Consider the following 122,866-nt stretch of genomic DNA (forward strand, 5'->3'; position numbering starts at 1 on the left):
AAGTCAGACGCTTAACCAACTGAGCCACCCAGGTGCTCCGGTGCCCCCAGATTTTTCTTGAAGAAAGAATTCTACGACTAAAAATCCACATCCAAGATGTCCTCTCTCAAGGTCTCCCAGCTCTGATGTTTTGGGATTCTATATTCAGAGAGCTGTGGAGCAGTGAGAGCCAGAAGTCTTGAGCTTGGTCCTTGACTGTGTGGCCTTGGGCAGGCGACACACTTTTTAGAGCCTCGGTGTCCTCATCTGTAGAGGCAGTGATACTTTGCCAACAGGGGTGCGGTGAGGATCCAAAAGGAACTGGAAACTGTAGGTGGGGGGATTGGGCTTCAGGGAATGCACTTTGCATCATTATACACATTCCATCCCCCACCCCCACTCCAGGCAAGGACAGGGAGAGACTTTTAGGCTTTATTTCTAAGTGGGGTACCTTGGAGTCCTGAAATTTCATTCATCTATTCACTGAACAAGTCACTGCTCTAGTTGCAAAGGGTACAGCAGTGACACGCCAAAGTCCTTGCATCTGGGTGTATATCCTGGTGCTGTGCTGAGTCCTGGCCCACAAGTCTCGTCTCTGCAGCCGACTGCCTCTGCTCCATGAACAGGGATGGCTCACGCCCATTGAAAGCTTACTATGTTCCAGCCCCTTTATGATTCCATTAAGCCTCCATGAGATAGATACGTTCTTCATCCTCATTTTACAGAGTAGGAAACCAGAGTCACAGTGAGACTGAGTCACTGCCCAAGGTTACACAGGTAGAACTTGGCAAGGCTGGGATGGGAACCCAGGGCTCACACACAAGACCACTGAGCACTTCTGCAGAGCGTGTCACCTCGGCAGAGCGTGTCAGCATGGGTGTGCGGGTGGCCACAAGGGATGCAGGAGGGGAGACTGGGCTGGGGTGGGCTTCCAAGACCTAGCAGAATAGTAAAATCTCTTTATTGCTTTGTCTCCTTCTGTGTCTCTGACTCTCTCCAGTTTTCTCCTTAACCTCATTTGATACAACTCTTCCTGACTTCATAGTTCTCTGAGCCTCACCGATTCTTTCAGTGCCTTCTCCCCACCCTCAGGATATGGACCAGGTCCCAGGCTCGGCATTCAAGGCCCCCAGGAGGTCTCCTTTGCAGGCTTGCTTCCTGCCCCTGTGCTGCCCTGTGCCCTGTGCTCCGCTTAGATTGACCTGTGTGAACTGCCTTTTCCGAGTCCAGCTGGCTCTTTTCCACCACTGCTCTCTACATGTTGTTTTCTCTGCTGAGACCATTCTTCCCCACTTGTCCCACCCAGCTCCCCACAGTTCCCTGGGTCCCTGGGTTGGGCTATGTTTGCACCCTTGCTGGGCCACACCCCAGGCTATGTCACTACCATGGTGTGCTGGACTGTCACAGTCTCCCTGTCCACCTGAACCTTGACAGCTCCTCAAGGGCAGGGCCAGGTTGGGTCCCCACCATTGCTCAGCATAGAGCCTGGCACAGAGGGGGTGTCATTGATCCTGGGTGGCCCTGTACTGTGAGTGAAATTTTAGGGACCTCTAGAGGACCATCCCATACTGAGTGACAGGTGGAGAAGAGGGCAGAGTGGGACCTGGGGTAAGATGCGGGGTGAGGACCAAGGCGTAGGGAGGTCAGAGTGGCCAGAGGGGTTCATCCGAGGTCCCAAGGACAGATACCCAGACTGGTTCAGAAGAATGCCCAGGCCAAACCACAGATACCCTATTACATTGCAGCCAGATCATGGCCCTGGCATTAAAATTACATATATTATGTAGTAGTAGGTACATACAAAATGGATGTATGACACATGTTTATAAGAAATAAATAGGCTAATTATGTAATTTATTATCCAAGTCAGAACCTTTCTAAGAAAGAGGTTGTGATGAATAATTATGTTGGGACAACAGGTGTAAATCTGGGAATACCGGATGTCTGACCACCCTGGATATGAAGCATAATCATGAAAACCTTTGAACCCAATAAAACCATGAGAGTGTGACTAATACGTGGGCTTCATCCTTTCCCCATTCCCTTGCCTTCCCTACAGAAGAAACTGCTCTCTAGAATTTTGTATGAATCGTTTCCGCAATAAAAAAAACCCCAAAACCAAAACACTAGTATTACATACCACATATGTATGAAAACCTAAACAACATAGTTTATTTTTGCTTGTGTTTGAACCTTAAAAGTGTTGGATCGTGTTGCATGGAGTCTTCTGTGACAAGCTTTTCTCACTCAGTGTTATGTTTCTAAGATTCCTTCACATAGTTGGCTGCGGTTAGATCTGATTCATTTCCACTGCTGTGTGGGATTTCATTATATGGAGATAGCACAATTTATTAATTCATTTTCCTGCTTAAAGACACCAGCTTGGTTTTGAAGTTTTTGCTACTGTATGTTTATTTTTGAGATAGAGAGAGAGCACTGAGAGAGGGAGGGGCAGAGAGAGAGAGGGAGACACAGAATCTGAAGCAGGATCCAGGCTCTGAGCTGTCAGCACAGAGCCTGACGCGGGGCTCAAACCCACAAACCATGAGATCATGACCTGAGCTGAAGTCAAACGCTTAACACACTGAGCCACCCAGGTGCCCCTATTTTTTTTTCTTTTTTTCTTTTTCTTTTTTTTTTTTTAATTGAGTTGCTGTCTTCTCTTATTAACTTGTAAGAATTCGTTATGGATTCTGAGTAGTAATGCTTTTTTTGTTATGTGTGCTTCAATACATCCTCCCAATGTATAACCTGCCTTTTCAACAGTCAGAAAAAAATTAAGTTGGAGGAAGCAGAGACTATGCATAGTGATAAACACTTTAACAAAAACAACAACAACAAACATTGTTAACATCCTCAAACAAAAAAAAAAAAGGAAAAATACTGCATCCATAAAAAAAAAAAAAGACAAGATACTATGCAAAAGCAGTGGTCAGAGAACAAATAAGGAGCTCTTGGAAATGTGCTGAGAAAAAGGAAAAAAAAAAGCAACTCTGTAGGGATTGAAGAAATTTTCCAGAATGGAGAACAAAAAGAGGTGAGAAAAAAAAAATATATATATATATATAAAGAATGTAGAAAAGTGCCTGGCTGGCTCAGTCGGTAAAGCCTACAACTCTTGGTCTCAGGGTTGTGAGTTCAAGCCCCACGTTGGGTGTGGAGATTACTTAAAAAATATAAATAAATAAAAATAAAAATAAAAGAATGTAGAAGACCAGTCCAGAGGGCCAATATTGAAATAATTAAAGAGAGTCAGAAAGAGAAGAAAAAACAACAACAAAAGAGAAAATGGAGGTGAGGAAATCATTATAGAGGTAGTTCCAGAAAATTTTTTCCAGATTGAAGATGAATTTCCAGAACGAGATGACCTGCTGCGTGCCTGGCACAATGAATGGAAATAGATTTTACCCTAAGACACACTGAGGACACAGGAGACTAAAAGCTTCCAGAGAGAAAGAGTAGGGCTCCGATAAAAGATGATGAAACAGAATGACATTGAACTTTTTGACAGAAACTAGAAGACACTGGAGCAAGCCTTCACAACTCAGAAGGAAAATGATTTCCAACTTAGAATTCAATACCTAGTTATGCTATTGAGTAAATGTGAGGCACTTTTAGAAATGCAAGGCCTCCAAAAATATACCTGAAATACCTCCTTCTAGAAAGCTGTGGGTAGGTGTTCCCCCCAATCCAGATGTGAGTATAAAAAGAGGAAGATGTGGGGGGCGCCTGGGTGGCTCAGTCGGTTGAGCGTCCGACTTCAGCTCAGGTCATGATCTCACGGTCTGTGGGTTGGAGCCCCGTGTCAAGCTCTATGCTGACAGCTCAGAGCCTGGAGCCTGCTTCCAATCCTGTGTCTCCCTCTCTCTTTGCCACTTCCCCACTTTCACTTTGTCTCACTCTGTCTCTCAAAAATAAATAAATGTAAAAAAGTTAAAAAAAAAAAAAAAGGAAGATGTGGGATGTGGGAAGCAAGGGATTTGACATAAGAGAAAAGTGCAGAGAAACCTCCAGGTGACCGTGAAGGGAGAGTCCAGGACGAGAGCTGAGCAGCTGGCCCTGCCGTCCACCCGTCCAGATAGAGTCGTCAGAGATCTGCAAGGACTTCCTCCACACGAGTCAGTGAGTCCTTAATATGGGTGATTGTGTTATTTTTTTTTTTTTTTTTTTTTTTTTTTTTTTTTAATTTTTTTTTTTTTTCAATGTTTTTATTTTTGGGACAGAGAGAGACAGAGCATGAACGGGGGAGGGGCAGAGAGAGAGGGAGAGACAGAATCGGAAACAGGCTCCAGGCTCTGAGCCATCAGCCCAGAGCCCGACGCGGGGCTCAAACTCACGGACCGCGAGATCGTGACCTGGCTGAAGTCGGATGCCTAACCGACTGCGCCACCCAGGCGCCCCTGGGTGATTGTGTTAAGAGGAGATTTACACAAATTGAGGGAGAGTTTGGGGATGAATAAGGGATGAATACATAGAAAATTAAGCAACGAATAAGACAATAAAAATAAAAAGAATCAATTATTAATTCCAGGAAAGACACAAAGTTGTGCAGGAAAAGAATTCATCATGGCACACTGGGAATAGCATTTATTTTGTTGTGATCACATAAAAATCCTCCCAAGATATGCCACCCAAAGCATAGGCAACAAAGGAAAAATAGACAAACTGGGCTATATTAAAAATAAGAGTTGTGCATCAAAGGACACAATCAACAGAGTGAATAAGCTACTCATGGGATGGGAGGAAACCTTTGCAAATCATGTATACAATAAGGGGCTAATATCCAGAATATATAAAGAATTCTTACAATTCAACAACAACAAGACCAAACAACTTGGTATAAAAAATGGGCCAAGAACTCGAATGGACATTTTTCCTAAGAAAATGTATAAATAGCTAAGAAGCACATGAGATGATCCTCAACATCACTAATCATCAAGGAAATGCAAATCAAAACCACAGTGAGATACTACCTCATACCCTTACAATGACTACTGTCAAAAAAGTAAGAGCAAAAGCAGAAAATAGCAAGTGTTGGTGAGGATGTTGAGAAATTGGAGCCCTTGTGCTATGTTGGTGAAAATATAAAATGGTGCAGTCGCTGTGGAAAACAGTATGGAAGTGCTTCAGAAAATTAAAAATAGAATCATTATATGATCTAGCGACTCCACTCCTGGGTATATACCCAAAATAACTGAAAGCAGGATCTTGAAGAGATATTTGTACACCCATATTCATAGCAGAATTATTCACAATAGCCAAGAGATGGAAGCAACCCAAGTGGCAATGGGCTTATTTATTTATCAATGGATAAATACATAAACAAAATGTGAAATACACACACAATGGAAAATTGCTCAGCTTTATAAAGGAAGGAAGTTCTATAGTACACTACAACATGGATGAACACTGAAGACACTGTGCCAAGTGAAACAAGCCAATCATAAAAGAGCAAATATGGGGGGGGGGCACCTGGCTGGCTCAGTTGGAAGAGCATGTGACTCTTCATCTTGAGGTTCTGAGTTCAAGCCCCACACTGGGTGTAGAGATTACTAAAAAAACTCCAGCTCTTCTGAGAGTACATAGCCAGGAGGCAAGAAACCAAGGCGGGGTTGGTCCTGCTCTGCCTGTGGTCTGCTATGAAACCGTGAAACGCCTTCATCCTCTCAGTTGCTGGGTGTCTCCATCTGTGTCATGAAGGGGTCCTTGCAGCTAATAGCAATGATGTTCATGGTAACTGTAGATAATCGTTATGGAGGCTTACTCTGTACTCTTAACTCACAGAAACAACAACAATACCAACACTTATACAGGGTGTGCTATGTATCGAAAACTCTTCTGAGCACTTTATGTATACTAACTTCGTTCATCCTCATGAATTCTATGAGATGGCAATTCTATGAGTGTGGCAACCAGTCTCCAAGAGGCTCATGGTGATTTATGTCTTCTGGCTGGTATCTCCTGTATGGTCCCTTCCCACATGGATGAGAGCTGACCTGGGTAACCAGTAGGATATTGCAGAAATGATGCAGTACGACTTCCACAGTTAGATCATAAAAAGACATTATGACTTTCTCCTTGCTTTCTCTGTCTCTCTTGAATGGGTAACTGTGGGAGAAGATGGCCGCCATGTTGTAAGAGCACTCAAGCAGTCCTGTGGAGAAATCCATGTGGTGAAAAACGGAGTCATACTGTCAAAGCCAACAAGAACATGCCAGCCATGTGAATGAGACAACCCAGACCCTCCAGCCCCAGTTAAACCTTCAGAAGGCCACAGCACCACTAACATTGTGACCCAACTAAGCTGCTTCCAAATTCCTGGCCCATAGACACTGTGAGAAATAATAAATATTGATTGTTGCTTTAAGTTTCTAAGTTTTGGTGTATTTTGTTATGCAGTCATAGATAACTAATATTATTAGGTAACATTGTCATCCCCATTTTATAGATAAGGACACTGAGGCACAGAGAGCTCAAATAACTTGCCCTGGGTCACACAGTTAGTAAGTGATTTAAACCCTAGCAGTTTGGACCTATATAAGTACACGTAATGAATGAGAATACCTTTTTTACAGGAATGAAGATATTCTGTCTAGCCAGAGAGAGTAAGAGGAAAAAATACAGAGAAAAGTGGCAAAGAGAAATTAGCAATTGGCTCACAGTACAGCGGGAAAGACTTGGGCTAGACTTCTGTAAACTGAAGGCCATGGACAGTGGGAGAGCTCTGCTGCCCTTACAGCTCAGCTGTGATTATCTCAGGTAATTGGTTTGTTACCCTGGCTGGGTGGGTGACATAGCCTTGGGTACCTGGGCATGGGAATCTGACCCCCCTGAGCAGCCCCACCAGGGGTTATTACCCTGCACTGTCACTGTCTGCCCCCAGACCAGAGATCCTCAAAGGCAGGGACTTAGTCTTGCTCATCTGTGCCTCACCTAGCACAAGTCCAGTCAAGGAAGTCTGGGGAGATATATGCAGAAAGCCTTTAGGCTCTGGTTGTGACCTTTCTGGATGAGGCTGGAAGGCTTCCCAGAGGAGGAAGCATTTGAGCTCAGGCTCAAAGGATGGAATAGAAGTCAGACAGTGCAAGAGTGTTCTAGGCAGAGGGCTGTCAAAAGCCTGAAGCTCCAGTTCTTGGGGGGCCAAGGTGAGGGAGTGGAGCTGCATCGGGTGAGCTGCTGGGCCCCAGCAGTTCTGGAGGCAGAACATGGAGGCTTGGGCAGGGCAGAGTGACGTGCTGACAGCAGGTGGAATGACATTTGTTTCTTTCTCGTGGCAAACTCACTGCGCTTGGGGTTGGGTTTGAGGGTTTTCTTCGGACACCCAAAAGCAGACACAGCCTGTACGCTTGCTTGAGTCATCCCAGGATGGAGAGAGAGGACAGGTGGGGACAAATCACCCAGGCAGCAAAAACTGTACCCCAGTGTCCATTTGGTGTCTGGTGTCTGTCAGGGGCTGGGCTTTCTCCAACTGCCCCCCCCCCCGGAATTAGCCAACTTACGTGCCCTGAAAACTTCCCAGTTCTGCCACCTGGGTTCAAATGTTGGCTCTATCATCTACTAGCTGTGTGACCTCTCCATTCCTTAATGTGCTCATCTGCAAAGTGGGATAAACACACAACCTGCCTCAGGGGGGATATTATAAGGACTAAATGAGTTAAAGCATTTATCTCTCTTTTTCTCAGCTTCCTCTTTTTCCATAACTTTATCTTCTAGTTCACCTATTCTCTCCTCTGCCTCTTCCATCCGAGCCGTGGTGGTTTGCATTTTGTTTTCCATTTCCTTTAAAGCGTTTTTCAGCTCCTCGTGACTGTTCCTTAGTCCCCTGATGTCTGTAGCAAGAGATTCTCTGCTGTCCTGTATGCTGTTTTCCAGCCCAGCGATTAATTTTATGACTATTATTCTAAATTCACTTTCTGTTATATTATTTAAATCCTTTTTGATCAGCTCATTAGCTGTTGTTATTTCCTGGAGATTCTTCTGAGGGGAATTCTTCCGCTTGGTCATTTTGGATAGTCCCTGGTGTGGTGAGGGCCTGCAGGGCACTTCCCCTGTGCTGTGGTGTATAACTGGAGTTGGTGGGCGGGGCCGCAGTCCGACCTGATGTCTGCCCCCAGCCCACCGCTGGGGCCACAGTCAGACTGGTGTGTGCCTTCTCTTCCCCTCTCCTAGGGGCGGGATTCACTGTGGGGTGGCGTGGCCCGTCTGGGCTACTTAAAAATATGGAACGCTTCACGAATTTGCGTGTCATCCTTGCGCAGGGGCCATGCTAATCTTCTCTGTATCGTTCCAATTTTAGTATATGTGCTGCCGAAGCGAGCACAAGGACTAAATGAGTTAAAGCATTTAAAGCACTTCGATGGTGCTTGCCCCCAGCAAGTGTACCGTAAGAATTAGCTGTTATCATTACTTGATATGGTTTACCTGTTAACCTTCTCGAGTATTTAAGCATCATTTATCAAACGCTAGTTGTGCGGCAGGCCTTGTACTTATCCTCTGAAAATAAGGATGAGTATGCATAGTCCTCCTGGGGGTACAGAAAACTTCAGCAAGGCAGAAACAAATATTGGTCAAATGTGCCCCATGCCAGAGACCCAGAAGTTCAGGAGAGTTGCTTCCTGTCCTCAGGGAGGTCACAGGCTGACTAGGGAGAGAGGGAAGTGGCCCAAGTTGGCTGTGGACTGAGGGGAGCCTAGAAAACCTCTGATGTGGGCTGTTGAGAAACAAGGAGCTGCCCATCTTGGCCACTGGATCTGGGTGAGACCGTATGAACAAAGATCTCCCTTGGGAGGGGAAGTCAGTGAATGCCTGGGCTCAATCTTTATTCTTTGAGTGTTGGGAAGTCACTGGGGGGTTTTGAAAAGGGAGTTGTGTTTGAATTATAGTAACATAAATAATGGTTAATATGCACCAACTGTATACTTCATCCTGTGAATACATAATCTCATCTAATATAATCCTCACAACCCTGTGAGATGAGTTCTGTCATCATTCCCATTTTAGAGGAAGACACTGAGCTACAGAGGTTAAGTGAGTTGCCCACGGTCACATAGCTAGGAAGGGAATGAACAGATTTAAACCCAGGCAGTCTAGGGGCGCCTGGGTGGCGCAGTCGGTTAAGCGTCCGACTTCAGCCAGGTCACGATCTCGCGGTCCGTGAGTTCGAGCCCCGCGTCGGGCTCTGGGCGGATGGCTCGGAGCCTGGAGCCTGTTTCCGATTCTGTGTCTCCCTCAGTCTCTGCCCCTCCCCCGTTCATGCTCTGTCTCTCTCTGTCCCAAAAATAAATAAAAACGTTGAAAAAAAAAATATTTTAAACCCAGGCAGTCTAACCCAGAGCCCATGCTCTTAACCTCTCTAACCTTGCTGCCTCTGAACTGCAATCCACACAATAATCTTAAAACTAGAATCTACCTTGGAAATTCCCCATCTCCCCCATTTCTCAGATGAGAAACTGAGGCTTAACGATGGGGACTGACTTTCTTTTTTTGTTTTGTTTTTTTTTTTTTTAACGTTTATTTATTCCTGAGACAGAGAGAGACAGAGCATGAACGGGGGAGGAGCAGAGAGAGAGGGAGACAGAATCAGAAGTAGGCTCCAGGCTCTGAGCCATCAGCCCAGAGCCCGACGCGGGGCTCAAACCCACGGACCGCGAGATCGTGACCTGAGCCCAAGTCGGACGCTTAACCAACTGAGCCACCCAGGCGCCCCCGGGACTGACTTTCTTAAGATCACAGAGTGGAGGAGGAGCCCCTGACTTGGAGAGGTCATTCTGGGCTACATGAGGGACTCCATCCTGGGCTCCATAGTCCCAGGCATCCTGTTGTCACAGCAGGCATCACCGTGCTTGGAATAAAACCCAAACTCCTTGCTGTGACCTACAAAGCCCTCATGTGATCAGAGCCTTCCTGACTCCCTCTGACCTCACCTGATGCACCCACCTTCTCCTCACCAGCAGGTTCCAGCCCTGTCATGCTGTTCCTTTTGCCAGGAATGCCCTTCCACCTGGTCTTCATGTTGTTGGGCATTTAGTCCATTTGGGCTGCCATAACAAAATACCATAGACTGGGTGGCTTATAAACAATAGAAATTCAAGTCTCACAGGTCTGGAGGCTGAATGTCCAAGATCAAGGCACAGAAAGATCAAGACACCGGCGGATTTGGTATCTGATGAGAGCCCACTCCCTAGTTCACAGATGACTGTCTTCTCACAGTGTCCTCACATGGCAGAAGGGCCCAGAGATCCCTCTGAGGCTTCTTTTATAAGGGCACTAATTCTATTCACGTTCTAATTGTCTCCCAAAAGACCCACCTCCAAATACCCTTGCACTGGACACTAAGTTTCAACATATGAATTTTGGAAGGACACACACATTCAATCTAGAGCATCCTTCTTGCCATTCAGGGAAATGTCACCTCCTCAGAGATGCCTTCTCTGTTTACCTGTTATTTCCCATCACTCTCACATCACCGTGTTTTATTTTTTTTCATAGTAGTTATGATGATCTGAAATGATCTTTTTTGTTTTCTTGCCTTTGTGTTTTCCTCTCCCAAGGAAGATGTAAGCTGCAGGAGAACAAAGAGAGACCTCCTCTATTTCTACACTGTATCCCTGGGCCTCAGATAATGCCGGGCACAGAGTAGGTGCTCCATACGTTTTTGTGGAAAGTGTGCATGTGTTTCATTGTGTGTTGATGGCCTGTCTCCCCACCAGTCAGGGACTTCACCAGGACTGGTACCATGTCTGATTCACCTTGTCGCCCCTAGGCCCAGGAAAGCGTTGGCACAGAGCAGGGCTGGGATACAGTTGTTAAATGACTGAATGAACAAAGGATAAAAGGGGTAATGGCAAGAGCACTTGCTGGGTTCTCTGGAGTCTGTGCCCCTCTCCTGTGAGGTGGCCACAGCCATTGCCAAGGGGCTGCCCCCTGTGGGAAGGAATATGGCTCAGTAATAGGGCTGCTGATGAGACAGTGGCTTCCAGGCCTGGGACTAACAGCTCCTGAAGCTCCCTCTTCTGCCCCTCTGTCATGGAGGAGAAGGGGCAGGGGGAGATGGAAGGGGGGGATTTCTACTGGGCCTAGACATCTGCCAGTCTGTCTCTTTTAGTGGCCAATGCCCTCAAACCTTATTTTCCAAAGAAGGTTGTGTGGGCTCGACCTCACTTACCAGCAGGCAGCTAAAATCTAGTTCCCAGTCTGTTCTCTGCACCCTGGCATGGGTGAGATGGGACTAGGACCCTCCAGAGACGGGGACTTCTCCTTCATACAGAGGGTGGACAGAGGCCCTGGGTGTGTGTCCCCTATAGGCAGGGATAACACATTCCTTTTGTGGAGCGCCACAGTCCCCTCCCTTGCCCATCATAGCAAAGAATTTGGTGTTGTCCCTGCAGGTCCCCCCGATTGCCCCTTTGCCTGGCACCATGGAGAATGCTGAAAAGGATGAATGCATAAAGTCCGTGTGCCAGACTGAAGCCACCTGCCTCACATCCTCAGCCACGGTCACATGAGCATGTAATATGCACAGAGGCACATGGGCACATTAACCGGTTCCACACATGCATCATATCTGGGTGGGAGCGGATGAGGCGTGCTTAGGTCCAGTCCAGCTCCCCCAGCTTCTCCTGATCTCACACGTCTTGGTATGGAGACCCTGACCCACCACCACCACCTCTGTCCCATGTGCACACTGCACAGGCCTGCGCACCAGGGAACATCATCTCCCATCCAGCCCAGGTTCACTCTTTCTTACTCACCCCTCAGCCTCCTATCTATCAGCCTGTCACCTCCTCCAGGCAGCCAGTGCTGCTTTCCCTGGCCTGTCTGCTACCTCTGGGGCAGGGGCCTCGCCCGGCTCATTCCAGCGTCTGCGGCTCCCACTCGCCAGCGGGCCCTCAGCAGGGTCACCGCGAGCCAGCCTAGGGAGGAGTGGACCAAGGACAGGAGGGAGGAGGGAGAGGCAGCGGCAGCGGGAGGAGCGTGGGGCGGAGGCGGCCGCGGGAGGGGGCGCGCGCGCCGGCGGCGGCCGCCCAGGGCCGGGGCCGCGCGCCCAGCCTGAGCCCGCCCCGCCGCCGAGCGTCACGGAACCTGCTTGAAATGCAGCCGAGGAGCCGGGGCGGGCGGCAGCGGCGGCGGCGGCGGCGGGGGCAGCGGCAGCCCCGGCGCCGCGGCAAGGACTCGGCGGGCTGAGGCGCGGCGGCGGCAGCCGCACGGGGTGCGCGGGGCGCGGCGGCCGGAGCCCGGGGCCCGCCATGGGCCGCCCCGAGCGGGGCGCGCTCCGGCCGCTGGCGCTGCTGCTGTTGCTGCTGCTGCAGCTCCAGCATCTCGCGGCGGCGGCAGATCTACAGCGCGGCGGCGAAGGTGCGTGAGGCTGGTCCCTGGCCGGGCTCTGAGCCGCCGGAGCCGCCAACAAAGCGCGGCCCGGGGACCGGGATGCGGGTTGCGCTGGGGCCCCGAGCCCGGGCCTGGGTGGGTTAGGCTTTTCGGGACCCAGTTATCCTTCAATTTGCCCTCGACCCCCTCCCCCGCGGCTCCCGGTGTTGTTGGCTCTGCCCTCTGGCACCTGCTCCTGGGGGATGGGCCCCGTGGGGGCCAGACGGGCCGGGAACTTTGCGGGTTAGGGGTGGTCATTGATGATTTTGGGTGGGCTGCGTGAATCTCGCCAGTGGGGTTTATTTGACACGCACGCCTCGCGGCGGCGGTGAGAGCTGAGCCGGGAGACTTCCCCGCTTGACAATGCGTTTCCGGCGACCCCTGCGCGCCGCGGAGAAAGAGGGGCTGCGTGCGAGGGGGATGTGCCCGCAGCGCCCAGTGCTTGCGTCGCGGCGTGTTCGGGGGCTCCCTGTGGGCCATGTCTGCGTAGATCTCTGGCTATGGGCCGTGAGTGCGAGTGAGTGTTCTAAATGGGGGGTATAGTCAAATCGTGTGACACGGACAGTGTGCTTGGCCTCGTCGTGCCACGGAGTAGCCCGCCATCCCGTTACCATTCCCCTCCTTCCGGATCGAGGGGGCCCGAGGCCTCCCGAGGTCGTTGGCTCCATCATCGCCCCCTCTCCTGCACCCCAGTAGACCCCTCCCCCCAGCCAGGACTGCGCTATCCGCCACCCTGCTCACGCCCCCATCTCCCCCGCGCAGGGCCGGTCAAAGAGTGCGAAGAAGACCAATTCCGGTGCCGGAATGAGCGCTGCATCCCCTCCGTGTGGAGGTGCGACGAGGACGACGACTGCTCGGACAACAGCGACGAGGACGACTGCCGTGAGTGGCCGGCGGGGGAGGAAGGCACCGGGGCGGGGGCGGGGGGCTCCTTGCTCAACGCACACGTGGCTGCAGCCGCCGCTGGGCCACCTGCGTGGATCTCACTACCAGGAAGCTGCCCAGGCGCCGCCTTCCTTAGGATTGGGTGGCCCTTGGCGACCCAGCGTGAGCTGGGCGTCCAGCGTGTCCTAATGGGGTCGGGGGCGGAGCCCCAGTCGGTGTGGCCCAGGAGGATGGCGCGCCACGCCCGGGTTGCTGGGCCGGAACGGGACCGTCCCTGTATGCGTCTAGCTTCCTGCGATCGGGTCCTCCTGGACTCCTGCGTCGGCCCCACGGAACGCACCGGTGTTTCAAAGTTCCAGGCAATTCCGGGCTTCGCCAGGCTCCTTTCCTTGCTGGTTTTTTGTGAATGAATGGGCTCCCCGGGGCCCCTGATTGGCTAGGCGAGGACCACCCCATAGGCCCCCGTGGCCGGAGCGGCCAATCGTGGAGCCGGAGGGTGTGCAGTTTTCTGGAGCCCAGGGTGCAGGGGCCCTGCCCCGGCCCCGCCCCGGCCACACCTCCGCGTGCATCTCTTGGGTTGCTAGAGCTGGCAAGGCCCGGGCGCTGGCTCCCGCTTCTTTTCTGCCTAGTCACGGTGGAGAGTTTTTTGTGCCACCCTGGGCTCTACTGCCAGCCCGGCTCGGGCATGAGTCATGGGGCAGACTAGGAAGGAGGGGGCCGGGAGGAACGGTTTGCTTCCTGGAGAGGGCCCGAGGATTGCGAGGCTGCGCGTGAACCCTCCGTGGTGGCCGTGTGCACATGGCGGGCCTTCTTTGCTGAGTGTGGTGTTTGTACACTTGGGCGCTACAGCTTTGCAAGTTCTTTCCTGGGGTGTTTGTGGGACAGAAGTGAGTTCACCGGCAGTTACCGTGAAGGAGTGTATTTCCAGGAACAGAAAAACAGGGCTCTTTAGAAACAGACGCAGGTGGTCATTATTCATCGTTACTGAATGCCTGCTCTGTGCCAGCACTGGGGCACTTTGGACAACAGGCCCACTCCTGCAGGCCAGGGAGGCCCATAGGCTCTGCAGGAGGGCAACAGGTGGACAGATCCACAGCACCACACAGTGGCAGGATGGGTAGAGGGACACCTGGACGGACACTGTGTTGAGTCCTTGAGGCTTTTGTGTTTGTTTGTTTGTTTGTTTGTTTGTTTGTTTTACTGTGGGTTTGCCAGTCAGCCTCTGGATTCATTCTCAGACCCAGCCCAGAGTTGGTTCTGTTTTGGCCCTTCCTGTCCTGTCTCCATCTCTTCACCTGACCACTCGGACTAATCGTTCTTGCCCTGTATTTGAACACCAGTTCTCTTCGTGTAATTGGAAGTAAGGAGACTAACATGTGCTGACCATTCATTAGCTGTGTGCCCGCACCGTGGTAAGTGCTTATCTTGCATACGCTCCTTTAATCTTCTGAACAGCCCTGTTTTACAGACTAAAGAAACTGAGGCACTGAGAGATTAAGTTGAGCTATTGAGCTGCTAAGTAAGAGCTTGAATTTAATTTTTAGCCCAGTCATAACCCTCACCATTTATTTCCCAGGGCTATTGAAACAATGAAAATGGTAGTGCTGGAGTAAAATATTGCAGTGAGTGTCCTCCCTGGGAGTTGTTCTGTGGTTCCCCTTAGAGCAGGAGTGCCGGGGATGAGGCAAGCAAAGGGAAACTGCGAGTCTGGGTTGGTTTTACCTTATCTCCCTGGCTCTGTACAACAACAGTCTTGTGCGGGTTTTTCTTGTCATCCCTGTTTGTAGAGATAGGGATGCTGTCTCAGAGAAGTTGAGTGATTTGCCCAAGGTCACACAGCTGAGAGTGACAGAACTTGGTCAGGATGTCCACGTGCCTCCTAGCTTAGGAGTACTGCCTGCTGCAGTGGGGAGTGTGGTGCAGAAGGACCCAAAAAGGTGACCCAGGAGCTGGAAAGCCATGCTCTGAATGTTGGGCCTGTTGTGAAACTCGGGGGAAGATGGAGGAGTGAAGTAATGGGTGGCCGGGTGACCCTAGATGGGACCAGGAGAGCTCTCACAGCCAATCTGGGCTTCTGCTTTTCTTCTGAGGTGGATGGAGTGGAGTCACAGGTGAAGAGTTAGTAAACATAAAAGCAAATGAGGTTGAGGGCTTGGAGTAGGAAGGGTGGGGGCTCTGTTGTTAGTATCAAGTATCAGTCCTTCCTGGCTTAGTTTTTCTGAGCGTGTTTCCTCATATGCCAAGTGGTGCATCATAGGTTATACGCGTGGAAAGTCTTCAGACGGGGTTGGTTGGCGGAAGGGAATGGATGAGTCTACACCTCCTTAGAAAGGGACTCCAGGAGCCATAAAGAGAAATCTTGAAGAGTGGAGACGGGGGCTTTGGGTGACTGTGTCGGGCTACGTGTTCAAAAATGGTCTTTCGTCATTCCTTGCTTCCTCATGTGGGGAGTTTCCCCCACTGTGGGCCGCCTGCCCAACCTGCATTTCCTTGAAGTACCCTCCCCTCAAGTCTGTTGGCTCCTCCCTGAGCAGTCTCTTTGCCTTATACCTGACCCCCTCTTTGTCACTCCAACCCTTCTATCCCGTGAGAGAGCCTGAGCCACCCTACCTCTGGACCTCTCTGGGCCTGCAAAATGGGTCTTGCCCTCTGTCAGTGAAGTCTGTGTGAGGCAGAATGAGTGCAAGCTCCCAACGGGGCCAGGATGCAGCCCGCGACTACCAATACCCTATGGAGGCTGGAGGGAGGAAGCTTTTACATTGAGGAGGCCAAGGAAGACTTCCTGGAGGAGGAGACAGCTAAGCCAGGCCTTGAAAGATGGTAACTAATATCATTCGCTCAAGGCTTACCATTTAAAAATAGGTGGTGCGGTCCCCATGTTGTGGAGGAGGAAACAAGAGTTCAGAGAGGTGAAACGACTGCCCCGCCCCGGAAAGTCACACAGCTCCTCAGGGTTAGAGCAAGAACTCAGACCAAGGCCTTCTAAGTCCTGATCTTCATCCACAGTGGGTGGGACTTGGCACTTACCGGAGACACTGGTAGAGCTGGGAGGATGGGGAAGTGAAGCGCTCATGGGGCTTCAGCTCCTAGCTCAGAAGAGCTTCAAAGCGGAGGAAAAGGCTGGAAGCCTGAGGACTATGCTCAAGGAAGCCCAGAGGCGGCCCAGGCAGGCAAAGTGAGGTGGGATCCCCGACTGTGGACCTGGGTCACGTAGGCCAGTTGGCTCCTTGGCCTCAGTTTCCTGTTGCTCTTTAGTGTCTGGGGACAGACAGGGGTTCTGGTCTCTGGCCAGCCCTTTGCTCCCGGAGTAACAGTAGCAATTGGCCCAGGCGTTGTGCCGAGATTCCACACGCGTCACCTCATTATCCTCGGTTCTGTAAAATGGGGCAAGTCTCTGAAGTACCTGCATTAGCCCCACTTTACAAAGGAACAGAGCAGTTAAGTAACTGGCCCATGGGTATTTGATGTTTAAGTGAAATTGCTGAGGTGTGAATGCAGGCCGCCAACTATGGCACCTGTGCTGCCCCAAGCACCAGCTGATGACCTCAGGCAGGACCTCCCAGATCTCCATTTCCTCCCTTGAGGTGACATCAAGCCTCCCCCCACCCCCTCCCTCATGCCCACAGCTCTGTGCTCCTCCTTGGGGCCGGGCTGCGTGTACAGGTAGACTGGTTTCGTGCTCAAATTCTTCCACCTTGTTCATGCTTCTTCAGCTTGCCCTTGTACTCCCAGCCCCCATCAGCCCTCCATCCTAGGTTTAATAAAAAATGGCCGCAGTGAGGTCTCCCATGGCTGAGAGTTCATTAGCTGGGCAAGGCCAGGCTGCAGGAGCACTGAGGCTTGCTGGGAAGCAGCCTTGTAAATAATTAAAGCTCGGCCACAGCTCCCAGCTGGGGCTTGCAGCCAGCATCTGGCCTTCAGAGGGCTGCCTGGCCTTGGCCCCGGTCTCACACCCCAGACCCTAGGCCCCACTTCATCCCCTTTTTGGATGGACTCATCAGAGAGACAGTATTACTCCCCTCTGAACTGCGACCTCCATGTGACCAGGCAACGCCACCATTCACAGCCTTCCTGAGGCTCCCACATACCCACAGGATAAAGTCAGCTCAGACCTCTCTGCATATGGCTCTCTGTGACTGGCTCCTGTTGCCACTCCCCTCCAGCCTCTTCCTTTGAGCCCGCAACATTGAGTTGTAGCTTCTCTCTCACTCTGGCCTTCCTGCTGCTTCTCACCTCCAGGCCTTTGTGCTTGTCATTTCCTCTGCCTGGGTCGCTCTTTCTGCTCCCTCACCTGGCTACCTTCTTATTGCCATCTTAGAAGATTCAGTGCGGGTGTCCCCTCCTCCAGGAAGCCCTCCCTGCTACCCTCTATTCCCAAGGCCAAGATACAGGAGTGAAGAGAGTGAGAAGGGACTTAGGGAGCCGTGTTGAAATCGTAACTCAGTGGGGCCCTAAATCAGACGCACAAAGTTTTCTATCCCAGCTGGGACCTTTGTTTGATAGGCCTTGGGGGTGACGATAGTCTCTCCTTCCCAAAGATATTCTGAGGATTGTGTGCCAATGAGGCAATGTGCCTGATGAGCAGCAGGTGTTCAATGAATGGTATTAGGTGTGATGGTTCTCGGAGGGAGGAGCTTCGCTGAGTCTCTAGGAACCTGACTGCTGGGGTCTCTGCAGGTCACCCAAGAGCCCCCTGCTTCCCCTGCCTCCATTTGCTTAGCCAGATGTCGGAAGGTTCCTGCACTGGGGATTGCCTCAGCCAGTGGGCTTCCCGGTAATGGTGGATGTGGTGCCAAGGCCATTTAAATGGACCTGGATGTGGCAGAAAGGTACCCAAGGAGGGGTGAGGGAAGAAATGAGCCAAACAGGCCTGATTGGTCTCAGTGGGTGAGTGGCCTGGGGCCCTGGGAGAGGCAGAGGATGGCTGCCCTCAGGCCCTGTGTTGGTCCTGAAGCTGGTTTCCGTCCTGTCTGGCCTGTATTCCTTTCCTCCTGGCTGTGCCTGCTAAAGGAAGGAAACCCTACAGCCCCCATAGCTCCGCCCAGCAGGCCCCAAGCTTCCCTGTCTTCTAGATCCAGGCTTGTGCCCCCAGGGCCAGCCCCTGTGAGCCTTGGGAGTGTTTGCTGAAGACTCTCCCTCAGGGTTTTTCCACAGGCCCTCCCTGGACAGAGTTGTGCTCTGTGAGCCCCTCCGCTTTCTCAAGACTGCAGCCCCCTCCCGCCCTCCACCCCCCAGGGGCAGTAGGCCTCAGGGTTGGTTGGCTCCACCCTCCCTAGTTGTCATTGGGCAGCTGGCTTGACAGTTTTTCCCACCCTGGGGAAATACCAGCAGCAGGTGAAGCCAGAGAGATGCCCCCTGGGGAGAGGATAGGGAGCAGGAGAGTATAGGACCGGATTGTACCCCCTCAAGCCATATAACCAAATGGAATCCAGCTCTCCTGGCTCCAGGGTTAGTAGTCAGAGCCCAGGGCCAGCTCTGCCCCCAGGAAGCCAGACCTGGGGCCCCACTTCTAAGCAGAGCTGGTAACACCTGCCCCCCCTTCCGAGATCTTGCATATCCAGATCACTGAGTCTTTGAAGGCCTGGTGGAGAGGCCACCCCTGGCCAGGTTGCCTTCCCTGACCCCTTGTCCTCCAGCTCTCCTGTTCCTGAGCTCCTACAACATGTCCTTGTTCTTCCCTCAGTCTCAGATCCTCCTCTACATTGTCTGTTCTGCCACCCTCATGCTGGGCACTAGGGATTCTGAAAGAAGGAGTTCCTTAGAGGGAATTACACACAACAGACTTTGGCCACTTAACCCACGCCTGGCACTGCGTTGGGCAATTTGCATTCGTTAGCTTTGCTACTCACAAGCCTGTGAGGGCTATTTTCTTATTATTCCCATTTTAAAGATGGTGAAACTGAGGCCCAAAGAGAAGTGACTTGGCAACGTCATGAGGCTGAAGTGGTGGAGCCAGGATTTGATTCGAGTCCGTCTGCTCTGGAGCCTGGACGCTTCCTCAGACTCTTCCTCTCCCCAGGACTCTTCTGCTCTTGTGGGGGTGAGAGAGCCTGGGGCTCAGAGGATGTAGAGGAAGTGGGTTAGTAGCAGCGATGTCCCAGGCTGCAGGTTTCTAGCCTGGCAGGGACTCTTCTCTGGAGACCGCCCATGGAGCATGAACCATACGGTGCTCCTTGTGCAGCCTTCCACAGGTGTGACCCTCCACAGTTTCCAAGGCCTCTCTTGGCCATTGCCTGTGAGGTGGAGATTACTGTTCCACCTGTACGGATAGGGAAACTGAGGACCTGGCAAATTGCCACTGATACAGGTGCATTGCTCTATGAGTGGTAAGATGTTTCCTCCAGGAAAGTTCAAGAGCCCAAGTCATCAGGACCATCCATTGAGACATCAGAGTGTGGTCTTCATTTCTCTGAACCTCCCACGCAAGTCCCTGATCCTAGGTCTTTGCACGTACTTCCCTGATGACCACCCATCCCTCAACACCTAGCTCATGGCCACCTCCGTGAAGCCTTCCCCAGCTTTTTAACCTCTTCTGTGTCTGGATGCTCATGGCTTTGTGCACCCTTGTCATAGCCCCTCATAGGAAGTCCAGGTTACTAGGGAGTGTCTGAGCAATTTGAGGTGACACACAGGGTCTGGCACAGGGGAAGTGTTTGGAGGATGGCATGTGAATGAATGAACATGATCGAGGAAACGTCACCTACTTTTGAGGGTGAAAAGCTGATACTGGTCAGATGGGGGGCCCTTGAGGACCAGGAAGGGAGCTGGGTCACTTGAAGCCCAGAGAGTGCCGGTGGCTTATTGGCAGTCACACGGGGCCTGGCCTGCCTCCTTGCGTGTGCGTGTGGGCTTCTTAGTGCCCACCCTGCAGATTTGAGTGCTTTTCCAGTCCTAGGCTTCGGAAACTGAAACCAAAGCCCTGGTGTCCAGAAATCGGCCCTAGATGTCATCAGGGACCCATTCTCAGAACCAGGGTGACCTCACTCCCTGGGCTGGACTTGAATCGAGACAGCCATGCTCCCCCCTCCCCCTGCCACCCCTGCCCTCTCTCTTCCCTGCTGGATCAGGGAACAAGGTGTTCTCAGGATGAGGGCTGGGCACAGGCTTCTGCACAAGAAGCGGCTAGGGGCTCCCACCCTGGGCCTTACCTGCCCCTGAATTGCTCATCTAAAATCATGTTAATTATAATAGGAGTTAATGAGTGTGCTTGCTGCTGAGGACTTTCTCATGCAAGACCTCCCACAGCCAGTACTGTAAAGGATCATCACTGCACTTCACAAAGGAAAGAGCTGAGGCTGCAGGAGATGAGGTCACTTGCTCCGGGCAGCCCGGCTGGTCAGTGGCAGGACTGGGCCACGCCTGTCCGGCTGCAGTCTATCACAAGTGAAAGGAAGCCATATGCGCTCACACATCCCAGTCACAACAGCAAGGGTGGCCCGGGGGGCCTTGCTTCCTTCCCACGCACCCCAGGCATCCCGCTTGCCAGCCCCTACCAGTGGGTATACTGGCTCCCTCCTGAGCGGCTCTGGCCCCCAGGTGCCCTCAAGCATGAGCTGGGCCCCTGAGCGGCAATTTTAATCCCTAGCCATGATTGTCTGGCACCTCTCATAAGCTGCTGAATGTCACAGACCCCAGGAATAGCCCCTCAGCCCGAGTGGTTCAGGAAGGGGCCCTGACTGTGAGTTCTTCACCTGCTGCACCCGGTGTGACCTCTGTGTCCCTGGCAGGGCCCAGCCCAGATGCCCACAAGCTAGTCGCTTTGGGAGTATAGAGCCCAGCACACATCAGGCACCTCAGGATGCCCTGTGGTGACTGGGAGAGTCCCCCAGGAGAGGCAGGGATGTGAGGCTCCCAGTTCCTGTGACCACTCATGCCCTCTACATGTAACCTGCCCCTTGGAACATGGCAGAACAGACACCCCAAAGCCTCTCTGGGAACTACCAGTCTGGGTCTGTGGGAATGGTCATGTGGCCAACATCCTCCCCTGGTCACTGACCTTGAGGTGCCACAAGGAACTTTATCCCAGACACTCTGGAGACTATTTCTTTCTTTTTTAAAAAACTTTGTTTTTTTAACGTTTCTTCATTTTTGATTGACAGAGAGAGACCGAGCACAAACAGGAGGGGCAGAGAGAGAGGGAGAGACAGAATCTGAGGCAGGCTCCAGGCTCTGAGCTGTCAGCACACAGCCCAACGTGGGGCTCAAACTCAAGAACCGTGAGATCACTATCCGAGCCAAAGTCAGACACTCAACCGACTGAGCCACCCAAGCGTCCCCCAACTCAGTTGATTTTATTTATTTTTCCAATGGAAATTACTTTGATTATATAAAAGTAATTTTCTACTTGTAATTTCAAGAAAAACACAAGCAATACAGAGAAGCAAAAAGAAGAAGGTGACGGTCAGCCTCGGTTATACCGTCACGTGAGCAGCATCTCCTCCTAGAGGATTTTCTCTGCTTGTGAGCGGGTGTGCATGAACACTCGTATTTTTTTCTTTTAACAAAAATGAGGCTATGTTAATGCTAATTGTTTTCTCCCCACGTCAAGCATGACTTTCTTTGTCAATAACAGTAGAGTCATATCATTGTTTCCCAGGGCTAGTCAGTCATCCAATGCAGGAATCTTCCATAACTTAACTATACAGTCTCCTATTGATAGACGTGTGTTTAGTTGCTTCTGTTTTTTGTCCTGTTGTCCACAGCCCTGGGATACGCATCCTTGTACTGTATACCTTTGTGCCTTCGTCCTTAAGATGAATTCTTAGGAAAGACATTGCCGAGCACATCCATTTCCGTCCTTACCATGGTGCTTTCTCGAGGTGACGCTTTCCCACCTCACTGCCACACCCCTAAATCCCCACAGCCCTTCCAGGCCAGGCAGGCGGCCCGCAGGACCTCCTTGAGCACAGGGCCCCCTGATCTCCGCCCCGTGGGTCAGACAAAGTAGCCAGATCTGGGCCACGCAAAGCAAAGCAAGGAGAAAGGACAACCATGTTCTGGCCTCAAGGACTCCCCACCCCCACCAAAGAAAACAAAAGGGAACAAAACCAGTCTTCATTCTTCTCCAGATATTTGTAGAATCCATTCCCACATCATTGTAATCGTTGTTCTGTATCGGCCTGTAACTTGCTGAGTAACCCTGGGCCAGTGTCTCTCCCTCTCTGAACTTATTTCCCCTCACCCATTGTTCCTTGCTCCACCTGCCCTGCAACCAGCAGTCTGAGCAGACTCCTCCTCCCTGGAGCTGGCTCAGGGCCCATCCTGGCCTGGGGGTGGGGGACCTCTGGCGTTCGAGCTCCTTACTGCCTGGGAAGGGTTAGTAGGAGCATTGCTGGCTTGGTGGGTGGATTCTGGGCAGGCAGACAGAGGGTAGTGGACTTCGTAGGATCTCCTTCCAGAACTCAGCCCCGAGGCCCAGGTTCCTCGGGCCACTTTCCCTTCTGCCTTTTTTTCCTGTGCCCATGATTGTGCTGGGTATAGTGGCGGAATGGACAAAAACAGACCCACGAGCCCCGTGACTAGCTGGGGTCCCTGGTGCGGGTCTTCTATTCTGAGCTTTAGATCCTCGGTCTGTGAAACAGGATAATAAGCCCACGTCTCAGAGGTGTGCGGGCTGATGTCCTGCTCAGAACCTGGCCCTGAAATTGAGCATCCCTGTTCCCCTTCCCTAGCCTGTGATCCCTGCCGAGGGAATGGCCAAGCAGAGGGACTGTCAGCAGTTTCCCTCCTCGTCCAGCAAGGACACAAGAGGGGCAGCTCCTGGAATGGTAGCGGGAGAGATGTAGGTCAACTGGCCAGTTGGGAGAACTCGGCTGCCTGGAAGTGTTGCAGCTTCTTGGATTGGGAGGGTCTGGAGGAACCCAGCCACTCTGCTCCCATCTGCTTTGGGGGCCCCAGGGCGACTGCTTCTGGCATGGTCTGAGGGAGCTGGCCAAGCAGAGGGGCCCAGGAGAACTGGTTAACTAGCGAGCCTGGCATGGTTAGTTATCCAGAGAGGGCCTGAGTTCACCGACAAGGCCAGGTTAACATCAGAGAGTTGGCAGCTGATGAGAGGCAGGAAGGCCCCGTCAGGGCCAGGTTAAGCTGCTCGAGTGAATAGCTGGAGGCCAAGGGTGGGCTTTCCTGGTGGCCCGAATCCAGGGACATTCAGGCCAGCGCTTGTCCCTCCCTCCTTTACTTCCTGGACCCCGAACTGCCACCTGCTGCCCCTATCAGCCATAGAGCCCTCTCTCAGCCATGTGCACCAACACACGTGTGTATAGGTGTGTGTGCTCCAGGAGGGGGTGTGCACTGGGCGGGAGGTGACCCTTCTGGATATACGAAGCCTGCGGGGTCAGGGTGACGTTCTTCCTCCCACGCCCGCCAAGACAGCGGAGCCAAGCCAAGGCCAAAGTCCCCCACTGGGTGTTTGTGGCAGAGAATTATTTGTAGCTGGATAGGCGCCAGCAGTCTCTGTTCCCAGCCTGCCCCCTGCCACGCCACAGCAGCCTCTCCCCGCTAAGCCCCAGCCTGCAGCCCTCCGTCTGGCCCCCACCTACCCCCACCCCGAAGGCTGAGGTTGATATAAACTCTGACCCAGATGCCAGGCCCACCTCTGCCCCACCCCAGCTCCTACCTTGCCGAGTGACATTGGCAGGTCCCTGCCTCTCTTGGGGTCTCTGCTCATTAGGAGTAGGGCATCCCTCTCAGACCCAATTCTCTGGGTATCTTTTGCTTTCCCCTAAGAGCCAGGTTGTTCACAGGAGCTGGAGTCTGTCATGGCCAAGCCCACGGTGTGGGGGTCGCAAGGAGCTGCCCCTTCCTGAGGCCCCGGAGTTCCAGAGCAGGGGCTGTGACATCCAACCCCTCCCACAGGGAACGTGGCCTGAACCATAGAAAACATACTACAGCCACTTAGGAGTTTCTGTCTGTTTTCCTGCTGAGTGTGGCTGGACTGATTCTTTAATACCTGTGAGCTAGACAGAACAGACTTCATATCAGCTACATGGGTGATGGTCTCCTCTCCCCTTCCCCTTCCCTGCCTGCCACAGCCGCCTGCTTCTCAAGGATGTGGGAACAAGCATGCCTCCTGACCCAGTGTCAGCCAGACCTGGGTTTCCCCTGTAGTTCTTCCACATCCTGGTTGGGGGCCCTGGTGCAGGCCCCTTGAACCTGAACCTCAGACTTCTGTACAGTGAGCAGTAAGTAGTCCCTGGCCTTTGCACAGCACCTGAAACCTCACTGGGTCCCACAGAGCCAGGAACTGGGCCGCACCACAGCACAGGGGTCTGCCAGCCTGTGTGGTTACAGTTCCTGTTCTCTTTGCCACCTCCTCTCTCAGACCCTCAGACTCCCCCTCCCTGGCCTTTGGCCTTGCCCACGCTTGCAGATTCTGTCCTGGGAGCGGAGGACTCCGTCAGTCAACTGAACCCTGTTGAGAGCCAGTCCCCCCAGGCTCTCAGTGCCACCACACCAGGAACCAGGGAGCCTCTCCTTGTCACTGACTTGCTGAGTGATCTGGGCAAGTCTCTGCCCTTCCCTGGGCCTCAGTCTCCCCATCTGTACTGGGAGAGTGTTAGGGTTGGATCTGGAGTTTGAGTTCCTGTGGGCAGCTTGTGAAATTCAGATTCCCTGGCGTGGCCCAGGCCTAACCAAGACCTCTGCATGCTGTGCAACTAGGTGGGAGCCACGGATGTGAAGACTCCTCAGGCCCTCCTACCTCTGATGGCTCCTGCGTGCGTGCGTTGTGTCATCCGTGAGAGGCTCCACTGTGACACAGATAAGAGCAGGGCCTTGAGCCAGGCGGCCTGGGGGCGAGTCCGTACTTCACTTCTTCCTAGCTGGGGGACCCCGGGCAAGTTACTTCACCTCTGTGAGCCCTCGTGTCATCTGTAAAATGGAGCCATCCATCCCTACCCCACAGGGTGGTTGGAGGACTGTGTGAGTTAATTTAGGGAGAACACGAAGAGTGGTCAGTGCTCTCAGTTCAAGACTTGCTAGGTTTATGTTGACCTCCTGCTCTGAGCTCCCGTCCTGTGCCGGGCTGCTGCGCTGTCGTATGGAATGGGAGGAGCCAGGGAGCCCCCCAAAAAGGCTCCTTTGTCCCCGCTTCTTCCCGGTGGCCCCAGGCCAGAACTTACTGTCCTAATTTAATTAGGAAGAGTCCTTCCAGGGACTTCATTAGGAAATGAGTCCAGAGCCTCAGAGACCTCTGGGAGGGGTGGGGCGCAGGAGGAGGCTGCGTTGTGTCTGACCCTGCCCAGCCCTTGGCCCTGTGCTCCAGATGTGCCCAGGAAGATAAGCGTGCTTGGTCTGTTAGCAGGGAGGGTGCAGACCCAAGACATGGAGCATGGGCAGCCAGGGCCTCCATTCTCTGTCCCCTGCCCAGCTCCAGCTGCACCACCTCCGCTCCAGGTAGGGGTAGAGGAGGTTGAGAGGTTTCTCTGGTTCTGTTCTGCCCACTGCTGGTACCCGCTGTCTCCAGCCTGGCACAGAGCAGGCCTTGGTGAATGTATGTTCGGTGAATGAATGAGTGAGCTGTGGCTCCTGGGGCTAGACCTGCAGCCTCATTTGGCCCAAGGAGCCTTCCCACCCCATGTCGATGCAGGGATTCCCTCAGCAGCCCTGGAGGTTGGAGTGGGGGATGTCCAACTTCTGCCTGAATACCTCCGGGGACAGGGAGCACACTAATTTGACCAGATAGCTTCTTCTGTTCCTGGATAGCTCTTCCTGTTAGAAAATCTATCTTCCTTTTCAATAAGACAAGCCCTGCCGCCTGTGATCAGCTCTATTTCTGAGGCCTCTGCTCCAAGAGACTGCCTCACCCCTTCACCCCCCAAGCCTCTCAGCATCCCTTCCCAGCTGTGACAGCTGACATGTTATGAGACCTGAGGTAAGGCCCATTCCCCTCTTGGGACACTGCTTCTTGGTGCCTGGCAGGCTGCACGCTCTTGGGCTCTGTAAGTGCTGGCCACCTCCTGTGACTGTGACCTGCTTCCCAGGGAAGTGGAGAGTGAAGACAGGTGTGCCATGCCTAGATGTAAAGTGCCATCTCTACAGACATCTTGGTCTCCTAGTTAGCAGGGCAGCAGTTCCCAGACCCCACAGTGACCTGCAACCCAGCCCATAAGCACTCCGGGCTATGGTGGGCCTCTTCTGCCCCTGGAACTAGTTCACAGCGTGGACACCACTCCAGCCTCGGTTAGGAACCTAGGGGTCAGCACCACCCCTGTCCCCTCACTGCTAAGGGTCGCTAAGTCCTTAGATTCCTCCCCTGCCCTGCCAGTCCAGGGCCTTTCCCCATCCCACTGCGCTATCCCTAGACCAGTACAGCAGTGACAACCTAAATCTGTTCTTCCCCTCCAAACTGTTCTCTGCTCAGCAGCCAAATGCTGTCAGGCATGCAGGGCTTTGTCCCGTCCTTGCTCAGCATCCTACAGTGACGTCTACCACCCAGAGGATCAAGTCTGCTTGACTGACATTCAGGGCCCTTTAAGACATGCACCTGGCTTCTCTGCAGCCCCAGACCTCACCATCTACTTGCCCCCCAAATGCCATGACTCTGTGCTCCAGCAGTACTCAGAATGAGGAGCAATATCACAGAGCATCGTACTCTTATATATAGTTCCCTCTGCCTGGAAGGTTCTCTGCTTGTCCAACTGCTCTTTACCTCAAGAGTCACTGATTCCAGGGACATTTTCCCTCCAGCCCCAGGTGGGTCTGGGCCTCCTCTGGGCTGTCCATCCCTGTGTTTCTGTCTGTCCTTGCCACTCTGCACCGGGATGGTCTGATTAAGAGTCTGGTTGACACCAGACCACAGGCCTCAGGGGGATGGGGCAGGGGGACCTGGCCAGAGCCGGAGGAGGAGGAGAGAAGGGAAGAAGAAGGCATGGGGTGCTCTCTGGCTTTGCATATGCCCAGTGCCCCTGCCAGCTGTTTGTACCCCTCACGTTGTATGTGTGGGGCATCGGTGTTTCTGAGAGTCTGAGCTCCAGTGTTCACCAAAGGGGTGTTCTGTGCCAGTACCCTGCCAGGACCCGGGAGGATCTGTAGATGGAAAGCAGGCCCTGTCTTCTGAATGTTGGCTGCCTAACTCAATGTGTGACCTCAAGTAATCAGCTTCACTTCTCTGAGCCTCAAGTTACTTTGGCTGTGAAAGGCGCAGAGGGCCCAAGACACTTCCCCTTTCTCTCAGGCACATCTGTGCTGTGGCTGGGGTCAGATATGGCCCTGCAGGGCCCTGAGACTGTGGCTAGACCAGAACTTCCTTTCTGGAAGGAACAATTCCACAAACATTTGGCCCCTGGGGACTTCATGGGGTAGGAGTGGTCATGGGTTTGCTCTCTTTTTAGGGGAAATACCCATGCCTGCATTTGCCCAGCAGTTGGAAGCTGCCAAGAGCTTACTCCCGTCCAGGGTGATGGTTTGCTCACCAGCGTCCTGGTTTTACAACTAAAAGCCCCAAGCTACCCGCACCCTGTGAACCCCCTCCAGGTCTGCGGCAGGGCGGCCCCATTGCTTGCGGGTTCTGCTGCCAGTTGGGCGGGGCTCACTTGAGATCAAGGAAAAGGCTAAGTGTTCCCATGTTTGGGGAGGACTGGAGGAGAAAGAGAGCCCCCTTGGAAGGTCTGGAGGAGCTGGGGCATCCTGGATGGGGTGCTGGTGTGAACAGGGCCGGGTGGCACGACCATTGTTCTGTTCCTGACTCTAACATAGCTTTGTGACTGCTCTCTCTGAACCTGTCTCCCCAGCTCTTCCTCGCTTACGTCACAGTAGTATGGTGAGGATCGTTACCTTGATGACCCTGACTTGCCTTCCTGCTGTCATTTATATTCTTCAAGGCATTTTCCCATTTTTTTTTTTTATGTCCCATTCTGGCCTCCCTACTCCCAAGATGAGCATTCCCACATTAAATAGGAAGAAGCTGGGGACACCAAACACTTGCACAAGGCTCTACAGTTTACAAAGCCCTTTCCACGTGTTGCCTCGGGGCTCCTAGTGTCCCCTGGGAGGTGGGCCTGGCAGGATTTACTGCACCAGTTGTACAGTTGGAGACGCCTAGCCCACAACCCCACAGGATGAAGGGCTGAAAAGAAGTGAGTGGCCATGCTGTGTGGGGGTCACTGGCTGGACGGTCCTCTCCCCTCCCACTCCCACTTTGTCAATGTCTTCATCAATAGGAAAAGATGGAGACAGATGGAAGGGAAAGGAAGACACAGGGAGGAGGGGGAAAGAGGAAGGCCATGGGGTTCGGGGGTAGGGGGAGAGCGCTGGGGAGGCAGGGGGAGGGGGAGGGGTCCAAACAGAGCCGCTGCTTCCTCTTGTGGTTCTCACAGTCTGTCTGCACCAATTCCTGACAGATGGAGGGAAGGGGAGAGCTAGTGCCAAGAGGCTGTCACCGCAGGCGGGCAGAGCTGGGGGAGAGGGTGCTTTGTGGCCAGGGTTTGTATGGGGAGGGGGCAGCAGCTGGTGGTCTGGCTGCTGGCTCCTTGGAACCCGCTCCCCGGGAACCATGGTGGTAGGGGGGCATGGATGCTGCTGGGCAGGAAAATAGGCAATGGGATGAGCCTGTCACCTGCCTGGGACTGATCATGCCCTTGCTCCTGCCCAAGCAGAGTCAGCCACTCCTCCCTTCTCCATACCCTGTGCCGCAGGGCCCTCCCCCCAAGGACACCTCTTACCCACCCCTCACTGGGTGTCGGGCTGGGCGGGTGCTCTGGGGGCTGGGGCTGAGCTGTGGTCAGTGTGGACCAGGGCAAGGAGAACATGGGCACCTGGATGCCTTTGGGATTCTGGGGCCATGGGGGGCTCAGAGCAGGTGGGGTCCAGCCTCACATCTGCAGGACCAGAGCTCAGCCCCTCTTTGAGCTGCCCAGGGGTTTCCCAAGGCTTCTTCATGGCAAAAGACCTTTTGGTTTTCCTCTAGGCTCTGACGGGATGGGCAGGCCTGCTCCGGGATCGGTTCGGCACCTTCAGCATCCCTTTTTGGAATGTGGGTTTCTCCAGGCAGCATTAGGTCTCATGCTCTCTTTTCTAACACCCCCCCCCCCCCACCTCCAGCCAATGCCCAACACAGGGCCCAGGACAGAGGCAGGGTCTAGTGAATGCTTGTTAAATGAATAGATGGATCCTCTGCTTGCATACCTCCTGGGCTGGAAACCTCCTCATACAGCAATTCTTTCTATTTCCAGAAACAAAGTTCTTTCTGATTCTGTCCTGAGAGGCCTCACGGGTCCCAGTTCTGTTACAGGGGCCATACAGAGCCCCCTTGATGATCCTGCTGCTTAGAGCAGTCTTGTAGACCAGAGACACCCCCAAGCCCACCTAGCTCCTCATTGGCACCGGACAGAGCTGGGTCTCCACTGCACTAATCTCTGGGTTATCAGTAATCACATCTATCATTTATTGACCTTTACTTAGTGCCAGGTGGTATCTCATTGGATCCTCACATCAGCCCCTTAAGATAGGTCGTGTTTTATCCCCCGTCTTACAGAGGAGAGAAATGAGGCAGAAGACAGTGAGTGGCTTCCTCAAGGTCATGTGGCTGATGTGTGAGTCAGGAGGTGAGGGGTGGCTGGGTGGGCCAGGAAGACCTCCCGGAGCAGGATGTTGTGGCAGAGTTTAGGGATATGTGGGGCTTGGCAGGGCTGAGGAGGGGTCACACTCTGGAGGCAGATCTGCCCCTGGCCCAGCCTCCATCCCTGCCTTCCTCCCCATAATATTCACAATCAGATCCTTAACACTGAAACTTCAACTGGCCAGTACTTCAGGAGAGACGTGGGTTCCCGAGACCCAGAGCCCATCCCCACCTGGAGACCAGGCTGGAGCCTAAAGATCTTACCATGGCCCTTCCTGGTCAGTGACCTGGGATGCGTGTGGGGTCATGGCCAGCACCCTGGAAGGCAGGGTAGTGGATGGGAGCTGGCTTCCTGCTGGTCCTTAAAGTTGGTTCTGGTCGAAGTGTCCTCCCCATTAATATTAATAATGGCAATCATTAATGATAAATTATGGTGTGTTCACCTTGTGCCAGACCGCAGCCGGGTGCCCTGGGGGAAAGCCAAGAGTAGACTGTGGTACCAATCCCGAGAGAGGGTGGGTACCTTCCACTGCATTTATCTCTTTCCAGAGCCTGTCACAGGTTGGGCACTCAGGGGGCAGCTTAATAAATCTTCGCGGTTGAGAAACAGGTACGTGGGCCCCTCTGGTGGGACACACTCCTCCCCTTTTTCCATCATTCATAGATTGATTCCACAAACATGGCTGCCGGGCCCTGTGCCCCCTGCCCCCCCCCCCCCCCCCGGCATGGCCTCTGTGGCCTGCACTTGCCCCTCACCTTGGCTCTTTGGATCCTCAGTTGCTCTCCAGGGAGTGTAGTGGGTGGCTATGGTCCCCTCATTCCTGTTGACTATCTGTGTGACCTCGGGCAGATCACTGCCCCTCTCAGATTGCTGCCCAAAGCTGGCCTTGGGTTCTTCATTTGTACAGTGGGGTTATAGCAATCCTTTGCTCAAAGGACTGTGGGAAGATTAGATGAGATGATGAGCACGTTCGCTCTCACGCTCAGGATGGGATGGCGGGAATGAAGATCCCAGAACACCTCTGTTCTCTACGAGTGACCTCATGAATCCCCCGAGACCCCTGGCCCTCTGCTAACAGAGGGGTGGGGTGAGTCAGCATGTGAGTGGCAAATTCGAGCCCTGGCCGCTCAGACTCTGAGGCCCATGCCACTGCGCCAGGCAGGGACGAAGGACTTAGCCTGAAAGCTCCTTTGGAATTGGAATCGCAGAGGCTCCTGGCTTCCTGTGCTGATCTCCTGCAAGCCTCCAGCCCCCAGCTCCCAAATCCCTCCTAATCCTGGGAAAGAGGCAGCCCCCTTCCGCCCCCATCAGGTCCGTCAGCAGCTCCCAGAACCCTCCCTGGGCCTGTCACCTCCCACATGGTCCCAGAAGCGGCAAGCGAGGGCCTGGGCTGCGAGGGTGGGGGATTTCCGACTAGGGTTGAGATCTGTCACAACATTAATGTTAATTAAGCCTCGTTAATTCAGTTCTCTGCTTACGCAGAGCTCCTGACAGCAAATTATTCATAAGTGAAGTGGTAAATTTATTGCTGCGTTTTCCCAAACACTCAGCAGCAAAGAATGTGCCCCTGGGAAAGTCAGAGGAAAGGCCTGGGGACGCGCGCTGTATGGCTTCTGCCAGCCTGAACCACCTGGGCCTTGTAGCCCAGAGAAGCCAGGGCTCACTGGGAGAGGATGGACTCTGGGCCAATCAGAGAAGGCTACTGGAGATGTAGCGAGCACCCCATCCCTGGAGGCATGTAAGCAGGAGGGCAGGGAACATTGCATGTCCCTCTGGACCTGCCCATCATCTCCACCTCATCCATCTCACACCACAGACTGTGGTGGCTCTGTGTTTTGTTTCCTCCCATAGAGCCTTGAAGTCACACAGTAGGGCCCCTAAAGAGTGAATTCGGGTCTGGATGTGAGCCCCAGAACTGTAGTGCAATTTGACAGCAGCCCAGTATCCTCCACAGGGACCAGCTCCCCGTCTGCTGAGGCCAGACAGCCCTGCCAGGAGGCCGTGAAGGGGTGTCTCCCTATCCTGGGTTGTGGGGCACTCTTGGAACCAGGATCAGGCCCACGTCTGGGCAGATGGCTCTTGAGCCCAACCCCCCTTTCTAGGCTAGGTTATCAACCCTCAAGGTAAGGGCATAGCCTCTCCTGAGTTTAGTGGGAGCCTCTCCCACTCCCTGGCCCCACAGTCCCTCCCCCTATGCCCTGCTTCCCTCCTTGGCTTTGCACTGTGCCCTGCCTGGGACATTGGAACAAACCCAGACTCCGTGTACCTAGAATTTTTTTAAATTAATTAGAGCATTAAATGGTAGCCCTGTGGGAGAATCCCACCATCTGGCTGTCACGAGAGAGGCAGGAAAATCTATGCATATTTGTCTGTACTGTGCGAATGTGATACTAAGCCACCTGCGCATGTGTGGGTATGTGGTCCGTGTGCTGTGGAACGTGCACCGTGTGGCTTGTGCGTCCGAGTATATTTGGCATGCGGGGCACATCTGAGCATGCAAGTGGGCCGTGTGTGCCTCTGTGTGCATGTGTGTTCGTGTGCAAGAACACACGCTGTGGACATGCACCGAGGGTCAGCACGCCTGCCTGAACGCACTGCAGGCCTAGCTTTTGGGGGCATGGGTCAAGCTGAGCTGGGTACAGAGAGGGGGCAGCCTCTCGACCCCTCCTGGCTGAGGTGGTGATCACAGACAGCTACGCTGTGCACAGGTGGGAGGAGGGTAGGTTTGGCAAGTGCACAGCTGGCCTGCAGAGGGCAGGCAGGGAGGGATTCCTGTCTCATCTTTGACAGATGGGGAGACCCAGGCCTGCCCAAGCACAGAGCCAAAGTGTGGAAGGGCCAGGACTGGAGCTCAGGCTCTGGGGCTCCCTGGGCTGTGCTCTTTCTGCTCCACTGGCCAGTATTTCTTGCCTTTGGCATCTCTTATGCTGTTAGATTTTCATGGTGGCTCGGAGATGTTCTTGAGAGAATACCGCCCCCATTTCTCAGGGTTGCTTGGGTTGGTGGGGAGACAAGGTCAGGACTTGCATTGCAGACCCTGTGTCCTTCTCATTTTGTGGAGGAGGCAGTTAGGCCACTGGGCCGGCCTAGGGTGGTGGTGTCAGGGCAGAACACTGGGCAGATGGATAGCTGTGTGACCTGGGCCCATCCCATCCATCTTTGAGCCTCAGAGGGTATTTGTAAGAACTAAATGAGGAAGTGTATGCAAAGGGCTTTGTAAACCCCAAGGTACAGTGGACAGATGAGAGTTTGGCCCAGAAGTGGCCTTCACACTTGTCCCCCGGGTACCCTAAAGAGAAGGCCAGGAGGTGGGGTCTTGGACTTCATGGTAGAGCAGGGGACTCCCAGAGAATGAGGAGGATGTGCCTACAGGACACTCTGGCCTCCCAGCCTCACATGGGCTCGACCTTGGACAGGCTCATGATTCAGCCAGAGATGGGCAGCGGAACACCTTCCAGCCCCCCTCCCCTATGCAGCTTTCCAAGGAACAGCCCTTCTACATAACATGGAAAAACCAAATTAGGAAGAACCAAGAGGCCCAGGACAAGAGGCCAGGCCTCCTGATATCCTTTAATAACTGTAACAAGAACTTTTTTTTTAATTTTTTTTTTTCAACGTTTTTTTTATTTATTTTTGGGACAGAGAGAGACAGAGCATGAACAGGGGAGGGGCAGAGAGAGAGGGAGACACAGAATCGGAAACAGGCTCCAGGCTCCGAGCCATCAGCCCAGAGCCTGACGCGGGGCTCGAACTCACGGACCGCGAGATCGTGACCTGGCTGAAGTCGGACGCTTTAACCGACTGCGCCACCCAGGCGCCCCTGTAACAAGAACTTTTTGAGGGCCTACTATGGAGTGGGGGAGCAACTGAGAAAAGTTGGAAGTTCCACCAGCGAACATTTTCTAATCTCTATTTTCTGGAATATTAGAATATTCTGAAGATCTTCTAAGTGCCAGGCCCCAACTGATAGACATAGCTCACGTCCAACTACCCTGCAAGTCAGAATTCACCATCACAATTTTGCACGAGGAAAACATAGGCTCTGAGAGGTCAAGTTACCTGCCAGCTACTAAGGGGAGAAAGCCAGGATTTGAGCCCTGGTTCCTTAACCTGCTCCTGGTGGGAGGAGGGCCATAGTGGGCAACGGACCAGCATCTGCCAAACATCTGTGCTAGGAGAATATGTCTACTTGAAGGAAAGGCAGACATGAGTGGAAGTCACAGGGCAGGGGGGGATGCTCCCAGAGTAGGCTGTTTCAGAAGTGGCTCTCCTTTCACCTAAGCTGTGCTGGGATCTATCTTGTTCGAGTTACCATGCTGGCTCAGAATCTCAGGGTGAGGGGTTCTGAGAAGTGGCGAACGTGACCAAGGTCTGGGCCAGGGCACCACTGGGGCGTGAGGGTCTGCTGGGCACCTGCCCTGCTCCCTCTTTGCCCTTGTCTCCTGTAGCCCCGTCTACCTCCTTCTGTCCAGATCTGGCTCAGAGGCCTCACAGCTGCCCTGCTGGGCCACTGACTGGAGGCACTGAGCTGTGGCCCATGACTATTAACTCTGCCCATGCTGCCTGCCCCTCAGGCAGGCGGCTGGCCTCAGATATGTAGGTGGTCTCAGGGCCCTGAGCCCCAGCTCTGCAGGACCAGCACCCTGAGACATGGCCAACTCTGAGGGTCTTACCAAACTGCAGGGCTTGCCGGCAGCTGGCAGGACACCTGGTACAGTAGGCCCCCTGCTTAATTCTTTTGGCTTCCAGCAGCAGAGATCTAAGACTTTCCAGTTAGAATGGGGGGGTCATCAGAAGGTTGGCCCTCCCTTGGTCCCCCCCAGAACACAAGACCAAGGGAGTGTGCTGGACAAGGAGAGGCCCTGAGGGCCTTTGCACTGAGCTGTCCCTGGAGGGTGCCTGGGGACCCCCTCTGCCCTGAGCTCTTTGCCAAGCGGTCCAGTGGCAACGCGTGGGCCTGCCTTTCCTCCCGGACTCAGGCACGGCCGTCTCCCAGGAAACGGGGAATTTTCCCTCATTCCCATCATTAGGGTGCCAGGGCAAACAAACAGCCTAATCCAGATGAGCCCTGGGCCACAATCACATTCTCTTTTGGGGTTTTCTCTTTATTTCTAGCAATTTTGAGAAGACCGAAGTCATTGGTATTCCATGCAGGTTAATAGAACTGCTCCCTCCTCAGTATTATGCCTTAATTTCCTTTATCGCATAGCAAGCTGGAATTAATCGCCCCTCTCCTTCCTTTTTTCCCACCGAAACCTATTACCAGCCTGTCTGGTGGTTAAAGTCATTTTGTGGCAGCTCTTGGCTCCTTTCCACTTCCCTAGGAATCTTTCTGACCAGAGCCAAAGAACAAGGAGGGGTGAAAAACCCATTTGTACAAGGTGGGGATCTCCTGTTGAGAACTTATTTCCCTCTCTGTTCAAGAGGAAGGAACGTGTCCAGCCTCCAGCGGGCACCGCTGACTGAGTCCCCTGTTGCTGAGAGCATTCAAGAGGGCAGAATGGCCATATGTCAGCACTGGGAACAGAGGATTCCTGCACTGGTGGGGGGAAGGGGCAGGCTTTTGCCACTCCTGGAGCCTGGATTAGAACCTTCTAGGGTTCTGTTCTTTGTGAGTTTAAGATTTCTTTCTGTGATTTCAAAGTTGGACAGATTCTGTGCATCCACAGCTCTAACATTGGGCCATTTGGTTTTAAGTACTTTTAAACTGTGTGTTTTCCAGATTCTAAGGTCATCTCCTTGAATTGAAGTTTCTATGCAGTGATTCTAAGGCTATTTTATGATTCTGTGAGCCTCTTAAACTGCATTCTGCTCCATGTCTGGGTCTTGGGCAAGAGTGTAATTGCTTTGCTGGGGCTGCCTTGGGAGGTTAGTGTAGGCCCCCTCTGATCTCAGTTTCCCCAATTATGAAAGGTAAGGGTTGGACCAGATGGCCTCCAGGACCTGACTTCCAGGTATGTTCTGCCTGTAGTCCTTGTTGGCTCCTTCTGAGCCTACCTACCCACCCCCATCTCCCACTGCCCCCTCTGTACTGGCCACCTCCCGGCACCTCAGGGGACCCAGAATGTTCTCCCCTTGTCTAATTGTCCTGAGCCCTCTCCCCTTCCAGCAGGAAAGCAACTGAGCCCTCCTCCAAAATCTCAGCAAGGAAAAGTGGTGTGGAGGTGATGGTAAGAAAACAATCATTAACAAGAGCTCCAGTGCCTTTGTGGGCTGTACTGTTCACCATAAGTTCAACATCTACAGTCTCCCATGATTTGTGCCTCCTAAGGGGGCTAGTTATTGATTGTTAGCCCCATTTTATAGGTGAGGGAACTAAGGCTCTGGAAGGTTAAGTAACTCACCTGTAGTCACACCGGCAGTTCCAGGACACCGAGTCGCTTGCTGTTAGTGTAGCTGCAGGCTGGCTGCCGGCTGGAGTTGAAGCAGATGTAAGCAGCCAAGGTGGTCAGTGTGATGAGGGAGCTCAGGGACCCTGGAGTCATCTGTCCCAGGAACCTGCTGCCGGGCAGGGTTGTGGCTTGCACTTTCCCACTTCCTGCCGGCCCCAACCCCAGGGATGTTGAAGGGCTTCAGAGAGTGGACCCCATTTCCTTCCAGATGCACCAAAAAGCCAAAAAGGAAACCGCCTTCTCCATCTGCTTTTAAATTTTTTTTTTTCAACGTTTATTTATTTTTGGGACAGAGAGAGACAGAGCATGAACGGGGGAGGGGCAGAGAGAGAGGGAGACACAGAATCGGAAACAGGCTCCAGGCTCCGAGCCATCAGCCCAGAGCCCGACGCGGGGCTCGAACTCACGGACCGCGAGATCGTGACCTGGCTGAAGTCGGACGCTTAACCGACTGCGCCACCCAGGCGCCCCTCCATCTGCTTTTAGAATCTACCTTTTACTTCTGGATGAAACAAGATTTTTCAGGGTGGGCTTCCCCAGCCCCCACTGCTGCCAGCCAAAATCACCTCTTCTTTGAGGTCCAGCTCTGGGCTTCCAGTTATCCCCTCTGCCCCACCAGCAACCCCACTTGCAGGAGAGGAGGTGCTGGTGAGAGCTGAGACTCCCAAGTTCAATGTCCTTGTTTTCAGCTGGGGCACTGAGACTCAGCAAGGGGAGATGGCTGTCTGAGGCCGCACAGCACCCTCACCACCCTCAATTTCTTTGTAGAGCATTAGGGATAAGATGACTGGGTTCTGATCCTTCTCAAGCCCTGTGACCTTGGGACAATCCATTGCCTCTCAAGGGTTTTACTTCCTCATCTCTCAAAGAGAGTGATGCCCCCCTCCCCTACTGCCCACCCTCTAGAGCTGCTGTGAAGACCCAGGCGCAGGAGCTAGGGGGTGGGAGGCAGGGATCTTGAACCTGCCGTCAACACCACATCCATTCAGGATCCCAGTTCTGCAGATTTCCTTTGGGCTCTGCTGAGTTTCCAGCCAGACATCTCCTTGTCTCCTGAATAGCCCACAGTTCCCCCTCTCAGAGCTCCTCTGTGGCCCCTACTTTCAAGGTCCTTCCCCTCCCCACATGGAGCACCTAGCCAGAACCTCATACATCCCCTGCTGTCCTCGTCACGCAGCAGCACTCCTGCCACCTCTCCTGGAATCAGGTGCTGATTACACTGGGCTTGTAACACTCAGCCCTGCCCACATGCCTAGAGAGCCGTTCATCTGTCCCTTCCCCTCTTGACCTGGCGGGGTACCCAAGGCAGGCCCATGAATGACACACATGGAAAACCTGACTTCTTTCTTCTCCCATGTCTAGATGGGGAAACTGAGGCACAGGAAGTGTAAGGGATTTTTCCAAGGTCACTGCAGAGGTCCAGGGAAGCCTGGAGAGGTGTGCCCAGGACTCCAAGGCCCAGACCACTCAGAGGCTCCTCCCCACACCCCCAACCCAGGGCTGGGTTTGTGGGGCTCCCGCAGAGAAGCCCTGTGAAGGGTCTTCCTGTAGCTAAGGGCCCAGCTACCATGAGACATGAAGGGTCTGCATCTCCCTGAGACTGACTTCATGGTGGTACCTGAGCCACGTGTCATCGGCCGACCGAGCCGTTGGGATGACATACTGAGCTTACTTTGCTCCAGTCTGGTGGAGGGGAGGCCTCCCCAGAGCCCCAGCCGGGAAATGAATGCTGTCCAGCAGGACTGCAGATCTTCAACTCGTCACTGACTGCCAAGGTGGGTGCAGCCTGGAAGGGCATGCTCCGGGCACTGCCCAGATCTAGCCTGCCAAAAATATGGCAGCCAGATAAGCAGCCTGTGGGAATGGAGTTTGTGAATGCTTTCCCTTGGCACCGCAGGCTGGGCCTCCCCTCCTTTCTGCCTTATTGGAGGTGGAGGGCATTGTCAGACCCCATCAACCGCAGATGCTTGAGCTAGTGTTGAGGAGTGGGGAGAGTTTGCCGGGTGGAGACAGAAGAAGGACCTCCTGCCTGGTGGAGCTGCACGAGTAAAAGTAGCCAGAGGGAAGCCCACGGTTTTGCCCATGACCTTTGAGTGCATGTGGAAGCCCATGGGAGCCAGGGATGGGCCAGAGCAGCTAGCAGTGTACCTTGAGGTGTCCGTGAGGACCCTACTGAGACACTTGGTCATCTCCTGGGGCAGATGGGAACCTGGCAGGACAAGGAAAGAAAGATGGCTTTCAGATTACAGAGAGGCCTTCAGCAGGACAATGGCTACTGGCTCTGGTTTTATCGCCCCCCACCTGGAGCCACAGGAGTGGCTTAGGGGGCCTGGGGACAGAGCCACAGTTCCCTCTATCTATCAGCCTTGTTCTGGGCCTTGTGGTGGATAACACCATACCTCTGAAGGAAAGCACGTAGAGATCTTCTTATCCAATCCAGCCATGTCATGGAGGAAGAGAGAAGGCACTGAGTAGGCAAGGTCACATAATACAGCCAGGACCCCCAGGCCAGAGACGGGAGATGTGCTGCCCATTTGTCACCAGGATGACCCAGTGGGGGACCTCCTGGGCAGTGCTTCTCCTAGCAGCCTAATTGGCAAAAGCATTTGCATTTCCACTTAGCCAGGGCTGCTTCCCAGGGTGTCCAGCCACTGCCTGCTAGGCAGAGGGTGCTGCATCAACACTGCTGCAGGGGCAGGGCCCTGACTGCCTGAGGGGCGGGTGGAGGGACTGCCCCCCTCCCAGACAGGCAGGGGTCTTCACTCCATCATTCACTCCCTGATCACCAGCAAGCCCAACGCAGGCTGTTGCCTGAGGCGGTGCCTGCCCATTGTGTGTTCTCCGACCCCTCTGGCCTGGCTTCCTTGCCCCTGGCTGCAGAGTTCTGCCCTGGGGAGCCCTAGGTTTCCTACTTAAAATCAAAGTGGGTAGAGGTAGCGGAGCCCAGAGCAGTCTGTCGGGTGCTACGCAGCTTGTTGGGGGCCGAGCCTGGCTGGAGTGGGATCTAGAGCCTTTTCTTCAGCCGCAGAGGAAGAGGCAGAAGAACTGCTTCTCTTTCTAGCAGGGCGCTGGTGCCAGGAGAACAGGGCCCAGAAGGTGGGTGCCCTGGCAGGCTCCAAAGTCTGCCCAAGGGAGGCAGAGCTGTGCATCCCCAGCTCAGGTGCCCTGGCTGGGGTTAGACAGGAAAGTCCTCTGGTCAGAGGAGGCTGAGTCCCCACTGGGGCCAGCTCTCTGCTTCCCATCTGACTGGAGGAACAGTATGCCGCTGGGAGCCAGGCAGGACTCTGGCTGGTGGTCATAGAGGCTTTCCCAGCCACACCTCCTGCCCTCTGGAGGCTTCTGTTCTGAGGGTGCCATGAGTTTCCCTCCAGCTGTTTCCTTGGGCCCTAAAATCCCAGTGCCAGGTGGGTGGCCCAAATCCAGGGTGGGACCAGCCAGGGCTTGGGGCCTGAGCTGAGTGCCGCCTTATCATCTAAGCAGCACCTCTCTTATAATGTTTGGTCCTTTTGCAGGCACCAGCCAAGGACCCCTGCAGATCCCCTTCCCCTCTCCCCCACCCCCATCTTCCGCCACCCCCTACAGCTGTCACTGGCTCAATACCTCCTGTGTCCACAAATCACTGTGACAGTTAGACCCCTTTGTCGTCTGTCCCTCGGAGACGCTCATCTTCCCCGTGGCGACAGGGAGTCCCACATACCCCAGCTAGGGCTTGGACCTCCCTTGGTGACGGTGGGGCCGGGGTGGCCGGCAGCTTCTGAGAGCAGCTCTGATGTGCTGGGGCCCAGAGGAGGGACTCGGCTGTGGGAAGTCCCAGGTGATCCTTTTGGAGGGGCAGCAACACCTATGTCATAGAGTCACTGGCCCAGAATTTCAGCTGGAGGGTGTCCTTAAAGATTTGTTCACAAAGGAAACTGACGTGCAGAGTGGGAAGAGGTCACATGGCCCATCAGAGGAGTGGGGCCATAGATATTCTCTGAGCACCCACTTGGCTCCAGACCCTGTGTGGGGCGATCAGTGAGATGAAGGAAATGATGGGGAAGCACTGGTGTGCATCCAGGTGAACACCTGGGCTAAGGATGTTGAGGCAAGAGCCCTGGACTGGGGAAGAAGGGGCTAGGGTTCAAGTCTGGCCAGGAAGTCTTGCTCTAGCCCCTCTCCCGATCTGGAGCTCCCTCTCCATCCTCACCTAGTGGATGGCATGCCCCTCCAAGGACCCCCCCAGCTGAGGGTAGTATGGAGACCCTGTGTCTCCATTTTAAAACAAGGTAGTGTGGACAGCTCATGAGCAACGTCTGTATCCTTGGCCACAGTCGACCGGGGGATACTCCACCGGTTCTGTATTCCCCTCAGCCATCCCTCAGCTGCCCTTCCTGCCGGGGAATCACCTCCTCCAAGAAGACCTCTCTGTGGCTGCCTCTCATCCAGTCTCGCCTCCAACCTCCCAACCTTCTACACCTCATTTCCATACCTTGTATTTTGGTTTTGTCTTATGATCTGGACCGGTTAAGAAATGTGCAGCCTCTTCGTGTAGTGAGGTGGAAGAGGAGGAGAGAACCTGGAAAATCTTAAGGGAAACTGCCCAATTTGAAAGCAAAGATGCCCTCACCAGAGAGCGGTCCTCTGAGGCTCACTGTTCCATTCTTTCATTTTTTCCTTCAAACCCTTCACATGCCCGCCCCTCCCGGCCCCCCCAGCACCTGCTGCTGCTTCATTTCCTCTTTCTCCCCAGGTGGGATGAGAGGGTGGGGGGGAGAACCGCACTCAGATGTCACCTGCTGATGGATGGTGGTGGCCCCAGGCCCTGGAGCCTGCTGGGCAGCACAAAGCTGGGAGCCAAGCCCCGCCCACCACGCTTCGTGGGTGTTGGGACACTGTGGGAACCATTTGCCTTTCCAGCATCGCCTAGAGCCTTGAGTGTGATTGTCAGCGTGTGGACGCTTGGATTGAGAGACACAGTGCCTTGCAAGGATGGAATTGGAGGCCATCCACAGCTTATGGACCTGCGTGACTCATGCTATAACTGTCCTGGAGTCCCGTCACGGGACTGAGCGTGAGCAGATCACAATGTGCTTAGAACCTTGGCTCCTTAGAGAGTTACAATCTTAAATCCATGGAAGCTGTTCTAAATGTTAGATTAGACTCATGGGATCTTTATTTTTTTTAAGATTTTAGTTTTAAGTAATCTCTGCACCCAACATGGGGCTCGAACTTAAGACCCCGTGATCAAGAATCATGCTGTACAGACTGAGACAGCCAGGCACCTAGACCCATGGAGTCTTTAAACAGAGGGTTCTTAGGAGCATCACACATCCGGGGAGGGGTTGGGGTTTGAACCCAGTGCTGCTGGGGATGGGCTGTGAGCCCAGGGGATGATGGGGAAACAGCCGATGGGGTCTCCCCTCACCCTCTTTCCAGTAAGTACTGCACCTCTATTTTTGTCTGTTTTATATGTTGGGGTTTCACTTGGTAAAAGGGTTCCTGTGCCTCAAAATAAAGTTTTCCGGGCCCTGTGCTGTGCTGCAGCTCCGTGCCAGGACTCGCCACAGCCCGAGAGGGTGGCTCTGGCCAGCGGGTGACTGGGCAGGCAGACGGGGGCCTCCCGGGAGGGGGTGCAGGTTGCTCTGGGCCACCGTCTCCTCCCCCTCTCACTCCTGCTGTGTTGTTGCTGCAGCCGGAGAACACTCCGGGTCTGTCGTCCCGTTGACTGGGGTGACAGTTTAATAGTAGCTTCCTGGGCTGTCATTTAAATCTGCCTGCCAGGTTAGTAGGCCAGGGGCGGGCTGGCACGCCCCCTGCCCCCACCCGGATCTTCATTCTGCTGGCAGCGGTTGTCTTGGCAATGCTGGGGCCTGGCGAGCTCTGCAGTAGTGTAACTGTGGGGGGAGCAGCCCTTTCATCTCCCCGACCCGGGTACAAGGGGCCCAGCTGCCTTAGGGCTGGGCTGCAGGGCCGGAGCCAAGCTATCCGGTGTTGGTCCAGGCCTGGGAGAGGAAATGGGGACAGATCAGTCCCTCTGTGCCGTGGGAGGGGAAGGGACTGACCCAAGTGCGTCAGCAGTCGTGTTGAGCTGGAATCCACCTTGCCTATGGGTCTCTGCTCTGCCCTCAGAGAATATTCCCTGGGGCCCACAGCCTGTCTGCAGAAACCTGAGGGCCAGTATCCCTGACATCTCTCTCATCAACCTGTCCCATGTGGCCTGGTCCCAATCCCCCCTTTCCTGCTCTTCTCTGCACAGGTAGGTCCCCGCTCTGAGGACTGGGGTCTTCCCGTAGCTTCGGCCAAGTGTCTGTGAATACCTTCTCCTTTTTTTCATGGCTTGGTGGGGCTGGCCCAGAGACAGAAGCCTGGGTACCAGCCTCTGCTGTGTGACCATAGGCCAGTCCTTCCCCTCCCCGGGCCTCATCTTCTTATCTGCAGGATGAGGGGCTGGCATTGCAGTAGTATGCCCTCGGGTGTCGTTTATTGGCCCATTTGTTTCTTGGAAAATTAATAGACAATGGCACCTGCAAAGGATGTCCCTTGGCTAACCAGGTTTGGGAAGTGTGGGAGGAAACAAAGTCATTCTGATATCTGCAGGCCTTCTCAGGACCTTCAGTAAGCCAGTGGGGGTCATGCATCTCCAAGGGGGAAAATAGCAAGTCTTCTCACAAACATCTGGGTGGATGGCTGCCCCTTCTCTCCCGCCCCTTTGCCTCTCTCTTCCTCTGCCAGGGGCCAGTCATCCATCTCGCACAGTCTCACCAGATCCTGAAGGAAGCCCAGGCAGTTTGGAGCCACGGATTTTGTGGGCTGCGAAGCAGTAGGCCCCTGTGCTCAGCAGAGGCTGGGTGAGCTCAGAGAAAGTAAAGCCCCTGTGCTGGGCCTCTGAGGGGCAGCTTGGTGCTGGCATGGTAGAGCTCCCAGGCCCCTTGCCACTTGCCTCCTCTCCTGCCCCAGATTGCCATTCTGCTGGCTCCCCCACACCCCAGGCCGTTATCCCACCTCCTGGAATGCCCTTTGTCGCTCTCCTCACTCCCGTGGTTTGGGTGGTTTGGCCGACTCCTCTTCCTTGAACATAGTCCCCTCCTTCGGGAAGTCTTTAATGCCTGGGCTGGGTCAGGTGACCCACCCCCTGGCTTCCTGGCCACAGAGTCAGAATATATCAGGGCTCAAGTGCAGCCTTCCCACAAACATGTGCTGTGACCTTGAGTAGCCACCTCTCTCTGGGCCTTGGTTTTCTGCCTTACAGAATGGGAGAGTTGTAGAGGGAGGGACCTTGGAGACCCTGGGCTCTCCCTGGACAGAGCACTGATTGCCAAGAGGAATCCACACCAAGCCGCTCCACCTGGCAGCCCTGACCGATCTTTGTTTTGAAGCCCCCTGTCTGCACTGGGGCTGCTGGATGAGCGTGGGTGGGGAACAGCAGTGGGAAGGATCTTATTGTCTCAGGGAAGGAGGCCTCCGGGGGTGGGGAAGCTGGGAGGTGCTGCGTGATCATAATAATTGCACAAGATCATAGACTCTGGGTGTTGAGCAGGACTTAAGATTCAGTCAGCACCACACCTCCATTTCCAAATGAGGAGGCAGGCCCCATGTGACTGATGGACCCGATGTCACACACATACGCAGCAGCTGGGGCTGGCTGCTGACTTCCCACGCCTCAAACTTGCACCTTTACGCTTTTCAGTTATAATGCTCTGATAACATCCTCAGCCCCTTTGCTTCCCACAGCCTTGTGTGTTTGGCGAAGCAAGGATATTAGCTACGAATGTGGGTGAAGAAAGTGAGGCTCAGAGAAGTTGTGTAACTTGCAAAAGGTGACACAGCCCAAGCAGCAGAGTAGAGTTTGTCTGACCATGGACTGTCTGATGCTTTCCTCTGCCTGTGTTCTTGTTATAAGTAGCAACGCCTCCCTCCTTTGTCCTGGATTTCCCATTCTCCCCAACTCTGCCCTGGGGTCAGCTCCTCCCCGCCACCCTCTGGAATCCCAAATCCTTTGTGGCGGCCCATCTGTTGCCATGGCACCAGATTATGATGTCGCAGACCCTGGATGACTATGTACAGCTCCTGGGTTGTGGAGTACAGGGGCTCACAGAGGTGGGTATTGTCCAAGGGGCAGACTGGCATGGAAGGAAATAAATCCCTGGAAACAGGGAGCCACAGCCTCAAGCCCAGCTGGGGAATCACCCTGGGAGTTGGAGCCAAGGCTAGGAATGGGGGTCTGGCATGGCTTGCTCTGACGGGCATGCCTTGGCAGGGCTGATGTAGCCTCTTGACGAGGGACTGTCGGGCTCATTACACTGAATGACCCAACACTGGGATGCTTGCTGGGATCCCCTGGGAGAGCCTTTTTTGCCTTTTGTTCTTGTAGCAGTGCTTCATGGGAAAGCCACCCTCCCCACCCCCCACTTGCCCAGAGAGGGAAGGAACTTGCCCAAGGTCACCCAGAGAGGAGGGGGCCATGCCAGCATTCAGTCTCAGCTCTTGTTCCAAATCTTTCCATGTGGTTACAGATGTGGCCCACTAGGGCATTTAGTCTGGTCCCCAACCCGAAAGTGGTCATGCTGCCTCAGTTTCCCCAGGGTGGTCCATTAGCAGAGACGGATTGTCGCAAGCCCACAGTTATTCTGGCATACGCTTTTGGGCACATTCCAAGGGGAATACTTCATCTGTGTGCCTGATCTGCCTCATTGCCTTGTCCTGTGGCCCTGGGGACCCGAGAGCTATTTATTTCACTGATCACACTGCATTTGCTCTTCTGGGGTCCTCTGAGCCTGAGGGCCTTAGAAAGAGCCTGTGGAAAGAGCTCAAGCTTTGGCTCATGGAATTAAAATCCCACTTCTGCCACCTACCACCCTCACCTCTTTGAGTCTCAGGTTCCTCTTCTGTAAAATGGGATTAACAGCACTACCAGGATAGATTCGAGGAGTCACTGGGATATTGGGTGAAAGGTGCCGGGCCAGAGCACCAGGGTGAAAACTGTCCAAACCAGTCAGGACAGTGAACAAATCTGTTCTCCAGAACATGCCAGGAGTCATCCATTCCTGAGGCTGCCACTTCCTTCCTGAGCCTGTTTGGTCTCAAGGCCGCCCTTCAGGACTATGATGGTGTTTTGGCTGCCCTGGTCTCCTTGCCAGGTGCATTCAGGGCTTGGCACACTGTGGGAGGCCAAGCTCGCTCCCAGGCTCCCAGCAAGGAGGAAGGAAAGGGTCTTTGGATAGTGACTGGCTGGTCCAGGCCAGCGACAGAGCCCCTTTATCACCTTCTCCATCAAGCTGACCTTGCTCTTTTGGGTTCTGCCCGTTCTTCACCCGCACTGAGTTTCCGGGGGGCAGGTTGGGCTGATTTCTCTTCTGTGTGCTCAGTGCAGAGCCTGGCGCAGAGGCAGGCTCACTGAATGCCAAGCCAAAGCTGCCATGGGATTTTTCCCACCTAGTTTGAGGCTTTTCTTCCAAATCTGATGCTGCTGAGTGTTTTGTTTGGGGAGCCATGGTAAGGTAGAGGGGTATCTGACTGAAGTGAAATTGTGGCCCTGCTCCCACCCAGATGTGACCTTGGGCATGTACTTAACACTTCTGTGTCAAGCTTTCCTCAGCACAGAGACTGGCACACAGAATGCACTTGGAGAAGGTTTGAGCAGGATGAGGGAGACATTGGTATATACATTTCTTCTCTTCTGTGGACGCTGAGCTTCTTGTGGAAGGGATGTTCTGGTGTTCGTGTTACAAAATGTCCCACGTGCTGTGGTTGGTAATTGTACTTATTTCAGGCCGTGGCGTTGGTATCTATTACCCACAATAGCTCCTCGGTGCGGGGCTCAGGGAGGGCTGCTTGGGGATCCGGACTGGGAGGCAGGAGAGGTGGTTCTTTCTTTTTTCTTTTTTTCTTTTTTTTTTTTAATTTTTTTAAATTTTTTAATGTTTATTATTTATTTTTGAGAGAGAGAGAGAGAGAGAGTGTGTGAGCAGGCGAGGGGCAGAGAGAGAGGGAAACACAGAATTGGAAGTAGGCTCCAGGCTCCGAGCTGTCAGCACAGAGCCCGACGCGGGGCTCGAACCCACGAGCTATGAGATCATGACCTGAGCCAAAGTCAGATGCTCAACCGACTGAGCCGCCCAGGCGCCCCATCTTTTTTCTTTTTTTAAATTTTTAAAAATGTTTATTTGGGAGGAGAGAGAGAGAGCGCACACACACGCACAAGCAGGGGGAGGGGCAGAGAGAGAGAGAGAGAGCGTGAGAGAGAGAGAGCGACAGAATCTGAAGCAGGCTCCAGGCTCTGAGCTGTCAGTGCAGAATCCAATGTGGGGCTTGAATTCAGGAACCATGAGATCGTGACCTGAACCAAACTTGGACACTTAACCCACTGAGCCACCCAGGTGCCCCAGGAAAGGTGGTTCTGATCCCTGCCTTGCTGTGTTTCCCTGGGCCAGCCCCTTTCCCTCTCTGGGCCTCAGATCCCATTCCTCTGCCCAATCTGTAGGTAGACTGATTCCTCGAGTTTCTGCTAGCCCTGCACAGACAGAGGTATTCTTCTAAAGAAAGGGTGAAAAAAAAAATTCACCTCAGAATGCAGATGTACTGCAAGGATTCTACTGAAAGGCAGAAATACAATGGATTCAGGAGACCCAGGGTCTGTCCCCAAATCCCTGCCAGGCTGTTCAGGCCAGGCGGAGCAGTTGCATGGCCCCAGAAGCAGCCAGAGGGCCCGTGGGAGGATTTACATAATTCAACGCTGGTCACTGGGAAGAAGCGTCCCTGGGAGCAGGTGAGTCCCGGCCCTGGAGGTGTGGGAGCCATGTTCCCATACAGTTCATTGTCCCCACTGAGATCAACCCTGAGTCGGGTCCTGTGCTGAATATGACAGCATCCCTACCCTGGAGGAACATCAGGCCAGTAGAGGGACAGGGAGGAAGGCAAACCATGTTCCTGCCTTCTTATCCCAGTTTTGTTACCAGCTGTGAGATCTCAGCCTGCTACATAAGTTCCCTGCGAGGGCACAGAACACCTGTTTCCTTAGCTTGTTCGAACTAAGGCTGAAACCATAAAAACAGCAGTAGTTGCTGCTTACTGCACCTTCTGTGCCAGGGTCTCTTTCCATATGCTTCACACATTGTAGCTTGTCACTCCTCCTCAGAGCCTTTTTGTTTTCTTCTTCCCATTAAGAAAACAGAGGCTCAGAGGTTAAGTAACACCCCTAAGGTCGTACAGATAGAGAGAGGCAGAGCCGGGATTCAGACCCCCATGTGGAGCCTCCCTTCCAGAGTGTCTAAGTGCCTCTTACTCTTAGGAGACTGATTTGGGTCTCTTACCCAGTAGATGCTCTTTTCATCACTCCAAACAGAACATACCTCATTAATCTTGTCTCAGAGTAATCATTTGCTTTTAGGATTCATTAGCAACAGCTCCCTGGTGCTTCCAGAGGGGCCTGGTTGGGGGGAGCAGGACAGGCCAGTAAAGGGATTGAGAAATGGCTAAAGGGGTGACTGTAACTGCCATCGGCGATGGGGGAAAACTTCCTGGAGGTGGTGGCAGTGGAACTGGACTTTGGGGGAAGAGGAATATGACAGGGGAACAGGCAGTCCCTTGGTGGATGGGTCCTGTCACCCTTGTTGAACCTGAGCTCCTGAACTTGCAGGCAGGGCCAGGCGTCACCTGCCTCCACCTGGTGCTCAGCAGATGCCTGGGGAATGACTAAGCGTTTCTCTCCTGTCCTCTCTTGGTAGGCGAGGCACTCCATGGCCTGGTGGGGTGGTGGGAGGTCATGGGGTCCTGCTTTCAGACAGAGCACATCCTGGGCACCGCAGTGCCACTTGACTGTATCCTGAAAAAACCTGTGCCCACCAGGCCCCTCACGCTCTTTTCCTTGCCCCGCAGCCAAGAAGACCTGTGCGGACAGCGACTTCACCTGTGGCAACGGCCACTGCATCCCGGAGAGGTGGAAGTGTGATGGCGAGGAGGAGTGTCCCGACGGCTCCGATGAGGCAGAGACCACGTGCAGTGAGTCCTGGCCCTAGGGCTGAGGGAGGGGGCTGCATGTGGGGAGGGTTGGGGTTGGGGAGGGGGGCGGGGCTCGGCTTCCTCATCAGAGCTTCCTTGCTGGGAGGTTGGGAGGTTCAAGTGAGGCAATCTGTCAGACACAACTCCACACCGACCTTCTGCCACACCCTTGGGGGGCCCCTGGCAAAGAGCCAGGTGTATCCAGTGCTAGTTTCTGGTAACTTCCTCACAGGCCTCTTGCAGGTTGAGCCCTGCTCCTGGAGCATCAGGAGCTAGAAACAGCCCTTCTGCCCAGAAGCACCCAGAGCATATCCTCAGGGGCTCTCTGCCACACACACACACACACACACACACACATACACACACACACACACAATTTTTCTGGAGGGCTCTGATCATAATTCTAGCAGTACTGGTAACAGCAGGAGCCTATTGCATGTTTACTGTGTGCTAGGCGCTTAGTGTGCATTAATTCATCTTCTCCTCGCAGCAGCCTTTGCAAAAGAGGACACTGAGGCTCAGAGAGGTTGAGAGACTTGTGCAAGACTACCCAGCCAGGACTTTGAGGCCCCTGCTCTTTCTTCTGCCCTGAGCTGGCTGAACCCAGGAGCCCTGGCCTCCATGGCAGGCTGGGTGGCAGCAGGGGCAACTAGGGGTGAGGCAGAGGGCCAGAGCCAAGCGCCAGGCCCGCCTCCCACGCTCAGGGCTTTGTCTCTCCGTGATTTCTTTTCCAGGCCCTAATCCTCAAAGCAAACTCACACCCGGCAGGTCATTCCGTGACATTTGTTAAATTAAAAAGGAGATGAGAAGGGGGTGGGGAAGGACCCAGGGGTCCCGAGGCAGAGCCTCAGCAGAGTAAAACTGAGACAAAAGGTTGGGAGGGGGGAGCACGTGGAGGAGGGTAGGGCTGGTGAACACCCAAGTCACACTCCTCAGGGGTCACATCTGCCCCAGATGCAGAGGTGGGGACAGTGGAGGCCTGCGTCCTGTCCCTGTCTAGGGCTGTGGCTGGTGATAACTGAGTTTCCTCGTCTCTTAGCAACAGAGCTAGCGGTCTCCTCGTGAGAGAGAGAGAGAAAGGGAGAGAGAAAGGGAGAGCAAGAGCAACCCTGGCCCAAGATAGGAGGCTCCCTCGTTTCCTTGCGCGGCTGCCTCTGCCTTCCCTGGCCAGGCCATCCGCCCTATCCTTTTCGTACTCCCCACACGGCCAACCTGTCCTGGAGCTTGTCCTGAGCTTCCTCCTGAGCTGCAGAAGGAACAAAGCCTAGCCACGCCCACTGTGACTCTCATCTTCAGCGCAGTTTCGGATCCCCGTTTAGAGAGAAGGAAACTGAGGCCAGGATGGGTTTGGCCACTTGCCGGAGGCTGCCTGGCTAACAAGGGGCAGAGTTGCATATGGCTGGGAGTGTGTGTGTGGGGAAGGGGCTGTGGCCACAGGGGGCTTTGCAGGGGGACTGTAGTCAGCTAGTTGGGCCATCCCAACCCACTCCAGCAGTCACCATGGACAAAGGAGGCAGCAGGGGGATGGGGGGAGCTTCATCACCATTATTATTGGGGTCTGTCCTGCTGCCTGAGAGCTAGGCTCCCCCTTCTCCCTGTGTCTCTGCCTCCTTGTGTGAGTGTACATTTTCATCTTCCCTTACCCTATCTCTGGAGCCCTCTCCACCCTGTTCTCTTGGACCACCTCCCCCCTCTGCCTGCCCCTCTCCTCATCCTCCCTCTGACCCTCCCTCTCCTCCCTGCCCTGCCCCACGTTTCCCTCTGGCTTTCTCCCTCTAGCAGTTGTTGCCTTCCTATCTATCCCTTGGCAGGGGCTCTCCAGCCTCCCCCCTCCTGCCTCCCAGGTCTACTTTGTGCCCATAGTTGAATAACTAGAGGCCCAGAGAAGTTGGGGGCTTTGCTTCCAGGACGCACAGGTTGCTTGTGGCTGGTCGGCCTTCTGTGATAGAAGACGAGTGGGCTCGTCAGGCTCTCAGGCTTGATGGAGTGCCCGTGGGAGCAGGACTCAAGGCTGCACCCTGGGAGTTGGGAGGCCCAGCTCTCCTCTGGACTCTCCCAGTGAATTTGCTGTGAGATCCTGCACACTTTCCCGTCCCTCTTCGGGCCTCAATTTCTAACATCTCATAATTCCAAAGACCGTGATCTAAGATTCCTGGACTCCTAGCACCTTCCTTGTCCCAGCTGGGGCACAAGGCCCAGGATCCCACCTCTTGTGCCAAGTTACATTGGTCAGGGGCAGGCAAGGCCTGTGGGTAAGGAGGGCTGCCTGGAGGAGGTGGGCCAGAGTGGGACTTCAAGGGACAGGCAGAATTGGGGGCAGCAGGACCTGGTAGCAGGCTTGCTCACTGCCTCCCCACCAAGTGGGGAACTTGGTAGCTGACCCACTGCTCATTTAACTGGTGTTGCCATAGCAACCTCCACAGCCTACCAGGTTCGCCTCTATAGCCTACCGGGTTCCTAAGGACTATGCCAGCTCAAAGAAAGATTCCAGACAATAGTAAGGTATAGTGGCTTTGGTTGTGTGATATATTTGGGTCCAGGTCCTGTGAGACCTCAGGCAGGTTGTCCAGTCTCCCTACGGCTCAGTTTACTCATCTGTAAAATGGAGTGATGGCACCTGCCTTATGGGGTTACATGGATGAAATGAAAAAAATGTGGCAAAGCATCAGTGCTGGAGTAAACGGCATCCCAGTCTCTCTCTCCCACATACACCAGTTTCACATTTTAGAATAAGTAGGAGGTTTGCATAGAGAGGGAAAGGCATTTGGGAGCAGGTCCCCATGTTCTTGTGTTCCCCCACTATGTCATCTGCCCTTAGCTGGCTGGGATTTCTCCTGGCTCTCCTTCCTTCTGGTTCTGGGTTTTGTGTCTATCAGATACGGCCAAGAGTCACAGTAGGAAAGCCTGGGACATTTGCCTAATGAAAGTAGCATTTTAGCTCTAATTATAGCTCACTTGATTGGAGACAGCTTCTCACCCACCTCCAGGCACATGATGGGAGGGGTACAGGGTAGGGGTGGGGAGGTTGGTCCAAGGTGAGTGAGTTGCAACTTTGGGTACTGATTACTGAAAATGGGATTTTGTTCATCGTCTTAGAACCTTTCCACTGGAAGGGGGACCTTACTGATGAACCAAGTATACTTTCCTACCATAGATCAGTAAGTGGAGGCCTGGAGGTTTTTGGAGATCACCTAGCAAGTTAGAGGCTGACCAGCTAGAAGGACTTCACCTGAGCCCATGGGAAGGACCATGGGTGTGACCTCTCCTGCATGACGGGATGGCCCCATGCCTTGCTTCCTGCCAGCAGCAGGACACTGGTAGCCCCCACCCCCTTAGTCCCTGGCCCTCCTAAAGCTGCCCATCCCCATCTGGAGGTCGTCTGCCCCTAAGCCTCACATGACCTGACACCACAGACGTCTCGCTCACTAAGCGGCCATCAAACACCTTCATTCTTTTATTTCGACAGACATTTCTCTTTTTATTAATTTGTGAAGTCATAAATTAAAATGGATTGGATTTCTGGGGCAGGATTCTCTGGGAATTGATAATGCCTACAGCCACTCCAGCATGCAATTTCACGCCCTTGCCGGCTTTGGAGGATTCCTGGTATCTGAGAGATGGGGGGGTTCTTCCTCCTGCCTCTCAGAACCTCTGGGACGCTTGACAGCAAGCCAAGGCATTCCTCGGGGCATCTTTCTCAGAGAGAGGCGTTTGGGTAGAGCGCGTCATCATGGTGGGCCATGTGGACTCTGATGATGTGCACCCCCAGGAACGAGACCGGGGCCCTCCCAGCACCGTGCGTTTGCCTTTCATTAAACAGGGGCAACTGGTTTCTGAGTTTGTTCCAGGCTCTGAGTGTAGAGATTTCCATGTTTCCTCATTTAAACCATCTACCAATTCTAGGGGACTTTGTTACCCTATTTTCAGGTCGAACCTTGGTACAGAGAGGTTAAGTGACTTGCTGACCTGCTTCATGTTAATAGATGGTTTTGGACCTAGGTGTGCACGACTCCAAAACACATTCATGCTCCTTGTCCTGCACTGTGCTGCCTGGGGCGGGGTGGGGGGGAACTCTGGCTTCAGTTATCCCGAAAGTGGACAATAGGTGGCCATGTTGCGGTCCCCACCTGAGGAAAGGCCCAGGGAGCCTCCTTCCTCTGGTGATCCCTCTCCAGCCCAGAGGTGCTGGTGGGGACCAATGGGGCCTGCTTTTCTCACAGGCAGTGGTTAAGTGCAGTAAGTTAAGCAGTGTGTCTGGAGGTAAGAGACCTGGCTTCAAAGTCCATCTCTGCCTCTCTCCACAAGACTCTGAGCCAATGACGTACCCTCTCCGGGCTCTGCTCTCCTCGTCTGTAAAATGGAGGTGGTAAGAGCACTCGCCTCATAAGGGGATATTGTACGCCAGCCCGGACCAGCCTCCCGGGGCTAGGCAGTGAGGAGGCCTGACCCAGGAGCCTGGAAAGCGAGGTTCGCCTGCTAGCTTCGGGGAAGAGCTGCATTACAACAGAGACGGTGAGGTTCTAGGAGAGAGAGGTGGTTGGAATACCTGATATTCAGTAGCCTAGGCAGGCCCCTCCCCTCGCTGGGTCTCTGACTGCTGTCACTATAGTGGGTGTTCCTCGATGTGACCTCTTGGGTCCTAGCATTCCAGGACGGGTCTTGGCTCTTTGAGGGTACGAGGGCTGGTGTCAGGCACTGCTGAATCTTCCGGAGCCTATAATTAGAGCTGTCTATTTAAGGACACAGCAAATGTCTTATTAATTATAAAGAAAGGAAGCAGACGGATTGTTTAATCATTGTCCTTGCTGAAAGGTTATGCAATTAACTATATAAATATTCATTAAAAGTTCAAGCGGCTGCCTGCTGCACTGGGGTATGCAGAACTAGGCCCCGAGAGGTAGGGAGGACGGTCAAGGTCCATTTCAGTCACCTGGGCTTTTGGGTGTAGAGTTTGGGGCCGGTTCAGTCTACCTCTCCATCCACGGGGGCGTGCAGGCTTTGATGGAAAGGGCAGGCTTCAGTCAGAAGCCTCTCTGCCTCTGCCTCTCACCCGCTGTGCATCTTTGTGCCAGTTCTTTGGTCTCTCTGAGCCCGTTTCCTCATCTGCAGAATGGAGTGCTTACCTGAAGGCCTGCTGCCCTGCTCTACCCCAGGGGTGCTGCTATGAAGATCTTTGTGAATGGCGCCCTTGGAGCTGGCACCTCTATCCTGCAGGGTCTGCTCATCTGGGAGGGTGAGGGTGAAATGAGAAAATGAAGTAGCCTGGCACACCGTGGGTGCTCAGTAAATACGGCTTCCTTCCAGCTCCCCGTGAAGTTCTGTTTCCTGAGGCGTGGCTCAGGGGTAAACGGTCACCTCGTGCCTCTGTCTCATTGCTCTCTCGGGAGCTTGCACGCATACAGAATGCTTCTATCGCTTTTATAGGAGTGAATTTAAAACGGATAACATATCCTATATCTTTTAGACTTGCAGAATGTTAACCCAGTGGTTCTCAAATGGGGTGCATGGGAATCACCAGGGGTTGAAGAGCGTTACTGAAATGCAGATTCCTGGGCTCTGCCCTCAAAGTCTGGATTCAGCCTAAGTTGAGCCAGGCCCAGGAACCTGCTTTTCCCACAGCCCCCACACCCCACCCTACAGTCAGGAATCTGGGAAACACTGGTCGGCTTCAGCTCCCTCTTGTGCGTACTGGGGTCCTACAGTGCAGGGGTAATAGAGGTGCTCCGGAAGCACCCACCTCCCAGCTGCCAGACCTCCTTCACCACCCTACACCCTGCCCCAAGGCAGCCTTTGCAGAATGTCTTTTTTTTTTTTAATGTTTATATATTTCTGAGAGAGAGAGAGACGGAGACAGAGAAGGAGTGGCGGAGGGGCAGAGAGAGAGGGAGACACAGAATCCAAAGCAGGCTCCAGGCTCTGAGCTGTCAGAGCCCGACGCGGGAACCCATGGACCGCGAGATCATGACTTGAGCCGAAGTTGGGCGCTTAACTGACTGAGCCAGCCAGGCGCCCTGCAAGGCAGTCTTTGTAGAAGATCTGAGTGTCAGCGCTCTCTAGGGCTCTATGCAACAGTTATTTGGGAAGTGGAATTTCCATAAAATGAATCCTGTGAATCCTGTGTTCCCAGCAGGGTGCCTCGTATTTCATGACATCTATTCCTACGGATAACTCTGGGGTCCAAGGTACTCCTGTCCCTTGGTATAGTAGTGTGTGGGGGCCCTTCCTCAAACAGCTGCCCCCTCTCCCATCTTATCTGCCCTTTTCTCCATCTCTTGTGCCATTTCCTCCCTGCTATGGAAGCAGAGAAAGAGGACCTGGTCGGGGATGAGAGAGCGAAGTTGAAGGCGGAGGCAAGAGTGACCTCTGCCTGCAGGTGCAGTGGACTGTGCCAAGTGCCCGGCATCGGACACAGCTGACTTTGAGTCCCCGCTCAGTTCTTACCAGCTGTGTGACTAGCACCCAGGGCTTACCACCATGTCTGGTACACAGCAGTACCCAATAGATACTCGCTGAGTGAAGAGACAAGTGCTCCTCTGTTCATTTGGAGGAGAGTGCATAATCATAAGTGAGCACTGGGCCGAGCGTGCTTCTAAGTGCCCTACAGACATTAACTTGGGAGTCATAACAATCCTATGGGCCAGGGAATAGTATCCTCCCCAATCTATCGGCACCGAGGTGAGGACTGTTGACCAAGGTCACATAGCCAGTGAGTGACTGAATCCATGCCCAGCAAGCCAGGTTCCGGAGCCCATGCACTCGACCTCCGAGCTGGAGGCCTCGACATAATCCTCGCCCTGCTGGGTTTTTGTGAAGATGAAATGAGTGCCTAGCTCGGTGCCTGGCACGTCCTAGAGACGACTGAGTTTACACCCTGGAAGGTAGTAGGGAGCCAGCCACGGAGGTCCAAAATGCATCTATCACAGCTGGGTCTGTCACGTGGCTCATCCTGGGACGCTCAGGATGAGAGCCGTCCCCAGCCCTGATCAGGGTTCTCATTCTTTCTTCCAAATTGAGAATCAACCCTGGGGCTTCAGGCCCCTGATTGAGTCAGCCTCTGATTGCGGCTGCAGTAATTATAGCTGTGTGGTCCCGCTGGGCCCTGCCGCACAGCACTGCTCGCAACAGCGGGCTCGGCACCACTGCTGGGGGAGCAGCCAGGAGGGGGTGGGCTGCACCGAGGGAGCTCTTGGGGCTTTGGTGAGCCCTCCAAATCCACAGGTTCAGATCGCCGAGTCACTGATCTGGAAGCCAAACCGAGGCTAAATTGGAGTATATTTCACCCCAGGGCACACAGAGGGGAGATGACAGAGAAGCGAGCAGCTTTGAGTTGCTGGAGCTGAAAGGGGAGGTTTGGAGGGAGGGAGGTGGGGCTGGTGAGGCAGTCAGGGAGGCTTGAGTGCCAGGGGCCAGGGGCCCGCGAAAGGGCGTTAGACAGGGAGTGGTGGGATCGGATGTAGGATTGGGAGGGTCTCTGAGGCAGACAGTGGCTGCTTCTCAGATGAAGAAACCGGGACCTTGGGCAGGAGGGCCCTGATGGATTCCCAGGGGCTCAGGCCAGGTGGCCGGAGTCGGGCAGTAGGACTGGTTGGCGCCATGCCCTGTGTCCCCCTTGCCTAAGCCATGCCCTTGTGTCTGTCTCCACAGCCAAACAGGTGTGTCCCGCAGAGAAGCTGAGCTGTGGACCTGCCAGCCACAAGTGTGTGCCTGCCTCGTGGCGCTGCGACGGGGAGAAGGACTGTGAGAGCGGAGCGGACGAGGCCGGCTGTGCCACCTGTGAGTTGGGTTAGGTCGCGGGGTCTACAAGGGGGTCAGGCAGCACTGGGGAGCAGCAGCCACTTCTGGGAGGGGCCTTCTCTCCGGGGCTCAGTGGGTGGAGAGCAAAGGGTAACGATCAGGACACTAGTAATGGCCAGGCGCTCTGGAGAGACATTTCCTGCTTTCATCCTCACAACCACCTCACGAGCAGCCATGATCATTCCCATTTTACGGGTGAGGAAACTGAGGCTCAGACAAGTGAGGAAAAGCACCCGAGGCTGAGTGATGGAACTGAGATTCAAATCCAGCTCTCGATAGCCAAGCCCAGGAGTACTTCTACCATATCTGACATCTGCTCATCCATTCCATCCGTCTCCACCAACCTCCGAGCGAGGGCAGGGGGCCAGAGCCAGGACGTGGCAAGTAATGGTGGCCGCCTGGGCCAGGGCACTGGTGGTGCCGGGGGGAGGGGCAGACTCCTGAAGTGTGAAGGACGTCTGATGCTGAAATCTCAGACTGGTGAGCTCGAATGTCACAGGGCAGGGAAGACATCCCCAGCAGCCTCGGCAGGGACAGATGGAAGTGGTCATTGGGGTAGTTCCACATCACTGAGCTTCAAACACAGGATTATCTCCTTCCCAGGGAGCAGGCCAGCAGGTCCTGGGCCAGTGGGGCTATGCTTGTTTCCATTCGATGGACACCTCCTGTGTGCCAGGCCTGGAGCCAGGCTCTGAAAGGATGATGAGGTGAATCCTACACGCTCCTCCCTCTGGGAGCTCATGATTAATAGGGGAGACAGACTGGCTGTCGATAACGAGGCTGCAAGGCTGGGCTGAGATAGGGGTGGTTTGCAGCATTATGGGGGCTTTTGCCAGGCACTTACCCACCACTGCCTCCTACCCCACTTCCTCCACCAGCCTCTATATTTACATCCTCTCCATCCTCCCTAGCCCAGAGGAAATGCCAGCTCTCTGGAGCCTTTTGAGTCACAGCATTCTAGATTCCAAGTCTGGAGTTCTGAGGTGTCTGAAGCAGGAAGCATCTGGGTATGGGGGGGAGATCCTGGCTGGGGCCAGCAGTTTCAAAGCCCTGGTGATGGCATTGGCCTGTTTCTTCAGCTGTGATGATTTTGCGGAGCTTCGCTGGCGAATGAAAATCCACTTCCCTCCTTACCCACCCATAATCAGATGTTTCCCCAGCTCTAAGGGCCATCAGCCCCTATTGCACAGGGTGGGAGTATCTCTAACTAGGGCACATCTTGGGAGGGAGATGGGGAGGTGAGGGGAGGGGTTAGAAGGTCTCACTGAGTGTCTCTGCCATAGCTCCCAACCACCTGGGCAGAGGAAGAATTCTCCTTCTCTCCTCCCTCAGAGCTGCTTCCATTTGTGAGTGCTGGGAGTGGGGTCTCTGGATGCAGATCTGAGAATATGGCTCTCGATATTGCTGTCAGCTTTGAACCTCAGGGAGAACTCAGTATAAAGAAGCACATCTTCCCAGAACGCTAAACTTAGTGAGTCCTTCCCCCCAGACATGTGCAAGCTGAGTCTGGCAGGAAAGAAGGGAGCTAATCTAGGCATCTGAGTAATCTTGAGGGGCAGACACCACAAGGTAATGTGTGCTTTTCCCACCAGTGCCCCAACATCCCAAAAGCCCAGAAGGGGGGGAAAAAAGCAACTGTCAGAAACTTGATAGAGCTGTCAGCAACACATGAGGAGCTGCCTACATTGTGAAACTGAAGACATCATTCTATTTTATGTCCAGTAACAATGAAAAATGACGTTTTTCTATCAGAAAATTAAAACAGACTCTTGGCGCCCCCATGTGGAGAGATCTGGTGCTGCTGCCACCACCACATTACCCAAGGCCATAACCACTGCATTCATGTCCCACCTGGGTCCCCACGCTTTTTCATGGCCTCTGTGTAAGGAATGAAGTAGGCAAAGGTGAAGAGGTCGCTGCTCGGAAAACAGCTTACACTCCAGGAAAAGAGGAGAAAACCAGAAAGCTGAGAGGGGTCAGAGTAGGAGAGAAGAGCCCCAAACCTGAGTTCTGGTTCTGTGCTACCCTGGGCAAGTTGCTCCTCTCTGGGCCTCAGTTTCCCCATCGGTAAACTAGTGGTTGGGCTGGTGGTCTCCAAGGCCCTCCCAGGCTCTGAACCGAGCAGTTCACCAGAGAGAGGAAACCCAGGGCCCCAGGCAGGGCCAGTGACCTATGCCCTTAACTACTGCACATCCCTTAGTTACCCCTCACACCTGGGCTGGTCCAGCATCCATCCGCTCCACACCGTGCACTGCCCGGAGCTCTGTGCCAGGCCCTCAGGACGAAGCTGGGTCAGTCTCAGAACCTGTCCATGTGGTTGTCACAAGGGAGACAGAGAAGGTCATCAGGCCCAGACACTTGAGCATGCTGTGAAGGGCACCCGAAAGGAAAGCAGAGGTGGAGGGAGGCTTCCCAAGTAGGAGAGCCAAAGTGTGTTGTGAAAGAGGTGGAATTGGGGCCCCTGAACGATGAGAACTCCTCATTGTGAAATTGAGACGGTGGTGGGCAAGAGGTGAGCACCCAGCAGATGGAACAGCTTGGGCAAAGACCTGGAGGTGAGCAGGTGGGCAGATAGTCTAGTATGGCTGAAGCCACGGTGTGTGCAGGAGTGAGGTGTTGGGGTAGAGCAGTGGTTCCGTGCCAGTGACCTTGGATGCCAGGCCAGGGGACTTAACTGGGATAGTGCGGGCCAGGGAGGGGGGGGTGCGGGGGAAGGGGCCTGGAGCTGTGCTGTTAGGAGACAGCTCCAGACCTCGTTACCTGGGAAAGGTCAGTGTCACGTTAGGTATTTCCTAGGAATATCACAAGGCCCTTCAAGACAGGCAGTGCCCTGCCGCGGAAGCGCTCCTAGCCCCACTGCCATGCTGGAGGCGGGACGGGAATTCTCGCTCCCAGTGAGGCTACGGAGGCTCAAGGGAGGGCAAGCGTGTTGCCCAAGACCCCCCCTGCATGGCCCCGGATTGGAAGCCCCCTGTGCAGTCCCTGACGGCACGTCCACCGTCGGGCCCCGCAGAGCGCATGCGGCCGGTGGGCGAGGGTCAGGGCCCCTGCAGCGGGGCCGGAGGGGCCGGGGCGCCGGGCCGACCCGGCTCTCTGTCCCGCGCAGTGTGCGCCCCGCACGAGTTCCAGTGCAGCAACCGCTCCTGCCTGGCCGCCGTGTTCGTGTGTGACGGCGACGACGACTGCGGCGACGGCAGCGACGAGCGCGGCTGCGCCGACCCGGCCTGCGGGCCCCGCGAGTTCCGCTGCGGGGGCGGTGGTGGCGGCGGCGGCGGTGGCGGCGCCTGCATCCCCGAGCGCTGGGTCTGCGACCGTCAGTTCGACTGCGAGGACCGCTCGGACGAGGCGGCCGAGCTGTGCGGCCGTGCGGGCCCCGGGGCCACCGCCGCGCCCGCCTCCTGCGCCGCGCCCGCCCAGTTCGCCTGCCGCAGCGGCGAGTGCGTGCACCTGGGCTGGCGCTGCGACGGCGACCGCGACTGCAAGGACAAGTCGGACGAGGCCGACTGCCGTAAGCCCCCGCCCCCCGTACTGCGCGGCCCCTGCGCGGCCCCGCCACCCCCTTCCGGCCGGCCAGATGTGCGGGCGTCCAGGGCGCCTGCCCCGCCCGCCCGGGTTACCTGGGTTACGGTGGGGCGTGGGCTTGGGGAAGGTGGAGTCTTGTTTGAGGTCCCCAAGGCTCTAAAGCTGCGCGGCTCAGGTCTAACCCCACAGGTCAAGGGTCTTCTCTGGTCTTGCTCTCCCTGTCATGTCTCCCACCCCTGCCCTTCCCTGCCCGCTGGCTCCAGTGCCCGAGACCTTGAAACACTCAGGAGCTCCCCCAACCCTCCTTACCTGCTGGGCTTGCTTGTCCTTCAACGCCTCAATCCTCCCAGCTGGGCTGGGTCTCTCCCCCTGGGCTACCCTGAACCACCCTATCCTACAGCGTGGCCGACTCTGTGATGTCCTCTGTGCATTCCTCAGCCCCCCCCACCCCCCCGGCACCCTTGACCTCCTAGAGGATGGAGAGCCTCTCAGTAGCCTCTGGGTTCCCCACACCCCACATAGTGCCCCGCATGCAGTGGGCACTCAGGAAGGGTTTGCTGAAGGGATGAAGTCATTAACCAATGAACACCAACACTCAAAAAAAGGCCACGTGTTGGCTGTAGATGGGTGGCCCTGGGGAGAGGCAGTGGATGGGAAAACAGGAGACCTGAGTTTTAGACTGGCTCTGCCAGCCAGAGTGCTGTGTGATCCTGGGTGAGGCCTTCCCCCTCTCTGAGCTTCAGTCTCCCCATCTGTATACTGGAAGTGCCTTGGCCAGGTGTCCTGTCAGGACTCCCAAGCTCAGCCACCGGTTCTGTTCTTGCCAGGGGTGGATGGGGGCTGGGGCTGGGGGAGGAGAGCTTTTCCAACACCATGTTGGCCCTGACGCTCCTTCCTTGCCCTCTCCTGGCAGCACTGGGGACCTGCCGTGGGGATGAGTTCCAGTGTGGGGATGGGACTTGTGTCCCTACAATCAAGCGCTGCGACCAGGAACAGGACTGTCTGGACGGGAGTGACGAAGCTGGCTGCTTGCAGGGTGCGTGGAGTTGGGGGCAAAGGGGAACGTCCTCCTCAAAGAAGAGGCCTGAGCATTCCCAGGCTCCAGAGAGAGCAGAGTTTGGAGAGATCTCCCCTCGGTCCCTGAGCTGTGTCTTCCCTCAGAGCATCCCTTGCCCCCTAAATTACCCAGATTTACTCCCTGGAGGCCTACTGGCCCCAGAACCAGATTTTAAAGGACTTGGCAAAAAGCTGAAAGAGGCCTAGGGGGATGTGAAAAGACACTGCAGGAAGTCCAGCCCCCACCATTTGTCCACACCCGAGCCTCCAAGTGGCTTCCTTCCCAGAGTGAGAAGAAGCTCAGTCCCCTGCTGGGAGCCTCCTTAATTCTCAGATGACTCTCTGGGACCCTGACCCTGGGTCATCTGGGGAAATGGATAAAGGGTTGGGCAGTGAGGCAGCCTCCCTCATGGAGGGTCTCTAGGGCACAGGTCTCCTTCAGATGGTCAGTCTAGCCCCCAGGATCTCCACAGGGCTCCCATTTTTCCCTCTCAGGGCCCCAGTACTGCCAGATCAGGTGCAGACACCGCCACCTTCTGGCCCTGCCAAGCTAGATGATGCTTGGGCGTCCTGATTATCCCTGGGGTCCTGTACTTCTATGAACAGAGCTCCCACCAGCCCTGTATTCAACTGTCTGTCCTGGGCCCTGTAGAGACCAGGAGGACTGGGGCTGGAGCTCTGCTCACCTCCCAGGGACCTGGCCCAGCCCAGCCCAGCCCTCCCTGCCCAAGGTCTCACAGGTCCTGTCCACTCTCTTGTCCGGCCCGACAGAGTCAACATGTGAGGGTCCCCGCAGATTTCAGTGTAAGAGTGGCGAGTGCGTGGACGGCGGGAAAGTGTGTGATGCTCAAAGGGACTGCCGGGACTGGTCGGATGAGCCTCTGAAAGAGTGTGGTACAGTACCTGTCTACTTCTGGATGCTGGACTAACCCCCCACCCCCACCCCCTCCTGGCATCCCGGTGGAGGCCTGTGCCTGCCATACTGCACACGTTCTGTTCTCACCCTCTCTCTGGACTCGTGGGCTGTCCTGTGGCCTCAGATGGGGCTCTTTGCCTTTGGGGCCTCGTTCTGCATCTCTACAAATCGAACTGCCTATTCTTTCCAATCCGGATGCTCAATTATGCTTCCTCTCACAAACTCGGACTCTCATCCTCACTCCTTCTGCGTTCAGACCTCTGAGTATGTGCTCACTCTGAAACTTTCTTCCTCAGTAATTCTGCCCTCCTGACTTAGCCAGGGCCCTGGCCCCTGAGGCCTCCCAGCCAGCCCCCTGCAGAGGGAGAGGTAGGGGACAGCAGGCAGGTGGCCAACTGAAGTGGATCCCAGGGCCACCTGGCTCAGGCCAGGCCTGGGGTGAGGATAAGGCAGACCAATCAGCAGAAGGTGGCACCAACCTGACCCCGAGGAGGAGCTCAGACAATCTGGGAGACAAGACTTAACAGGCTGGGCGTGAGTGAGGGGCAGAATGAGGCAACGTTCCTAATAACTACAGCTGTCAGGGTGTGTTTCAGGCTAAAAAGAACAGGAGGGTCTGGGCTGTAGGTGAAGTGAACATCCCACTGAACATGCTGGAAACCCAGTGTGGGCTCCAGGAGGGTTTATTGCCAAGGTCAGGGGTTTGAACAGAGAGTTCCTGGGAGGACAGAGCCTACATCGGACCCTCCCTTCCTGGCAGACTCATTTCTACCCACCATCTCCCATCCTGGGCACTCAGGGGGGTTTCATTCTCTAGAACTCCCCAGGAGTGGCATATTTCCACCCCTTTCTGAGATTTAAAACTTGATTTTGAATGGAAGAGTGGTTGGGTGAAGGTCACTCAGGCTCCACCTAAGCTTGCAGGACAGATTCTCCTCTCGGGCCCTCCTGCCCCCACCCCTCCGCCAAGGGCCCTGCCAGGTAAAGTTCCAGAAGAAGAAGCCTAAGGAAAAGAGGATAGAGAAGTGGGAGCAATGGAGCCTAACCCCCCACCCCGCCCAGATTGGGAGTTCACCAGGGACACTAACCTACTAAATCTCTTCTTTCTGGTCTTTTGCATGACATACCTGAGAGAAGTGTGTACGCATGTATTTGTGTCTCTGTGCTGGTGAGAGGCCAGTATCTGTGTCCGTGGCTCCTCCTCTGAGTGAGGCAAGGGAACCGCATCTCGTGTCTCTGCGTGTCCCCGCATCTGTGTGAATGTGTCTGTGGAGTCCATGGGCCTGTCGGTGCCTTTGCACATGAGCTGGTGCGTGTGAGCATGCAGGTAGGCGCACGTGCTGGGGAAGGTGACACTGCCCCTTCCTTCCCTGCTGGGCCTCAGATGCCACTCAGGCCTCTGGACCACCACCCCTCCTCCCCTGCAGGCCCCCAGCAGAATCAATCGCCTCCAGGCTAGATAGAATTGGGAAGGCCCAGACATGCCCTTCAGCCTCCGCCTCGGCTCTGGCTTTTCCAGAGCAGGGGCCACAGAGTCCGGACCCACGGACCCGTTCTCTTGCCCCCAGGCACCTCGGCCCTGGAGGACTCTGTGCTTTCCTCTTTCATAGAAGCCTGAGCCACTTTGAGCTTTCCCTTTTCCGGGCCATCCGACACATGCCAGTCTGGCAAGTGCTCTATAAATACAGCTGTTAAGTTGCTGCTACCTGCAGCTTGCTAGAGAGGGAGAGGGGGGCAGCAAGTGGGGGCATGGATGAGGCAGTGGGTGAGTGGTGAGCAGATGGATGGACAGCACTGGGGGGATAATACGGTATGGGAGAGGGCAGGGAAGGTTTGGAGTGACAGAAGATTCCCGGGGGTGGATCTCCACACAGACCACCCCAAAGCTGCCATGGTACCACCCACCCCACTGGGCTGGGCCTTCCCAGGGCTGGGCCTGGCTGAGTCACCCCGAGATCCTCCAGTCATGAGGTTGCTGTCATCTTGTTCTTTCAGTTCCACCAACGTCCCCGGGAAACAGGAGGAGGCCCAGGGGTAAAGGGGTCCCTATTCCCTAAGCATGGCTCAGGCTGGAGCGGGGGCACCCACAGCTGTGCATGGCCTGGGGTGGGCAGCTCAGACCGGCCATGTGCATGGCCATGGCGGGCTCAGCTCTGCTTGGCTTGGCTGGAGCGGCAGTGCACGAGCCTGGTGGGTAGAAGGGTGGCATGGCACCTTCTCTTGGCTTGCAGAATTCACCTTCTGGGATTCCAAAGCTCAGAAGATGCTATGAGAACATGGTGAGCCTTGGTCCTGGCCTCCTTGACGTCCCCTAGGATTCTTCCAGAGGGGATGAGGGGGTGGAGGACGAGGAGACCAGGTAACCTCCTGGCATCCCTTCACCCTTTGTAGCAGTTGGTATTCCTGGGACCAGGCCTGTGGCTAAGTGTAGGAAGAGGGACGGGTGCTGAGAGGAGAGCAGGTGGAAATAATCTATTGTATTTCATGGTGGGAGAGAACTGACCAAGCAGTAGCTCTATGTAGAAAAAGCCTGGGGTCTTAGATAACCACAAGCTCAGTAGGGGCAGCCTTTGTTGTTCAGACTCCCTCTGACGGCAGACTACTGGGCCCTGTCCAGGGAGGGACATGGACAGAGGGAATGTGTCCAGAGGAAGGCGCTTGAATGGCAGGGCACCAGAAATTAGCACTTAAAAATTTTTTTAATCTTTATTGGGAGAGAGACACACACACAAAGTGAGAGTGGGGAGGAACAGAAAGAGAGGGAGAGACAGAATCCAAAGCAGGCTCCAGGCTCTGAGCTGTCAGCACAGAGCCCAACATGGGGCTTGAGCTCACAAACCGTGAGTTCATGACCTGAGCTTAAGTCAGACACTTAACCGACTGAGCCACCCAGGCACCCCCACAAATTAGCACTTTAAAGGAGATTCTGAGGGAGCTGTCAGACTCTGGCCAATCCCACCCAGTAAAGCTGGAGTGGAAGCAGAAGCTTCAGGAAGGCCAGTCCAGTGAGGAGGAGCTTTATAATGGCCTGTTCCAGGTGGAACCAGCTACCTAGGAGGAAAGTGGGCTCCATGAGGCTGGAGGTATTTAAGCAAGGGCATTTCAGAAGGGGTTCTTGGGGTATCTTGAGAGTTGGATGTGGTCCATGTACGATGAGGTCACAAGGAAGAAGGATTTGTAAGAAACGTGTTTGTGAAAGGAAAGAACTCAGGCAGCCAAGCTGCCTCTGGTAGACAGAGCTCTGGTCTGGGAGGCAAAGGACCTGCGTTCTGCTTCCACTTTGTCCCTGTCTTTGTGTCTGGCCTGGACCAAGGACCTGCCCCCTCTCTGAGCCTCCTTTTCCCTAGTCACCCGGTTCATGAGACTGAGGCTCAGTGAGGTTGGAGAGCATCCTGGTTCTGTGGGAGTCCCGCTGCCCTGAGTCTCTGCTTCAGCTCTAGGCCCTACCCCTGTCCTGCCCCCACCCTAGCCTGGGCTCCTGGACCCTCAGGAGCCTGTGTCCCTTCCCCAGGGCTGAACGAGTGTCTGCACAACAATGGCGGCTGCTCCCACATCTGCACTGACCTCAAGATTGGCTTTGAGTGCACGTGCCCAGCAGGCTACCAGCTCCTGGACCAGAAGACCTGTGGCGGTGAGACCCTCCTGTCACCCACCCCCCACCCCCCCCCACCCCCCACCAAGCAGAGGCAGATCCTCCTGCCAGTTCTGACCTGGGCTCCTCCCCACAGACATCGACGAGTGTAAGGATCCAGACGCCTGCAGCCAGATCTGTGTCAATTACAAAGGCTACTTTAAGTGCGAGTGCCACCCGGGTTACGAGATGGACACGCTGACCAAGAACTGCAAGGCCGTCGGTATGGGCACCCTAAGGTGGGGGACGAGGGGGCAGCTCTGCGAGGATACAGAAAGCAGCGTGCTTGCACATATGTGAGGAGCAGATGGGTACACATGTGCATATACACACACAGAAAGCAGGTGACACACACAGTGCTCAGACTGTAAGTATACGTCATCCACACAACACATTCCACACTAACACCCACACAGACCCCGCACAGAGCCACCCAGTGTAGCCCACAGAGACTGCACATGCACCACTCACGACGTATAGACCCAAGCTGGACCATGTGGACTACACACACAACACGGGTAGTCCACACAAAGCGCATGACCTGGGCAGAGCTACCCGTGGGTCAGCTCAGCCAGCTGAATCCGTCCTATTCCATTCTTTATAGTGAACACCTAACATTCTTGTAGGCATCGGGGATTTGGCAGGAAGCAAAACAGACACAGATCCCTGTCTGCCCTCATGGGACTTACATCCTAGTGAGTGAGACAGACAAGAAATCTGATAAGTAAATACAGTGCATGACAGATGGGGCTACCAGTAAAAGAGAAATACGAAGTGGGGAAGCGGGGAGGGAGGCCCAGGAGGGCAGTAGGTTACAGTTTCAGGTAGAGTGGTCAGGGACGCCCTCTGCTTCATGAGGAGGTGACATTTGAGTCAAGACCTGGAGCAGGTGAAGGAAGGAGCCATGCATGTATCTGCAGGAACTGCATTTCAGGCCGAAGGAACAGAAAGTGCAAAGGCCCTAATTCAGGAGCACACCTGGTGTGTTCAGGTAACAGCATGGAAGCCAGTGCAGGTAGAGCAGGGAGCATAGGGGATAAATTTGGAGAGGTGACTCGGGGCACATCACAAAGGCCTTCTAGACCGTTGTAAGGGCTGACTCTTGATTTCAGTCCAAGTCTGGGGGAAGCTTTTGAGGGGTTTGAGTCGAGGAGGGACACGGTGTGCCTTACACTTTCACAGGCTTCCTCTGGCTGCTGTGCTAGGAGGACACTGTAGGGGGCAAGGGAAGAAGCAGGGAAACCGTGTAAGTGGGTTTTGCCATAGCCCAGAAGAGAGGTGAGCGTGGCTTGGACCAGGATGTTGCAGTGCAAATAACGAGAAGCAGACAGACTGGACATACTTTGAAGGTCCGGGTTTCTTTGGAACGACAGGACTTACCAATCGAATGTGGGACGTGAGAGAAAAAAAGAGTCAAAGATGATGCTGAGGTTTTTGGCCAAACAACTGGGAAAACAGGACTGCTATTTACAGAGCTGGGAAAGACGGTGAGAGAAGCAGGTTCGGGGGAATATTAGACTGATTTCAGCATGTTAAGGGTAAGAAAACTGCTTGGACATCTAAGCAGAGGTTGTGAGGAGACAGTTGGACACAGGAGTCTGGAGTTCAGATGCACTAATACGATGCACGGTGTAGAGACTGTAACAGCACAGCAGCCACGGTAATGGACCTGTAGCCGGCAAACCCAAAAACATACCACCCCAACTGCACAGTATGCAGCACGCACATCACATCACACGTAACGTGCGGCCTGTTCTCACCCCACGTGGGATGCACGTAACCCACACCCTGAATTGTATACGTGCAGTGGCAACGCCACCCAACTGCCGCGTAATCACGGACCCCCGCAAATGAACATCTCAAGTGCAGTCACACAAAACTCAGATCATCAGCACACTGGATTCCTGTCACGGACGCAGCTCTCAGTAAAAATCGCCTCAAGATAACCCCTTAAGCCCGCTCCTGCCTTCCGCAACATAGTGCCCCTTTTCTCGTTTTGGGATGAGGAAATCGCACAGTCAATGGCAGGGCCTTGAGGTTGGCTTTCCTTCTTTCTCCTTCCTGCACCTGGCGTCCTGTTTTTCTGCGCTCTCTTTCAGTACCACACCCTCCCTCTCACTCCCACCCTGCTCCATCCACACATGGGTCACGGGCCCAGGCCCCACGTGGCTCTGTGCCAGTCCTGCCCTGCCCCCAGGGAACACATCAGCTTGGCACAGATGCACAGTGACAGGGACTGGGTGGCCTGCAGAAGTGTCAACTGAAACACAGGGAGAAGGCCCAGGCAACTCCAGGGACACGTGTTGCCGCTCAGACAGTGCTGGTACCTGAGAGTGGCCGGATACATCTAAAAACAGGCTGGAGAAGTGGCAGCCAGTTAGGTGCTAGTCCTAACAGGCCTGTGGCACAGCGGTCCTCACACTGAGTAGCCAGTAATGTCTGGGTCACTAGTGAGCTTCCTAAAATATAATCCTAAATCTAAAAATGGGTTTTGTGTGTGCACGGGCTGTCATGTGTTGTCTCTGTTGCACGTATATGATCTGTGCCATAACACGCATCCCACCCCTGCTACCGGCTCAGAATAAAGTACAAACTCTACACCCAGCTCACGGGACTCTTTGAAATCTGGCCCCCGGCAACCGCTGAAGCTTCCTCTCTTGCCACGTCCCCGCACACACTGTGCCTAAACTGAAGACTCACGATGACCTCCCCGAGTCTCACCTCTTCCAACTCTCCCCCTAGTTCTGACGTCTGTCCTCACACTGTAGCCTCAGTCTTCTTTCTAGAACACTTAATGCTCATGTTGCCCCTTGAACTATTGCAGTGGGGCCCTTCACAGGGGAGTTGGGGAGCAGCGCGTGCTAGGTAGAGGGGACCACTTTAGCAAAGGCCCGAGGTGGCCAAACTCTGCCATGGCTTGGTAATGACGGGTGGTCTGGTGGCTGGAATCGAGGTGTGTTAGGGGGTGATTGATGAGGCTGGAAGGGTTGCTCGGGGTCACACCACAGGAGGCCTTCAGTGTGAGCCTAACGAAGTGGGCAGTCATAGAAGATTTGGGGGGAGTTTGTGTCTAATAAAGAGAAGGAAAATCCTTCTGTTATACATGGTACTTTGTATCTATGCTCTTCATACCTATATTTCATCTGCTCCTCTGAGCTGTGAGGCAGGAATTGCACCCCTCGCCCCGTTTTATAGGAAAATTAGGCCTCACCCAAGCCATCGAGTGGCAGTTCCCTGCCTTTTGCACTGACCTTTTCTCTCAACCTTCCTGCACGGCAGCCGGCAGAAGCCCGTCCCTGATCTTCACTAACCGGCATGAAGTGCGGAGGATCGATCTGGTGAAGCGGGACTACTCACGCCTTATCCCCATGCTCAAGAATGTCGTGGCGCTGGATGTGGAAGTTGCCACCAATCGCATCTACTGGTGTGACCTCTCCTACCGCAAGATCTACAGGTGAGCAGTGCCAGGCCTGGGCAGGAGTGGGGGCCTGAGAGAGGGAGAGGAATGGTAGCCTCTGTGCCCCGCCCACCCCCACCTTGAGTATCCCTCAGGACGGACTGGGACTTGGGAAAGGACATGCGATCACCATGGATACGGAGCTGCCAGACCTTCTCCTTCTCCTGGGCTGGCCTGGGCTGGCCTGGGCTGAGAGCTCTGTTGGGAGAGCAGCTCAGAGCCCCAGGCACCTGGGCCTGACTGACCTCTGGTGGCCTGGTGGGGCAGAGCAAGACACAGGAAATGTTCCACTGGGGCAGAAAGGAAGACTTTCTGACTTTGGTGAGGACTTTTTTTTTTTTTTAATGTTTATTTATTTTTGAGAGAGACAGACAGAATGCAAGCAGGGAAGTGCAAAGAGGGGGGTTGGACACAGAATTCGAAGCAGGGTCCAGGCTCTGAGCTGTCAGCACAGAGCTCGACATGGGGCTCGAACTCACAGACTGCAAGATCATGACCTGAGCTGAAGTAGGACCCTTAACTGACTGAGCCACCCAGGCGCCCCTGGTGAGGACTTTTAAAAGCAACTCGTGTATCTGTGTGTTGGATTCTGGGGATGACTGAGGTTGACTCGGTCAAAGATGACTTCAACCTGGTACTGCCTGGAGGATCGTAACATAGTGTCATAACATAGTGACATCTATTGTGGTGATCTTGAGAGAAAAGTACAGAGGGGGGCCTCTTACCCAATATGGGGCACCCTTCCTGGCTGGCACTACCCGCAGTCTGATGCCATAGTCAGTGGACTTTGGCTCTCCAGAAGTCCTCACACAACATGAGGAGGTCCTCTCGTAGGTCTTTCTCAAATACCACAAGCCTGCCTCCCTGCATGCCTGGGCTCCCCTTTAGACGTCATGTCCTTTGTTTGTCCTGAGATCCACATGGTAGAACTGCTGATGACCAGGCATGGGGTAGACTGTTAAAAGAACGATTGGATGGATGGATGGATGGATGGATGGATGGATGGATGGATGGAGGCAGATCTATCAATTCCTACTCACGGACAATTTGATGCCTACCACACCCCCAACATACAGACACATACTCAGTTCACACACACAGAAGCAGCTAGAACTGTGCCTGCCCAACAGTTATGCCTGGAAGAGGCAGGATTTGATGACAGACTACCTATTCTGGGGGTTTCCAGTTTCTGGCTTGGAAGGTTTTGTGGGCAGTGATGCCATTCTCTGAGATCTTAGCAGTAGAGGAGGGTGGGGTTGGGGGGGTTGCCCATTCAGGCTGGCTGAGGGGAGGGGAATGGGGTGGGCAGTTTTGGACATGAGTTCCAGGTGTCCATGGGACATCTGAGAGGAGCCATCTGCCTTTATAGTCTGGAGCTTAAGAGAGTTGTCACAATGGGAGAGCCAGAGTTCTGGGTGGCAGTGGGCACTATGGAACTAATTAACTAGAGAGAGGACATGGGGGAGAAGAGAGCCTTGGGAAGAACAGCATTTGGGAGACAGAGAGTCCTGTTAGTGTTGCCTCTTGAGTGTCTACTGTGTTCTCAGCCCCTATTCTCCATTCTCACTGGCACAGCCTTCCTGCACACTCTTCATGTCTCACCCGGATGCTGTAATGGCCTCCTAGCCAGTCTCCCTGCCTTCACTCCCTCCCTTTCCAGTGCATCAGTGCCACAGTGATCTAACATGCCTCTCTGGCCATGTCCTCTGACCTTTTCAATGACTCCCTCCAGAATAAAATCCTCACTGCTTAGCATGGCCTGCAGAGCCTGTCAGGTTGTGGCCCCTGCCCACATGTACTTCCAGTCTGTATCCCACATACTCAGCTCTACCCCCACCGAATACCTCACTATTCCAGAACACATACCTTTGGGCACTTGAACATGCTATTCCTTCTGCTTTCTGTTCCTTGTGCTCCTAGCGAACTAGTCTTTCAGGACTCAACTATAGAGCCTTCTGCAGCCCTCCAGGATCATGGAGTCTCCATTTCTCTGCTGCTCTAGTCTCTAATGCTTTCCGTAGTCACATTGCACTGTAATTACCTGTCTGTAAATTCCCGTCCCCCACTAACCTGAGCTCCTCCAGCCCAGAGGCTGTAGCTGACTCAAGCCTGTATGCTTGCCTTGGTGGCCCAGGAAATGTGTTGAATAGGAAGTAGCCAAGTTCCTCTCAAATCCACTGCCATGGCCTAGAGGGAATTGAGAGAGGGAGAGGGCACCCAGGCAGCTCCAGATGGACCCGTGGCTGGAACACCTGCCCCACGGCCAGCTCTGGTTGCTCCTAGCGCCTACATGGACAAGGCCAGCGACCTGGCAGAGCAGGAGGTCCTCATTGACAAGCAGCTGCACTCTCCAGAGGGCCTGGCGGTGGACTGGGTCCACAAGCACATCTACTGGACTGACTCGGGCAACAAGACCATCTCAGTGGCCACAATTGATGGAAGCCGCCGATGTACTCTCTTCAGCCGTGACCTCAGTGAACCCCGGGCCATCGCGGTCGACCCCCTGAGAGGGTGAGTGTCCCCACCCAGACTTCCCATTCCCCCACCAGTGGCACTGAGTCCTGGTGTGTCTGTCACAAGAGCTTTCTTGAAGACTTTGGACGGCCCTGAGCCGCTCAGACAGCCCAAGGGAAGAAAGCCCATGTGGGTCCCTCAGACTATCAACCCCTGACCAGGGGTTCCTTGGGCGTCGGTCCCAGGTTTCTCCTGGACTCCACTGCTTGCCCATCATATCATAGAATCAGAGCATGTCAGAGCAGAATCGGGCTCCAGAGATTGCCTAGTAGAAGCTCCTGGGGCAGGAAGTCTTTCCTCAGGCTGCTGCATGCCACAGGTGGGCATCTGGTGGCTGCTCCCTTGCTCCCAGGAACAGGGTTTCCCACTGGGGCTGTTTCATTTCAAGACAGCTCTGCCCACTAGAGTGTTTCGGATCTTTTCTCACATTCCCAAATCTGCCTAACTTTGACTTTCTGCATTGGCCTCTGGAGTTACATCAAACATGTCTACTCCCTGCCCTGCATGACAGCCAGCAAGACAGGAGGACCAAGATCACTGGGTCTGCTCTGCTCCAGGCTGCCCACCCCTGTGCCCAGAGTGCCCTGGGCCCCTCACCACCCAGGCTGCCCTGATCTGGCCACACCTCCCTTTTGGGGGTAGAGATTCTGAGCAGAGCAGGCCCCCTCCCTCCCTTCCTCAGTGGGGATGTCCTGAGAGGGCATGGTTTTCGGCAGCTGTGTCATATTAAGTTTACAAGGATCACTAGCTTCTTCCAATTACTGATTCCTTAATTGTTAAACAGGGATAAGAAAATCCTCTTCTTCCAGTGAGGACAGCTGGGGGCCAGGGTGGCCACTTGAGAGAATGTGTGAGGCTCCGGGCAGTGACTTGACAGCCGCCATTTAATGAACACGCATAGGTGGACCCCACACAGGACCAGGCACCCTACAGATGCTCAGCTGTCTCACGTAGCCCCCACTTCAGCCCTGCTCCCTGTATGCTTCCCCCCGACATAGTTATACCCAGCTCATCTCCGGCCCATTATGGATCTGTCAGGCTCCCAGCAGGAAACCCACCGCATACTCAAATTAAGATCATTTGAGGAGGGCTTAACAAGGGAATTATTTTACAGAGGCATGGATGAGATCTAATGCACTGTCCCTAACAGTGCACTGAGGGGCAGGAGCAGGGAGGAGTACTTGGTCCAGGAAGGAAAGAGGGTCACCTTCAGAGCAGTAGCCAGCTGGAGGCAACTTTGTAGAGAGGAGTCCAAAACAAATATCCTGATCTCAGTGTCTCCCTCCCTCTGCTCAAATATTTTGCCGAATGCACCTGGAAGCCAGGAGGCTAGGGAGCCAGGCCCACTGATGTGGTTCGCACATGGGTCAGTTTTTTGGTGTACAGAGCAGAACGGGGATGAGTGAAGAGCGAATCCAAAGTGGCTGACAGAAAATATCCAGGGCAACCACTCGGCCCCCCGAGCCCAGAGTCGGCCTTGGCTTGACACCTGGTTTCAGCAAAGGCAGTTTTGGGGAGAATTAAACACACAGGCTCTTGAGTTCCACTTGAGTTTGTATTTAAATGTGAAGGCTGGCTCCACTGCTCATGAGCAGTGTGATCCGAGGTAAGTCAGCCCCTCTGAGCCACAATTTACTCATCTATAAAATGGAACTAATAATGAAAACATTACTTTATTCAGCAAATATTAAATAAGAGCTTGTTCTGTATCACGCATGAGCCACCTGCCGGGTACACAATGAGGCACAAGACAGACGAGCCTGCCCTCGGTGGAGCTTATAGACTAGTGGGGAAAATAGACAGTGAAATACACCAAACTACTCAAATGTGTACATAAATAAACTGATTGGGTAAGTGCTAGGAAGGAAAGATCCTGTGCTTTGAGAGATAATAACAGGGTAAGCCTACTCACAGAGGAAGGTTTTGTACTGAAGAGATGTGTAACTGAGAAGTAACCAGGGGAAGAGCGGAGGAGGCCCGAGGCTCTGTGATGGCCTGTCTGACAAAGAAGCTTAGTTCCTGCCCTGGAGGAACTAAGGAGCCCCATGGGGAGGTGTGGGGTTTGGAAGGGTGGGGATGATGGCAGAAGAGACAATCAAAGAGGTAGGCAGGGGCCTGATGATGCAGAGCTCTGTCAGCTGTGGTAAGGATTTGGGGTTTTATTTTAAGGGCAGTAGGAGAAGCCGCCGTAAAGTTTAAAAACTGGAGAGTGACAACTTGTTTCCATTTTTGAAGGCTCATTTGCCTGCTCTGTGGGGACTGGATTAGAGGGGCAGTGATGACTGCATTTGTAAGTATGTGAGGTGAAACCACTCAGCTCAGTGCCTGCCACACAAGTAGGTACTCCATAAACGGCACAGAGTAGGTACTCAATAAATGTTCAAGAAAGAAGAGAGAGAAACCCTGGACAGAGTTCTAGCTGTGTGACCCTGGGTAAGCTGTCCACTTTCTCCTCTGCACACCAGGAAAGTAAGAGAGGGTTGACAAGGGCCTTTTTTGCTTTGGCCTCTTGGACTCTGGTTAGAGCTGCCAGAAGTGGGAGAAAGGGGCTCACAGGGGTGCAACGGAGGCCGGATGAGCTCTCCGTGAATACAGGCTTCCCCAGGCTCTCAGATGAGGGGAAGCCAACGCATCTGCTACCTGTTAGATTTGATGATGGTTCCAGTGGATTTCAGAGCCCTTCCCAGTTCCCATCACGCGCAATCTTCAACATTCAGTGGGTCATTGAGTGCCGTGACATAGACAGCCCTAACCCTGTCCCCTGACAACAAGCACAATTGAGTTCTTCTTTCTTTTAGGTTCATGTATTGGTCTGACTGGGGGTACCAGGCCAAGATCGAGAAGTCTGGGCTCAATGGTGTAGACCGGCAAACGCTGGTGTCAGACAACATTGAATGGCCCAATGGAATCACCCTGGGTGAGCCCTGCCTTCCCTGGATTGGGGGCCTGTCCTACTACCTGATCCTGACCACCGTCTGGAGCTCCATGGGTTTTGTTTCTGTACCCGCTAATAGTGCCAGTGCCTGTATTTCCTGACGGTTGCCCCAGGCTGGCCTCAGTCTGAGGCCAGGCCCAGAAATATGGGTAGGGAAGAGGGCACAGAGAAGCAGAGATCCTGGTTGGGGTCCCAAACTCAAGACCCCATCCTCTGTCCCCTTTCTCCTCCCCAAGATTTGCTGAACCAGCGCTTATACTGGGTAGACTCCAAGCTGCACCAACTCTCCAGCATTGACCTCAGCGGAGGCAACAGAAAGATGCTGATTTCCTCCCCTGACTTCCTGAGCCACCCTTTTGGGATAGCTGTGTTTGAGGTGAGCCCCGTGACAGGAGACGTGGCCCTATCAGGAAACTGAAGCCTAGAAAAGCCTTATTCAAACCGATCAGCTCTCTGAGACTTCTCTAAATGGAGACAAAGGGATAGGGAAGCCAAATGTGTACACAATGTGTGAGCTCCCTGCAGACAAAGGCCTCTCAGGCTCTTGTCCTGTGTTCCCTTCCCAAGACCTCTTTCAGAGCTCTTCTCATGGGTAAGTTGCTAGACCATGTGTGTTTCCTCTCTGTACCCTCAGCACCTGGCACTGTAACCCCCATATACAGAAGTACCCAATAAAGGGAGAGAGGGAAGAAGGAATATACATTTCCATAAAACCTACTGTTAGAAATAGCCTGAGAGGTGCTGTTCAGTTCAGCACACTTTCACTGACCTTTGCTGGGCCCTGGGGTCACAGAAGTGAGTCGGACACCATCTCGGCCCTCGCAAAGCTCCCCAGAGGGTGAAGAGTCAAGACCCTCCTGAACCTGTGTTCTGACCCTAACAACCTTTCTCCTCGGGGAACGAGGAAGCCAGAACCAACCAAGGTCTCACACACCTATTTCTTCCCCTAAACTAATTCTGCCACCAAGGGGAGGGAAAGCAAGGGGACACTGGTCTATGGTGGGCATTGGCAATATCTGCTTGGAGTGACCTCACTCAGCACTGCTCTGAAATTGTGGGCAAAGCCCCACCTTCAAGTCCAGCCCCTGCTTCGAAAGACAGGTGTGTTCAGACATGTATGTGCTTGTGTATATATGTGGCATGTACATGTATGGTGTATGTGCATACGTATACATGAATGCATCCACTTAAAATTGTGCCTTTCTCTATGTGCTCATGCTTGTGAATATGTAAATATGTATACCAATACTTAGTTAAGTGTTTATGTAGGTACAAGCGTGCCTTTGTGTGTGTAGATGAACATAGGGGTATGTGTCCAGATCTGTGCATGAGGCTGCATGGTTATACCTATAAATATGGATTTGCCTACAGATGCACCTGTAGTCTTATATGAACTAAGCACTGGATGTGTATGTGTGTATAACCAGAAGCCGTAGGACAGCCTTGCAGGGAATAAGTCCTCAGCAGCTCATACATCCCCTCCAATCTTGGTCCCAGGCCCCAGTAATGGTAACAGCTATAAAGACCCAACCTTCGGTTTCTTCTGGACTCCAGGAAGCAGACCTAGCTCAGCATTAATGAGCAGTCTCCAGGCCAAGGCCCAGAATCAACAAATAGCCCTCTGTGACAGAAGGGAACGAGAGTATATGCCACAGACTAGAGGCTGAGTGTCCCCCTGCGAATCTGTGGGCAGGAGAGCTCAGGGGAGATGGCAGGGCAGTTCTTGTGACTGTGGTTTGGGGCCAGGCCCTCAGACTTACGCTCTAGCCTCCCATCCTCTGCATCTGTACCCTACAGGACAAGGTGTTCTGGACAGACCTGGAGAATGAGGCCATTTTCAGTGCAAATCGGCTCAATGGCCTGGAAATCTCCATCCTAGCTGAGAACCTCAATAACCCACATGACATTGTCATCTTCCATGAGCTGAAGCAGCCAAGAGGTGAGCCTTCCCTGGTCCCAGGTCCCCTGCCCTTGTCCTCTCCCTCCCCTGGGTAGGCTGCATTCACGTTCATGTAATGTAATGTCTCAGCACACCCAGAAGGTATAGCAACAGTCCCTCTCATTGGTAGAGTGCTTCGCTGTCACATATTTTCTCTCATTTCCTTCAGCTCTTGGTGAAATAAGGCTGGGCATAAAAAATATATAAAGCCCTATTTTTGCCTACAAAGAACAGGTATTACTTTTCTCATTTAACAACGGAGGAAACTGGCTCAGAGAGGCAAAATAATTTTAGCAGGTGGCACAACTGAAACCCAAACTCAGGTCTATCTGATTTCAAGAGCTCCTTCTGCCGTGAAGGAACACATTGCTTCTCATTTATTATGTGTACCCATTTTGCAGTAGTGTGAGCTAACGTATCCTAGGGCCATAGCAGTCCAGCTTGTTGGTTGGGAATAGAAGCCAGGAATCCTGCTACTAGGTTGTCCCGTCCTCTATCACTAGGATATAGTACTAAGTCTAACTGTAACTGAGGTGTGGGTGCCAGGTGACAGTGGGAAGGCACAGTGGGGAAAGGAGATAAGCTTGGTGCCTGATTCTAGACCTAGAAATTTAAGTAAGAAATAGACATGGGACACCTGGGTGGTTCAGTCGGGTTAAGCATCCGATTTTGGCTTCAGACCATGCGTGATCTCACGGTTTGTGAGGTCAAGCCCTGAATCGGGCTCTGTGCTGACAGCTCGGAGCCTGGAGCCTGCTTCAGATTCTGTGCCCCTCTCTCTCTCTCTCTCTCTCTCTCTCTCTCTCTCTCTCTCTCTCTCTCCCCCTCCCCTGCTTGTACACACACTCTCCCTCAAAAATAAATAAATAAAACATTTAAAAAGAAAAAAAAGAAATAGACGTGGCATGTGGCAGAGGGGGGAAACAGGCTTTGGAATTTGACAGACTTCAGTTTATTTATTTAAAAAAATTTTTTTTAATGTTTATTCATTTTTGAGAGAGAGACAGAGGGCATGAGTGGGTGAGGGACAGAGAGAGAGAGAGAGGGAGACACAGAATCCGAAGCAGGCTCCAGGCTCTGAGCTGTCAGCACAGAGCCCGACACGGGGCTCGAACCCACAAACCGCGAGATCAGGACCTAAGCCAAAGTCGGACGCTCAACCGACTGAGGCACCCAGGCACCCTGATAGACCTCAGTTTAAATCCTATCTCTAAAATCCCTAGAGTTATAACTTAGACGATTTTTTTCTCTTTGAAACTTGGTGTCTTTTATCTGTCAGTCTGGGGCATACACCCACCTCTCTGAGTTGTCGTCAGGATTGAATGATAGAGTGGGGGTAAAACACCAGACACACTGCTGGAAGGTGCCCAGTAAAAGGAGAGAAAACTTTTTGATCAAGCCGAGTGGGAAGGGGCTCATCCTCAGGAGAAGGGAGGAACTGGCATGCCTTACCTTTGCTCCAACTCTGTCTCTGTCTCTGTGCCGTTAGCTGCAGATGCCTGTGAGCTGAGTGCCCAGCCCAATGGAGGCTGTGAGTACCTGTGCCTTCCTGCTCCTCAGATCTCCAGCCCCTCTCCCAAGTACACGTGTGCCTGTCCTGACACAATGTGGCTGGGCCCAGACATGAAGAGGTGCTACCGAGGTAAGCAGACCTACCAGGAGGGCTGGCCCCTGGCAGTGCGAGACCCCCTCCTGCTAACACCCTCCATGGGCTTCTGGGATGACATATGCTCCTGGTTTTCCTCTGTCTTTTCTGGCTACTTATTGTCTCTTCTTTACCTTCCTTGTATGCTGGTTTTCCCTAGGGTCCATCTGAGGCTTTCTCCTCTTACTTCCAAGAAAAATGCACGTATACATACGACATTTTAAATTCAGTTTCAGGGGGTTTCTGGAACCCCTTAAAGACCTGAAATTAAGAACCTTTGACCCCTATGGCTTCAGTTACTGTTTATATGCAGGTGACTCTGAGCTTGCCTCTTCCTCACCTAGAACTTAACACAAGAAGAAGCCCTTTTGTGATACGATTGAGACTAATAGTCATGACTTCGGCCATACAAGTTTATATTCAACGTTCAGTCTTGACACAGGGCCAAGGCCTTTGTTTGAACATAAATCTGCTGCATCATTTGGGATTTCCATGTTCCACTTTGTTTAAAGTGGAGTGAGAATTTCGACCTAGCAGGGTAATAATATGCATGTAAAATCCTTGTAGATTTGTGTGATTTCCCCTACTCCCAATCTTTTACAGTGGTCTTCCCACACCTAATTCTGTAGTCTTGCTTTAATGACCTGTCTTCATCAAATCAGTGTGCAGTATAAACCCGAAGTGCTTGGGATTCAGCTAAAGAAAAGGTCATAGTCCATTCAGGAGGTTTAGGGAAGGCTTCCCAGAAGTGGCATTTGAGCTGAACCATGAGGATGAGTTCATAAGTATAATTCATAGAGGCAAAAAGTTAGACATAAGGCAACAAAAACTCTCTGTCCAAGTGACCTCCACGGTGTTTCCCCTCCAGCACCTCAATCTACCTCAACTACGATGTTAGCTCCTACCACAACGAGGACACTAGCCGACACTGCAAGAGCCCCTGGGACCACCGTCCACAGCCTCACCTCCCAGAACCACAGCACAGAGACACCAAGCCTGGCAGCTGTGGTCCCCAGCTCAGTTAGTGTCCCCAGGGCTCCAAGCATCAGCCCGTCTACCCCAAGCCCTGCGACCAGCAACCACTCCCAGCACTGTAAGTAAATGAGTTCTGTGTTCTTTCATGATGGGGGGATATGTGGGAAGACGAGATCATATCACAACAGAATATTGGACCTCGCTGAGGAAGCAGGTGGAGGTGCCCACCTACAATTTAAAAGTCTTAGGTGCCACTAACTTGTAGAGGGTCTTGCAAGAAGCCACTTCCTATCTCTTAGCCTCAGTTTCCTCACCTACAAAGTGGGAAGAATAATTACCCTTACCCTACATGCTTCACAAGACCACTAGGACAGACAAAGAAGGCGGTGTAAACAGAAGTGCTCACGTACACAGTCTCTTCTGTCACTGGGTGTGTGTCTCATGCATTACTGACGTGTATGAGGGCGTGTCCCCCACATTTGGAAACCTCAGAAGCTCTGGTCTCGGTTCTTAGCCCTCTCGGCAGGTTCCCCATATAGTAATATCCATAACCATGGTCTGCTTGTGCCTCTTTCCAAACCCTGGCATGAAAATAAGTAAGTTTAGCACTTATTAAATCATTGGGAGCAGTAATTGTCACTGCTAGAAACGTTCTGTCTCATTGGCCAGCAAATACCTTTTTAATTGAGTCACCTGCCAGGGGGAGTTCATTTAAGATAAACCATCTTTTAAATTCTCATCCCACACGTGGCCCGGAAGCCAGGCGGCTCAGCAGCACCTTTCTCATCGGACCCATTTTGCCGGCAGAAGCTGGGTTTCCAGAGCAGAGCACTCATCTTGAAGTTTGGAGAGGCACGTGGCACCTGGGTGAATTCCAGTTCCTGTCACCTGGGGCACAGCCTCCAAGCAGAGAGTCTCCCCATTGGCTTCACGCCGCTCTGGGCTTTGCTGTGGCTGTCGGGCGCTTGCTCATGTGCAGCAAGGGGGTGGCGGCCCTTCCAAGCTGTGCTACCCCCCCCTTTTCTCCCCGTAACACTTAGGTTGTCTTAGAGTAACTTGGAGAAACGGGCGCGCCGCGAGGGTGGCATCCGGGCCATTGCCGGGACAATCGTCTGCCCTCTTGGAGCGAGTGTAGCTGGTGAAGGCCCTCTTCACACCTCAGAGGGCCGTCAGTGGATCTGAAAAAACTGCTTTGTAAACTAAAAAGTGCTATAGAGATGTTATCATGAAGACAGTTTTAAGAGTGGAAAAGATGGCACAGCATACTTTAAAAATACAGTACATTTTCCGAGCCCTTTTCAGTTTAGAACGTGCTTTTATATACCTTATTTAGGCCTCGAAACACCCCCCACCCAACCCCCCACCCACTTTGAACCAGGCAAGGCTGTGCCAGGCATTGTGCTAAGTAAGGATTCTACATGAATTCTCTCACTTAATCTTCGCAGGATCCAGAGGAGGTAGGTAACTTGCCCACACAAGTAGGTAACCTGCCCAAACCCAGGAGTCTGTGCCGTTGATTCCACTATGTTATGTCGCATCCCAATTTAATTCCTTATTGAAAATAAGCTGGCAATGCAGATGGACAAACAGACCACCGAAACAACAGAGACCAAGGAACAGATACCGGCTGGCAAAGGCAGTTGCCCCAGTCGGTCAGCAACATGGAGACCTAAGTGCTCACTGTGCCAGGCACACCCCCCAGCTTCCTACACTGTGATACTGTGGAAAGGGTAAGAGACTCGGAGCACAAGTCCTGGGTTTGGGTCCCAGCTCTGCTGGACAGTCACTCTCTCTTGAGTCCCTAGAACCCCAGTAAGACTCTGTTTCCCCATGTGTGAAAGGGAGATAACCTCTGTCCTGCTCACCTCAAGGGAGTTTTGATAGGATCTGGAAAGACTACATTGTTCGGCATTAGCCAGGATCATCACTTTGGAATGAGGGCAGGAAGCAGTTGGGCAATTCTTACAGTGTGAGGCCAGCAAGGACTTGGGTGACAGAGCATCGTTCTGCACATTTGTGTTTTGCAGATGGGAATGAAGGTGGCAAGATGGGCTCAACAGTCACTGCTGCTGTCATTGGGATCATCGTGCCCATGGGTGAGTGTGGCCCCGAGTTACTGTGGAAAAGAGAGAACCGGTGCTCCGGGTCTGGGGAAAAGCACTAGAAAGGCCAAGCACTTAGCACACGGACCTGTCTCATTGACTTTTTCTGTCCCGGCAGCCTTCCCACCCACTTCCCAGTCCTATAATTTGGTTTCTTAGCTTGGCACACAAGGCCCCTCAGGACCTGACCCCAGGCAGCCCCCAGTGCACCCCTGCTCCCCACTATTCACACTCTGCATGCCAGCCATGTGAAGGCAGACTGTAGGCTCCATGGGGACAGGGCTGGAGCTTCTCTTGCTCGCCACTCTCCCCAGCTGCTTGCAGTGGCTGGCACGTGGTAGGAAATAAAGTATTTGTTGAATGAATGAGGAGAGCTGCTTGCCATTCCTTTAGTAGATCATGCTATTTTGCTCTCTTTCTGTTTGGTTTTCAACAAACATTTATCAAGCAGCTGCGAGGTACCAGCCTCTGTGAGGTGGAAGGAAGGTGATTAAAAATGACTAAAACATGGTTCTTGTCCTCCAAAAGTTTAGTCTTGTCGGAGAGATACACATAACAGATAATTTTGATTATGTCAGGGGAAGTCCTAAAACAAAGCCATATGTGGTCCAGTGGAAGTGCTGAAGAAGTGCTTAACTTGGAATCGGTAGGGAAGGTTTCCTAGTGGAAATGATAATGTGAGCTGAGTCAGCCAAATGAAGAAGAATCCAGAGCAACCTGAGCAGTGATAACAGCATGAAGTAAAACCAGCACCGGGAAATAGCATGGGGAGGGGAGAGAGTGGGTTTGGAACTAGAAGTTCGATATGGCCACAATATAACATTTAATCCTCACGGAGAACCACGGAGGCCGATTTATTCTCTCGCCTCCCGCTGTTCACATAGCATCCTGAATATGCCGTGTCTTATACCCGTCTCATCTCTTGGTGGGATCTTTGAATTGCAACTGTCCATTCGCAAGTTGATCTCCCTGGCTTGCCCACAAGCACCTCAAGGACAGGGACTTTGCCCATTTATCCTGGGAGTCCTCAGTATGGTGGTGAGCCAGTGAGTGAATGTTTTAAAAACTTCTACTCCGGGCAAGGGACTGTGCCAAGTGCCAAGGACCCAGGGAAGAAAAAGATAAAAAAGACTTTAAGAGCTTTCGGTCTTTAGTCAGACTTAGTCATAGAAAGCGATACAAGAGAGGTGTTAACACGTATCACAATGTGCTGTAATAGAAGCGCGATGCCCGGCAGAGGAGAGGGGATGGTACTTCTGGAGAAGATGCCATTTGAATTGGCCTTGAAAGTCTTCAACACTAAAGATGATGGAGAGACTACTTCAGGCCGATTTGGAGTAGAGTGAGTGGAAAATACTCTGAAGGTTGCTTAGTGAAAGAGAAATCAAGCCCTTTCCTGACATATTCTGTTCTATAGAAGGGCTTGTATATGTGCCTTCCCTGATACAATACACTCTGATATGATTAATATTTTTAATTTCTGCTCATCTGAGAGGTTAAAGATGAATATTCTTTCCCTGATATTTCCCTATGAGGTAGAGTATCTTTTCATAAGCTTAATGGCCATTTATATTTCATCCTTAATGAATTGCTTATTCACAGTCTTGTTTTTCTGTTGGTTCTGGTTCTTATTCTTACTTATTTGTAGAAATATTTATACATGATGAATATTAAACCTTTGTAATATATGTGACAAATATTTTCTCCCGTACTGCCTCTTGATTTATAAATGTGTTCGTGGTATCTTTTGCCATGCATAAACTTAAAAATTTTAAGTATCAGATCTGTTCATCGTTTGTGTTATGACTTCCGGGTTTTGTGTTTTACATAGGAAGGTCTGCCTCACTATAAATTATTAAAATATCTCCCTATACATTCTTCTGCTAAACATTGTTTTATATTTAGATAGCAATCCATTTGGAATTTATTATAGAGTATGGTGTGAGGTAGAGACTGAACTATTTTTTTTTTCTATAGGCCTGTTTAATTTTCCCAAGACCCTCATTGAATAATTCATCCTTCTGACTTGAACTGTCATCTTTATATTAAACTACATGACTCTCTAGACTTTGATCTGCTGCTAGCCTCTTTATTCTCTGTTCCTACGTACCAGAAGAACAACTCCGTGCTGTGCTTTAGCTTCTAATAGGGCATCATTATTCTTGCAATATTTTCTTAGCTGTTTTTTCCAACTTCTCTTCTAGATGAACTTTAGAATCATCTTTATAAAAACTATGGTGGAATCGTATGCTTTGGATATATAAATTGATATGGGGAGAATTCATGTTTTTACAATATTGAAGCTTCCCATCCAGGAACTTAACACATCTCCCTATTTATTTGAGTCTTTTGTGTCCTTTTATAAAATTTTGTAGATCATATAGGAGTTGCACATTTCCCGCTAGGTTATTCCAGGTATTTTATGGTTTTTGTTGGGCTGCTGTGAATGTGTTCTGTTCTTCTTCCATTCCATTTTCGAATTGGTTATTGCTCATTAATAAGAAAGCTATTGACTTTTTGTTAATTTTTTAAAAAATCTTTATTCATTTTGAGAGAGAGAGAGCATGAGCGAGGGAGAGGTAGAAAGAGAGAGAAAATCTCAAGCCCAGGATTTGATCCCATGAGACATGAGACCATGATCTGAGCCAAAACCAGGAGCTGGATGTTTAACTGACTGAGTCACCCCAGCACCCCTTATATGAACTGTTGATGAACTAAAATTATTTATAATAGTTTTTCATCTGCTTTTCTAAGATTTTCTAAGCATACAAAACTGATAAGTTTGGTATTCCCCCTTTCCCCTGTGTGTACCCTTCAATTCTTTATCTGTTCTTACTGCATAGATAGGTCTCTGGAATAATAAATACTAGCAATGGCAACAGGTATCCTTGCCTTGTTCCTATCTTTAATAGGTCGTGATTATTACAGTGTAACTGAAGTAAAACCCCCCTCTCTAGCATCCTGGATGCTGTCATCAGCCTCCACTTGAATGCTCATGGTGATTGTCTACTCTCTTATGAAGCTGCTTGCGCCCGTTTTGCCCAGCTCTGTTTGAGAACTTCCTCCTTTACTCATTAATATATTCATCTATTCCAACTCAGAGCTTGTGTTTTCCCGCTGTGTCCCCCTCTAGAGATGCTTCTCTTCTTGCAGAGTCCCAGCTTTGGGAAGAAACACCCCACCCCCACCATCCACCCTCCATTGGAGGAGAGAATGGTTTTCTCAGAGAAATCCAAGGAAGCAGCAGCATTAGGACAATGGTGTGGTGAAGAAATTCACTCATTCACTCAGTACATGTTGCTGAGCAAGGCACCAGGCATAGAGAGATAAAGAAGACACAGTCCCTGCCCACAAAGAGCGCAATCTAGTTGGGGGTACAGATATATAAAGTATAGTACCGTAGGCTCGGAACACACATGAGAGAGCAACTGACTCTTCCTTGAGAAGTTGAGAAGACTTCACATTTGAGCTGGATCTCAAGGGATGAGTAGTTAATAAAGGAAGAGATAGGAGAAGGGCTTCCAAGCAGCAGAAGAAGAACACAGCACAACGGCCTGAGCAACAAGGGGCAGGAAAGTTAGAGAGGCGGCGAGAAGTGTACTGACGTCTGAGCAGTGGGCTAGAGCCTGCTGGAAGTTCAGTGTAATGTGTCCCTTCCTCCAGCGGTAATAGCCCTGCTGTGCATGAGTGGCTACCTGATCTGGAGAAACTGGAAGCGGAAGAACACCAAAAGCATGAATTTTGACAACCCAGTGTACAGGAAAACAACAGAAGAAGAAGAAGAAGATGAGCTCCACATAGGGAGGACTGCTCAGATCGGCCATGTCTATCCTGCAGTAAGTATCCCTTGCTGGAAGAATTCCTTCCTTCCTTACATCCTTCCCTCTCTTCCCCCCTTCCTCACCCCTCCTTCCTCCCCTTCCTTCCCTTCCTTCCTTCCTTCCTTCCTTCCTTCCTTCCTTCCTTCCTTCCTTCCTTCCTTCCAACTTTATCAAGAACCTACCATGTGCCAGGCACTCCTCTAGGCCCTGGGGACACAGAAATGCTGGGACAGGTGTTTGGGGTAGAAGTGTATAAGGGCCACCTTATAGCTAGAGGCTCTTCTTTAGGGTAAAGAAGCCAAATGTCTTTCTTTCTGCTGAGTACATTTTCAGAACCTTTGGCCTGGAAGGGTAACTGTGGCCGTGCAATTCAAATGTATTTGTTTCAACAAACACTGTATGCTGGCCGTGAGCCGAGCACCACACTGGATGTGACATGTTCACAAGTAAGAAAGGAATGTACTCTCTTCCAAGTTGCTGGTGGGGGGTGAGAGAGAGTCACTTATTATTGTACGGCTGTGTGTGTCATGCCACGGTGGAGCTCAGGAGTCTCTCTTCCAGGAAGCTTTCCCTGGTTTCTTTGTTCTCCCACAGCCTCTGTCCATCACAGCACCTGTCACACTGTAGTCAACTTGTCTTTTTGCACATTGGTCTCCCCACTAGACCGGGAATTCCTTGAGGGCCGGATTGTCTGATTAATCTGTTTCCCTGGTGCCTAGCACAGAATTAGGTGGCTCCCAGTACATATTTGCTGAACAAATGCTATGGAAACACCAACAGGGGAGCTGTTCATTCAGTTTGGGAGATCAGGCAGGGGAATGCCTCACAGAGGCTGTGACAGATGAACTGTGTCCTTGAAAGGTTAATAGCTATTATCCAGCGAGAGGAGGAGAAAAATGGCATTCCAGAAAGAAGCATGTGCAAAGGCTGAGGGGTACAATAGGGCATGGCTTGTTGGGGGAGCAAGGACCGCAGAGTGTCTGGAGCAGATGTCATGGTTGTATAGCAGAGTCAGGGGGCTGAGTGTGACCTCATAGGTCATCCAGTCCATCCCCCTGTCAGGCGATCAGCAGCTTTGATCACCCACTGTGGGCAGAGCCCTGTCTTGGGGAGACCAGAGAACTGGAAGACCCAGCCCCTGCCCTCAAGGAGCTTTTTGTCTTGCCGGGGGAACCAAGGTCACAGCTGCACCAACTCCCGAAGAACCCTCTTTCCGAGCTGCCTGTCGTCAAGTGCAAGGTAGGGCAGTGCCACTTTGAGTCTGAGGGGCTGGTGAGTGAGGGCGTGAGCTTAGGCAGGTGCAGCCAATCCCAGGCGGCTTTCCGGTCCTGGAAGGCTGCAAATTGTAAGCTGGGTGTCGGGGCAGAGGAAAGATGAGCTCGTTGCTGACCAAGGAAAGGGTGTGTGGAAGAAATCATCAAGTATGGGGCAGGGCAGTGTGCATTGTACATTATTCATAAGGGAGACATGGGAAATGAAGTTGAGCAAGTGAGGAGGGTCAGCAGATGGCCTTGAGCCTTCCCCTTGGCCAATCATACAAACAGGTGTTTGACCAAGTTTTAAAGACTTGGGCGGGGGTGGGGGACACAGTGGACGAAGCGTTGAGCTTAGCCTGAGGAGGTGGCTCCCAGTGTCACTGCTCTGTAGCCTTGTGGTCTCAGTCACTTCTCTCTGCTCACTTCTATTTGTAAAATTGGAATGATAACCCCCATTCTGTCTGCCTCCTAAATTCATAGTGTTCGGGTGAGACAGCTCACGTGAAAGAGCTTTGTGAGTTATAAAGCTCTCTACACACGTAAAGTAGATGTGTAGAACAAATAACCACTCTGGAGGAGCTATTCCTGATGCCTCGAGGGCCTGAGGAATAAGCTCTTGCCAGTTGCAGAGAAATAGGAGATATTTAGTGAGACCTCCTATGTGTCAGACACTACTCTGTGTTTTACATACACTTCCTTGTATTGTCTTCACAGTAACTTTATCAAGTTGATATGATTAGCTGCATTTTGCAGATGGGGAAACTGAGAGTCAGAGAATCTGAATAACTGGCCTAGGGTCACAACTAAGAAGCAGAAGGACCAGGATAAAAACTCCAGTCTGTATGTACACAAAAGTCTGTGCTCTTTCCACTTACATCATGGGGCAGATGGCCTGGAATCTTGTTCAGTATCCTCAACAACCCGTTCTCCCCCCTGTCCTTGTCTTACTCCACCATCACTTCTGGGACCTACCTTTGGCCTAGAGATCTGTCTTGGAGAGAGTGGGAGGATAACAGGACCAGAAGAGAGTCTCAAGTGTCAGTGCTAGTAGAGCAAGGCCATGGTATTCTTGCAAAGCCCAAAGATGATCTGAAAGGCAGGGGGGTCACTTTTGATTGTTGGCTGTCCAGAGATGGGAAATGCTAGTCTGGTTCTATTTTATTCTGCTGGTCAAGTTGGTCTAGAATACTCTAGACCTCATGTGTGTTACTGTATTAAGCACTCTATAGACATTACCTCATCTGCTTTCTCAACGACTCTATGTGGTAGGTCCTGTTATTCCCATCTGACAGATGAGAAAACCAAGGCTCTGAGGGGTGAAGTGGTTAGCCCAAATTCACTTAGCTAAGAGAAGGATAGCAAAGCACTGGGGTCTGCCCAAGGAGTGTATCCAGGAAATGGAAGAGTGGCAAGCAGGATTACATCAGGCCCAGTTGGGGAAAGCTTGATGTGTAACCCAGAGGAGAAAACACTCAGAAGGAAAGGAAGAGAACTCAAACACTATCCGCATATTTCAAGGGTTGTCTGTATAGAACCCTCTGGGTCTAAGAGAATCAGGGAACATTAGAATATTTAAAGAAACAGATTTTATGTCAGTATAGGAAAGAAGTTAAGCCCACTGTCCACTGTTCCAATGGAATAGACCACCTCAGGGGCTAATGGGTTCAGCCCAGTACAGTCAGCCATTTGTGGGCGGGTAAGTCTAGCTAGACTAGTCTAGCTAAGTCTAGTCTATCTAATGACTAGAAAGTAAGGTTGAGGGAAAGAGGGATTGAATGTAACCAACTTGTATCACATTCTGATTCTGTATAATCAGGAGGGGTGCGACAGATTGCCTTCCTAATTGTGACTCACAAGCTAGAGACAAGTGGCTAATGGCCTGGGATTAAACATTTGCCAAAGCTAAGCCACTGAAGTTGAACAAATCTAAAATCCTATAAGGAAGGACCGAGGAAGTTGAGATCTCTGCAGGGATCCTTTACAAAGAGGCAAAAGCTACAACTCTGGATTCACACAGATCTGAGTTCAAATTTTAGTTCACCCATGTGCTATGTGATCCAGGACAAATGTTGTTAAAGCTCATCGAGTCTCAGTTTCCTCATCTATAAAATAAATATGACAAACCTGTCTCTTGGGGTAGTATGAAGATTATGTGAGCTAATGCCTATAAAGTAATAGAATGTCCGGTGCTTTGTGGGCACTCAATAAATAGCTCCTGTGGGTCTAATGGTGATTTCTTTGCTCTGTCTCCCCAGCGAGTGGCATTAAGCCTTGAAGATGATGGACTGCCCTGAGGATGGGACCACTCCCTTCATGCCTCATGGAATTCGGTCCCATGCACTACACTCTCTGGATGGTGTATGCCTGGATGAAAGGGTTTTCTGTATATGGGTCTGTGTGAGTGAGTGTGTGTATGTGTAATTTTTTTTTTAATTTATGTTGCAGAAAGGTAACCACAAAGTTATGATGAACTGCAAACATCCAAAGGATGTGAGAGTTTTTATATGTATAATGTTTTATACACTTTTTAACTGGTTGCACTACCCATGAGGAGTTCATGGAATGGCTACTGCTGAGTGACTAACATGATGTACATAACCAAATGGGGCTGACGGTCCAGTAGCTTACTCATCATTTTAAAACTATATTTACAGAGGGTATTTGGCTTGGGGGGGATTTTTTAGGTTTTGGAGTTTGGGGTTTGATTTTTTTTTTTTTTTTGGCATATAAAATGATTATGCTTTGTGGCTATCCATCAACATAAGTAAAAAAAAAAAGACGAAGAAGAAGAAAAAAATACTTCAACTCCCTCCCCCATTTAGATTATTTATTAACATATTTCAAAAAGAAGATTAGTTCTATAAATAATTTAGAGACACGAGAGTATTTATTTTTGGTATGATTGGCCCACCATACAGACTCTGTGTGCATTTACGTTTATATGTGTATGTGTGTGAGAGAGAGAAATCTGTAGAGAAGAGGCGCACCTGTGGCTGTTGTTCAAGTACATAAAGATAAGTATATTGTAAAACAGTCCACAGAGGGGTATCTGTGGTTTTCAGAGAAGCCTTTGGAAATTTGGCTCAAAAAACAGATGCCATGGTTTGGGCAAACATGTGGTGGGAGAAGCAGATCTTTTCCACCTCTGGCAATTTCTAGGACCCCAGTCAGTCATGAAAGGCCTTGCAGTTCACCTGTGGCTGCCGTGACTCCCACTTGGGCTTTCTCTTCTGTGACTGAGGCCAGTGCACAGGCTTTGCACGGCGCCAGGAGGTCTCATGAGCTCACATGAGAACATGCCTGAACCTTGGCTACTCCTTGTTGTAAAGCTCAGCATTTCAAGTAACTGCATTTTCCTTCAGGATGCTTGGGTTGACTTCATTATGTTTCCTCTGAAGCACTCCTAGGATGCCATCCTTACTTGTAGAGAGCTAAGTGGAGACATTTCTAGAACAGCCCAAGTTTACTGTAGAGACCGGCTCAGGCACCGAGATATGCTCAGCCTCTGAGACATGCTGTGAGCAAGGATAAGGACAGTGGAATAGGTTTTGTTACATCTCTATTTCTCCCTTCCTTTACTCTCTACCATTTCCTTTAGGTGGGGAATACAACATAGGTTTGCTACCATCATGTGTTCATATCGATGAAAGTGGCCAAACTTGAAGTCCTACTGAGGGAGACATGGCATACACAACATTATAGTATATTGGATGTATATGTTCAAACAGGGATTTGGTTTACTGCTTTGTAAATAAAAGGAAAAACTCTGGGTATATGTATAGATTTTTTTTTTTTCATCATGGACACTTTTCTTTGTTTTTCCTGGGCCTTGGGAGAGGCGGGAGAAATGCTCTTTTCTCTTTGCGGGGTCTACCATTGAAAACATAATCCTATAGTCCCAGAGGAATTCTGTCCCCACTGGCTCTCTTATCCAAGGTCTGATCTTTTCTTAACTCTGCTGTTCTGCCACGTCACTCCCACCAGACAGCCAGGGACAAGACACGTAAGCAAATTCTGACACCACCCACCCCCAGCTGCCCCCAACTCAGTGAAGTTTGGATGTCTTACCAGCGTGATACCCTTCAAATTTCCAGGCAGGCACTCTGGAGTTCTAGAACCCTGTTCCTAGGACCTTTCTCCATGTCACTCACGGTCTCCTAACTTCTGACAAAAACAGCTGTGTTCTGGAGCGTCGGCACCATGCTCTGCATAAACAAGCAATTTCCTCATGATAAGCATGTGTTGATAGTCCTGAAATATTCATTGAGAGGCACTGGACCTAGAATGACCAATACCAAATAGGATTTTAAAAACAGGTGGCCAACTCCTATGGAGCTTAATTAGTCACTACTACTCTTTCAAGAATGAAAAGTAAAATTATTTTTGACTGAATAAAAATGACAAGAAATATTGAGACTTACGCGAAACAAGCAACTTGTTCGATAGCCTGCCTCCAAAGAAACAATTTCCTGGGGAAATGATGCGTAGTTTCAGTCAGAGCCTGGTCTTCACACACACACACAAAATGAGAAAAGTCAGGATGGTTCAGCCTGAGACTTCAAAATGATGGCGAAACACAACTTTCTCAGAGACATCCATGTTTCCTGAATATGTTACAAGTGCAGTTTGAAAGAGACGCCCATGGGAGCAACCTACAGAAGACAAGTTGCAGAATCCTCACGTGTCGGATGGTAGTCAGTAAGATGAAGTCTGAGGAGGTCATGTCCGTCCTCCCTCTCTAGTCTTGAAGGCTTCTGAGCCTCATTTTGAGGTGTAGTTGCGTTTCTGTTGCCTTTTGCCCCAGTGCTACCATGTGTCTACAGCCAATACCCAGATCATAGAGTCATTGGATTTTAGAGCTGGAAGGAAGCCTAGAGATAATGCCAGGCGGGTAGAAGATTTATCAGACAATTTCTTCTCTGTTTAAAAGAAACTGGTCCCAGGCCTTTTCCTTCTCCAAGAGACCACTTTGAACTGCCTGAATATTATACCAAACCTGCTACCTATCTTTCCAGAGGAATTATGAAGACACTGGCAGAAAGAGCCTTCCAGAAACAGAAAACTAAAATTTTATTTATTTACTCTTGATAGCATGATTATTTATAAAATAGGTTGACGTGACCTTTAACCTCAAGATGAGATGGGAATTCGGTTTATGGCAATAAGTACTATCGGTCCTTCCAGTTTTCTCTGTGATTGCAGTATATTCATTCACTGAAACCATTTGCTAGGTACCAACTAAGTGCCAGGCACTGCAGATGTACAGGTCAAGCAGATGTTTTCTGTCCTTGCAGAGGAGTTCACGGTAACAATAGAGTAAGTCATGTGGAAACAAAAAGAATAGATTCTTTCCAGAGTATTATTAAGGCACAAAGGAGAGAGAGGTCACTTCTACACAAGGAGATGAGGAATGGGGTCAAGAAGGGCATTGTAGAAGTGACCTTGCGCTAAGTCTTGAAAACTAAATAGGGGTGTCCAGGCTGCTTCAGGCAGAAGAGACACAAGGGCATGAAACAGCATGGGGACTTTACAGAGCTGCATGTAATTCATCATAAAGAGCAAAAGGTTCAAGGGGGACTTAGCAAGAAATGAGGCTGGATGGAAAGACAGGTTCAACGTAAGCACTTTATAGAATACTTATGTTTAATTTCTGATTCAATTATGCAAACATTTCTAAGACATTTATTGTGTACGAGGCACCAAGTGCACCATGGAAAATTCATCAGGATGCATCGCCAGCACTTTGCCGACAGGACAGTCTTTAGCCTCAAGCTTTCCAGTGGCCAAAGGGAAATAGTGACTGCATTTCATACGTTTGAGTTGACTTTCTTTGAATATAAGGGCAATGGAATTGTCACAGAAGCGTTCCATGTTGTCAAGAGCCTCTGAGATTTTTCTCAACAGTGAGAAAATGAAATTTTGGAGATGTGTAGTCTGCAGAGGGAACCCCGAGCACTGTCTAGTCAGGCGCTGGTGGGAGTCGGGAGAGAGCACAGGAATGTGAGCCTCACTCCTCTCCCTAACTCCAGCCACACACTCTTTATTTCACAGAATTTAAATGAGTTAGCAATTAAACATTCAGAGTAAATAACTTCCTTTCCCATCAATGCATGAAGATAGAGTATCGGAGTCTTCTCACGCTGTATTTTTTAGGGTATTGGGGATTTTCAGGACACAGAGAACTTAGAGGTGGAGGAATTACAGCTTCAAATTTTCAGTTAATATAAGAAATCAGGAAGCTCTGTTCATTCAGGCTATGCACCATGTGCATAGTCAAGAATCAGCAGAAACCCTCTGCATTTGCAAACACTTTGTGCTATAAAAAGTAATTTTAAAAAAGCCACCTGTATATGTATATATATATATTTAAAGACATGAAGGTTTTGATACTTTTTTACAAAAACTACAAGAGAAAACATACCTGTACAAACCATGTGTTTTAAAATAGCATTTTGTTCTATACAGCCGTTGTTAATTTGGGGGTGAAGTACTGGTTTGCAGACTGCATCACATTGTACCCAAATGAATTTTCCTCGTTTGTCTTCCCCCCCCCCCACCCTCGAATGACCATATTTGATGTAACAGGCATGTTAGAATGTTGGGTCACACTAACCGTTTCTGCTTTTTTTGTCTTGTCATTCCGAGTCCCATTAGCTTCTGTGCCCAGTGCCCTTTGCAGTCTGGTTTCTGTTCCAGAAGCAAAGGGTGGTGTGCTGCATCTCACTAGCTGTACTGACATCATCTTGGTGAACGAAAAACCAAATGTGAACATTTGTAAAATGGGTGCACTGTTTCTAGAGAGAGATTAAATTCATTTTTTAAAATCTGAAAGTATTGTTTCATGGTGATGCTTTAATGGGGGGGGGGCGGTGAACTATCATTGATTGAGTCCCTAATGTGTACCTGGTATTCTACACAAATTATTTTAGACTTCAACAATCTTGTGAGATCGGGCTGCCTGGCTGGCTCAGTTGGTAGAGCATGAGACTCTTAATCTCAGGGTCGTGAGTTCAAGCCCCATGTTGGGCATGGTGCCTACTTTAAAAAATAAAAATAAAAAATACATTTAAAAATGATTTTAAGTCCTGTGAGATAAATACTATCAATATTATCATCCCAATTTTATAGATGAGGAAATAGGTGAAGGAACTGCCTGAAGTCACACTGTTACATTTAGTATCCCCAAAGTACATGTACCACATGTAGCCCTTCTGGACACATGGCGTTCTCTGCCTAGATTTTCCTTCTCTGCCTCTTCATCTGGCTAACTCCTATTTGTCCTTGATACTCCTTTTAGGACCATTCCTCCACAAACCTTTCTCCATTCTCTTAGACCCAACTCCTAGGGTTAGGCTTCCACAACAAATTTGCCTATTTGCATACCAATACTTCTGCCCCACCTCTGCTTCCAAGCCACTGAGGCTGCTTTTACCAAGGTCACCCAGGACCTCCTTGATTATAAATCTTATACTCTCAGTCTTTATCTCCCTTGACCTGGAAGCAGTATTTAACACTGCTGACACTCCTTGGATCACTCTTATTTTGGCTCACATGACAGCATATTCCTGGTTTTTCTCTGGCCACATCTCCTTTACCTACCCTTTCCGTTATGGTATTCTGTCTCAAATCCATCCGCTTTTATTATCTCCATTGCCACTACCTGAGTACAGGTCACCATTATCTTGGGTTATCATGATCGTAGATTAACAACTACTTATCTGAAGTTCATATTTCTAATTCTTTCCATTTTCCAATCTACAATATTGCAGCCAGAGTGATTTTTTTCTAGAATGGAATAGGTTGTGTCACCACCACCCTTTCTTTCTACTTCCCTGCTTAAAGCTCTTCGTCGGTTTCCCTTGCATTAAAATCCAATACCTTTGGGTTGTAGCTCACACTCCTTAATATGGCTTGTAAGCCATTTGTCTTCTGCCCCGTCTCCAACCTCATTACTATATTCACAACCTCATTCTGTATTCTAACCACACAGTTCTGGGCCCTCTGTGTGCAACATTTCCTTCAGGAAGGCAGCCCTTAAGCCCCTAGACTGGATTAGGAGCCATCCTGTGCTTCCATAGTATTCTGTGTTTCCTCTGTTTGTAACCTTTATCTCTACATAATAATCACTCGTATGCTCCTTAATTGCCTTGTCTGCAAGTTCTATAAAGGTCTGTCTTGCTCACTGTTGTATTCCCAGCACATAGCACAGTAAATGCTCAGTGAATCATGCTGAATTCAGGCACATCAAATACACAGACCCTATTCTTTGAGCTACACCATGTTGTCTCATGCCCCCAAACCTGGATCACTTTACAGCCTGACTGGAGTCCAGTGTCCTTTAAATTTTCTCAAAACTTTCGTTATTTACCACATCTGCACATGCCTGGATTCAGCAGTTACACTATAATTTTTATAATTTCACTCTTGGAAAATAACCTCATGGTGATTACCTGACGTTTCTATATACTTAATTTCAATTACCACCTCAAGATTGTTGTGAGGATGCAAAGAACAAGCACTTATTAATGGGTTCACATTTATTAGGTGCTTAATACCTGGTGATTCCCTTCTCTTTAAAAAAAATTTTTTTTAATATTTGTTTATTTTTGAGAGAAAGAAAGACAGAGCATGAGCAGGGGAGGGGAGAGAGAGGAGACACAGAATCAGAAGCAGGCCCCAGGCTCTTAGCTGTCAGCATAGAGCCAGATTTGGGGCTTGAACTCACTGCGAGATCATTACCTGAGCTGAAGTCAGTTGCTTAACCGACTGAGCCATCCAGGTGCTCCCTGCCTTTTTAAAAAAATTTTTATTTAAAAAAAAATTTTTTTAATGTTTATTTGTTTTTGAGAGAGAGAGAGAGATCGAGAGAGAGAGAGAGAGACAGAGTGTGAGCAGGGGAAGGCCAGAAAGAGGGAGACACAGAATCAGAAGCAGGCTCCAGGCTCTGAGCTGTCAGCATAGAGCCCGACGCGGGGCTTGAATTCAGGGACCGTGAGACCATGACCTGAGCTGAAGTCAGACACTGAGCCACCCAGGCACCCCTTAAAAAATTTTTTTAAAGATGTTTATTTTTGAGAGAGAGACAGAGTGTGAGCAGGGGAGGGACAGAGAAAGAGGCTGACACAGAATTTGAAGCAGGCTCCAGGCTCTGAGCTGTCAAAACGGAGCCCGACTTTCTCTTTTTTATACAATTCCCTTGTTGCCACCCATATCCAGTGTTTTTTAAGAAAATGCCTTATGGTTTTATAGTAATTAATTTACAGTTTGCAAAGTATTTTTCCAGTTTCCAGAATATTGTTTGCTATCCTTACAACAGTCCTGCTAGATGTAAAACATTATTTTGCTTATTTAAAAAATAAACTTGAGGTCCAAAAAGTTAATCAGTTCGCCTTCAGTCACAGTGAATCACAGTCATTAACACAAGCCTCCAGTGATTTTTCCCCATCCCATGCACTCTATACTCTGCTACCGATTATTTTTTTCAGGAAGAAAGGGAGTAATGGTAAGACTGGGAATGAGAATCAGGGACCCCTACCTGAATACAGAATAGTATACAGTTATAGTAGCCAGGTCCCAAGAATGATGCCATCTCAGCACTGTCTCTAGAACTGATTTCATTACCTTCTCTGGCTGGAACTTAGATGAGCCTAAGCAGGCTTCTTCTTATTAAGAATTATTATTCTTCTAATAATTAGGATTTTGATTGTTCTTTGCCTACTCACGGAGGAAAATTTTTCCACAGCCAGAAAACTTTCACTGAGGTCAACCACTTTGACCTGAAGAGACAAGGGCCTTTTGGGCATTTGTCCTCAGACATGGCTTATCTGGGGTGCTTTGCAAAAAAAAAAAATAAATAAATACCAACGTCTACCGTGAGAGAGCTTGATTAATTGGTTTGGGGTGGGGCTCAGGCATCAGTATTTTTTAGATGCTCCCAAATGACTCCATTGCACGGCCAGGGTTGAGAATCACTGCTGGGTAAAAAACGTATAGAAAACGAGTAGGAGATCAAATATTCAAATTAAAGTTCTATTCACAGCACCTTCTCTAGAGGCCAGTGAGGTAGAAAGGGAAAGGTAGAAATAAAAAGAAATAAAAGTATTAAGAGATAAAATGGGAGGTAAGTTAGTTCCAGGGAAATGGCAATCTCCACCCTGGATTCTGGAAAAGCGTCTCTGGGAACGGTTTTCTTGAACTGGTCCGTGAACAGTAAAGTTCAGTTGGAGCCAACTTTTGACACATGTACCATTGTGTGAATTCTAGGGAGTCAGGTCGTTTAACCACGTTTTACTACTGAGACCTAGATCCAGAGATGGTGAATAGATTGTTCGACTCACACAAGTCGAGGCTGGAAGGGCACAGCCTGGAAGGGCGCAGCACTCGGGATGCTCAGCCCGAAATCGAAACAACGCCCCCACACTTTCCACAGAAACCCAGAGGCACTGGAGCTGCTACTGGCCCGAGGTGTTAAGAAAACCCTGGAAAGAGAGCCTCAGCCTCGTTCCCGCCTCTGGTCGAGGAGGCGGGGCAGGTGGAAGAAGCCTTGTTGCCGCTGGGAAACGGGCCAGATTTGCCCCCACTTCCGGGATTGGGGGGGCGACCGAGCCGCTGCGCTAAGGCGGACGCCGTTGCCTTTACGTCACTTCCGCGCGCCCTGGTAAACGTCAGTGTTGGGCGCAAACAGTGGCGGTGAGGTTTGCGGGTAAAGTTTGGTTGCTTCCTCGTGAGCCATGGAGAGTGACTTTTATCTGCGTTACTACGTGGGTCACAAGGGCAAGTTCGGCCACGAGTTCCTGGAGTTTGAGTTCCGACCAGACGGTAAGAGCGGCCTCTGGCCCCCGGGAGCGAGGACTGGGCCTGGGGTCGGGCGAATGGGGAGGCCGGGGTTCCGGAACGTGCGAGGAGCTAGAAGAGGAACGGACTGTTGCCTGCGGCTCGGATCTGAAAGGATCACTCCTGTGTCCGCTCCGCTGGTTCTTTCCATATGCAGGGACTTCTGTTTGGTGACATTTTTGCCCAGAATGCTTCATTCAGCAAACACTGATTGAGTGCCTACTTTGCCAGGCTCTCTTTCACATTCTGGGAGATAGGAATGAATGACAGACAAGCTTCCTCTCGTGGAACTTGTATTCTGGTGCTGGGAGAGATATCATAAAAGAGACTCCAGATAGTGACAGAGTGGTCAGAACATAAAATGATGGAACAATTGCTGGTGGGCTGCTTCTAAGCGGGGTGGCCACTGGCGTGCTCTCTGAAAAGGTAATATTTAAACCGAACTCTGATTGACAGGAAGGAGCCAGCCTTGTGAAGCTCAGGAAGAATGAGCAGTTCTGGACAGAGGGAGTAACAAGTGTTCAGGCTGCAGGGCATGAATGAGCTAGGCATGTTTCAGGTGGCTAGTATGGCTGAAGAGTAGAGAGCTCTGGAAAGAAGAGCAGGAGACAGTGTCAGATAAGTAGCCTGGGGCACACCATGTAGGTCTTTATAGGCCGTGGTAAAGAGTTTGGATTTTATTCTAAATGCAGCAGGAAGCATTTGGAAAGATTTAAGGAGAGAAGAGATGTGATCTTTTCCTGAAAAAGCATTCTAATTATGGGCAGGAGTGGAAACGGGTACTTATTAGGAGACAGTTACGTGTTCCAGACAAAAGGATGTTGGTTGGGACTAGGGTGCTAGTAAAAGTGGACAGAAGGATTTAGGATACTATTGGAGGCAGAACCAATAGGACGTGGCTGTTTGATAGGATTTGGGAGAAGGGCCACCGTGGTGAAGGAAAAGGAATCAAAAATGAAAGAAAACTCCCACTAAAGGGGGGCACAAAGATGAATCAGACAAACCCCAGTTGTAAACAATGACAAGACAGTGTTTTGGGTGCTGTGGTAGAAACAGATCGGACTCTGGAACAGAAAGAAGGCACCTAACCTAGCCTGAGAGTCAGAGGAAGCTTCCGGCATACAATGACTCGATGAAAGGGGGAGTGTTAGTCTTGAGTACTGTGTAGGAGTTGGTTAGGCAGATGAGTCAAGGCATTTGGACAGCATTAACATCATAGAGGCTGAAAACCAAAAAGAGCATGGGATGTTCCAAGCAGAAACCGAGTAGTGTGATTAACTCCAGCTATGTAAGAGAGGGCTGTTGCAGGAGTGAGCCTGAAAGGCAGGCAGGGGCTCAGTTTAGCAGTTTGCCATGTTGAAGAATTTGGATTTTATCAAGAAGGCAGTGAGAAACTATTGTCAGTACCAGAGTAGCCTATTTAGATTGGTCTGTTACTTCATCACTTTGTCTACTGTATGGAGAATGAACCGAACCAAAAGAGAGACAAGGCAGTGAGGCATCAATTAATTTGGCTCTTTTTACATGTGTGCCTTCTATTCTATAGGTAAAAACAAAACAAAACAAAACCTTCATACCCACCATATACCCCGATTAGTCTTTTGGATGCACATATACACAAAGGGCCTTATATGCCAAATATGCTCAATAATAAAATCACAACTTTTCCATCACGGGAGTAGATCAGAATGTTGCATGGTCACATCAATATACGTAAACAGCATTTTACAGTTTTCAGGCTGCTTTCAACTCATTTGAGCCTCAGGAGGCCCTGTGTGCAATTTATTATTATCCCTGTTTTCAGCTGAGGACATTAACTTGCAGAGATAGGATTTGCTTGTGTTCTTTTACCACACTTGAGCCGCCTTTTGCAAGAATTATAATTCCGTGTCAGCAGTATTTTTGGCTTTGAGGCTATCTAATAGCCTAAAGTGAAGAACTGAAAAGACTGCTATTGTTGGAACCCCAAAAATATAAATAGTAAATCTGTTAGACACTGAAGGGAAAGCTGGTATACATTTTAAGCAACAGGTGATAGTCTGGGTGAGCTAACGATGCTTTATTCATATGTTTTTATTATACATTGAATGTTTTTTGCTCCTCACAGGGAAATTGAGATATGCCAACAACAGCAATTACAAAAATGACGTCATGATCAGAAAAGAGGTAATGAGCCTTCTGAGAGCCTTTCATTCACCGTAGTTTAGCCTTTTGTCTTATTTTTGTTCTTTCTGGGAGTAGTATTGAAAAAGAATAGAGAAGCGTAGACATATCTATAGACACCTAAAGCTTTTCTCACATCTTCTTTTAGTTTATATTTTCTTTCACAGTGCTGAATCAATTACTGGTAATCATTTAAAGTCTTGCAAGTGTTGGTTTAAACTCTGAATCTGCTACTTATTAACATCATTGAACACATGTTAGATGCCAGGCATGGCACTTGGTATTTTACACACGATTTTGTTTAACTGATTGTAAGCCTAATCTTTCATCACTATCTGAGTCAGAACACTTGCAACTTAAATTCCATTTTTCAATTTGCTTTCAGGCTTATGTACATAAAAGTGTAATGGAGGAACTGAAGAGAATAATTGATGACAGTGAAATTACCAAAGAGGATGATGCTTTGTGGCCTCCTCCTGACCGAGTAGGCCGGCAGGTGAGTGTTTTAGCAACTATCCTGTATTGCAGAAATCTTACAAATAAGGTGCTCTGCATATGACATTGAAGCTGTGTGTGTGTGTGTGTGTGTGTGTGTGTGTGTGTGTGTGTGTGTGTTATGGAGCCCAACACAAAGCAGATTACCAGCACTTTGTCTAAGGAAGCAGTAATCCCACAGGGAGGATACAGAGATACAAGTGGTGTTTCTGACCTCCTAGAGCCCAGCCCTGGATTTCTCCACGTAACTCTCCCCACAGCCCTTCTCAGAGTTTTCACTGCCCACCTCACTTACTGAGTAACGACTATGGACAAAGCAGTGTGAAGACACAAAGATAAATAGAACATGGCTATTTCAGCAAACTAAGTATGTGTGTTTAAATTCATGGCTTATACATTTATTCTGAAGACTGTTATGGTAATTAAAATAAAAGCCAGTGTCATATTTGACTGTGTTAATAGGAAAGCTATTTCTCTCTGCCTCAGCTGCTCCCTTCCTAATCCAGACGTCTAATTGATTTCCTTGTTTCTTGTCCTGTATAGCCCATTTTTCCATCCTGAAGCTAGACTAATCTTTTAAAATGTAAATGTATGTATTCCACTAATTTTAAATTCTCCACTGCCTTCATTCCATTTAAAATAAAATCCACGGGGGGCACCCGGGTGGCTCAGTCGGTTGAGCGTCCGACTTCGGCTCAGGTCATGGTCTCACGGTTTGTGAGTTCAAGCCCTGCGTGGGGCTCTGTGCTGGCAGCTCAGGGCCTGGAGCCTGCTTAAGATTCTGTGTCTCCCTCTCTCTACCCCTCCCTTGCTCATGCTCTGTCTCTCTCTCCCCAAAATAAATAAACATTAAAAAAAAAAATTTTTTTTTTTTTTTTTTAAATAAATAAAATCCAGGGGTACCTGGGTGGTTCAGTTGGTTGAGCTCCGACTTCGGCTCAGGTGGTGATCTCACAGTTGGTGAGTTTGAACCCTGCATCGGGCTCACTGCTGTTAGCGCAGAACCCAATTCGGATCCTCTGTCCCCCTCTCCCTACCCCCTGCTTACGCTCTCTCTCAAAAATGAATAAACATTTATTAAGTAAATAAATGAATAATAAAATCCAAACTCCTGCGTTATCTTCGACCATTCACACAATCTCTTACTGTGTTCAGACCTTACTGACCTAATTTCTGTTCCTCAAGACACAACTAGGTTGTTCTTAGTTTAGGACATTTGCATTTGCTACATGCTATCTGGAATGTTCTATCCAAGACTGTCTTTATTATTGCAGGCTTCAAACATCACTTCCTCAGTGATGTCTTGCCTATCCATCCAATCTAAAATGTCCCTCCCCATTTTTTTAAAATAAGATCTGTTTATTTTCCTCCTAGCATTACTGTCCGAAATTGTCTTGTTTGCTGTCATGTATCCCTTTTCCTCCCCCACTACAACAGACACGCATATACCCACACAAGCTCCTTGAGTACAAGGATTTTGCCTATTTTTTTTTTCATTGCTGTATCTCTAGTGACTAAAGTGGTGCTAGTGTGTAGTAAAAGCTCAGTAATAATTACATTTATTAAATTAATATAAAAACCCAGATAAGTTCATTCGTAAATCACCTCAAAATGATGGGCAGCTCTTGAGGAAGAGTGAAAAAAAATCCTCAGTACTTTCTAACGTTAATTTCTAAAGTTGATTTTTAATTTATGTCCATAGGATCTCAGTAGAATCATATGTACATATTTTGCTTTACCATTTATAACATTTTCAGCTCTATTAACTCATTCAACAATCACAATAGTCCTGTGAAGAGGACATGGCATACTCTTAGGCACTAGCAACAACCTGTCGGATAGGGTAATTATGATGAAATTCCATTTGTCATCCCAGCAAAAGCTATAAAGAACTTGGGAGTAAAAAAATTTTTTTTTTAATTTCTTTTTTTAAACCTGCTGGCTCAGTCAGTTAAGCGCCTAACTCTTGATGTCAGCTTAGGTCATGATCTCACAGTTTGTGGGATAGAGCCCACGTCTGGCTTCACGATGACAGCAAAGAGCCTGCTTGGGGTTCTCTCTGCCCCCTCTGTCTCTGCCCCTGCCCTCCTGCTCGCATGCTCTCATGCTTTCTCTAAAAAAGAACTTGGGGGGCATCTGGGTGGCTCAGTCGGTTAAGCGTCTGACTTTGGCTCATATCATGATCTCAAGGTTCATGGGTTCGAACCCCACGTTGGGCACTGTGCTGACAGCTTGGAGCCTGGAGCCTGCTTTGGATTCTGTGTCTCCCTCTCTCTCTGCCCCTCCCCCACTCACGCTCTTTCTCTCACAAATAAACATTAAAAAAAAAAAGAACTTAGTAAATTTAACAAGATGTATAAAACTTACAGGAAAGGGCTTTATGAAGGACAAAAATATGTATCATTTTTATGGACAGAAAGATTCAATATTGTATCAATTTCATTAAAATTTATAAATTCAAAAAATCATAATAATTTATAAATTCATTGCAATTCAAATCAAAATCACAACAAGATTTTTCCTAAGACCTAAGAGAGCATTAAATTCATGGAAGATCAGGGGTACCTGGCTCAGTTGGTTGAGCGTCTGACTTCGGCTCAGGTCATGATCTCATGGCTCATGGGTTCGAGCCCCCCATCAGGCTCTGCGCTGACAGCTTGGAGCCTGTTTCCAATTCTGTGTCTCCCTCTCTGCCTCTCCCCCTCTCACACTCTGTTTCTCTCTCTCAAAAATAAATAAACATTAAAAAAAATTCATGGAAGATCAAAGGGACAAGAGTAACCAAGATAATTTTAAAGATTTCTTGAAAAGGTATAGTCATTTGTACTGTGGTATTGCCTCAGAATTGGCCAGTAAACCATTGGAACGAATAGAGCCCAGAAACAAACCCATGAAGATTATGGGAACTCAGAACAGTGTACAACAGAGGTGAGCTTTCAAATTAATAGAAGTAGGATGGATTGTTTAACAGTTATACAGGTACAATTTGCAGTATGTTTACAGAATATTTTTAAGTTAGACCATTTATAGAAACAAAGCAAGATTGTAAACCATAAAAGAAAACTTAATCTTCTTATTTCTGAGTAGAGAAGGAATATTTTAAATTCTTCAAGGGAAAAGACTGATAAATTTGACTTCTTTAAAGTTAAAACTTCTGTTTTAAGACATCATGATAAAGTTGAAAGGCCACAGACTGAAGGAGGATGTTTGCAAAACATCTGGTAAAGGGTTTTTATATCCAGGATATATCAAGAACTACAAATTAATAATAAAAAGATAAGAATGTATAAAGGTTATGAGTAGACAATTTACAGAACTGGAAAAACAAGTGGCCAATAAATACATGAAAATATGTAGTTTCATTTTGAGAAATGAAAATTAGGAAAATAATGAGATGCCATTTCAGACTCATTGGAATGGCAAAAGGAGGGGGGCATCAAGTTTTAAAAAGGATATGAGAAAGGGGCGCCTAGGTGGCTGAATTGGTTAAGCGTCTGACTCTTGATTTTGGCTCAGGTCATAATCTAACAGTTCCTGAGTTTAAGCCCTACATTGGGCTCTGCACTGACAGTGCCAGGCCTGCTTGGGATTCTTTCTGTCTCTGTCTCTGTCTCTCCCTCTCTGTATGTGATCTCTCTTCAAAATAAAGTAATTAAAAAAAGGATATGAGAAAGAAAAAGATCTTACATGGTAGTGGGAATAACATCAGTACAGGCATTTTAGGAAATAATTTGATAGTATCTGGCAAAACTGAAAAACCTTATACCTTGCTTCTAGGAATTTTCCTAGAGACATTTTCATATACATATAAGGAGATGCATGGAAGAATATTCTTGCCACATTGGTTATAGTAAAATAAATTGGGAACTTAAGTCTGCTTCAATAGGGCTATGATTGGAATATTCTAAAGCATTTAAAACTAATGAACTAGGTCACATACAAAAACAGTGTTGATGAAAAAAGCAAAAAGATGCATATAGTATGATCATTTACGTAAAAATGTAAAAACATACCACCAAATCAAAAAACATGAGTGGGAAGAATACGCCTCAACTTCTGGGATGCAGGAAGGAGAATGGAATGGGGAGGTGGACCTAAACTTTGTAGGTGTAATGTTTTATTTCTTTAAAAAAAAAAAATCTGACACAAGTTTGACATACTATTAACATTTTCACATCTGGGTGTTAAGAACATCAGTCTCATAGTTTTCTATATTTTCTGTTCAAAGTCTTTTCATAATTGAAAACTATAAACCAAAAGAAATAGAAAAAATTTAAGAAAAAAGTAGGACTCACTAGATTGTAAATTCCACAAGGGCAGAGACCTTTGTTTGGTTTTGCTGATCTGTCCCAAGCACCAAGAACAATAGCTAGCACACAGTGAGCATTCCCCCATAGATAGTTTTTAAAGATTTACAGTGCTCACTATTTAGAAATTGAGACCCAAGAGCATACAAGGATGAAACCAGTATTTAATTTCTTTGTTTCTAGTACCCAGCACAGTTTAGTGATCAGAGTGAACTGGTCTTGTTTATGTGACCATCTGTCATCGAGTTTGTATGACTTGACAGATGATGCATCTTCTGCGGGGTTGATGAAAAATCCAACTTGGCTTGACCTAGTTTTTTTAAATGTTTCTAGGAGCTTGAAATTGTCATTGGAGATGAACACATTTCTTTCACAACATCAAAAATTGGTTCTCTTATCGATGTCAATCAATCCAAGTAAGTGTACATGATCCTTATATCCAGATGTGTCTGTTTTTAAGCAGATTGATAAGAAGCCTTAACCAAATTGGGACCATCATGGTAAGATCTTGTACAGATGCAATACAGAAGGGGTCAGCTTTGTTCTCATAGAGACTCCAAATTATTTTCAGGGGCTTGCTCCTGTTGCTTTTGATGTTTTATTCAGTCATTGGTACATACAGCTTCTCAGTGACACGAATGGAGTAATGTCACAGGAGCAGCCAAAGTAGGTAGGAATCTGGCCAGAACAGAAAATGAAATATACCAAAAAGGAGCTTGAGGTAAACTGTACAGTCAGTGGATCGATCCAAACACCTTCCTCAGTGTTGGCCATTCAGACTAGCACATCTTACAGTCTATGGTGAAACTTGCAACTGTTTAGAATACAAATTTAAGGGGCGCCTGGGTGGCGCAGTCGGTTAAGCGTCCGACTTCAGCCAGGTCACGATCTCGCAGTCCGTGAGTTCGAGCCCCATGTCAGGCTCAGGGCTGATGGCTCAGAGCCTGGAGCCTGTTTCCGATTCTGTGTCTCCCTCTCTCTCTGCCCCTCCCCCGTTCATGCTCTGTCTCTCTCTGTCCCAAAAATAAATAAACGTTGAAAAAAAAAATAGAATACAAATTTAAAAATCATGTTGTCAGTAGGGCAAATTATAGAGTTAAGACATGAGTTTGTATGCTACAAAGAGCCCTTAGAATTTGGCAACCTCTGTGGCTCCTGTGTTTTGAGGATTTAGAATTATATATGCCTCACTTTTAGTACATGTCACGCATAACTGTCTTCCCTTGGACAGTCCTCTTGTTCTTAGCTAGTTGTTTCATAGTAATCTTCAGCCTCTTGGTCCTGCTTAGTACTACTACTTTTTTAAAAAATTTTCCTAATTCTGGGGCGCCTGGGTGGCGCAGTCGGTTAAGCGTCCGACTTCAGCCAGGTCACGATCTCGTGGTCCGTGAGTTCGAGCCCCGCGTCAGGCTCTGGGCTGATGGCTCAGAGCCTGGAGCCTGTTTCCGATTCTGTGTCTCCCTCTCTGTCTGCCTCTCCCCCGTTCATGCTCTGTCTCTCTCTGTCCCAAAAATAAATAAACGTTGAAAAAAATTTTCCTAATTCTGAAAGTAATACATGCTCACTGTAGAAAATACAGAAAAATAAGGGGGAAATCACCCATAAACTTACCAATTAAACAACCATTATATCGCGAAGTATTTCTTGTCTATTTTCTGTGCATTAAAAACTATATTTTAAAAAGTACAAAAAATATATTTGAGATCAACAATCTATTTTAATCATGATTTTTTTCATTTAATATAAATATTTCCCTATTAAAAACGTTAACATTTTAAATGACCTCATAATAGTCTATTTTAATATATAACACATACCCTTTTCCTTCAATAACACTTGGTTATTTTTAAAGTTTTAATTTTGTATATATCTTTATGAAGAATATCTTGGTACATAAATAGTATGGGTTTTTTAATGCATGGGGTGTTTTGGCCAGTTTTTTCAGCTTTTTAAACATATTTTTCCTCTTGCATTATAGGGATCCAGAAGGCCTACGAGTATTTTATTATCTTGTCCAGGACCTAAAGTGTTTGGTCTTCAGTCTTATTGGATTACACTTCAAGATTAAGCCAATCTAGATTGAATATTGGTGTGGACACACGGGGGGGTTGGGAGTACCTGTTTTTAATTACCATTATCAGGAAATTTTTGTGTATATCAGGGCAATATTTTTTTTATAAACTATAAACGTCTTTAATAAATACATTAACAAAATGCAATTTTTTATTATTTCATAAAGACCTGAGCATGTGAACTTTTCTGTTATTTTTTTAAAACACTAACATCGTATGTGAAGTGTGGCCAAAAATCTAATCAACTCTAGATACAACTAACAATTTATAGGAATAAGAGAATAAAGAAAAAAGTTATCAAATACAATAGAAATCCAATCACCAATATCCAGAGGAAATTCCAGGGCAGAGGATCTGGTTTCTTCAATAAACAAATTGCAAACATAAAATAGAGATGGGGTGAGAACCAGATTTAAGGAGATTAAAGGTGATTTAAGAGACACATAATTTGGGGCACCTGGGTGGCTCAGTTGGTTAAGCATCCAACTTCAGCTCAGGTCATGATCTCACAGCTTGTGAGTTCAAGCTTTGCAACCGGCTGTGTGCTGACAGCTCAGAGCCTGGAGCCTGCTGCAGATTCTGTCTCCCTCTCTCTCTGCCCCTACCCTGCTCACGCTCTCTCAAAAATAAACACACATTAGAAAAAAAACACATAATTAGTACACTATTTGACCCTATTTGGGTCATGATTCAAAAAACAAAATTGACATCATTGAGGAAATTTGAACACTGGATATTTTATAGTAATGAAGTACTGCTAAATTTTTTAGGTGTGAAGTGGTATTTTTTTCCTCCAGCTTTATTGAGATATAATTGAGGTTGGGGTTTTTTAAATCATCTTTTATAGATAGATCTGCAGGTATTTCAGTATGGAGCAAAACATTTTGGTTTAATACAAGGGATAAAATGCCTGGTCTCAGAAAAGTTTTCCAATAATCCATTTTAAAATCAGAAATACCGGGGCGCCTGGGTGGCTCAGTCGGTTAAGCGGCCTACTTCGGCTCAGGTCATGATCTCACGGTCCGTGAGTTCGAGCCCCGCATCGGGCTCTGTGCTGACCGCTCAGAGCCTGGAGCCTGTTTCAGATTCTGTGTCTCCCTCTCTCTCTGACCCTCCCCCGTTCATGCTCTGTCTCTGTCTCAAAAATAAATAAACGTTAAAAAAAATTAAAAATAAATAAAATCAGAAATACCAACACCCATTAACAACTGATACCTAACTGATATGGATACTGTGGGAATTTGTTCAGCAGGTGTATTTGTAGGAACGTTTTCTTGATGTTAAATCGCACTGCTTCCTTAGCCAAGGAAGCTTCCTTGCTGGTTGAACAGATTGTGGGCGCTGAAAGGAGCTGGGCTTGACAAATCTCATTTGAGGGGAAGTGATTAGGATAAGCTCACGTCCCTTAAGACAGGCCAGCTTGGGACAGGTCCCAAGTCTTCTGACTCCTAGGCCAGTGTCTCCCCCTGAACCCTCCTCCAACACACACAGTGCCTCCTTCAAAGATTACGGGCCAGCAACTTAGGTGCAGATCTGGGACCAGAGATATCAGGGCTCCTAACTCCAGTGTATATCCCCACTATAGAAGGGTTCCCCAGGGCAATGAATCAAGTTGGTGGTAAAGTAGCCAAGCACAGTCACTCCAAATTTTAAATGGCCATGAGAACCCCAAAGGCTCTAAGTCTCAAATGGGCTGTTCCTTGGGACACTCACAGCTTTTGTATGGTCTCAGATGTGCCCTGGGTAAGAGGACAGTTACGGCAAGGTTCAGTAAATGTACACGGAGCCCAGAGAAGAGCCCTTGAAAGGGAGTGGCCCCTCTTGGAGACTGCAGTGAGAGACGTGTACACGGGGCAACCTTCTGAAGGCAGGTCTCCGGGGAAAAGAGGAAAGAGCAGTTTAAAGATGAAAGGCTCCATCCCCCAAAATCTGCGAAGCTGGCTGTAGGCAGGGGGAACTGACATGATCTAAAAAGCCTCAAAAGGCAAGCAGGAACCAAGTGGTTGTTGGGTGAGAGAAGACCAGACTAGTTAGGAGCCGGGAAAGAACTGAGGAGCAGGAAAAAGCCCTGGCCGAAATTTCGGGTAGGGACTATCTTGTTTGCTACGGTATCCCTCAAACTAGCACAGTGCTGGCACGAGATTGGCGATCTTCAAATTGCTGACTGCTGTAGGAAGGATTCGGCGGGTCTGCGTTCAGGCTAATTGCGGACTCAGGACACCTACACAGGTCCACCTAATCGAAGAAAAAGCCCAACGTGCCCCGGAAGCCGCGGCGCGTTTAGACCCCGCCCTCCGCCCCGCCCCACGCACGCCGGAGGTCTGCACCCGCGTGCGCTGGGGGCGCCCACCGTTTACGACGGGCCGGAAAGTAGCGGCCGCAGCCAGTGCCGGGCCTGGTCGGGCCGAGCCGGGCCAGTATGGGGGTAAGGCGAGGGCGGACTGCCGCCGGGACAGGGACGGGAAGGTGGCGGGAGCTTGTGCCAGGAGGGAATGAGAGAAGTGGGCCCGCGCTGAGAAGGAGCTGGGAGGCTCGTACCGGGAGGGGAGGGACTGGGGCTAGATAGGGCGGCGCAGGCGCCGTTGTTGCAATTGCGGTGGCCCTCCCTCACAGAAAATTGCGCTGCAGCTCAAAGCCACGCTGGAGAATGTCACCAACCTCCGGCCCTTGGGCGAGGACTTCCGGTGGTACCTGAAGGTACAGCTTGATGGGAGGGGCCTTGGCGGGAGAAGGGAGGAGCATCGTGGAGGCTGTAGGCGCGGTGAGGTTCCGGGCCCCGGAGCGACTCCGGAAGGGGGCGGGCGCCACAGGCCCATCCCCAGGATAGTTTTCCAGTCCTGAAGTGCCTGTCCAACGGGAGCTTTGTGTCCAGCAAGATCGGAAATATGTAGCCATTAAATGTTATTTTCCTGGATAGAATTTTGTTCGCTTTTTAAAATGTATTGGTTAATTCTTAATTGGTAGCTTTTTGGAGTTCCTTTTGTAATTTTCTCTCCGTGAAATATTTCATGTTGTGTAAACACCGAAAGACTACCTGAAGAGGGCTTGGGATTATTTAGTAAGGAGGAGAATTTCGCTGTTTTATTCGTTGATTAGGCTTTATCGTGAAAGCGTTTTAATTTTGTGCGTGGCTTCCCCCTTCCTTCTCTACCCTATACTGGTGAACCTGGTACTCTGGTGACTGGGTCTACAGAGGCCCCCCTCTTACCTGAGCAGTTTGAGGTCCTTCACTCTTCCAGATCTCAGAACTTCTGCTTTATTTCCCTCGTTGTCTAAATCCCAGCATCCTTCAGAACCTGGCAAAAGCTCTGTCTCTTTCAGGAAGCTTTGTTGGCACCTTTATTACCAAATACTTTGAAGCCCGAGTACCAGAGCTTATTTGAGGAATTGATGCCCTTCTGCTTCAAAAAGCACACAGTCTAGTTAAGGAGACAGAGAAATAGAGTAACGACAGAGTGATGAGTACTTTTACTAGGAACCTACAAGGCCTGTGAGAACACAAGGAAAGCTCCAGACCTAACGAGGGGGATGGGGGTGAGGGCTGTTGAAGCCATTTCTGTACTATATATTAGCCTTGAATTTCCAGCTAGACTGGGTGCTTCTAGGAGGGGTGCATGCCAGCACGAAAAACACTTGACCTGTTCTTTGCCCGGAGAGAAATTCAGTTACATCCTTGGTGGGGCCGGTTGTAAGGATGAGGTGAGACTGTGGACAAGAGGGTAGGTTGAACATGCCCACCTCTCACTGTTCTTACCCTTCCTTTAGTGTCTGTCCAGCTGAACCAGCTATTTTACTGATCTTCTTTTTCCTCCCCCAAGATGAAATGTGGCAACTGTGGTGAGATTTCAGAGAAGTGGCAATATATTCGGCTGATGGTAACTACTCCCCCTACCACCATACCCAAACACAAACACACATATGCCTCTGGGCAGGGATTTAGGGAGGGAACCTGTGGCCCTAATCTCACAGGTCTTTGCACTCTACTTTCTGTAGTTTGGGAGGGCAGGCACTAGTGTGATCAACACTGGGAAGACCAGGCTTCTTTGGGATGTGAGGCAGAGCTCAAAACCGAAAAGAGTCTTTTTCTCAGTCTCAAAAAGCCTCCCCAGGATTCTTGTTGTAGCAGGTGGCTCTCCCTCTCTCGATATTGGTCTCTTTAGCTAATAAGTGGTAGGACTGGGTCTCTTTGAGACCTTTACAACTAATTGATGTTTGACTAGAGGTTCTTTTTACCCTTGCCAGGACAGTGTGGCACTGAAGGGAGGTCGTGGCAGCGCCTCCATGGTCCAGAAGTGCAAGCTGTGTGCAAGGGAAAACTCCATTGGTAGGTCAGGTTGTGAATCCTGAGCTCCCCCAACCAGGCCCATATCTTCCTGGTACCAGACCAAAGGCAAGCTCATGTTACTGTGGGTGGACCCAGGCCTGAGGTGCCCAAGCGATTGCAGCAGACTCTTTTTCCCAGAGCCACATCTGGGCACCTGGACAGGGCCAGGGTATGGACTCGTCAACTTTGTCTTCTCTTATGTTTCAGAGATTTTGAGCAGCACCATCAAATCTTACAATGTAAGTTTCCTGCTGTGGTGGCAGGTGTGGTGGGATTAAATCTAAGCTGGAAGCTAAGAGGCCTGGGTTCTAGAGTTCTGTCTGTACCAGAGTGACTTGCCATGGGACATTCATTCATATACTTGTTCACTCATTCACTCAGTCTGTCATGGTATTAGTCATCTATTCACGATATACTGGCTGAGTGCTTGGTAGGAAAGAGATTCATGAACAGGCTATTACAGTGTTTTCTTTATAAGCACTGGGCTGTGGATCTCAGTGTACATCTGACCCAACCTGGCCACTCAGTTTCCATCATTGAGAGTACTTTGTCTACCCTGGGGGACTAGTGAGCCTTCTCTGAAACCATGGGTGGGACAGTCCTTTGGTGCATCCCATCCTTGATATTGACGTTATAACTAGTTATGCATTACTGTGTTAACAAAGTAGTCTAAAGGGGAGGGAGGGAGTGTGTACTTTGGGTCTCTGTTTAAAAGGTAGTTACTTGTATTCATCTATCCCTTATTTAGTATTTAAAAAAATTTTTTTTAATGTTTATTTTTGAGAGAGACCATGCGTGGGGGAGGGGTAGAGAGAGGGAGGAAGACACATAATCTGAAGCAGGCTCCAAGACTCCAAGCTGTCAGCACAGAGCCCAAGGTGGGGCTCAAACTCATGAACCATGAGATCATGACCTGAGCGAAAGTCAGATGCTTGACAGGCTGAGCTACCCAGGTGCCCCTCCCTTGTTTAATATTTTTGAAACATGTCTGATTTTTGCCAAATTCTCAGCTTTTTCCTGAAGTTTAAGGGAGAAGTCATGAGGATTTGCTTCCAAGTAATTGATAATATAGTGGAAGAGACAGATTAACAAAAACAAACCAGAGCCAACAGAGTGTCTCATCAGTGCTAGGCACATGGTTAATGTATAGATTTTATAGTGAATGACACAATGTGATTGAATGTGTGGGTGTGCTGCCTGGCATCTCTGAGCCCGTGGGTGAGGTAGGCATGAGTTTCCTCACTAACCCACCCCTCTCAGGGTGCCACCTTCATGTGAAAATTCCATTTCAAAGGCTTTTTTTTTTTTTATAGTTTATTTATTTTGAAAGAGAGAACATGAACAGGGGAGGGGCAGAGAGAGGGAGGAGGAGAGAGAATCCCAAGCAGGCTCTGCACTGTCAGTGCAGAGCCCAATGAGGGGCTTGAACTCACAAACTGAGATCATGACCTGAGCTGAAATCAAAAGTCAGACACTTAACTGTGTCACCCAGGCACCCCTCCAAGCCTCCTGTCTCACAGCATGGCAGATGGTTAGCAAAAGGCTGTAGTTAAGTGTACTGGGCCATTTGGAAGATCTGGAGACTTTATAGCTTAACATTCTTGTTCATATTTTTTGAGAATTTTATCATTTATTGAGCATAGTCAGGGACTATAGCTGGGCACTTTACACATAGTTCAGATTCTCACAACAAACCTGCAGTGGTTTCTTCAGCCCAGTCTGACCATCTTAGATGGGAAGAGAGGCAGAAGGCAGAGCTCTGTCTGAGCTCATATCCAGGCAGGCTGACTCTAGAACCCACAGTGTTTCTTCTACAGCATCTGTGTACAAGAAGGTCTCACGGGGAGCAGGTGACCAGTGCAGACTTCTTCCGGAAGGGAATGGGTTGCTCCTGAGTCCCATTCTGGGCTCACAAGGGCAGTTGGGCCCACTTGGCAGGAAGAGCAGGGGCAGTGGGATCATCCTAAGGGCCCAGTTGGGCCTGCCCCCTCAACACACTTCCTTTCTAGGCTGAAGACAATGAGAGGTTCAAGACAATTGTAGAGTTTGAGTGTCGGGGCCTTGAACCAGTTGATTTCCAGCCTCAGGTGCGTGTATCTTCCCAGGGAACCTGTATCTTTGGGGAGGGCATATAGAAAGTGACAACAGAACTCTGCTTCATGCAGAGACCATGGACTAGGACTTCCTTCTCAGAATAATAATTGTTATTTATTAAGTGCCTACCATATGATGGGCACGTTCTGGTCACTTTTACATGTTACTTCATTTAATCCTCACAGTGACCTTGTGAAGTTATTCACCCTATCTTTCAGACAAGGAAAGAATTTCAGATTTTGCAACTTGCCCAGGGTGACAGAGTTCATAAACACTGGTACTGTTATTTGAACCCAGGTCTGTCAGACTCCAGAGCCAGTGCTTATCCCACTTTAGTTGTACAGCATTTTGACCTCACAACAAATCTGTGAGGCAGGGAGATGAGACAGTCTTGTCATCCCCATTTCATAAACAATACGACTCGGGTCCAGATAGGGGAGTGACATGCCTAGGATCTCAGAAAATTGGGCAATGGAAAGGTTTACCCCCCACCTCCTGCCTCTGGTCCAAGGCTCTAGTTTAGAGGAACTACTATACTCCTGGGGCAGCTGCCAGGTCCTGGAAGTGCAGTAGTTATTCCAGAGCAGGTGCCCCCACTGCATCTCTGTCCTCCCATCCCAAGGGTGGTGGGAAGAGAGCCATTTCCCTGGCCAGGCCTCACATGCCAGACTGGTGCCTCCTTTCCCCAGACTAACAGCTGCCGTCCTGTCACCTACAGGCTGGGTTTGCTGCCGAGGGCGTGGAATCGGGGACGGTCTTCAGTGATATTAATCTTCAGGAGAAGGTACAGGACTTGGGGGGTCTTGCAGGGTGCTGGAGGGTACCTGGTGGGAATTACCCTTCTAGTGAACAAAGATCATCAATACAAAGCTGACTCCACGTTTTTTTTGCTGATGATTTTGGTGTTTAAAATGGCCCCAAGTGTAGTACTAAAGTGCTGTCTAGTGTTCCACAAGCAAGAAGTCTGGGGTGAAAATGCATGGAGAAAATGCATGTTAGATCAGCTTTGTTTAGGCAGGAGTAATAGTGCTGTCAGCTAGGAGTTCAATATTAATGAATCAACTATATATATTAAATAAGGTGTTTTTTGTTGTTGTTTTTTTTTTTTTTTTTTTAACAAAAACCTACCCAAAACAAGGTTATATATTGATTGAAGAAAATGTGATCAGATGCTTCTGAGAACCTAACCTATATTTTCCCTGGGAATAGTGCTTCACTGTTTGCTAATTCAGTGTTTGTAGTGATTATGTAGATTGTAACTACCATGAATAACAAGAATCAACTGTATTACTGGCCACATTACTGTCTTACATAGGCCTTGTGGTCAGGCTTCAAAAGAACAGAAACTTCGGGGCGCCTGGGTGGCGCAGTCGGTTAAGTGTCCGACTTCAGCCAGGTCACGATCTCGCGGTCCGTGAGTTCGAGCCCCGCGTCGGGCTCTGGGCTGATGGCTCGGAGCCTGGAGCCTGTTTCCGATTCTGTGTCTCCCTCTCTCTCTGCCCCTCCCCCGTTCATGCTCTGTCTCTCTCTGTCCCAAAAATAAATAAACGTTGAAAAAAAAATGTTTAAAAAAAAAAAAAAGAACAGAAACTTCAGTTTGCATAGCACCTAATAACAACAGTAACTGAAATTTAGTGAGCTCTTATATGCGCCCAGTACTATGCTGAACACTTTTACATGTGTTACCTCATTTGATTCTTTCAAGATGGAGGTCTGCTACTGTCCCCCCCCCCCCCGCCCCCCCCCCCTTTTTTTAATAGAGCTGAGACTCAGAGAAGTTAAGTGACTTGTCCAAAACGGAGTCTGGCTCTGTTCTGGGTCATACATGTTTGAAGTCCCAGTTCGTGACCATTGTGCACACTGTCCCATCTCGTGAGGCTAATAACGGCCATTTTCCCCCACAGGACTGGACTGACTATGACGAAAAAGCTCAGGAATCTGTGGGAATCTACGAGGTCACCCACCAGTTTGTGAAGTGCTGAACCCTCTTCCTGCACACTTGCCTCAAAGAACTGAGAAGGGACAATGTGCCCCAAGCAGCAGAGCCCACTGAGGCTAATCCCCTCATCCCCTGTCTGCTGGAAGCTGTCTGAGCCCTCACAGCCTGCATGCTGGGCTCTGCCACAGCTTCCCAAGCATCACCAATAAAGCTGCTGTTTGTGCTACACTGGTGCATGAAGACAGAGTCAGGTAACAGCCACTCCCTCCACAAATGACAATTCATGTTGGGAGTCTCTGATTGCTTCCTGGCACATTCCCACAGTACAGAATCCATTCTGTACTTCTCAGGGCTCTCCAGCTCTTGGGGAGGGGGCAGGTCAACCCGGAGGACCTACGTCCTGAACCAAAACAGTGCACTGACCACCTTGCTCTCAGGTAAACCCAGGCATCTCTAGCTGGTGTCACTTCATGTTCCAGGGCTGGTAGGGACTTTGGAGTCAACAGTCCAGTCCTGGCATGAATCTGCTCTGTAAAATTCCTGCCAGACAGTCATCAGGTCTGTGCCCACTTGCTGTGATGGGGCAATCCTCTCCCATCAGGGGAGTCAGTATGAAAGTTCTTCTTTCTGCTAAGTCAGCCTCTGTGCTCCCTACAGCTCCTGCTGGTCCTGGGTTGTCCCTGTGTGGTCATGCAGCCCTGTGGAGGTCTGAAGATCCCCCTGCAGAGTAGAAAGAGGAGTTCAGTGCACAGTAAGGTCAGGAGGACATGCTCATGCCTTCACACTGGTAAATCCACCATCTGGAAAACCTGCTGTGAGACCTTATTGCTCTAGTGTTCTGCTGGAACCAGGAATTCTTTGCAATAAAAATTACTGCAATTTCTGAGAGGCCCATAGGGGAAGAGCCTGCCCACTTCCAGACCGGTTGTGGGGGGCACTACCTCAGATTTCAGGCAAAGCTGGCTGTATCCAAGGGTGGTGAAGAGATTCCTACCTTGTCCATTCTCTAGTCTGGCACATACATCATGTTTCCTCCAGGTTCTGTGTTCCTGGCCCCTGGACCTCTTTTTTTTGTACCTGATAAAGCAGGGCTTCTTTGGCCCTCCCTCAGCAGGTCTATGAAGTGTGTCACCCACAGGGTCCAATTCCACTGCCTGGCATGAAAGCAAATAAGTGGAAGAAGCCTGAGTAAGCAGCCTTTCTAGGTTTTGGCCTCTGTAATACCCAGTGTGTGTCTGCTCATAAAAACAAACACTAAAAGGATCTCAAGGTTTTCTTTATATTTTAGATTTTCTCATTTCTCAGGGAGGTAGAAGAAACCAAATGATCACTAACAGATTAAAGGAAAAATAGATTATGCCAACAGATGCAGAAAAAATATTCAGTAAAATTTAACACCGATTCAACAGAAACAACAAACCATAGAAACTCTTAGCAGACCACAAGTAGAAAGGAACTACCCTCATCTCACAAAGGAGATCTACAGAAAACCTAGAGCAAAGGAAATGTGTGAAGTATTCCATGCAAGGTCATGGTAAGATGAGGATCCCCTTGATCACTGCTACTCTTCCTTGTGCTTGAGGTCCCACAGCAAAAAGAAAATAAGGGTAAGTCTCGAAAAGGAAGAAACAACTCATTTTCACAGGTTGGATTTTCTAAGTGGAAAATCACAAAAGCATGAACAGGTACTGGAATTATGATCAATACCCAAAAACCAAATGCATTTCAGTACGATGGCAATATGCAAAATCTAATTCAAGAAAAAAGTGCCATTTATAATAGTAACAACAAAAAATACCTCCAAAAGTAAGTAGGAACTAAATCTATCAAAAATGTTCATGACCTTATGGGACGAAATTATTAAACTTTGCTGAAAGGTGCTAAAGCCTAAATAGAGACCTATGCTATTGTTGATTGATAGGAAAACTTGAAATTATAAAGATCCTTCTCAACAAATGTATCTATAAAGTTCTTGTTGTAATCTCAACTTTTTTAACAGAATGTAAATTCTGAAATCCATGATCTGACGCAGGTGGGATACTCCCTCTACCAGATACCATGATGTAGTTATAAAGCAGTGGCAGTTAGCCTCCATGATGTAGTATTTGTATATTGTGATATACAAATAGACCAGTGGAACAGTAGACAGACCCCTGCATGTATGAAAACTGCATGGTTTAAGACAGGTGGTATTGCCAGTTTGGAAATTATTAACTTGCCAATAAGTGGTGCTGGGGCAGTTGTTTACATTTGCCCATTAAATGAAACTGGGACGTTATTTCACTGGCATATAAGTCTATTCCAAGGTTAGTTCTCTTGGGTGCTTTGATACAGCATTATGCTAGGTAGAAGAAGAATCCTGGGCTCAGTGTCTTGCTTACTGTAAACCCTGGGGAAGTACATTTCCTCTCAGGACCCCATTTTCTCCATCTAAAAGAAAAGGGCACTTTGACCTCTGACATTCTGTTGCTCAATAAGATTAGTCAAAATGGTGGCAGCATGTCTGAGGCCTGCCCCTCATCACCACCAGGAAAGTTAGTTCCTGGCCTCACACTCCAGGACTGTGGTCTCCTGTCCAGGTAGTGGAAGTTAAAGCAGCCAGATGTGGGGACAAGTGGAAGATGAGACCATTTGAGGCCTAAGTTCCCTACCATCTTAATTTGGACATTCTGCGAAGGTCCTCAGTATGCTCTTACATGATCCCTGAACAGCTGTTTAAAAGGTACCATCTTTATCCAGTAGCATTTTTTTAAACTAGGCATGTGTGTGTAAACACTTGGCTTTTTGTGAATAGCAATGAGATGAAGGTTGGGTAACATTAGGCTGCATCCTCGTGTATAACAGTCATTTCTGTTTCCCAGAAAGGGCAAAGTCACCCAGAATCTCTGCCTGGCTAAGCAGCCTGAGTGATCATCTCACAATGCTGTCCCCATTCCTGTGTGAGCCAAGTTCCCTTGGACTGAGCCCTTTCCCTCATTAGCCATTAGAGCTCCAGAGAAGGCTGCATACCTGGCTGGCCTCCAGAAAGCTCAGGACCCACAACACTGGACATCTTCACTCTCCTGACACTTACCATGCATCTGAATTTTCATTCGGCCATCTTCCCTGAGGGTTTCTGCTGCAGCAAGCTCTAGAGGGAGAAAGATGAATCAGACCCACGCTGTCTTATTCAAGAGCCAAGCCAAGTAACTAAGCCACTAATTAAAATAGTCACTCCCAAACATACATATGCATTGTATCACTGGGATTACTTGAAAAGGGTAAGTTCCTGGCCCCACGTCATTCCCACTGAATTAGAATCTCTGGGCTAAAACCTGAGATGAATCTGATGTTTCTAGACCACCAGAATCACTAGAAGAGATTTCACAGCAGGATGTGCTCTGGGCCGCTGCAGGGACTAAATGAGATAATGAAGGCAACATGTTCAGCGCAATGTCGGGGGCACCACACACAGGAAGAAATGGAGGCAGTTCCAATTTTGTTAGAAATGCAGACAGTCTAGGACACCTGGGTGGCTCAGTCGGTTAAGTGTCTGGACTCTTGATTTCAGCTCAGGTCATGATCTCACAGTTTGTGAGACTAAGCCCCTTGTTGGGCTTTGTGCTGACAGCACAGAGCCTGCTTGGGGTTCTCTCTGCCCCTCCCCTGCTCTCACATGCACGCATGCTCTTTCAATAAGTAAATGATAAATGCAGACAGTCTGGGCTGTTCTCTAATGACTACCCACATGGAGCTGCTCCCTAAACTGGGAAACAGCAGTAGATAGCCAACCTTGCCCTAGTTCCCCAAGTACTGTACTGCTGCTACAGCTCCCTCTTCTGAGCCTGTCGCTTCCTGCTTAGAAAGAATTGGTTTGGACTGGAAAGACACAATCTAACAAGACAAGACAATCACCAGCTGTTGCTTATAAAAGCCAATTACTTAGATTTATAGGAGACATGGGCTGAGTTACAGGTGCGAAAAGACCTGGCTTTGGGTTAATCATAATAAGCTCACCCTATGACAACTGCAAATTCACTGTGAATTAAAAGTGATCACAGGCTAGATCAAAAGAAATAATGGCAAGAAATAGGATGAGAGCAGGCCCTCTCTCAGCCCCTGATTGGTTAGTCCATGCTGTGGTGAACTGTCTCATTTGGTGCTCTGCTCTTTAATGCAATTACAAACAAAACTCAGTAGGCCTGGAGATCATTCCTGTGAGGTATAGTGTGAGAACAGGAGAGGTTTCTCTAGGAGAAAACATTAGGAAGGGGGTTGGGGGGAAGGGGCAGAGGTGATCAGCCTCTACAGAGCTGAAGGACTGACATATGGAAAAGTGCAAAGACAAATTATACTCCATAAGGGCAAACTAGCACCAAGTGTAGAGTTTCAGGGGGATTTCAGTTCAATATAAAGGAGACTCTCCTAATGTCTATCCAGAATTGGAATGTGATACATTTTACTTCATGAGCTCCCAATCCCTGGAGGCTTTCAAGAAAAGACTATGAGGATTCAGGCCTCTAACTTAACACAAGACCAGATTTATCGCATCAGAATTTCTCTTTTGATGCATCCAGGCAGGAATTACTGGGCTAGACAATACTAGGAATTTTACAACCTTAAGAATCACTACTACAGACAAATATACGGAGTTGAACTGTCAACTGTCAAGGCTAGTCGGTGAGAAAACCAAAAACTTGTTTCTCTTCTGAAATATCCTAATAACAAAGTTTTAACAATAACTGAAGAGGAAAATGCATTTGCAACCAATGTAATTCAATGAGCTAGCTCTCCTGAAAAACCTGGGCTCTCGCTGGGTTGTTGCCACTCTTCTGATTTGCTTGGATTTAGTATGGAGAGGCTGCTTCAGTACCTTCGGCATACTGAACTGTAAGCACTGTTGTCCACTCTCTCTTGCCCAGCTCAGAACCTCTACCTACAGTGACCATCTTGTTGTTCCACGGACTACAAAGGCTCAGATGCCACGCACTGTGTTGAACACGGGGATGATGATACAGCCCTCAAGACGCTTGCTGGGACAGATGAACGGACAATCACAGCACGGGGCTTCAGGCAGATATTCTGTCAGTTCCCAAATATTTAACCAGCCCTGGGCCCCTCCAGTTGCCCACAGCCTCGCAATGGAGACAATTGCAGAAACTGTAAAGTGCTGTGGGAAAGGTTAAATTGTCAGGACGTTTTGGGCATACTCAGGAGCACTAATTCAGTCTCAGGATAGGGTGAGGGGAGGTTTCCTACAGGAAGTGAAATCTCGCTGAAATTTCAAAGACGAGCAGAAGATGGCCAAAAGGGCGGGGAGGGGGTTATGTTCCAAGCAGAGGCAATGGCAAATAGCATGGCATCCCTGAGGATGTGCAAGCTGTTAAGATAGGTGAGGCTGAAAATATCAGTTGGGTCAGCCCCCTCAGGGACTCAACTGTCACATTAAGGGATATGGACTTCTTTGCAAGGTAGTGAAAAAACATTTTAGAATTTTAAGCAGGGATATTTCAAGCAGGCTTGAAACAGGGAAAAAAAATCACTGGCTACAGTGAGGAGGAAGAATGGACTGGAATGAATGAGTGAAGTCTAGAGTCAGGAGGACCAGTCAGGAGTGAGGAAATCGATTCCACCTCTTGAAAGGAGAAGCTACAAGGTTACCCTGCAAAGGTGTGGGTGCTAGGAGAGAACAGACATCTCCAGCAATAACCCACTGTGTGTCAGGCCCTTTACTGGCTAAAACAGAAGTCAAAGCTAGGAGCAGCAGGAGAATGGAGAAAGGGATGACCCGCCACACCCTAACCTCCCTCACTTTCTCCACCTACCACTGTCTCATGTCCCCCTCCTCAAATTCTAGCCATTCTTGGTCATCGTGTTACATGAGGATAATTGGAGAGGTGTCGCTAGATTCGGAAAGCACGTTTGATGTGGTCTAACTTAAAACATAAGCTAGTAGGAACCACAATGCGATACCATTTCACACTCACTGCAATGACCACATGCAAAATAGACAGATGGATGATAAGTGGCGGTGAGGATGTGGAGACATTGGAACCTTCATACTCTGCTGGTGGAAATGTAAAATGTGTCCAGTGGAAGACACCCTAGCAGTTCCCTAAATGACCAAACAGAGCTATTACGTGACTCAGCAATTCCACTCCTACATCTATACCCAAGAGAAATGAAAACATGTCCACACAAAAACTTACACACAAATGTTCACAGAATTATTCTTAACAGCCAAAAAGTAGAACAACCCAAATAGCCATCAACTGGTGAATGAATAAAATGTGGTATATCCATATGCTGAAATAGTATTCAGCAATACAAAGAAAATAAGCATTGATACATACTAGAACATGGGTAAACCGTGAAAACATTATGCTAAGTGAAAGAAGCCAATCACAAAAGGCCATACATATATCGTATAATTCCATTTATACGAAATGTCCAGAATACGAAAATTTAGAGAGACAAAGAGTATATTAGTGTTTGTCTAGGGTTTGTGGGTGGGGAGGGAGGAGTTGAGGGAAAAGGAGAGTGACTGATAACAGGTACAGCATTTATTGGGGGGATGAAAATATTCTAAAATTCATTGTAGTGATGGTTGTGCAACTGTGGATATGCTAAAATGGCTGAATGATACATTTTAAATAAGTGGAATATATAATGTGTGAAGTATATCTCAATAAAGCTATAAAAAAAACATAAACTACATGATATCCACAAAACTCACTCAGGAGGTCCAGGGGGAATCTCAAAGAAAAGCAAATAATCTCCAGAGAGGCTGGTATGGCTGTGAACCTGGAGATGAGCCACATCGTTCCAGAGTCATGAACAGAGAAAGCCACCTAGACAAAACTTGTTGACTTCCCAAAGCCTACTCCTCACATAGGAAATTCCACATGGGAGCGGCTTTAGGGTGAGGAAGAGCAGGGATTAATTTAACAAAGTTCATCATTCTCCTGAGTTTGGAGGTCAATTAGTTTCAGATGTTGAATGAAAGAATTCGAGCATGAACCCAAGACCAGAAGGAAGGGTCGGGAAGCTGTAAATAGGAATGCCGAACACTGTACTACCCAAGGGTCCATTCACCCTGAATATATGCATGAAACAGGCATCTCAGCCCTGCAAGTTCCAATCAAAGCTTCGGTCTTAAGAGCTTATGCTGTGGGGAACTCGCTATGCAAGTGACTGGAACCAACTCGCTTTGATAAGGAATGGAACAGCAGAGACCTCACAGCAGCAAGAGAACACAGATTTAGCTTCAACTATATGCCAGATGCTTTACCTCTATCATTAAATCCAGTCCTCATTACATCCCCGTGCTATAGGAACTGTCCTCATTCTACGAAGAGAAAACTCACACAGCAGACAGGCAGAATAACTCGCCTTTGGTCACATAGTGAGGACACGGTAGAACCAGGATACCAGGAGTTCAGGTGTTTGGGGGGGGGGGGGGCGGTGTCACTATTTGTTTATGACAAATAGTACACATCCAGGATCCTCTCCAGTTAGAAGTTCTTTGAGACGAGGCCCTCGTTCTTGGTTAGTCGGAGAAATAGAGTCGTCTAACTCACCCACCCTGCAAATGGCCCCACAGATAACATAGGTTTTAAACTTGCTTTTGAACTTGCCTGTCATCCTGTCAAACATTTCCGCTGTCCGTACAGATGCACGAACCCACCGGCGTAGTTCCGCAGTCGAAAGCAAACAGTGGCCGCCACCACCCAGAGGAAGCGCCAGAGCAGAGGGCGGGCAGGGCAGGGCGGGGCCTCGGCAAGTGCTTCCGGGTTGGCATGGGCACGGAGAGGCTCTAGTTCAGGTTTTCTTGATAGTTCCCAGGTGAGAGCAACATCATGTTCACGTGCGCTGGCAGCCTTCAGATGGCCCTCTCTAATCAAACCACGGAATACAGGGGACCTGGTACCTGGTGGGTCATCACTAAATGATTACTGAGTAAAGGGTGGAATCGACTAAGAAGGGGTGCAGGCATGTTTATGTGAACTGTAAGAAGAATTAAGTGAGATGATGCTTTGGAAGTGCTGGGTGACTGGCCAGTCCCGGAATTCAAATCCCAGCTGTCCAGTGAGTCACTGGGGGATCCACTGGGAATGCAGCTGAAATTAAACACAAACAAAAACCCTTCTTTTTCAAAACACAAGATAGAACAGAACACCCTTCATATTACAGTGGTGTTATAACAATAGATTAACATAAAATTCTGTGTTCACTCGAAACCAGAGATTTCGGGGCGCCTGGGTGGCGCAGTCGGTTAAGCGTCCGACTTCAGCCAGGTCACGATCTCGCGGTCCGTGAGTTCGAGCCCCGCGTCGGGCTCTGGGCTGATGGCTCAGAGCCTGGAGCCTGTTTCCGATTCTGTGTCTCCCTCTCTCTCTGCCCCTCCCCCGTTCATGCTCTGTCTCTCTCTGTCCCAAAAATAAATAAACATTGAAAAAAAAAAAAAAAAACCCCAGAGATTTCAAGTGCAAAATGTACTGAGTGATCATGTGTACATTAGGCCACAGATAGCACGCTAGATTCAACTGGTTAAAATAAATACACCACCAATTATAAATCTTGATTTGGCTGGAATAGTCAATTAGCACTCCCCAAATCCGTTGGAATATCCTTCACTGCTGCAGGACTATCAGAATGAAGCACCAGCAGAACACTTACTAGAAAAATGAAGAGGACTTTTTTTTTTTTTTAACGTTTATTTATTTTTGAGACAGAGCATGAACGGGGGAGGGGCAGAGAGAGAGGGAGACACAGAACCGGAAGCAGGCTCCAGGCTCTGAGCCATCAGCCCAGAGCCCGACGCGGGGCTCGAACTCACGGACCTCGAGTTCGTGACCTGAGCTGAAGTCGGATGCACAACCGACTGAGCCACCCAGGCGCCCCTGAAAAGGACTTTTAAAGAGAAGATGTCTTTAAATCTTC

General features: G+C 50.3%; 3 protein-coding genes, 1 long non-coding RNA gene and 2 other non-coding genes across 9 annotated transcripts; 4 read left to right on the forward strand and 2 right to left on the reverse strand.

The window, feature by feature from the left end:
• Positions 1–8,192: 8,192 nt before the first annotated feature.
• On the reverse strand, positions 8,193–8,299 carry LOC124516683 (U6 spliceosomal RNA). Its single transcript, XR_006963094.1, has one exon. It is a non-coding gene; the product is annotated as a U6 spliceosomal RNA (small nuclear RNA).
• A 3,925-nt stretch (positions 8,300–12,224) lies between these two features.
• Positions 12,225–88,576, forward strand: LRP8 (LDL receptor related protein 8). Of its 3 annotated transcripts, XM_047085226.1 has the most exons (20): positions 12,225–12,333; positions 13,108–13,227; positions 48,032–48,154; positions 55,799–55,927; positions 59,055–59,456; positions 60,384–60,506; positions 61,298–61,420; positions 64,954–65,073; positions 65,171–65,296; positions 68,353–68,527; positions 70,814–71,041; positions 73,843–73,961; positions 74,216–74,355; positions 75,777–75,918; positions 77,408–77,560; positions 78,432–78,656; positions 80,566–80,634; positions 84,304–84,476; positions 85,524–85,700; positions 87,973–88,576. In XM_047085226.1, exons 1-20 carry the CDS (start codon positions 12,225–12,227, stop codon positions 88,009–88,011), a joined length of 3,015 nt encoding a protein of 1,004 aa, XP_046941182.1. In that variant the 3' UTR covers positions 88,012–88,576. The 3 variants fall into 3 exon arrangements, with proteins under 3 accessions (XP_046941182.1, XP_046941183.1, XP_046941184.1); XM_047085227.1 differs by lacking the exons at positions 61,298–61,420; positions 85,524–85,700; XM_047085228.1 differs by lacking the exons at positions 59,055–59,456; positions 60,384–60,506; positions 61,298–61,420.
• A 580-nt stretch (positions 88,577–89,156) lies between these two features.
• LOC124516068 (uncharacterized) lies at positions 89,157–90,495 on the reverse strand. The gene is made up of 3 exons (XR_006962976.1): positions 90,139–90,495; positions 89,786–89,996; positions 89,157–89,232 (listed from the first exon to the last, which is right to left on the reverse strand). It is a non-coding gene; the product is annotated as an uncharacterized LOC124516068 (long non-coding RNA).
• Positions 90,496–92,673: 2,178 nt separating this feature from the next.
• Positions 92,674–92,746, forward strand: TRNAK-CUU (transfer RNA lysine (anticodon CUU)). Its single transcript has one exon. It is a non-coding gene; the product is annotated as a tRNA-Lys (tRNA).
• Positions 92,747–96,386: 3,640 nt separating this feature from the next.
• MAGOH (mago homolog, exon junction complex subunit) lies at positions 96,387–105,739 on the forward strand. Its single transcript, XM_047085579.1, has 5 exons — positions 96,387–96,535; positions 98,658–98,716; positions 99,099–99,209; positions 103,849–103,931; positions 105,494–105,739. Exons 1-5 carry the CDS (start codon positions 96,448–96,450, stop codon positions 105,591–105,593), a joined length of 441 nt encoding a protein of 146 aa, XP_046941535.1. The 5' UTR covers positions 96,387–96,447; the 3' UTR covers positions 105,594–105,739.
• A 2,167-nt stretch (positions 105,740–107,906) lies between these two features.
• CZIB (CXXC motif containing zinc binding protein) lies at positions 107,907–114,172 on the forward strand. 2 transcript variants are annotated; one of them, XM_047084160.1, is made up of 8 exons: positions 107,907–108,012; positions 108,201–108,284; positions 109,406–109,462; positions 109,830–109,911; positions 110,119–110,150; positions 111,921–111,998; positions 112,724–112,789; positions 113,910–114,172. In XM_047084160.1, exons 1-8 carry the CDS (start codon positions 108,007–108,009, stop codon positions 113,985–113,987), a joined length of 483 nt encoding a protein of 160 aa, XP_046940116.1. In that variant the 5' UTR covers positions 107,907–108,006; the 3' UTR covers positions 113,988–114,172. The 2 variants fall into 2 exon arrangements, with proteins under 2 accessions (XP_046940116.1, XP_046940117.1); XM_047084161.1 differs by lacking the exon at positions 107,907–108,012 and having other exon boundaries at positions 108,200–108,284; positions 109,353–109,462.
• The last annotated feature ends 8,694 nt before the right edge of the window (positions 114,173–122,866 follow it).

This window comes from Lynx rufus, unplaced genomic scaffold, assembly GCF_022079265.1.
Source record: "Lynx rufus isolate CCGP_SWC_20201006 ecotype Redwood Valley unplaced genomic scaffold, mLynRuf1.p SCAF_2, whole genome shotgun sequence".
Classification (NCBI taxonomy): Eukaryota; Metazoa; Chordata; class Mammalia; order Carnivora; family Felidae; genus Lynx; species Lynx rufus.

Coding starts and splice junctions, on each gene's coding strand:
- LRP8 (XM_047085226.1), top strand. CDS start 12,225: ATGGGCCGCCCCGAGCGGGGCGCGCTCCGGCCGCTGGCGCTGCTGCTG. Junction 61,421..64,953: donor TGAGCCTCTGAAAGAGTGTG/GTACAGTACCTG, acceptor TCCCTTCCCCAG/GGCTGAACGAGTGTCTGCAC. Junction 65,074..65,170: donor GGACCAGAAGACCTGTGGCG/GTGAGACCCTCC, acceptor TCCTCCCCACAG/ACATCGACGAGTGTAAGGAT.
- MAGOH (XM_047085579.1), top strand. CDS start 96,448: ATGGAGAGTGACTTTTATCTGCGTTACTACGTGGGTCACAAGGGCAAG. Junction 96,536..98,657: donor GTTTGAGTTCCGACCAGACG/GTAAGAGCGGCC, acceptor TGCTCCTCACAG/GGAAATTGAGATATGCCAAC. Junction 98,717..99,098: donor ACGTCATGATCAGAAAAGAG/GTAATGAGCCTT, acceptor ATTTGCTTTCAG/GCTTATGTACATAAAAGTGT.
- CZIB (XM_047084160.1), top strand. Junction 109,912..110,118: donor TGCAAGGGAAAACTCCATTG/GTAGGTCAGGTT, acceptor CTTATGTTTCAG/AGATTTTGAGCAGCACCATC. Junction 110,151..111,920: donor GCACCATCAAATCTTACAAT/GTAAGTTTCCTG, acceptor CTTCCTTTCTAG/GCTGAAGACAATGAGAGGTT.